We start from the raw sequence: 124,483 nt of genomic DNA, 5'->3' as shown, positions 1-124,483 counted from the left end.
AGTTTAGGATTTCAGCCTTTCAGCTTTCCAAAGCAGGACGAGGCATTTTACAAACAGCAGTATCCTGCCACTGGGGAGGGAATTTTGAGAAGTGTCATGGTACCATAATGAGCCTCTGAAGTGTGTGTGTATATATATGTTGATTTCTGCTGTACATTTATTTTAAGGATTGGTGCCATTATATATCCCAAAATAATATATTTGGATAAGTATTTTTCACTTTCTAGAAATAACCGTCCGATACCGATTACATGTTTTATTGAGGATAAATACAAGCATTGCAATATTATAATACTGACAGCTATTAATAATGCACTTACCTTTGGAGTATTCTAATTCATAAACTTACACGAAGAGTAGTGTTGCTGGTTGTGTTTTTGTTTGACTACTTAAAAGCAGGAAATGGAGAGATGCAGCTGTAATACTCATGACAGGTAAAACTGACAACTGTTAATAACTGTTAATTAAATGTTAATAACATTTGTTGAAACATTATGACTGAGTAACAAGACGACTACAAGTTTTTGAGATTTTCTTGGGAAGTCTACCATCAGTTTGATTTAAAGACTAATAATGTGTCTACTCATACTCTTTATCTAGTGGTTGACACAGTGAGCAAATAACGGAAGTTAAATATTTTTTCTAAATTCAACCACTTGTGTTTTGTAATGTGTTGTGGAAATTCCATATGAAACAGAATAATCTGGAGGCATTTAAATTCTTGACAATTACTGCTTGAAGTGGCCAGATCTTTTCAAAGCAAGCAATCACCCTTCAGCTTCTATTGACTTCAGCAAAGCCTTAGTATCTCCAGAATAATTGTGCCACAGACTTTTGGTGCCTCGTGATAGGAAAATGCCACATCTTTAACAAAGTGATAGTGATGGAAAGATGACTTGTTACTTTAGAAACATTTGCATCATTGCCGTGTGTAAGTTGTTGGTTTAGGCTATTTGTTGACTAAACAATTTTCAAGATTTTCCTGGAAGGCTATTACATTATGAACACTGTTCTTTAACACTCTGAATTTTAATTAATTTTGAGTAATTCAAGACAGCTTTATTGCAATAAAATGTTCTGAACAACTTTCTAATACAAATGTAAAATTGGAATTATTTCAATAAGTCTTTTTCTTTCTGCCCAGATATTTTTCTCTATAAACTAATAACATGGTTCTTACTGAAGCAATTACAAAAGATAACTAAAAGATTTGTCGTGTTTTGTTTTGTTTTCCTTTTTGTCTTTGCATTTGTCTTCAGTACAGAACGTCCTAATCTGGGGGAAAAAATATGTGGGATCTGTTTCCTTAACAGAAATTATAATTTCAGATTGGAAAGAGTACAGGGAAGGGCCCCAGAAGCGGTTGCGAGGTGGGGTCCTGTATGTACCTTGTGGGAGTTAAAGATGTGTGTTAGGACTGGTTTTGACATATTAAGCAGGTTTTGAGTTTGCAGCATGTGTGCCCAATTCCATACCATTCATTTGTTTTAGATCACATGAACTTCATCACATGATAGAAAGTTAAATCCTCCTTACCTTATTCACAAAAGTAATTTGTGTGAGTACTCATATGGGAATGAAGGGAAGAAGGTGCACCTTGAGGACAGAAGGAGGTTTTACTGCTTTTATGTGATGTGTAATTAAGACAAATGAAGTGAAGCTCCTCAAAAACACTTTGCAATATTGTTCTTCTGTTTAGCCCCTGGTGCCCGTTGCGCCCTTTAAACAACCAACATGTTAATAAGTTTATAGTGTTAGATAGGAAAGTGTAACAACTTCAATCTGTGGTAGGAACAATATCCGATTAATTTTTCAATTCTCTTTAGTAACTTCTGGGGGAGTAAAAAGGAGTGATTTGATTTTGAAAATAGGTAGCCATGACTTTTTAGAAGTATAATCTAAACCCAAGCAATCATTTATATGATAAAAATTACTTGCTTTAGACTCTTCTGTGGTGTATCTTTTCTTTTTTTTTTTCCCTTTATTCCCTTTGTGGTATTAATACCAGCTTCTGCTGAGCACAGAACCAGTATAGCATGACTGAGAAGTGTGAAGTTAAAATATACAAAGGCAATTAATTGGAAGCAACATAGTGCTGGAAAAAGATGGAAAGTGTATGGGAAGACAGACTGAGAAGAGAGGAAATGTGTAAGAGAGTAAGTAATGTAAGTATCTGAATACTGAACAGTTTAGAAAAAGTAGGTCTTAGTTATGGCGGTCCATGTATGAGCAAGAAAGTATCTTGGGAATATGAAAGTAGAAAATTCTAAGACTGGTAATGCACTGCACTTTTCTTGCTGCCCGTATGTATGCTATGAACCTGCTTGCTGCAGAACTATTAAGAAAAAAGTAGGAAGATTTAACAGGAACTTCATGTGGGTAGTATGACTATCCAAGAACCTGATAGTTAATGCCAACACAGTTTAGAGTGGATATGAAATGTTTACTCCACGAATTAAAGCATTCTTGATTTGTGGGGTTAAGGTGAAGCCATTGTGGTGGAATAGGTTTTCCAATATACATTTTCAGTGTATTTTTCAGCATCTTCTGAAGTCACTGGTGTTGGCCACTGTCACACAGGTGGTACTAGACCAGGTAAAGATAAGTTATTTGGATTTGCTCATCTTATGAATGAATCCAGGTTGTGGTATACTAAATGATTTGTTCTCATCTGATACTTATTTACTGTCATGGTTTGTTGATTTCACCTCAATGTAGGAGTAAGATTTATTTTTTTCCCCAAATAAAAATTAAGTAGCAGTCAGTGATGATAGCGACTATGCAGAGACGGCGCTGATTCCATTTGAAATGGATTAGGCTGGTTGTGTCAAGTGAAACTTTCTTAAATCTAAATATTATACAGACTTTTTTTGCTTATTGTTCAGAGGTTTGCGATAACACTTTAAATAAAGCACACACCAGTTATTTAACAGTAGAGACTGACACACTCGGCTAGCTCTTTCTTGACCATCTGGTTGTATGTGTTCATCTGCAATTATAAAGGATTTATGTCTGTCGTCTTCTGCCATGTAACCAAATGATACAGCACTGTGGATTTGCATCTCTTGGATGGCTACATTAAGTAAGTCTTTAATCTTTTCTTGCTAAACCACAGAAGGAAAGTTTTACCTGTCTACTACTGTAGTTTGTGTCTTTCTTGTACATAGACTTAGTGTGCTCTATATCTGAAGCTGTACTAGAACAGCATCTGAACTACGTCCTTGTCTTTGAATGTCACCACTTTTTATTATTTCTGCAATAATCTCCAAAAGATATTTAGGATATGTGCTGTGACTCAAGCTGTTCTTCCTTTCAGGTGACATCCACAACATTTTAAGAAATGCTAGAAATAGCTGAATAAAATCAAACAAGCAGAAATGAAAGGCTCTTCATCAGTGCTGGGATCTCAGCCCTTTGGATAATGGATTATTTTTTTCAGGCTGATTAATGTGCACCCTACAAAACTGTTAGTAACCTCCCATGGGATTGATCTGAGACATACCCAAGTTGCAACACAGCAGGCTTTGCAGAAGGTAATCACAGAAACACTTTTATTTGACTGCAGGCTTTCCAGGCACAATCTTTACAAGTTCTTTTATCTCATTCCATCTCATACATATCTTGAGTGGGTCCATTTTCTGCTCTCACAATAAATGGTTCATTTGTTGTTTTTAGGACAGCTGCTAGCTGATGCCAGAATATTTTCTGTTTGTGTTCTTCAGGGCTCCATTTTAAGTAGGTTTTTCTTTTCAATAGTTTTCTGAGTTTGCTGAACTTCTGTGGAATACTGTTGGGTGGGAGGTCTTCCAGCACAATCATAATGAGGGAATCCTGATTTTCATTCAGGACCTGGTGTTCAGCAAAATACAGTTCATACTGACACCAGCAGCTGTTTACAAAACTGGGAGAGAGAACAAAAAGGACTTTATGGCTGTTCTCTATGCAGTTAAAAATGTTGCCAAGGACAGGATGTCCTGGTTTGAAATCTCTCTCGTGATAACATATTTTGAATCCGTCAGTTTCCAGTCTTTCCAGGAGATTCTCTTTCGTCCAATTTGCATCATGTTCACTGTATGAAATGAAGGCGTCAAAGGGCTTGTTTTCTGGCCTCTTCTTGTACTGCTTCCTCTTTGCCATACACCAGTACCAGCCCATTTTCAAGTACCACAGCCCATCAAAACGCCAACATAAGCCTGTCAACACCGAAACAACCAGAACGGCAACACAAGCTGTGATGGCCATCTGAATGCCCAAGGAGCAGTGCAGAAGTGTGAGATTACTGTCCTCCACCAGCGAGCCCCGTCTGTCTGGTGGAAAGCTGCACCTGAGATTTTCTTTGCCGTTTATCTGCAAGTGTGGGGTATGGACGTAGACATTTACAAACCAGTGCAAGTCACAGTTACAAAAAAAATGTTTGCCTTGAACAGTCAAAATGCTCAAACTTGTTAACTGTCCAAAAGTGTCCTCCACTATGGTTGTGATGGCGTTGTCGCTAATGTCCAACTCCATCAGAGAAACTGGGAGAGAGCCACGCTGTAGGAAAGAGATCTTATTCCCCGATAAATTAAAATATTTCAGCATTGGAAGAGATTTCCCAAAGTGATCAGGGAGTTCTGAAATTAGATTGTGACTACCATCCAGATTAGTGAGCAAACGAAGTTGGCCAGTGGGTTCCAGTCTGGTTATTAGGTTTCTAGAGACATTAAGGAATTCAAGTTTCCCTATGGTTTTGGTTAATGACAATACATTCAACTTATTTTTACTAATATCACATTTTGTTAAAGTCAACGGGAAGTATTCGGGATGCATATCTGTAACCTTATTATTTTGAATATTAAATACTGTTAAGTTGAAGAGAGATTTAAAACTAGGGGGTATTATTTTAATATCGCTGTTACTTATGTCAAGGTGCTGCAGGGAGATAGGTAAGTCAGGAAGCATGGAAATATGATTGCTGCTGACATCCAAAAAGAGTAATTCTTGCATTCTGTTGGCAAACCATTCTGGAAGTTCTACAATGGAGCAGTTGGAGATTTTCAGGTGTTTTACTTTTTCTGGAAGGCTTTCGATGGGTGTACCTGCCTGGTTTCTGACTAATGAAATTGCACTAATATGTACAGTACCAGGGGCAAACTTTGGAGCTGTATTGTTGGGTTTTGGATGTACAGTGTATATGAAGTGATTTCCTTGAGCATACATATTTTCTAAGTTAAATAGCTTTTTAGCAAAATTTTGAGGTATCACACTTATATTTGTGAAGGACAAATCGATTACTGTGATGGCTGGAGGGAGGCATATCGTTTCCAGGTTGTTTAGGGGATTGTTGCTAATATTTACAAAAGAAAGGTTGCTGAAGGGGAAGTGACAGATTGCTTCCACATCTATATTGTCAATTGTTATGTTGTTGTAACTGGCATCAATAGACTGTACGTTTTTCATCGGCAAAAACAGGATGAATAGTGATAGAAGATCCATTTCCAGGTCATTGTGACTAATGTCAAGCTCCAAAACACCATCCAGCTGAGCTTGGCAGAGGTCTGGATCTAGTTTTTCCGTCAGCTCTTCCTCAGACAGTTTGCTCTTTGACAGATCAAGAGTCCCGTTTATTGGTAGTCCACAGCGGTTAGGCCTCAGTGTGGCTGTTGGAGAGACCATTGTATTTTCCTCTGCTCTTCGAAGATGCCTTGTACTTCGTCTGAGCCTCAGATTAACCTTTTGCAGGTCAGGTGGACTTCCTGAATGTGGCAGCTCTACAGCTGATGCAGAAGGCTCCAGAGCAGCCTCTGTTGATTTTTCAGAGGCTCTGCTAGTTGCTAAGAGTTTCTGGTGAGGTGCAAGACCAGATACAAGAAATTTCTTATCATTAAAAGATAAATTCACAGAAACAAGGCTGAGCAGAGTCTCAAATGTGCCAGGTTCAATGTCCTTAATCTGATTGTAGGAAAGGTCTAAAACTTCCAGTGCATCAAAGCCTTCAAAGTCTCTCTTGGTTATTTTTTCAATTATATTGTGTGAGAAGTTGAGAGCTCTCGCCATTTTGGGAGCTTGTGCTTCTGATACAGAAGAGAGGTTTAAGTACGAGTAGTTATAAAATGGGAAGGCAGACTCAGTAGGAGTTCTCCAAGTTAGGAAGCCATATGCTCTGCTGAATAAGAAGGAAGTGAAGTAGAAATGAAGAGTTCTGATAAGGATCCCCATCCTAGAGAAAAGAAATTTTAAATCCATCATTTTAGTATGTTCTACCTTGCATAACTGAGTATGCTTTAAATAAGTAATAAATAAATAACTTACTAAAAAGTACAAAAGTACAGAAATTGTTTCATTAGTTGTATCTATGAATGCCTTGTTATCTACACATACACACAAAAAAGAAAGTATCTTGCTTCGTTGTTACTTTCAAGAGGCAATACTAAAGGACAGTGTCAGAGAACGATTTGAAGGAGCATACTATTCATTTCAGTTCACTGTAATGACTGAGCATTTTCTATTTTTTTAATCCCTTCCCCCTTCCCTAGGTAGGTAGTAATCAGCCTTTATAAAACATCCTCCCATTGCATTCTCTGAACTGCACTTTCATAAATGCTGCTTGAGGGTTTTATGCTCCTCGTCATGGCACACAACAACTGAGCGAGGCTGAAACCCGTTCAGTCACTGAAGTTGCGTGTTCAAGAGCAAGTGACAGGGAGCTCTGTGTAGCTGTGTGATCGCCTGTCTTGTGATCACATCCCCTGTGGTACTTGGTGCCTTGCTCTCCGCCAGGAATTGACCACTGAACCTCTATTTAGCCTTACCTGTCGGAGTAAGGAAAAGAGTAAATTTGCTCTGAAGATGAATTCTGGAGATGTGTATGTGGTGCCCTACACCAGGAGAGGTCACTGCCTACGTACCCGCTCATCCCTGAAGACTTCCCCTTGTGTGGCAGTATCACCCCTCACCTCCTCTCCTGCCCCGTCTCTCCCGGTGGCTTCCTGACACTGCTTCATGCACTTCCACATCTTGCATTTGTTGCATGAAAATGCAGATGCGTTTAGCTTTATCCTAATCCCTGTTGCTGTCCACCAGACTCAGATTCTCATGACTAACTGAGAAGAAGGAAGGAGAGGGAAGCCGCAGACCTTCCAGCCTGTCCTCAGCCCTCAGCCAGCAACAGCCTGCCCAGAGCACCCTGCAGCCCTACCTTGTGCCTCTGCCGCCGTGCTGGTAAGCAGTCCTGGGGCGTTCAACGCCTTCCAGCTTCTAAGGATGAAAGACAGTTGATGGCTACCTCATGCCTCCAGTGCCTTTCCCTGCTACCAGCCTCTGGAGCTATGCTTTTGTAGTGCCGGCAGCAGGGCGGGTCAGGCTGTGGGGGAGGCTGTCTTCTTCGTGTGCCCAGACTGTGGTGTTTTCCCCTCTCACGGTGAGAAATCTTCCTGCTGGGGAGAGCCCGTTGCTGAGGGGAAAACAAGGTGTAGAAATAGCTTGTTTTAAGGCTTAGAGTCTGCTGTGAGCAGTGCTATCTCAAGGTAACCACTGGGCTTTTGGCTGCTTGCTGCAAAGTTACAGAAAAGATAGGGATGAGAACCATCACTGACTGTGAGGATGTTCTGCAACAGATGTCCTACTGCATTTTTTCAGCTTTCATGTGTGTGGGGGAGAAAAAGTGTCATTAGACTTAGAATTGAAAATACAAGAGTTGGTCCCACTGCTGGTGGGCAACTGGAAGCTTCACTCCTGCTTGAGCAGCACAGGAAGGGGCTGAAAGCACCTGAGCACAGCGACAAAACTGATCTGTTCCTCTAACGTGACTTGTTTCCTGGCTGGTGAGATCTTCTGGGCTCTTTTAAGTGCAGGACCACTTTCAGCATGTGAGACCTTATGTTCACAAACAGAGCAATTGTACGTCTTGTGCACTTTAGCTAGGGAAAAACAGTAGGAGATTTTCTTAGTATTTGTAGTGCTACCCAGAAAGGTGTGCACTTCGCTTCAGTTCAGGATGTCAGCAGATGGGAAGTCAACAGAGATTGCACAAGATGTTGAGCACTGTCATCTGCTCTGCTTTTTCTGCTATTTATTTATTTTTTTATTTGTTGTTCCACTGTTTTGTAACTGCCAGTGACTGGAAATTCTTACAGTAGCCCGGGGGCTCTCATGTCCAGTCCCGAGGGGCTGGAAAGCCCCATGGTTGTTTGTCTTCCCTTTCTAGTCAGACTTGGCACTTTCCTGCCCCATCAGGTTCTGGAAGTGCCCTGAAGTCATGCCTTCTTCAGACAGATCCTAGCTTGTTTTAGCAGAAAAGACAGGAAATTAAGAGCATTTCGGACATGTCAGGATACATTCTTGAGGTGACTCCCTGTAGCTATTTCTCCCCAACAAGTCTTTCTTCTTTTATCTAAATACAGCCATGCTCTTTTTGAAACTCAATCCATAGTTCCATCTCCGAGAAAGCAGACGAGCTATATTTCTAGCACAGGGCTGTCCAAACTGCTTCAGATGGTCAAGAAAGTAAATCACAATTGGAAATAATGAACTTTTAAAAATTATTTGAATATTTTTTGGTGCAAGGATAATTATTCTACCAACATGTCGTGTTGGCATTATTCTAACATTTGTTTCACCCAGCATTCTTTTTTTTTTTTTTTCTTTTAAATCTTTAAGACAGTCTTATTCTAAGGATTGTGGAGGAACAGCAGCACACAAGAAAGCCTTCTGCGAGTGAGTAGGAAAAATACAAACAACGTGGTTGAGAGCAGAACCAAGACAGATTTAAAGAATCCAGTTGTTGATGTTAATGTCATAAGGTTAACATTAAAGTATTTGTGAGCATAGGCACATGGATGGCAGATTAGATGAGACTGTACAGGACCTGCTCAAGTCCAGAAAGAATGAGCATCAGCCTTCAGGAGCCCAGCCCTCAAAGGAGCTTCTTTTATTAAGGTGGGCTTAGAATTGGATGCTGGATAAAAACTGGTAAGTCGTATCTGTATAGCTGTACAAATAGGATATTTATCACCTGGAAATGTACTTCTCTGCCTCTCTGCAGGAATAATACCATTCATTTTTTACCATTTGAGAAAATTGTTTCCAAGCCTGATTGGGTTATTTTGTCCCTTCAGCTAGACAAAACTTTTCAGGGACTGTCTTGCCTTGCACACTGTGTCACTGACTCCTTTGAGCTAAATCTACCAGCTGTGCAGATGTCTTACATGAGTATTCCCTGCTTCTTCATTTAGTCCTGCAGGTAGTTAATAATTTTTGAGTTTAAATGACAATTAAAAATTAGCTTTAAAATGAATCCCTATTCTCTTAAGTCTAATGGCCGCTATATTTAATCAGTATCTTTGAGTGGAGATGTAATTAAAGACATAGCAATAATCATATGACTCTTTTTTTTTTTTTTTTTTCTACAGAAAATTCTAAGTTCATTTCCTAATTGTCAATTATCAGGCCTTAGCAAGAAGTGAGCAGTGCTATTCTACACTGCTTTGGGTTGTGTACGAGGAATCCACCAGTTACTGAGTGACAAGTGAGTTTTAAGAATTTCTGTGCTGATAAGGTGGGACAGGGGATGTTGGTAGGTGCTTGTTGCTGATGCTCATTCTTTCTGTGTGGATGAATCTTGTATTCTGGGGCTTAAAATAGTTCATTCTTTGAACTGTTCTCATTGAAATAAATATCTTAGATAAGCGGCGTGTTTCACTTTCACAAATCTACTTTCCGTTCATGTAATTTCCTTTGACTAATTGCAGATTATATCGGTACCATTACTGCAAATTTACTGTCTGCCTTTCACATTATTTTCTACATTGCTGATTCTTGAATGAGCATGGAAACAAATGCCTCTCAGGCTGAGATGCAAATCTGCATCATACCTTGGGTATAAATCTAAGCAGATTGGCACAGAAACCTGCAGAGCTCCAATTCTGCTTTGTACTTTCTGCACACCCAAGCAAGCTTATTTTTCCCCATGTTTGGTACGGAGAGGTTCCCACGTTCCAGGGCCTGCCTGGGAGAGGGTCATAGAAGGAAGTTACATGTATTCTCAGTTGCACGTTTCTTCCAGGTTCAAATGTATTAAAACACAAACTAATGCTGGAATAAATTATTTCTAGCAGTATCAAGTCATGGTCTCTTCTGCCTTTTGTGTTTTTGTGCACATCTTTCCTCCTCCCCTTCCCATCTTGGTTCTTCTTGCCTGTATCAGCTGTTGGTAGGGGAGATATGGGAGAGGGTCAAAAAGAAAAGTGTGTTCTTTATATTTGTGGATTTAAGTCCCCCCGTTCTCCCTGAAAAAGTCTTATGCTGTCTGCTGGACTGTCCATAACTTGTGTCATGTATTGCACCATGTAGTAGTTCCTTTCAGTAAAAAAGGGGGAAAAAAGTTCTCATGACTTGGAAAGTTTTCATGGCTCATGATCTCTTTCTTTGGTTTCTGTGAGCACAGAAGAAGTGAGGAGTGGAGCAGTGCTACAGCTGGGCCTGGAGCAGACTGGCGAGACCCTCTGCTGACCTTTCTTGGCAAGGGTAAGTGACTGACTGACAGTCCAGAACGAAAACAGTTAAACTTAGTAACGAGCATAACATATGCCATCCAGTTCTTCTTCATGGCACAGGATTGCACTGTTCCATTGAAATTGGGTGCCTCGAACTGAAACACATGTTCTGAAAGGCACCATGTCTGGTTCTCAGAGCCAAAACTAATCAGGGGTCAAAGTTCGACAGTGACCAAAAAGTCTCTCAGCCTCAATGCACAATAAATACATGGCTGGAGAGCCCGTCAGTGGTAGTCCTGTGGTGCCTGGACCTGATGGGCTGCCTGGCAAAGGAGATGTCTTGACAGAAGAACGGGAGGCTGGGGCGTGGTGTGGATTTGGCTGTTAGTTCTTTTGGGGGGTAAAATAAACTAACCAACCTGAGCTTTTACAATTGCTTAATGCTTTACTTTTCATCTTTGTTATCCAATCGTGTACTTTGTTGACAAAGCTAGTCTTTTATTTCTACAATAAATCATTGTAAATTTGGTATTGCCTCATGTACCATTTCGTTGTTCGGTATCCAAAGAAGTCTTTGTCATGTAGCATGGACCACTAAGGACAGAGACAGAGGCTTGGATTTCATCACTTTTGTGCCTGTGGGTATGTTGGACACAGGGTAGGTACACTGTTGAGCGCATTGGTTCCTGTGCATGGGGAAGCAGAGGCTGAGGAATACGGAGAACTGGGTGCATGCTTTAGGTGATGGTGTGATTTGCTCCTAGAGCAGCAGAATTCTTATTGGCTTTAGTGCCACGCTGAGGTGCTACAGCTACTTCATCAAAGAGGTTGCACTTCCCCGTTGTGCTGGGGACTTCTTTGCCATGTGGGGAATCAGAATTCTTTAAATTCTGCAGAGTACCTATCCTTACCTTTTCTTCTAGTTTATCCCAGAACAAACGGATGTGCTGGAAGGTTTAGTATCTTGTGGTTTCTCTTCCCGTAATGTGACCTAGCCCAATACATGCTGATAAAGTTTGACACCATCCCCACAAATGCTGCCTGTATGTATTCTGCAATGAGACACAGCTACCACATACAGCCTGGGGCTTGAGCACTCAGAGCTTAAGAGCGTGGCACCGCGTTAAGATGTGTCTGTACTAGCTTTCCTAAGACAAGCTAAGTAGATATGGGGCAATTTCAACCTCAAAACAGACTTGTGCAAGCCATTATTACAAACACTTCTGCCTACTGTTGCAGCCTTATTAAGATTCAACCAGCCCCTTGTAAAGACAGATTAGGGAATTTAGGGCTAAATGTTTTTATTTGTTTGCTTTTTGACTCTGTGTTGACTTGGGGATGCATCTTTGCTGCTGCATACCTGAGGTAGTGTTACCCATGGCAGTCCAGAAATGGAGCTAAGGCTGCTAAGGGGTAACACCTGCAGAAGAGCTACTAATCTGAAGATGGATAGGTGGGGAGCCTTTGCTAAAGTCGGTGTTTCTGTAGCTGCACCTACTACCCCAGCAGTTTAAAGATAGTTTGGTTGTAGCTACTCAAGCTGCAGTTACACCCCCAGCATCCATGCAGATAGAGTGAGGGAAGGTGCTGCAGAAGCCTGCAGATCTTTCCTAGCTGTGCTTTCTGAGGAACCATGTTCTTGACCAAGGCTTACTGCTCACTGGCAGATACAAGCAACTTGTTGCACAGTGTGGTGAAAGCTTTTGGTGCAGCTTTGTAACATCCATTGCTACCTGCTTAATGAGATGGGCCCAGATGACTTATTAAGGCAAGTAAAATACTCAAAGGAAACTAAGTTAAATATCTAAAGTTAGAACACTTCCTTATGGCTTCTCTTTTCTAAAAGCTAATAGCTTGGATCAAGATTGAAATTTAAGGAAGCTTTTCCTCACTTATTTAATGGTTTCCAAGATTAGGGAAAAATAATGATAAAAAAATATCTGGGTGGAAGAATCTCGGAAGAATCTCTTCCATCACAGTGACAAGCCATGAGAAATAAGAATATGATCAGGAAGAAAGACTTTGAATTTAAATGCCATATCATCCTGCTGATGCTTTGTTCTGTTCTACTACGTAAGAGAGATTAAAATTAGTTTTTACATTGCAACAGTCTAGCAGCTTTATTTGATATTCTGGGTAGTTCTGAACTAGTCATATGCCAAATGGTTGGTGGATTTCCGTTTGACATCGGTCATAAAACTCCTGCACCTTGCACAACAACTCTAGAAAAGAGGAAACCCATAGCTGGCTTACAAACAAGTAATACTGATCAAAACGCTGAAAATGCACAATTGCACTTTCAGTGTTTTGAATATACTGAAATATTGCCCAGCTTTTGCCCATTCCAGCAAATGCATCATCACAGACCTTGCAAAATGCTCCCGAGCTCATTATAGTGGAACTTAACTCAAGAGAAAGTTTTTGAAAGCATTGAGTTAGATCTTGCCCATTTGCAAACTGATCTTGCTCGTCAGCACAGCACCTACACTGGCAGTTTTAATGCAGGACAGTGATCACAGACCAACCCTCTTCATACTAAACATGCAAGATGACTTGTATGTATGTATCTTTAGTATGAAGAGGGTTGGTCTGTGATCACACAAAACAAATGACTGAAGTACCACCTAGAAAAAGCAGTAAAGGAACTTTCTGCCAGCCCTACAGTGTTCTCCCTAGGAAGGAACTCCTTGAAAGCATGTTGGCTCCAAACGTGTGATTCTCATTTTTTTCTTACCTATTCAAAAACAACTGTTTTAGAAGTATAATGGAAATCTTCAGATACTGCTGAGTAATATTTCAATTATCTGGTCCTCCCACTTTGAGGAGTATGTATTGCCTGCAGACTAAAACTTCATGCAGCTGTATCAAAAATCTTACTTGCAAGGTAGACATGTTACCAGGAAATGGCCCTCCATGCCACTGTTTGCCATTATGAGGGCAAGTGGATGTACTGACTTGTCACCAAAAAAAAACATAACTCAGACCCGCATGAAACACAGCTGAATACAGGTAAGTGGGAGGCAGGGTTCCTAGCTAATATTGACAACTCTGCCCCACAAGAAAGATGTTGATTTTTTATCACTGGTATTAAACTTTAGCTTCCTCAAGCAAAACAGCAATTCTGACTCACGTCAGGAGGAATGTTCAGCAAAATAAATATATTGCAATGAACGTTACGGAGTTAGTACCTATTTAAAAACAAAACAAAAAACAAAAGACAGGTCTTGGAGAGCAGCCCAGGCTGAGAGAAGAAGTAACAGCTGAATGGGTACAAGGTAAGTTAGGAAAAGACTGTGATATTAATACAGTTCCAAGCAGTCAAACTGAGGCAATTTGTGTTTGGACAAATTAAGTAATTGCATTAGAACAATTACTTTTGTTCTAGTGGCTGCTGAAGGCTCCTGAGCAAGAAGTATTGCTTTCCCTTTTCCCTTCTGTTGGCAGTTGAGTTTCGCACATGAAGCTGGACCTTGTCTGTTTTGCCTTTTTTAAGTCGATAATTTTTACCTCGATGATCGTTGCAGAATACCTCATACACAAGTCATACAGGAAGTGCAAGACAAAATTTTAATCATTAAAAGTTTATCGATAACCTCTTATATACACATAGTTATACACAAAGTGGTTCATGAGTCCCTCATCTTAGAGAATTCTGCTGGTGAGGTTGGTTGGCTGAAAACTTCTCTCTGTCTTGGTCATCTCACGGATATGATGTTAATGTGGAAAAAGCCAGTTGGGTTGTTGATGGGTATGGCTTCCTTCATGGACTTATATTGTTCTTTAGCTGGGCACTGAAAGGAGCCCGTGTTCATCAGCTGTATCCAAAATTTTACAGATGACTGGAGACTCCACCTTGAACATAGAGACCAAAATATTAACAACTACAAAATCATTAATAAACTCTTACAGGAAACTGCAACGGAGATCACAAGATTATTTACAATAGCATGCAAGAGGCTTGAGCATCACTTTGTAAAACTTGGTATATGCTTTTTACTTTTGTGTATGATATCTATGGTATATTAACAATGTAATTATTAATAATAAATCCTTATTTCCCTAGGCAAATGCAATTGAACAGAAAGCAATACTTGTTCAGCAGTTATGTGTTTGGGCTAAGGTACGTTACAAGAATCTTTCTTTTGTGAAGAGTCAGTGGAAGGAAGGGACTATTTTAAACTTGAGGAAATGGATGGGAGATGTCATAGATGTAAGGTGCACAGAGGTGACTAGACAGAGCAGCAGCTCGCTAAGGTTAGTAAGAACACTTAAAAGATGTTAGTATTCTTCAGTGCATTTTAAAAATCCTGCTGTAGCTTTCTCTATGGTCTCCTGTCTGTGTTCCCCTGTCTGGGGTAGACTTGCATTGCTAGCCCTGCCTGAGATGGTAAGTGTAAAACCTTTCACTTCAGTAGCAAAATCTCTTTATCAAATTAAAAAAAAAAATACTTGTACTCTATGACTAATGCAAGCAACCACACTACACACACTTTCCATAAAGTGGAACGTGGACTTTGAGACATCCTCCACTAAGTGACACCTGATCTTATGAAATTCAAGTATGTGTTTACATACCCCAAGGATGTATTGGCAAGAATGAGGCTCTAACATATATATGGTTACAGCATGAGGTGAATCAGACTCTTTACATCTGAAAGAGAAATTTTGCAATGTTTAGCATGTAGTAAGCACAAAAATGAAATATATATTTCCTTACTATCTATATAATTTTTACTAAGTCCAGCTAATGGACATAGCTTTCTGAGCTTCATGAAAGACAGAGAGAGGCTTTCCCCTCTGGCATAGGAAGCAGAAACACGATACATCAGTTTACTAAAAAAAAGTTAACTTACTTCAATTTCACAGTCACCTGCCTTGGCTTCTCGGTTAAGTCGCAAACATCTCCATTTCCATAGAAATGAGACACCATCCTGCCCAGAAGTTTGGAATGAAGAAGTTTGGAAATAATGAACAGAATTCTTAAGCACAGAGCTAACTTATGTAATAGCATATCTTGTCATTCCTCAAATATTTAACTCCAATATACAAAACAAACAAGGAAAATGCTGTATATCAGTTATTACAGAAACAAATAATTGTTTAGTAAAGTCTTTTCCTCTGCATCATACCCAAAATCTTGCATGTTGCCTAGGGGAAAAATCCATACAACCTCCTCAAAACAGTTTATTATGTAACTGAATATTCATACATAGCAGAACTGGGCCCTGGCACTTGTCTTTCTCTATCACAAGTATGAGACTAACTCAGGAACTCATAAGCAGAGATAACCATACCTAACCGTCTGTGTGCCGTCTTCTTTAAGATAGTAGGTTCTGGCAGCATTCTTTCTGGACCATTCAATGTGTTCCTCCTTGTTCCAGGTACCCACAACCACAGAAGTCTTGCCACTTTCCTTGTCCTAAAAGGAAGAAAGGCTGAGCTGATAATTGTGTTTTAATGACAGAATAACATTTCCTCAAAAACCCACATAAGTTCAGCTTTGATTATTCTTGTGCTCTATCTGACATGGTACCTACATTCCCCTGTGTAAACTCTTGAGCAGCACACTGAGGATTTATTTTCTGAAATGCATCTTCTTAAGCCCAAGATGTAGATTAGCCAAGAAAATGCTGCTTTTCAAGCCAAACACAGATTCTTTAACCTCCCCACTGCCAGCCACAGCCAGCGTTTGGCAGAACATAAAACTACTTAAACGTACCTCATGATACTGATGAACATATTTGCCATAGCAGAATTCATACTTCCACCAACCAACGCCCTAGGGACAGGTAGAATCTTAGCATTAAAATGAAACAAAATCCCCAAAACAACCACTCCCATTTCCCTCCTGACCCTAAATAACTGATTATTTTAGCTGTAAAACTCCAACTTTTATTCAGATATGCTGATTTGTGATTTGCTTTGAGAGGGAATCTCTCATTAGACTAATTGGCATAGGCAAGGGATGGAATAGATGACTTTAAGCAAAGAGGACCTTGTTGTTATGTCAACTCGTAGAAGAGCCATATAAGGACTAAGTTCTTTAAACTACTTGTATCTCCTCTATTCATCTTTTTAAGAAATATTTTACTCTTTTAAAGACAGTGAAAAGTGAAAACTTCAGATGCCTCTTCGCTGCTGGCTCATCTTTCAGTAAGCTGTATCTTTTTTTTTTCCTTTCTCACTACCAAAACTAACACTGAACAATTCTCATGATCTACTTTCATTTTTCACTGTCCAACTAAGTTTATTTTCAACAGAAAAAATAAAGATACCTTTCTAGCATAGACCTAGGTATATAAGCCTTCCCTCTATTAACAAAAGCCAATTATTATGTGCATAAGAATGCTGTTAAAACATTAATATGACATGGCTCGTGTAATAAATGTACCAGTGTTTTATTCATATAATAGAAGCGTACTATTGCTTCAACTTTGCATTTTACCCAGCACAGACAAGGAAAAGTCATTTAATGAGGACCTATTTAAATATTTGAAAGTCAGGGGAAATATCATTCAGGAACATTAAGCTCCAACTCCCCACCCTCCAGACCCGAGTTAAGATTATAGATTTACGCCCAAACTAATATGCCTATGGAAGCATATAAAGAGTATCCAAGGCAAAGACTGGACAAAAGTAGGTCTTGAATACAGATCAAAAGAATATTTTCAGTTAAGGTTGAGCTAGTTACTAGTAATTCTTTTTCTTTTTTTTTTTTTTTTTAAAACCAGAAAATACCTCTTTTGTTATGAGGAAACAAAGTAGTCCCCCTTTTGGCTGAAATACTAACTTCAACTGTCAGCATTCATGGAAAAAATGAAAAACCCACCACCATATTGTACATGCAATTAAGGAGCTGCTATTTGATTGTATGCAGTCTTAATTTCTTACCCCATGGAAACAGTAAGAACCACTAAGAAACTCCTTTATAAGTTGGTCATCAGTCAATTTGGAGATGTGGGTTGTTCCCACAGTTAATAGTTGATGGCTGCCGACAGCAACAGGCTTATGAATGGAAGAAAATTTCTCTTCTTTTGTTGAATGCATTTCTTCCTGAAATTAAAGTATACAAAAATATATTAATTATATTTCATATGCCCCTTTCAAAATCTTATAAACTATAGGAAGTTACTTAATACTAAATGAGGCAGGCTGTGCAAAGAAGTATGAAAGCATGCAGTCACCACTTTCACTGTGCCTTAGACACAGCTAAACAAAAGACTGAGTCAGAAACTTAGCAACTTTCCAAACTGTAGGCTAAGAAGGCTACAGAAGTTTTCTACTGGTAGCCCAAATGTAATTGATATGTTTTCTTTCCAAACAAAGTAAGTTACATGCAATTTCAACAAACTTAAAGACCATCTGAAAGACTGACGTGGTCTTACAAAGTTGGGTAAACGCACGTATTCCACTGAACTGCAAGTTATATGTACTGTAACACGGAAAACAAGTACTTTTCTATTTCAAATTAAAGAAATTCTACCTCCTTAACCCTTCTGAAAGGCATCTTCATCATTTCTTGCTGTTTTTCCAGCTGTTCCAGATTATGAGGTTTAAGTGGGGATCCTGGCAGGGACTGGCAAAAAATGTCATTCACAGGGGAAGCCCTGAACCTGTGCAAACAAGTTATGGATATATCACTTATCATGCTTTAAAGACAAGACATACTTTTTGATTGCTAAAAATTTTTTGACTGAGTTTAGCTTGAGCTATCTTACTTGCAAGAGCACCATCTCATTCAAAGCTACAATGTCCCTGCAGCTGATGTAAATAAGCATAGCCCAGTGCAGACTCACTACCACCACTGCCAGACAGCTGGCAGCACAATCTAATCACTCTTCTTCAAAAGGAAAACAAAACAAAACAAAAACAGTTATTAAAAAGGAAACTGCATTGTACATGTACCGTGAATGTAATGTCAAGACTCCAAAAAGGCCTCTCAGAAGTTAGAAAACCTCAATGATTAAAATTGATAGATGCAGTTCCTGTATACTTAAAATAACACATTCCTGTACTGTGATGTGTTTGGCTTTTCCCACTGCACATATATCATTATTCCTCTATCACTCTCTTCATTAGTTATGTCTGCAAAAAGCAAATGAAGGCCTCATTAAAACACCAAATAAACTTTAACAGATTATTAAGGCAAATATCAAACTGAAAATCGTACTGACAAATGATGTATTTGTACAGTTTTTGTTTCTCATCTCATTGAAAAGGTGCTCTTTAGAGAAAGCTTGTTTACAAAACAAACATGCAGGCACTGCTTCAGAAGCAAGGTGGCATTCCGTCATGTCCTCCTTTGAAAAGTCTGTAAGACACAGCAGTAGCTCTATGACAATTGTCCCTGTAGTTGAAAGAATCTAAACGCATTTCCTAAATAGTCACTACGCTCCAGATTAAATAAGTTCCGTACCAAAGAAGCCTGTTTTCATCTGAATTTTATTTAAAAAGCATAACACTGACAGTTACAGTAATCTTACTACTCAATCTTCCTTCCTGACCCCGATTTCAACCAATTTAAAAGAAAAAAAAGTCAAACTGTAACCAAATAAGAATGCCAACTAGAACTAATGGATGTGCTTTTGCTAAGTTAATGCAACTGCATTTTTGGGTAAGCTACTAAAGGGACGGTGTGTGAAGTACTGCTAAGTGCTGTTTCAGGGAACACAACAGGAAAAGTGCACTTAAAATGATGTTGGTTTGTCTGTTCTTACCTCTGCTGACGCTGAGCAGCATTTCAAGCTGACCATCTCTACCCATCTTTATTTACTAAGATGTAAGCGTGAGAATAAAAATCTTGTATGTTTATTTTTTAAGTATTTATTGCCAGTGGCCAGTAAGTCTTCCATGCTTTCAGTTTGGGAGGGAATAGTGGCTCAAAGTTTCATTCTTATCCCATGAAAAAAACAATTTGCCTTGCACTTTCTATTCTTCTGCTGATACAGAGGTTTATAAGACACGTAACACATAGCATACAAACAACAGATAAGCACAACAGATAATACTGTGTTATCTGTTGCACTTAACAGATCCAACCACCTGATAAAATTGCTAATTGGGACTAAATATATAATACTTCATATATATAACACATCACTTATTTACCCTAAATGGGAAGCATGTATAAAATGCACAGTCAAGGATTTTATCCTTTAGACTTTGTTGCCTATTTCAGAACAGCAATTAAATACTTGCTTGTTCTGATGTCCGTGTGTATGGGAAATAGAACTCCTGTCAATTATTTTCCCCTTTCATTTTTACGTCATGTACATAGCAATTCTACTTACAACCTTTGAAAGGTCAAAGCTATTAAAACTACAGATATCCTCTAGATGCACGTTACAATTCAGAGAGGGGAGAAAAAAAGAATCCTAAACTTGATTTTTGGACAAATAAACCTGCAACTGTGAACTCTTCAGATGAAAATGACATACAGCTAGTGGTAAGGCAGTAAACCAAGGCAAGGACAAATAAAAGCTTCCTAAGTTTTGAGTACTGCTAAGATAAATGTTAGTAAGGTTATGGCTGAAGACCATACTTTTGTTTTTTGAAATTAAATAGAGTAGTTGAAGTCTATACAAACATGAATGGTGCATGCCATTTGCAGTATCTAAGTATCTCTCTTCTAAGAGAAGAGACTGAGTGTTTTTAGTCTGCCCACAGCCTTCCGGGCCTGGTTTGCATTCCTCTGGAATGACAGAGCCAGAAGCTTACCAGTTGGAAATAAAATACTTCCCATCTGCTTCTCATACAGGATCAACCAGCAGAGACTTACAAAATGCAAATACTGTGCAACTTAAGATGAAAACTCTTTAAGACTATGCAAAACTGCATTTGCCAAAATAAGTACATGAGTATCACAGTTCTGTACCAGAAACCACAGCTGAATATAAGACTTATATAAGCACATGCACAGAAGCTAATGAAAATTCGGAGCGATAATGTTAGCCAAAATTTGGGTACCATACCTATATTTAGGATGGTTGCATAACAGAGGTGTCAATATAACCACTTCATATTCACAAGTCGTAACTTCTGCTACTGAAAGAATCTCATGCTTAGCTTCTGGATGACAGATGTACATCACTGTACTTGATCTGGGTAGGTTTTGTCTCAAGCTACAAGGTGTGCCGTTTCCCATTTCTACAGGATAGTACGGGGTCATCTGCCCTTCTATATTTTTTGTAGGTATCTAGGTGAAAGAAAGTAAAAGTTAAGGATCACAGTAAAACTCCTTTGACTCTTATGAAACAGAAAACACTATAGCATTGTGCAGAGCCAGCACTACTGGATTGAAACCAGCCCCTGTGTACTGACTCGGTGTTGCTGCAACATCCAAACACATTCTGGTTTATTATCTCCAGCTCAGCACTGCACAGATGCACCAAGCCACGTGAGGTCTGACTAGAAACACGACTGCAAAAGCAGCTGGTTTCTCTGCACAGGTTGCTTGATGGTGCAGTTCTAAGAAAGCCCGCCAGCTGGGTGCAATGTTTTGAAAGAGCACCAAGCCAGCTGTGTTCATCCTGTAATCTAGGAGCCAAGGAGCTGTGAGTAGCTCTGCCAGGCTCAGTTCAGGTCTGGCCAGGCATGTTACCTTCAGTTCAGTGTCAGGCCATGAATAATCCCCAATGGCCCCTTGCAAAGTCATCCAGGCATCTGCCCTTATCATACCCAGCCCAGGTGTCTCCTTGTACAGAGTATCTCACACCATCTGGTATCACAGCTAACAGAAAGTTAACAATATATACTAAGTAAATCATGCTTCATAAAATTTGAAATGGTGGTGTAAAATACATTACTTCAAAATGCATTTTGAAGTAAAGGTACTTTACAAAGCTCAAATAAAAAATTTAAACCTACTTTCCTTCATTTTCTACACCCTAGGTAAATTCTCTTCAGACTTGTTCCTTCATGTTTTGTCCAACTTTCCTTTCAGGAAACTAATTCCCCAAACTGCTACAAGTCCCTCTTCTGGCTCCTATCTTCAAAGCAGCTAACGTTCCTGGGTACCAAAAGGTCTGTTTGTGCAAAAGCCATGTTGGAACGCACAAACAAGACCACTTTCGATCTGTTGTTGCTTGAGCTAGTAAATTTTTTCAGTCAGGCTTGGTGTTAAAAGGTGGTGGTGCCTTCTGTGCTCAAGCCAAAACCCAGGGGAGCTGGGACCCTCGTACCTCTCACCTACTGCAGAGTTCTCAAACCAAGCTACCCTGTCACACAGGCCATGGACTCTTTTTTTTTTTCCTGACAACTGTTCCATCATGAATGAAGTGATGAGACATTTGTGAGTTACAAGAATGAATGTGGCAGTAGCGTAATTGCTTGGGTACTCCTTAGCTTCCAGTCACATATCCACTCTATATCCAAATATTCAGTGGTCAAAGGTGGCAAGCAAAGATATATTCCATTGGCTCACAAAAGGGGTACCAATATCTTTCCTTCCTATTTTCCTGAAGGAAAGAACTTACTCTTCCTTAAATATTGAAAAATTACACCTAGGCATTTCATTACTTACTCAAGAAACCTAACTGGAGAGAGCTGCTGTTTGTATGCAAATCCTATTGAGCGGTCTGTCAGTTAAAATAAATCTCTAGCCTCAGCAGGTTTTTGGTTACTTTAAGCAGCACCCACCCAGCTGTGTTATGTATCCTTTCCCTTTCCTGACTACAGATTCCAATCAAGTTGCAAACCTAAATTATTTGTCAACTGAAATCAAGTCAGCGTACATACATCATAAATATTAGTTAAAAAAAAAAAAAAAGTCTGCAGAAATATTTAGCAACTTCTGAAGTAATAAATAAAAATTATTCAATTTCCAAGAGCCACAGCCATCAGAACAGGCACATTCTGACTTGAGTCTGCTTCCCTAACTACCTGCAAAATGCTGATCAGGCATGTCTATCTTCTGAGATCCACTGCATGAGAGATATCACTCTGCTATTTAGATCAGTATTACAAAGAACATGCAGATGAAAGTTTGACTTCAGAATTAAAATAATGGTAACTGGAAATAAGATAGGTGCATGTTTATCTGCAGGCCAAATTTGCTATTGCTAATCCCAAACACTAGCGTGCTTCAGGTATTTACACTGTTTTGCTACCAAGTCAGTAACTCAGAATTGCGCTTTGGGACCTTAATAATAGAAAAGTTCTCTAATGGAAAACAGAAGCACAGAGTTTTACAGTATGGGTCATCAAGTCAGGTGAGAAATCTTTGGATTTGGTGCTGTACAGTTCTGTTAAGCATTTCTAACCCAAAGTTTATGAAACAGAATAGGGATTTCTGATGCAGCTAGAAAAATAACTGTTGCTAGAACTTAATGTGACTTTGTGGATATCTGTATTGTTTCCATAGAGAAAGAATACATAGTTTATATCTCATATAAGTTTATGATTGGCATAACTTTAAATAAACAGGAGGGTAAGAAATTTACTAACTAGACTAAGTAAGCTTTTAGCGGTGTATCTAATAATCTAAAGTGAAAAGAGTGCTGCTTGGGAACAGTTTAATTTTTTGATATTCATTTTGTTAGGGAACTTATAATCTCATCATATAGAAATTGCCTCCACTGTTGACGGCAAAAGTTAAAATAGATGTTTTTCACTTGCCTCTTTTGCACTTTCTTTTGGATTTTCCTTCTCTTCTTGATCTAGGGAATAATTAAGAATGAGGTAAGCATAAAGTCTGTGAACTCGAAATAAAGTGAAATTATACACAGAGAAGTTTGTTTTGTGTATTTGCTTGTACTTTGTGTATAAGCTGTCAAGAGTCAATTTTAACAACTTGCAGGTGCAAAAGAGGAAAGAAAGGAAATAAACGGTGATCTGGGGTCCAGAGCAAACAGAACAAAATATGAGTAAGCATCATCTTAATACAATTTTGAGTTTATGTGACAGGTCAAATCCAGCTCTAGCACCACAGGAATACCATGGAGGCCAGAATAACAAGCCACTGTTGCTGTTCTTCTAGGGATAGCTGACTATTCTCTTCAAAGTGAGTGAATTACAGACTGAGACAGTACACAGCAAGGACTTCAGCCCACCCATCAGCCGGCCTCAGAGGGTGCACTAGGCGTAAGATGAAGCTAGGCCAGACTGCACACTATGCTCATGATCATGAGAGCAAGCATCATAACAGAGTAGGGGTTACAAGTCGTCACAGGTTAAAGCTGTCTTTAGCGTTCTGAATTGTTTCAGGAGACAGTCTGGACTCCATTCAGAATTAGATGAGCAAAAGGCAACTCTACTTTGCTGTCACCCATTCAGCTATTCCAAGTTTACTGTATCACACTTGTGGATTTAGCTCACAATGGTTTGAAACACCATCTATTTCCATCTATTTCTTTTTTTTTAATTTTTTTTTTTTAAGAGAAGTAGTGTGAATTGCTGTAGAGGAAACATAGAATAAAATCTGCCATTGAAGCAGAGAGCACAGAGAGTGAACATACTAAAAGACTGATAACTTGACAAAGTTATCATCACATGCAACTTCTCAGAATAATAGCCCACAACAATTCATATACATCACGTACAGCAGCTTTTAGGGAGAAATAGGCATCTCTGCACAGGATTAATGACAACACAAGCAAACACCCTAACTTACTAATAAGAGGAGCCAAACAATGCAGTTTCTGAGTCAAGTTTCTTTTTAGGACTAAGATACCTAACTGAAGGTTGTAAACAGGAATTCAGAGAAATAAGGTTAATAGCTCTAAATCCCCTTCAAGATCAAGGCACTCAAGTGAATCACATTTAGGAGGAAAAATGGTGGTGCCTTTTATGTACTAGCCTAGAATTAAAAAAAAACAGGTAAATTACTGTTAAACAGGTAAATTACTGTTTTCTACTGTTTCCATCAATTCTGATGAATGAACACAGTCTGTGGATTTTGAGAGTTCTCTGAACCAATATACTGCCTACATAAGGGAAGCAGGTAACAGCAGGTGTGAACACGGAACTTCCAGTATCTACAAAAATTTACGTGGAAAAATGCAAGTATTCAGAAAATTATTCAGTTTGAATCTGGGGCTCAGCTACCTAATTTCCACTGAAGTCACACTTTTTGCACTTCAGTATTTCTGAAGGTCTGTGCCAGAAACCCTAAAAAACATTCTGCAACAATTCCAAGGATCAAATCTACCTGCAAAGACTATAGATGTGTGGGTTTGCATACCACATTCTACTACAAAATAGCAGAGCCCAAGATGTGCTACACACTTTGGCTGCTGTTTCCATCTTGAAACACACTCCTCCCCACCCAAAAAAAAAAAAAAGAGTGGCAGTAGATTACATTATCAAACAGACTCATCTGGCATATATTGCTTCAATATTGCTACTATGCTTTTTTTTTCCCTGATCCTAATTAATCATTGTAAATTAATCTAATTAACTAAACATCACAGTGAAACTGACAGGATGAATAAATGTAAAGTGCTGAAAGAAATTACTTTAAAACTACATTTTGTAAAACATGAACGAACAGAGTTGTACTCTTCTATTGGGAACTGGTTTTCTACAGCATATTTCTTCAAAGAGTAATGGTTAAAACCAAAAGAACGCATTAGCAAAATAATGTAAGACAAACCTGGTTCTGATAATGGGTTCTTCATCATCATATTCCCAAGATAGTATTCTTGGATGTTTATTTTCTACAATCAAAAGAGGTTAAAAAAAAAATCTGTTACTATTTTCCTATACTTTTTCAAGCACGCAGGTTTTCAACTCTTCTGGAGGAGTTATGCACACACATGCCACTGAAAATGCGGCTGAGACTTTCAAATTGCAAGAAACCTACCTGTCCTGTCTCCTTCTCCTCATGGTATTGACGGATGTGTTTTCCGTGGCAGACCTCGTAAGTCCAATAAGACTCAATCTTAAAAATAATAACAATTTTCTGTTTAGATAAATTACCTCCGAAAACATCTCCCCCCTAATTTTTGGCTTTTACAGCAAATGCAGCCAAAGCAAGTGGATAAAAGCACCTTCAAAAACAATAGCACAGTGAATGGTCTCAGTGTTCCCTCAGTGTTTTGATGAGATTCCAAATAAACACAACAGGCAAACTTTCTTAACTTTTACACAGATAAATAATAATAATAATAAAAAATAATAATAATAATAGATATGCAGACTGAATTTAGTCTAAAACCACTGGGACTAAGCTGAAGTGACTGAGCACTGACTGTTTTTGGCAACTGCTGTAGATACAGGCTGTTTACTAATGGGGCTTGACCCACTCTCTCTTCCTCAAGAACTTGTGTAAGACCTTGAGTAGGTATAACATTTGTGTAGGTATTATTATAACATTGTGTAGGTATAACATTTGGTTTTTTTTGCTCTCTCGGTTTCTCAGTACCAGCTTGTTTGCTATTTGGTTTGCTTTTGTAAGGCACGAGCCTTGGAATTGTGATGACAGCTGATGAAAAATGGAAAAACTTCCAGGGTATCTAGAAGTATGTTTGTTTTGGTGTTCTAACAATTTCTGAGAAATGCTGCTCATTAGACTGCCACATATTACAGCTTGACTCCTGGAAGTAAGCATTTAAAATCCACATTTTTAAATTGGTATCATAACAACCCAGTTTATTTGCATACTGAGATCTTCTACTGTATGGAATTTTATCAGTAATATAGATTAAATCAAAGTTACAGAAAACTTATTTTGGTCTGAATTAGTACATAAAGTTTGAGATATATTTATCCAGGTTATTACGCTAAGTCTTAAAATGGACTCAATGAAAATCTTTTGATTATCATGCAAATTACCAACGCAGAAGTGACATACTCTATAAGAACAGCTACTTTGCTTAAAAAGAGGTTCCAACAATTCTCCTGGAGTAGGACCTTTGTAGTCCTTTTCTTCTTCCTACAAAGGAAGGATATTTCATTACATTAAAATTGGAAGAAGTTTGGTTAGTTAATATTCATCTATTAGTTTTTCAAAAGAAGTCTTACTGCAGAATTAAAAGATACAAGAGCTCATTAACTCTGGCCCTGAAGGAGCTGTGTTGTGATCAGAGAAGGTAATTTAGTTAGACAATAAGGGACAAGTAGAAGTCACAAAACAGTCAAAGCAGAAGAGTTCTGTGGCTTTAAAAAACACACACGTTGCAAAAGAGTAGCAGCTCCCAGCTTACTCTGTCACCAATGGCAGCTTGGGTTACGAATAGGAAAACAGCATCAACAATCCTTTTGTGGAAGTCTACTTCTTCATATTTTTTACTCTATAAACGTGCATGCTATTGAAGAGGTAAAGTTCTTCACCCGGAAAGGTTTGTCACCTGAGGTGAAGTCCTTGTTACTCTCCATCACATAAGGATGGGGGCTTTATCAAGACAGATGCTGCCAAGACTTGCCTACAGTTTATGATCACAAACAAGACACGGCTGAACTTACCTCATTGCCGCTGGCTATCAGTGGAAGGATGCATTTGTATTTCTCTTTATCCACGGTGGTCATGATGATGTAGTTATCCTCTTTGTACAGGACACCAGTTGTAGGCTTAAAACAAACAAACACACATACAAATAACCCGTGAACCAGTCAGGCTTTTAAAGCGCTCCCCGTCGGTGAGCAGCACGGCTGACCGGGGAGGGGGCCCGGGACACCCCGGGAGGCAGAGGAGGGGCTGGGGGCTCCCAGGGGGGGCTCTGCTCGCCCCTCGCCCCCCCCGCAGCCCGTCCCGCCCCCTCAGCGCACCCACCAGGCTGAACTCGGTGCCGGGCCAGTTCACCCTGAAGGGCACGTCGTCGCTCAGGTGCGGGAGGGCGCGGCCGCCCCCCGCCGCCACCGCCACCGCTGCCGCCAGGAGGCCGCAGAGCAGCGCCCGGGGCCGGCAGCCCCTCATGGCCGCCCGGCGGCTCGGGGGGACCGCGGGCAGCCACAGCGCCCCGCCGCCACGTCTGCTTCCGCCGGCTGCGGGGCGGGGCGGCCCCGCACCGACATCCGGGGCGGGCGGCGGTAAGTGCCGAGGCTGGGCCCGGGGCTGGGGCTGGGGGGGCTCCTTCTCCTGCTGGTACCTGACGGGGAGGTGCAAGGAGCTGTGGCTGGCTCGCCCTCACCCCGCTGTGCCGTGGGGCTGTGGCGAAGCCCTGGCTTCTGCCCCTCCGCGCTGCTGTGCGCTGGTGCGCAGCCGGCTGCAAAAAGCTGAGGTTTCAGGGGGTGCCGCGGTTAATCCGGGTGTCTCGTACTGCGGGCTGCTGGCAAAGCCTGCCTCCTTGTAGCCGTCCTGCCCGAGCAGCGGGCGCCTTGCTGGGACGAGCTGCTGCCTGCAGCGAGGCCTAACGAGGGCCCTGTCCTGGCTGTCGGGACAGCAAACCCAGCACCGCTGTGTGAGCGTGCTGCCACGGGCAGAGCGAGCCCAGAAGTTTAATATATAATCGTTTTTTTGTAAGGGGTTATAATTGGGTCAGGAATGGCTACAAGTTACTTTTCATTTAAGATTTCCATCTCCATTGCAGGGACGTGGACCAGATACACTTTATTTTCCACCTCAAGTACCTGATAGTTTCACCCACATACCCAATTTTACTATAGTAGGAATTTACTCAAGCGTTGATTCATATCCCAGAAGGTGTAAAAGCCTTCAGCATGCTCAACAAGACCCTCCTGGGCATCCAGCACAGCTTGGCGAAGCTTTTACATGGAGCAATGCGTGTGCCTTGCCAGAGCGGCATCACTGATGTTCACCCTGCCTTACAAAGTGCACAGCGGGCTCAACTCTGTTAGGTTTTCCTGTTTGTTTGTTTGTTTGTTTTCCCAGATTTTTAGAGTAATACCAGCACAACTTCTATGGTGTAGAGTAGACCTGGAAGGCACAAAGAAATAAGGAACACAAATTTGTGTTCAAGTAAATATAAGGGGGGGGGTGAGAGAGCGGTTGTGGTGGAGCTCGGCTGCCCACCCGAGTAAAACCACCACACCTTTTATCTTCAATTAAGAACAAACTGTAAGTTGAGAAATGGCTGGACTGAAATGGAGACTTGAGGAGGAGAAATGTGGGGCAATTTCCTGTCTGCTTTGCGATCGGGATGTAGTATGAGGGTAATGGGAATGTTTTGGCAGTGTATAGCGATTCTTAATAAACTCAAACTAGCAGGATGGGGGCTGAAATCTTTAATGAGAGAAGTAAACTAGTATGTGGCTGGTGCTAGGAGTGTGAAGGCAAAGGAAGGAAATGATGCCAGCAAAAATCTCAGTGGCAGTGGAGAAAGCTAACTGGATGGTGTGTGGTCAGTTCAGGTGGATTGGTTTCAGATGGTTTGTTCCAGGAATTTCTTCATGTTTGCCAGCAGCTTGATGTATGTATGTACATCCGTGTTTACACAGCAAAACAAGCTGAGTTTGTTTACACAGCTTAAATAAATGGTTTGTATGCCCTTGGTTGATTTTTGTCCTGATTAGAAGAACAATTTCCAGATGGAAATAATATAGGTAAAGTAGCTCAAATCTTTACTGAACAGCTGTCACAGGCCTAGTCAATACTTCTGAGCTTTGCTAACATATTTTTGTTTGATTGATTAAGGCTGTATTTTTATTTTTTTTTCCTGTTAAACATGTGCCAGAGCTGTGCTGGGAAAAGAACTCTTCTTCCAGTTTATGTACAACAAGAGCACAATGCCAGGAGGGAAGACCTAAGCTGCAAAAGACTAGACAGATGCAGGCAAGGCTCTGAGATAAGAGAGGGCAACAACTGAATGGAAGTTCCTTGAACAAAGCCGTGGAGGAGCAAGGAAATGACCTTAGTATAAGAATCCTGAGGGAATGCGAAGTTAGAATAATTAGAGCTGTACTGTGGTTGGTAGTTAAAATGAGGGTCAAGCCATTTGCAGAAGCCTTCTAGAGAAGCCTAATTACTTGAAAATCAGTTTCTAATCTTACAAAAAACATATTCATGGATAGTGGGAAGTCAAGATACAGGGCTCTGTTGGTGATTTGCTGTCCCAGTGTCTGCCAGTGTAGACAGCCAACATCCCCTCTTCCTGTCAGCAGCTTGGCTGAACACTGGAAAATCACCTATTTATTTATTTATTTTTTAATCTTTGTTAAGCAGAACAGACATGGAGAAATAGGTCTGGTCTGATGGGGGAGCTGTAGTATTTTTTTTTTCAACATTCTCAGCTCTGTAGTTTGAACAGAATCTGTATCCAGATACATACTAGAAGTAAAAGATGGGAAGGGATGCAAATCTGAGTTAATCTAGTAACCTGGTGAACTTCAGGAAACAATGATATAAAATAAAATAGTAATATAATACTGAAGGAAGATGTTGCAACTAGTTTTGTAAACGTCTTGCTTCAGCTTTAGGAGTAAGTGGTGTTCAAAAGGTGGGGTATTTTGCATGTAAGGGATCAGTTATGCAAGGTATTTTGAACAAAAAAAAGTATGCTTTTTCCTGTGCTTTCAGCAGAATTGCCTGAAATGTTCAGACTTGTGGAAACAAGTTTAGAGGTCACTTACTGTGTGTTTGTATTACTAAGCCCTATCTAAAATCTCTATCATTTTGTCACAAATTCAGATTTAGTTTTAACAAGTAGAGGGAAAAAAGGCATGTGGTGTACAATAAGTGTGTATTTTATTTTTTTTTTTTGTGAGTAACATCTGAAAGTATACTGGGCTTTTGTGGGTGACTGAAGCTGTGTGAAGGGTCATGGCTTAGATCCCGTAGAGGAAGATAAAGTGTGTATTTCTGGTGCTTTAATTAATTGCTTGCGTTGGGACAGTTTAAGACTTCATAATGGTAGCTAGTTCATGTATATCATTTCTCATCATTAGATCTAATATCATTTTGTAACAAGATAGAATTAAGATACACAGGGATGTCCATCCTATTATTGGATACTCTTTAAATTGAGAAAAAATGGAAATTTCTTTCTCCAACACAGTTAATAAATGTGATGCATTTTTATTGTATTGAAGTTGTATGTACAAACTGGAATGTATCATTACAGATATTATTGCAAGTTTTATGAATCTGGAAAGCAAATGAACCAACAGTGTCCTGAATATAAGTCAAGATACAAACTGTAGAGCCATACATAATCACAATGCCCCAACACAGTGCTTAAATTTACTTTTAAAGAGAGAATCATCGCTGATGTTTTTGGATCATTATTGAGTGTATGCAACCCCTGCCTTGTTTTAAGGAACACAGATAAGCCTTTGGGGAAATAATTAAAAAAATGTGTGGAGTCAACATGCCATCTCATGTGTTTGAACTTCACTAAAGCTTGCTTCTATCTGAGGCAAGCACAAGAAAAGTGCCGTTTGGTTCTTCTTTTTGTCTGGCTTTGTTGCGGGAGGAACACTTAAATATTCTTGAAATAACTCATACATAACATTTTCAGTAATAGTCCAGTATCCCACAACACTGGGGAGTTATTCTACGTCAGGGGGAATAATGCTTGCATAACGGTGCATGCTGATCAGTGCTGATGTGGCTATCACTGGTAGTCTGGTGTGCGAAGTCACTCGCTCAAATGTTTAATTCCATCTTCAGGCATCTGAATGGTTGTTGTGATGGACAGACACCTGGACGTCCCCATCAGACTTCTGTCCCGCTGTACAGCTGAATTAGCCGAGGTTGCTTTTCCACTCAGTTATATCGATCTTAAACCAGTACAGTGCAGTGGAGAATCAAGACCTCTGAAGGATATTTATTCCATCAGTTTGCAAGTAACTCGTGTACTAATGGAACAATGGGGCCTCAGTACATGGGATTGTTTTGCTAATATAATTAGAGGATTTGTTTCTGCAAGTTACAGTAGTCCATCAAGTGAGACCCTATTACATGTTTTTTTTTTAAGAGTGGTATTCAACCACTAAACAGTAGCTTCTAAAAACCAGTAAACTGTTTTTTTCTTTCCTCAATAAATGTATGCCTGAGTGATGCCAGAAGCATGCTAAAGTTGTAAACTGGTATTTAAAAAAACAAAACAAAACAGAAAACAACAACAGCTTTCTTGGCTAAATATTTGAAGTAATCTTATTATCTGGAATTTAATTTTGGATTTAATATCCTACAATCTACTCATCTGGGTGCCTTTTTCAAATGTTTCCCACTAACATTTATTAATGTTCTTTTTTGCTTTTGTAGGTGGCCAAGAAAAGTAACAGCAGCTTGTTATGCTGATAACCCTAGTATTTTCCAGGAATTACAAATATAAAACAGGAAAATGCAAAGAAGGAAAATGGACAACCTGTATAGTAGAAACATACTGGTTTTGCAAGTACTGATGAAAAATATAGGCTTCCAAATGCCTACTGAACATATATACATTCCCTGCATGAGAAAATAAGATGCTACATGGTATTTGAAACAGGACCTTTCCTATATTAACATTAAAAAAGTACACTTTGAAAGTTAACAAAAATAACTTAAAATTCTGAGAAGCAAGACAAGTCCTTGTTCGGACGGAAACTCCATTTGCCTATTTTGCATAAAGTAAGGCTATTAGCCTAAAGTGGTGGCTTTCCAACTTTTTTTGGCTAGAAGTCCATAAAACACGTCAGCTGGCTGAAAAGAGGGTTCCTTTCTTAATGACCTTTTGTCTGTGAATCCCTGAAACACTGCTTGAACATCACTGGCTTAGAATCTATCATCACAGACTGGTAAGTTTCTACAAAATTGGGTTACAACAGCATCTAAAGGCAAATAACAAAGCTGAGAGTTTCTGAACGTTCTTGCTGCATCGTGGCTTCAAGTCATACTCTTAGTTAATTTTAACACTTTATTTTTATTTTTTAATCTTGAAAAATAAAATGAGGCACTAATATGGTACGGCTTGTTTGTGTCGGAGTACCCCAGCACTTTGTTTTTCAGGGGCTTGACACAATGAGCCAAAGGAAAGGACTATTTTTGTGACACTGACAGTTTATCCTCTATGTCTTAAGGACAAACATGCAGGGTAAGATCACTAATGCAGTGGAACAACTTAATTTCGATGAACTTGAATGCTGATAGAAGTTTCCTACTATGCATTTACTATGCAGTTTACAATACCTACTTAACATTCATCTGTTTAGCTGCACTGAGCTCCATGCCGGTCTTGAATCTGAAAAAAACATCACTTGAATCAATGGGAGTTGTATCTGAATGCAGATTTTCACCTAAAAATACTTAAAAGATTTTTTTTTTTAACCTGAAATAATAGAGAGGCGTAAGTGGTTCTCTTGAGACTTCTGTAAAGAAAGATGTAATCCTTGGATAAAAAGAAAACAATATACCAAATTCAAACCTAAAGCACTTCCCCTGCTCCCCTTTCTACAGACTCCCAAAAGAATGATTTTTAAAACCGTATGTTTTAATGACTAACTACTCTTTTGAACGCAATATTAAAATAAATAAGATAGCATAGTACAGAGAAACATGCCTCCAAGTCATATAGCCATTGTGCAATGAAACCATTCCTCTGAAGATGAAGCAAGATCATTAAAAGAAAGAAGTTATTCTATAGGCAATTTACGCTTTGATGCTTCTCCAATAGTTCCTTTACTAGTTTCTCCAAGGAGAAGAGGTGTTCATCCACGTCTTCTGGTACGAGGTTTCTCATAGAGTCAGCGAGTTCAAACAGGTATTCTGTGTTTCTTCCACTGGGACCAACCGCATTAATGATCTGTTCGGCGATCTCTTCTAGAGGTGCGGGACCAAGGTAGTTAGGGTTATCGCGAGTTCCGATGTACAGTAATACATCAAATGGTTTTATTGACGAGTCTTTTGGGTAGAAAACGACAGTTGTAGTCCTGTAGCCTCCTTTCTCTCTGAAGTCTAGGTATGCCTTGACTTCACATTCTTGTCCAGCTGGCAATCTGTAAGCAACACCCCATACACACCCCTGTTGAAGGACATAAGAAAAGAAAAACCCAAGTGGAGTTTAAAAGCATGCTCAGAAATTAATGTATTTCTGTTTTATTTTGGTAAGACTTTCTTCACACTTTATCTTCCATTTTCAGTCTTATAACTATTTCTAAACTGTTCTTCTAAGCAGTCCCATATTAAAAGGGCTGTTTTATTTAGGAAATCTAAGATCAAAATAGCAATTATGCAGATTGATCCTCTTCCTGATGCCGAGGCCGTTCTTATGAAACAATTTCTTGTTGCAGTTAAATTTGAAATAGTGAATAGCCTTCGTGGGCTTCTGAAGACTGAAAGAGCTGGTAGGAAGGACACGAAGTGTCTTCCTGACCTCACAAAGATCGCAGAGTGGAAATGAAAATTGTAAAGAGTACCAAATTCGAAGTAATTTTGACCAAGTCTTGTCTCTGTTTAGTTACGTTTTCACTTTTAAGGATGTGGGTGTCACTTCTGTCACACACATTTGGCAGGAGGAGGGTGGTGATGCTACTGTGCTAATACTGAACCTGAGAAGAAAATGCTGGAATAAACCTTCAGTTTGCGCAACTGGGGCATACCAGCTCCTCAGCAAACACTGCTGGATTAATTTCATCGCTGTCTTAGTAAATCTGATTATTTCTTCATCATCCTCATGGATAAAATCTCTGCGAAAGCATTTAACTGTGCTGTGAGTTAGTTATACTCCCTTACAGAGTTTTGTATGGGCAGATGAGTGAGATCTGAGTAGGGACAGATTAACAGGATGTTGTTGGCTTTTGTTTGATTTGCTTTGTTTAAATAGCATAGGCAAATGGTTACGGTCTGTTATCCTTTACAGGCTACATATTGTTTTTTATGAATGCTGCTTTAAACTATGTGATAATCTGTTTTGTCTACTGCCAACATCAAATGTGGGCTCTTCCTGCAGTGAAGCGGGTACACAAAACAGTGCTACAGTAACGATGACAAAACAATTATTATTTTTTTTTCCTTAAAATAAGACCTTGGTATTTAGTCATAATAATGGTGGGATGGTGACGTTTGTTAATGAGAGCTGAATTTGGCAGTTTGACTTTAACAAGCAGGTCAAAGGCATTTCATTAAGAAAAGATGCAGAGGAGGCATTTCCTATGGCACCCTCCGTGGATGGCCACACCATTACATGTGCTGCGGCCAGGAGTAGCCCTGGGGAGTACAAAAAGTGGTCCTTGCTTCCCCTCGGCTGCTTGTGGTGTGGGTTTGCTCCAGCTGTCTGCAGGGGTCCCTTCTGCACGTGCTATGTGCTGGACTTAGGTCTGCCACGTAGATGGACCTTGTGGGTAGGAAAATCTCTGCAGGTGTGGTGGGGACAGGGGCTGCGGAACATTCGGTTGAAGCAGGCAAATGCTGCTCGTTCATTCATTTTGGTTTCAGTGTAGGGGATCCCTATTTCAGATGAAAAATTAAAACCCGGAAATCTGACAAGCGTACAGTTGTTCCTTCTCGTGTGGTTTCCTCTTTAATTGGTGCAGAAATGCAGACGGAGCAAATTAAACTAACTCTCCAAGCTAGACGCTTCCAAACCGTGCTGTGCCTATTGCCAGTGAAAAAGGATGCACGGCTGGCACTGAGCTGGGGGCTGGCAGTGCCAATGACAGAAAGCGCTGCTTCTGCTGGCACCGCAGTGCTCAGGGCAGGGGACACAACGGCTGCAGGCTGCTGAGGTGCGGGCAGCATAAGGATACCTTCCGAAGCTGCAGAATGGGTTACTGGAATTAAAGGACATTACTTGTCACTCGACGTTTATGGGTGAGGTGTGATTATCTGGCTGTACCAGATTCTGGAGAAAAGGGAAAAAAAAAAAACAACAACAACAAAAAAAAAAAAACACCAAACAAACAAAACTGGTTTGCTAAGGGGAAAAAAGTTTCTATGGCAACAAGTAAGTTTGCTTAACAATAGAAACTGAGTGACAACAAACATAACCATTCTTTGTTTATATAGGAGTCTGTGTAACATAATGGTACCCAGCAGTACAGCAACGTGAAAAAACCTCTTACTAGAAAGGTACAGAAAATCACAATGAGAGACAGTGCATTGCATTCTGCTGGTTTTGCTAACTGCACAAACAGATGAACTTTACGATTACAGTTAAACTTACCTCTATCTGTGGCTGCTATTTCGGGGCATAGGTTGATAAGACAACATTATCAGAACCGTACAGATAAGCTACTGTAAATAAAAACGAACCACTGCCAAAATACCCATCTCCCTGTCTTCCAGCCTTGCGTTGTGTGGCCTTGCTCCAGCCCTGCTCCCCACCTGCTCTGGAGGCAGCAGTACCTGCAGGGACGCACTCCCTTCAAGTGTCAAGCAGCTGGACGGACACGACCATCACAGCAAGGCGCCGAACACAGCGGCTCTGCTGCACTGAGGGTCTGCAGAGACTGGGGGAGCACCTGCACCCGAGATCTACCACCAAATCATCTCCCAGGGCTTCCCAGCCTCATGAGTCCTGTCCTGGCTGGTGAGCCGTCCAACCAAGAGCTCTCTGGTGGGTAAGAGCCCTAAATTAATGTAGTAGCTGTAGTAGCATGTAGTTGTAAAGATAGGTTCATTATTATCAAACAGAATTAGGACTGGGTAAAGGCAGAAAAATCTTAGTTTTCCTACAACTTCAAGGACTGAAAGTGTAGGCCTGATTTCACCTCTCCTCCCTCTCACAACCCAGACATTTCCCTTGTGCTTTTCTAAGTGAGACCTAAGTAACAAGTTGAAAGATGAGCAAGAACAGTAGACCCAGGCCAAAGGTCTTTTTGTCCTACGCAGGAGCTAATTTCACGTTACGTAGAAACTAAATGCAGGGTTGTGGCATTTAATTCCTTAAGCATTTTATCCGTGTAGCAAAAAATAAGGCAAAGACATCTCCTTTTTAACATTAGTATTATCTTGGTGTGTTTCAGTTTTTATTTTGGGAGGCTAAGATTGTGGTTCTAACACAACACCTAATGTCTAATATCAGTGTGTCTTCAGCGCTGTAAACACGCCAAAAGTAAAACTCTGTGTTTTGTAGCTGGATAGCTGAAGTGACTCGTCATGACAATACTTGAAAATTTACCTTTCATAATAATAGACCAAAACTACTTCCAGTTGCTTAGTTTAGACTGATGGATTTATTTGAAATAATGAATAGTCATTGGTGTAGCTCCAAGGAATTTTGAGAGAACGTTTCATTGCAGTAAAGATAACTCAATTATTGGGTTGTAGAGAAACAAAATTAATAGAGACTTACTACACAGGCTGGGAACACAATAGGACAGTCTGTACACTACAGAGACAGGAGTACTGTACCTCAGGGTCTTCAACCAGAGTCACAACTCTTCCAGGCTAAAATTAAAAGAAAATCATTGTTAGTTCAGTAAGAAGCTTTCATTGTAAATCAATGATGACAACAATTAATTAAAGCAAAACTATGTTGAATGCACCTTCCTCAGTCATGTTGCTTCTTCTCAGTACTGTGCTGTATTTTTTTCTCTATAATGACAACAAGGTAAACCTTCTCACTTGTACACAAAAAGTCTATACACAGGCATGGAAAAGAATGTAACATCGAAATCCAGCTTGCATACCCTAAGCAAGGTACTACCATTTCTGGTTTGGCTTGCACTAACTGGATTTTAGAAAATGTTAATTATACACCGTGACACATGGCAACTCCTAGGTTTAAAAGCACCCTGCAAATTAGATGTTTTTGAAAACATACAGCAAAGAAATCTGCTAGGGGTTTTTAGTAAGATAAAACTCTTTACGTTAGTACTGGGTAACTCAAAGTTGAAAAAAAAAAAAAAAAAAAAAGGTTTTTGTACAGAAGACTGGTTTTTTCCTCTTTTCCCCCTCCCAGCTCCTTCTGTCTTACTGGACAGAGGGAGGATACCTTTAGAATGGCTTCTTTTTCCTATGAGCTACCTCTTGCAGGAAGAGTAGGAAGTCAGTTTGTAAATACAGAAAAGATAATTAATGATTTTTTTTGCATGACCTGGAGAATCATAGAATATCCTGCATTGGGAGGGACCCACAAGGATCACCGAGACCAACTACTACATAACAGCATTTAAAAATATAAACATAGAACACTGTGAGGAAACTACTACATCTGTAGTGTAAAATTGCTGATTTTGGCATCAGATTAGTGTACAAGTGTCTTTGATTCCTTGTAAGGGAAAGCAGAGACATTGCCATTCATTCAATTGTAGTCTAGGACAGAAATTAATTTTCTTAGGAGCTACAAAGATAACCTGAACTCAGTGTACGTGGATGCATGCCTTTCACTTAGTTTTAGCTAGCTTTCACTCTTCTACTACTACATCATTTCGGTCTTTTTCTGACTCATCTGTAGTAGATTCATCGACATATCAGTGCTTTTCTGTTTGCTTAGTCTATACCTGTATTTGTCTCTCTCACACAGTAATAACATGGGTCTTCGCCTACATTAAGCCTTTGGAAAGCCATACTTTCTTTTCATAACAAACAAATATGAAATTTAGTTTTTACAGAACACTTAACTGATACTATCAACTATAGATACTATTTATTCAATGTTGGATCTTTTATAATCTTAAAGGCTGTTTATTTATAAGCTCTGAGGTGCTGCATTTTTTCATTCTCATGCCACTCTTCACCCAGCTTCAGCCATTTGTTTCTGGTCTGATTGATAAAATAAGGCAACAAAACTAAGAAAGTACTAAAATGATTTCTATTTGAGAACATTGAGGAATCAGTTCTATACCACAGCTCTATACAATTAAGCAAGATAACTGAGGTGTTTCTTTATAAAAAGCATGACATAGGAAATGCACCTGTTCATCTTAGTCTGTTTGAAAACAGTCTCAATCAATAAATTACCTGGAGCTGTTTTGCTGTCATTCAGTTTTTAATCTCAAAGGAAGCTGGTTAACACACTGCACTAATAATAGTACTGAAGGGTTCACCTTGAGTTAGGCTAAATATGTCACAGACTGTTTATTTAGAGAGTGCGTCTTAAGGAGTCTCGTTCAGACAAGAACGCTGAACTCGGTCTAGGTGTTCTCTCTTTTAATAGACGGGAAATTCTGATGATCAAATGTTTTACTAAATGTTTTAGGTTTAACAAACTGGGAACAAACGCTACCAAAACTGCCATACTGAGATAAAGACCCATGGTCTGTCACACTCTCTGTTTTAGGCTCTTCTCCTAAGCACCTGATGCTGTTAAAGAAACACATGCACACAATCATTTATGTAAGAAGCTGCTGGTGGGTATAAATGCATGCATGGGTATTAGCACAAACAGAAGCAGTTCATCCACAATACTTTCTCCTGTCAGTCACAGCTATACCTGTCTTACTGTCTTAGCTACCACAATATCACTTTTCCACTCATTTGCCCAGTTTATTTTAACACCTTTTATATAGTCTCTGCCAAATCTCATGGCAGTGAGTTCAGCGATTTAAATACGTATTTTATTAGTTTTGTTTGCTCTCTTTTCCTTGAGCCTTCTTTCCTGATAATTTTAAGTATTTCTCATTCTGATGCTAGGAAAAATAGCTGATTCTTGCTGTCCATCCACTTTCTCTATACATTCACTCTTTTACAATGCAACTCTCACTACTGCTTTTTTTTATCTGCCAAACTGAAGGGTTTATTTCTCTTCATACAGAAGTAACTTTTCTCTGGCTGGGACGATTGATCCTCTCCGCACACTCACACACATTTCTGTCATCCAGCTGTGCCATAATCATTCCAAGACAGAGTATCTGGTACTCCACAAAATTGTCAAGGTACAGGTGTGCTTATTGGCTCGTGTGCTAATCACCCTCCCCCCAGTTATTCATTTTCTAATGAAGCAACATATGAGAAAAGCTGTCTTTACAAGAATAAAAATAATAAAACCATCCATAATGACACTGAGTTAGCTTCTGAGCTCTGACAGATAATACAGAATATGGCTTAGTTTTCTATATGGCCATCAGCTTCTTCCATAGTTGTTAACACTTCTCTAACTTGTCTTTTCCATAGTGGTCACTAAGAATTTGTAAATGGTAGATTAAAGAGACGTTTTGTGGTGTGAAACCGCTTTCTCTGTATTAACAGCAATGCCTGTATCTGAAGCCTAACTAATAAATGTAAAATACTGAAACAGTAAAGTTAAAAGTTCTGAAAGCAGTGAAGTACTGAGTAGGTCATCTTCAAATTGGCTGTGTGATGAAAGAACAATCTGTTTGTCTACATAAGGCCAGGATATTTGTTTTATTGGATTGTAGAGTCTGTCTTGCACGGAACTGCCTAAACCAAACACTATTACGGAACCACAGGTATTATCCATGCCAGCTAAGTAAAGAAAGTCATGTATCTGTAAATGACTGGCTATATAATATAAACCAAAATGATTTCTGTTGTGTCCAAGGAGTACTGCCAAGGGCAAACCTGAATGACCTCCTAAATCAGGTGTCTTTGAGGAATTCCTTTCAGTTCTGTGCAGCCTGCAGTTCCTTAGATCTAGCTGATGTGTCCTATGAAACTGAAGTAAGATCTTCCATGGCTATGCTAGATTGTTTTCAGTGATACCATAAAGTGTTCAGGTATTAAAACTACTGAACATTTACTGATTGAAAAAATTTGAACATTTACTGAATCAATTAGTTTTGGCATCTGGGTGTGAAAATAAGGTGGAATAAGAGGGAACATTACGTTAGAAATTATTTTAGTTTGATTACCTCTTAAAAAATTTTCAGAAAGGGGAATAAAAGTTTGCTAGTAAGTAGGAATATAATAATTTTAAATGGTTTCCTTAAAGAACAAGATTATTTAAACAAAGAGGAGCTTTTTGTGCTTCATTTTCCTGCGCCTAGTGATAGCGTAACAGGAGCTGTCTGTCTGTCCTCCCCTAGGCCCCTTGCTGGGGACATCCAGTGGAGCTGGGGTTGATTTTCAAAGGCTGGCAATCCTGGATTTTCACTGCCCCGGAACAGACAGTAGAGAAATGCAGAGGCTAGCAGGATCCTGTAACACCTTCACAGCAAATCTTATTTGGACAGTTTCCTGATGGGACTTCTTTTCTCCATTTCACATTTAACAAACTAAAAGCCCTTCATCATCTTGATTTAACTGTAAGCTGAATTATTCTGTATAAACTTGGTAACCCCATGTCAGAGTGCACATGTGGGAGTCCCATAGGGGTTAAAAGCAGACAGCAGGAGTGAAATTAATCATGTCATCAAGTTTCCTTAGTGTTTTTTGTTGTTGTTGTTGTTTTTCCCAAAGCACATCCAAAGTTTAGCTACAGAGTCTCTAGCAGATCCAGATATACACCGACAGGCCACATGGCAGAGCTGCCACTGCACTGGGCAGCAAAGCTGGGGAGCAGCTACAGCAAATGGGAAGGGGATTACAAGGAGAACCCAGCAAACTCTGCTGTTTGGCTGCAGAAAGCTCTCAGTGTGGTTGGAACCATATTGTGCTAACAGTGGTTTCACACTTCAGCCCTTACATGTATTTGCACTTCAGTGCTGTTCCTATGGTTTACAGCAGACGGATGCAGAATTTGACTCACACGAGGAAAAGGGCAGAACTGAAGCATGCAGTCCCACCTCAGCACTGCACATGGCTCTTGTTGCCTTGCACAGAACAGCCTTGAAAAAAAAACAGGGTCTATGGGCACACACATCTCCAGGCTCTTCAGACAGCTGCTGAACGTTGTAATAGTTCAGATTAATGCATCTGGGTGAGATTATGCCCCCACATTTTATATTAGTTGAGGAGGTCTGAATAATTTTAGCAAATCTTGAAACCTGGGAATGTTTTAGGGAACTGGAGCATAACAAGAATTCAGTATTTTTAAAGTATAAAATTAGTAGCCTAGGGAACTGTAGATTATTCTGATACTGCTGGAAGAAAAACAGAACTGTTACGTTGAGAATCTCAGACAATGAACACTAAAAATACAGTTTGTGAATATGAAAAGCTGGTTATTTCAGAAAAGGAGCTGGGATTATCATCATAGTATGAGCTCTCTGCTTTGTTATTGGAAAAAGAGAAAAGTAATGTTGGTGATGTTTTTAACACCACTCTCTTCTCTCCCTCCCCCCCAAAAAAAAAAAGAAAAAAAAAAAAAGAAAAAAGTTGAATATAGAAAGTGATTATGCAGGAATCACACTTTAGGAGATTTGGAAACACTGAAAAGTCCAACAGGTGACCAAAACCAGCAATGCACAGGTAAGAAAGCTGGCCTTACTAGATGAGGTTTTGGAAGCTTTGAACCTTATTTTTTTGGAGTGAAAATACTAAGTTATGCTTTGGTTATGTTGTATTTAAAAATCCACAATTTCCCCCTCATTCTAGTCTGAGAGGTTTTACGTGAATCAGGCAGGACTGTATTTCTGTTGCCATTTTTTCTAAAGCTTGGAGTAAGAAATTTGAATTTGCCATTTATGCAAACAACCTTTCTTTCTTATTCAGGTCCTTCTAAGCCAATGGCTCTTTTTTTTCAGGGAACACTGTTATTGCCTGATAAGATTCAAGCAGCTTTAAAGTAATGCTTGGAGTAATCCAACAAAAATCTTCATTTTAAGTAGAGCTAATGCATAAATTCAGGAATATTTTGAAAAACAAAATCCTTTTTTTTTTCTGCACTCTGATCTTAAAAACTTTTTTCCAATTTATCATCCTGTAAACTACAAAATATGGCACCACGATGAAACATCACTTTATAACTAGTTAACCTTCTTACTACAATATAAGTTGAGCAGTTCAAAGTACGAGTACAGGGTCAACTGAGTTTTGCACTAAAAGCTTGCAGCCATTGTATGTAAAAGTGCTCTGTATGTTTTTGTTGCGCTGACCGTGGAATGTTGTAGCAACTCGTGTTTTCAGGAGGGCCTTTTTTAACTTGCTGGCTAGAATTTCAGTGCTGTTCTTTAAAACGCATTAGTACTGAAGGACCAATTTCACTTGTAGTTCACCCACAAGAGACGTCATCTCCGATGTCACAGAGGTTTTAATGGTTTTATAGCGGCGATTATTTGGCCTGGTTAAATGGGAAGTCTCCACGGTGTGCTTCTCAGCATTCACTGAGGCAGCTTCTTTGCCTTGGAAGTAACAGCAACAATTCATGGACTGCAGCAATGCAAGAAGGCATTAACTTGTTGATTCTGAGAAAAAAAGTGTATTTGTTAATGCTAAGTGTTTCTGTAAACAAAAATAAAACGTATTAACCAGTTTGCATAAATAATAATGCACTGTTTCTAAACAGAAATAGACCAGTGCATGGGCACTGTTGCTTTTTGTTTGTTTGTTTTAAGGCTCTGTATGCCTGCAGATGATGGTTCTGGGCATGACCTGGACTGGGGCAGAAATTCAAAGAATTAAGCTTCCTGGAACAAAGGTTGTGCTAGTTGATAGTAACCTGGCATGGCCATTTTGCAAGACTTTCCAAATTTGCACAAACACACTCTGGGTATCCCCTGAATTTCAGCTAGCCCAAAAGAAGGTAATACGGTGGGGTCTCCAACGATATCTGCAGAAAGGAAGAACTGGCCTGTGAGGGTTTCGTTACTTTCTGAAGCGCAAAGAGAGGACTTTCTCTACGGATGTAAAAATATTGCTTTAAAGCCTGGCTTCCCAAGTTCAGGAGGCTTATGGATCAGCCACTCTTACGCCCCACCTGAACAATATTTTGCATGTTTTTTTCAGGACTTCCGAATTCAGTAAAGGAATAGAAATGTCACAGTGCTCACATAAACACAGTTTGAAGAGGGATGACTGGTGAGTGAGGAATCAGGGTTCCTACTGAGAAAGCACTGGGCTGTCCTGCCAGCATCCCCTCTTATCCAGCCACGTGCAGCTGGAGGAACGCTTACTCAGAGTGACTTTGTGCTGGTAAGTACTGTGCAAGCTACTCTGTGGTCTCTGATGCAGTTATTAGTGCTAGTTGAGACTAAATGAAAACTTTTCCCATGCTACACGTAGCATGCTGGTTTATTTATAAAAAGAATCCTTATGCCCTTGCTGGGGGTGCTCTTCCGAAATTACATTCCAGCTTTAGAGTGGAGTCACCGGGTCTGACAGCTGCTTTAGCAAGCATCAGGAAAACAAGTTTACACTATACAAAACCAACATTCAAAGTAGGTAAATTGTTGGAGAGCTGAACCCAAGTATCAGTTTCTGTACATATATGATCAGTTTGCATTTCTGATGACTCAGCCGTGAGCAGCATCTGCAGCTGTAAATAACACAGTCCTGCCACATCAAAGGCATTCATCTAACCCGCTGGGTGGTTCTGTAACCTATTGTTTCTTTAGCATTTGTCGAGCCATTTAGAATTATATGAGGGCGATAGCCCCTGTATGGGGAGGGTGATACAGGCTCCCACAGCAGAGAAAAACTATTATTCTCGTGCCAGTGGCTAAAAAATACCTATGTTCCAATGAAATTGGAAGTGGCTGCTGCTGGATTTTTAGGTTTTTCGTAGTTTTTCTGACCAGTAAATAAGCTTCTTTCAGTAAAAAAGAAAGAAAGCTGAAAAACAACCGCAAGGTGCATGCATACTCAGGTGCATGGGTCTGGCCCTCACTTACCAAGCAGCCTTTCTGCCCAAAGCCAGGCACCCACAGCGTGCAGTATTTTAAATATTTAGAATATTTTGATCCACGTCTGTATAAATGAGTGAGCAGCACAGTTATTTTTCCCCTATTAAAAAGGAAAGATGGTTATTTTTGTTATCATTTCCCTGTCAGAAGTTCATTAGAAGTTTTTTTTCATTGACAGCAGAGAATCCAGGAGGAAATGAACCCTCGGACTTTCAAAGTAGAAAACAAAACAAAACAAAACAAAAAGGTCAAAGTGGGGTTATTGAGCCCGGGTGGCTGACAGGGGATGCCCGGAGTGTCTGCCCCCGGCAGGCAGCAGGTGCTGCCCAGGTGAGGAGAAGGCTCCCTGCCCCGGGGAGCCGTGCCGAGCCCGGTGTGGCCGCTCCCCAGCCCGGCCCGGCCCGCCGCCGCCTCACCTTGCCCGGCACGCCGCGGTGGTCGGTGCTGCCCTGCCAGAAGCGGCGGCTGTAGCCCAGGATGCGCCCCACCATCTTCTCCTCGAAGGGGAAGTCCACCTTCCAGATGAGGGAGCCGTAGCCGAACACCCACATGGCCGCCGCCCGCCGCGCTGCCCCGACTGCGGGCGGGGCCGGGCCGGGCCGGCCGCGGGGCCTGCGCGCTGCGAGCGGGGCGGGCACGGAGGGGACGGCACCGGGGGGAGCCCGGCCCCCACAGCACCGCCTCCGCGGGGCCGGTGGCGAACGGGGACCCCTCCCTGTGCCCTCACCCCCTCCCTGCCCCGCGGGGCGCCGGGCTCGCAAACGCGCCTCAGGCAGCGGCCCCGCTGGGAGGAAGCGGGGAGGCCTCAGGTGCTCCGGGCTGGGGGCTGGAGGCCGGCACCAGGCGCTTGGGAAGCGGCTGAGAAGGCAGCAGGCAGCCCAGGGTAACGCGGGGGGGGTCCCTCGTGGGTCCCTCGTGGGTCCCTCGTGGGTCCCTCATGGGTCCTAGGGGTTCCTAGCGCCACCTCTTCCTAGGGGGTGCGTGCTTCTGTCAGATCTCAGGCTGACTGACGCGTGGGGAAAAGTTGCGGTGTATTGCAGAGTTTGTTCTCGACCATGTTTTGTGGCCTAAGTGCTATGCTTTGTGCTCGGAGGTGGAGTAGGTCTAGAAATTACTTTTTATTTTAAGTTAATTTGGCTTCATAGCGTGTCTTAAAATTGTAAAATCGTGTAGTCTTTTTGAGTTGTTTTTCGTTTCTTTTTAGGACAGGAAGGAGGTAGAGGAGTAAATCTGCATGAAGGTGTTTCAAGTCTTTTTTTTTTTGTTGTGGGTTGGCATGGTTCCTATGATGGTTCCCATCTGTATCTGGGTTCCTAACCCGAGTGGCTTGAAATGCCAAGATTTCTTCCTCAAGGGTTGCTGCACTAAGGCTCTGCTTTCTCGTTCATTCAGGGTGCTTCTGGCCCTGTGTTGAAAGCTACCTCTGCTGCAATCTGTGTACGTCTTGTACTAACAACCACTTTTTTTTTTTTTTTTCTCCTTGTCGTCTTCCCCTTCCTACTGCAGACCTCATCTAACAAAGGATGGATTTCACAGAGGCGTATTCTGATCGGTGTTCCACTGTGGGACTCGCAGCAAGAGAAGGAAATGTTAAAATGCTGAGGAAACTGATTAAACAGGGGTACAGTCTTGATGTCCCAGATAACAGGGGGTGGATGCCAATCCATGAAGCAGCAGCTCACAATTCCAGTGAATGTCTGAGGCTGCTAATTGATGCAGGTAAGGAAAAAAAATACATGGAATAGCTCAAATTTGTAAATTTGTTTCGTAGACATTGACTATAGTAAAGTGGCCATGTTGTAGCCTGTGAATGACAACTGGTTTTACTTTACCTTTTCAGTCCAAGGTAGGTATATTATTATCATATATTGCTTTGGGCAGCAATAACTGATGATGCTGTTTGAAGGAGTCCATCAGCACATTCATGGACATGCTGCAGGCCTCCCATCTCCAATAACTCAGTTATTTTAAGTTATTTTAAATTATTTTAAGAACTGTGTTTTGCAATTTATTGCAATTTATTGTTACAATCTGTAGCTCCATCTGACAACTACATAAATTCAAAGACGTTTGAAGGCATGGGTGCACTGCACCTTTCTGCACGCTGTGGCTCTTTGGAAAATGTCGGTGTTCTTCTAGAAGCTGGAGTTGATGCTGATGAAGTTACCACTGAGGCAACCACCGCGCTCTTCCTAGGTGATGCATGCTTCTGTGAAATCTTAGACTGACTGATATGTGGGGAGAAGTTGTGGTATATTCCAGAGTTTATTCTCTATCATGTTTCATATTTTTGTAGCCTAAATGCTATGCTTTGTGCTCGGAGGTGGAGTAGGTCTAGCTATTACTTTCAGCTTCAAAGCTGAATGCTCTGCCCCTTCTTTCCCTCCTTCACTCTCCATTAATTTCACTTATCTGATCTGAGGAGATAATGTTAACGATGAAGATCTTACTGTTCAGAAAGAGGCAGTAGTTCTTCAGATCTTCCTGAAGGCTCATGCATTTGATCTCTAATTCATGGATGCTTCATGTGTATTACTGCTAAGATACTACTTAGACAAATAAGTTATTTTTCTTATGTCTGTCTTTCTAATGTACATAAACCAAAACTGGAAGGGATATTTACACCTTTTGTATTGATTGGCAAGTTATTTTTTTACTGAGCAAAGGAAAATAGTAAGTTCTACACCATGTTTAACTAAATATAAATTCAATTCCATGTTCATACACCTCAAACAGTACGTGAATGATGTTAAAATACAATAGGGTTTGCTGTGGTGGCTGTGGGGTGTTATGGTGGTAAACAAGGTTTATGCAGAATGAAAGTATTTTTTTCTAAGCACATCACTTGTCTAATAAATAAAGTTCCAGGCATATTAACTTCTTGTAATAGGACATGTAAAATCGCTAAAACAATTTCTCTGATTTTCATTTGGTAGTTTAACAACTAAGGTTCCTTAGTTTAATATCTTCTATAGTTTTTGTTTACATCTTTAAATGCTTAAGACTTCTATAGTGAATCCTCAGAATACTAATTATCGAATTAAATATGCTTGTTGTTTTACAAACACTGTGATTGCCACGTTAACTTTTACCTACAAGTCTGTTGACACTTAATTTTTAAACAACTAAATAGGTTATTTATTTAAAAGAATCTGTAGCAGACAGCACTTGTGGGGAAATCTTCATTAAAGGCACACTGGATAGAGGTACAGTATGCCTAAGTGCTTACATAGATGAGACTGGACCAAGGAACGGTCCTGGGGTTGTGTAGCCAAGGGATTTTCAAAACAGAAAAAGTTCATGGCCAGGTATCCAGAGTGCAGAATAGGGCTACGGCACAGCTCAGTGTTGGACACTGAGTACTGCAAGCCAGAGGCACCCATTTTGCAAGCATGTGCATGAATATTTGAAAAATAGTGATGATTCACAGGTGATTTATCACCGTATCAAGCACTCCCTGATACATGAGAAGTGTGTCTTGGCAGAATTGGTGGTGGCAGAAATACAAGGATGAGTCAGGATACTGAAGGAGGCTTTGTCTACGAATATACTTATATAAACTAAATGTACAATTTATAAATGAAGTTTATATAGATGTTAAACCACAGTTTTAAACTTTTTTTTCTGTAACAAGTTTGAGTTTGGAGGAAGTTGCTGGGACATAGCAGTGGGCTTCCTAAGTTCAGGAGGCCACAGCAACTGTCGCACAGTTAGCAGCCAGCTGCAGAATTGTCTCAGATTCACAGGAGAGAAACTTGCTTTTGTTGTGCGTATTAGTGCAATGGGGGTGGGATTTTAACACATCTAACTGGACCTTTTGTGACTGAATTTCCATTCTCTGCATCTGTGTTTTTGCAGTTTAAATGTAAAAGGCAAGTAAGCAAATACACTTATAAAAGAATTAGGATTATTGTGTCAGGAATTTAGTGTTGAGAGCATCTGAGATTTTCAATGAGTTCTTTAACTTAATAAGGAGATTTTTTTTTGGTTGTTTTACTCTTTTGTTTGAAGCTGTTGAAAACGGACATGTAGAGGTTGTAAAGCTTCTGCTCCAACATGGAGCAAATGTTGAAGGACCTCATTCCTGGTCTGGGTGGAATTCTTTGCACCAAGCTGCTTTTCAGGTAACCTGTAAGTGTATCATACCATTTCCGTGTAACTGGTGTATTCTGAGTGGTAGTTTGTATATTTTTTGCCTTTTTATCAGATGATTTTCTTTCCTAACCTACCCTAACAGTCATGTACATGCAATGTACAGAAGAGTGTATCTGATATGGTATGATGAAACTACATGATGTTGGGAAGCAGTAATTATTTAACTATTACAAATATTTCAAGCAGTTACAAGCTCACTGACTGTATCTGTTACAAGATTTTTTCTGAGAAAGAATTCCATTTAGTATTTCCTGATCCCTGAGATATAAGATGTGTTTCTAGCATGGAAATATATTAGCTCAGTGGCTCTATAAACTAATTTAATTTCCATTTGTATTAGGTAAATGAACAAAAGTGAAAAAATAAATAATTTATTTTTTTCCAACATTAATTTTGCAGTATACCTCTAGAATATATTGCATTTTTTCTGATTTCTGTTTAGAAGGGGGGGGGGGAGCAGATTATGTAAATTCCAGATCTTTTCTTGTTGTTAAGAATAAAAATATTTATTTCAGGGATACACTGAAATAATTAAAATACTCCTGGAGAAAGGGGCAAGCATTGAGTGTAAGGACGACTTCGGAATTACGCCTTTGTTTGTTGCTGCTCAGTATGGAAAGCTGGAGAGCTTAAGAGTGCTTGTATCCCATGGTAATTGCAGTCTTTTGTTTGTCTTTATTGTTTTTAAGCTTGCATCAGCCTGTCATCAGATACAATTTTAGTTCCACTTTTACAATTCATAACTTCACATTTAAATAATGTAATCTAGATGTAGTTAGTTAGGTATGCAAAACTACCTTAATTACTAAAAAGCTGATTTAGGAATTTGATGTTGTTTTCATGAAATGATAGTAGGAAATAACAGAACTATGAAAAAAGTAAGGATCATCAGGGTTTCAGAACACCTTCAATAGCACTACATTAGCACTGTTTTGATGACATCCTCTCTCTGGTCACAAAGCATCAGCAGTAGTTTCATCCAGATATTGAACAAGTTTCATGTGTCTAAGTGCATGTATAGCCAAAATTAAGTGAGTAACTTGCTTGTTTTGTGTTGAGTAATCTCAAGTGTTGGATTTGTCAGGCGCAGACATCAACTGTCAGGCCAAAGACAGAGCCACTCCACTACTGATCGCTGCGCAGGAGGGCCATGCAAAGTGTGTGGAGCTGTTACTGTCAAAAGGGGCAGATCCAAACCTCTACTGCAACGAGGACAACTGGCAGTTACCTATTCACGCAGCAGCTGAAATGGGCCATAAAAAGTAGGTGGTCAAAAATACATTCAAAGCATTCTGGTGTTAAAAGCTTAACCAACAAAGAGGATGTTCAGCTCTAAAAGGAAGATAAATGAGTTTTCAAGCTGATTTGTAGTTTAGGATTTCTTAATCTTTTCATATTTTAAATGGCTGTTAGTAGTCCCAGTGAAGTGATCAACTGTTTTGAAGTCACCTTCTGATCGGGGTCTGATCCATAACTGAGTAACTCTTTAGAAGGGTTTCCACAGTCCTGAATCGGATACTGATTTAGTTAGTGGCCGTGTTATTTTTGCATCTTAAAATGTAAAGAACAGTAGCATATGATTCATTCACAACTTGAACAGCTCTTAATTAGAATTACAGTTGTGTCTGTGAAGTAATTTTATGCAAATAATGAATTAGCTGAACCAGGGAGAAACTGAAAGCCAACAAAACAGTTCCTTCAGTCCTTCTTATTCTAGCTTTGCTCGATTCTGATGAAATAAGTCACTTTCACAGCTGAAAACCAAGAGTGGAAAGAAATTTCTGGAGTTATGGGCCATTGCAGAAAAGCATTTGTCAGGAAGCCCATGGTTGCACGTGCGTGACATCACTTACTTGTACTAATGATGATGCTAACTGCAGGTCTCTCAGTAGGTGCTTGATCTTAACTGTTGACAGCAGAGGTTCATGAACTGAGCTGTCATTGAACTTTGGGTGTCAAATCGATGCCTCTTCTCAAATTGATGAGGAGGACAGACTGTGCTTAGATACTGAGCTGCTTTTTCTTCATTTTAGTAGAAACAGAAGATGGGTTGGCAAAAATGTCAACGTTAGGAATGTCTTCAAATCAAATGCTGCATTCATAGCTGTTGCAGCACTACGTAACTGGCAGTCTGAGCAGCATCAATAAATTCTCGTAGCAAAGGAACTGGTGTTTACCCTGTAATTCTCATTAGCTGGGAAGGATGTGGAGGGTGAAATAGACTGATTCGTCTGCTTCAGTGTCTCAGTGAGTGTTGTCGAACAGAAGGAAATACTCGTTTTATTTGCAACTTGCATATTGAGTTCACTTCCAGGCTTCATAGGAGTCTAGTTTTAAATGTGCACCAGAGGTACCCTATTGCTGTAAAAAGGATCCTTGGAAAATAGGAAATATGTCTCTCATTTGAATTAAAACATACGTATTGCTAGCCTCCTTCGAATAACGGAATACAAGATTTTAGAGGCACCTAAGTCTGTACGTGGCAGTGCAGTTTTTTCTGCCTATCATCAGTGCAAATCCAAGCAGAAGCACGCTGTGGGTGTGGGTATGAAATGACAATGGTTCTTTAAAGCAAACTAAGCAGTGAAAAAACAGGTAGGGTTTTTTTCTTGAGTTGTAATGACCATATGAAAAATAACCATACGTTTGAAATGTAATCATTGCATAAGGTCATGCAATTAAATAGTGTTTTTTAAATATTTGCAGTATACTAGAGATGTTAATACCAATTACTGACCGGATTTGCGACAAAGAAAAAGGCAAAGTGAGCCCTGTGTATTCAGCAGTGTATGGAGGTAATAAAGAATGTTTGGAAATGTTACTTAAAGAAGGCTACAGTCCAGATGCTCAGGAGTGCCTTAGCTTCGACTGCAGATCACCCATGTGTATGGTTTTCCAAAAAAAGTAAGTATAACTATTCTATTCTGAAATTATTCATAACTCTGCTGGTCTTCTATTTAACTTTTTTTTTTTTTTTTTTTTTTTTTTTTTTTTTTTTTTAATATGTGGGGTTTCCCTGCCCTTTTTCTTCCAGCTCGTGAGCTGGCAGAATTAAACCGTAAGTACAAAGATGGTGTGTGGAGCTGTTGTTGAAGGCTTCCTAGGGAAAGCTTGGTCTTTGAAGGGGATTCCTGTAGAACATAACTGCAGGTTTTGTGCTTTGAAGAGGCCTTATCAACACACCTCTGTCTTCTGGGAACATGCCTTGATGCTCTAATTCAGTACAGAGGACTCTTAATTAGCTAAATTCCTTTTGGTAAGGATGAATTACTGGAAAGTAGTGTTGTACTTTTCTGTATGCCGGTCTTCTGCATAAGACTAGCAGAATTAACCAGGTCAACATTATAGCTGTAAGGAGGACTTGAAAATGGAATAAATTTGATGTAATGACTAATTTCTTTCTGTATCTGGTAGATAGTGCACACCCCTGGTATTCAACAGGAAATAAAATAATGCTTACTTCATAATACAAAGGCTGTCAAAGTAGAGGAAAAATAGTAAGGTATAAGAGCCTTACTGCTCTGTATGCGTATGGTATGTCTGTGAGCTGTTCTTAGTGAACTTTTTGTTGATTTTTTCCTTTAGTAATGAATCTGTTTCTTCATTTTTCTGTGGGAAATTAATTTGTGGAAGAGTGGGCTATTTTTATTTTATTGTTCTAAGAGATCCAGATGTTGCTGTCCCTAGGTTCGCCTTGTCCTTCTCCCAGAGTAATTCAGTTTATAAAATATACGAGGGACTGAATGCTGACACAGCTCAAAGCAAGATTGAGAATCAAATCTGGGTCGCTTCTTGGCAGCACTGGGTTTTGCACAGAGCTAATTTTTAGATTCTAATTTAGATTCTAATTGAGAACAACTGCCTAATACTGCTTTATGGCTTAGGGCAATGGAGAAATTTTAATGTGGTAGAGAATCCATCTGAAAACAACTTTTTAAAAATTCAGTTGATTGCTGTCTACTGTCTAATATTTTGCCAGAATTCAAGTTAGTTGACCCTTTGTAGACAGTCTTCCTTGGGAACATCAACCCGGAGTAATGTTACGTGCCCAGTGTGCTTCATTAGAGAAAATACCTTCATAGAGACTTTTAAATTTTCTTAAAACTCAGATTCTAACAGAGTGTTTGACATTCATGGATCAAAATTTGTTTCTTGTGCTGTTGCTCAAATCCGTGAACTTTTGGTAGTTTTGAATTTTGTTCACACACCCCTTCCCCCGCCCCGCGTTAAAATGCACATTATACAGTAGATCCAAAAGTATAGGGAGATTCTGTGGCTACCTTACATTTGTGACTCATGATTTCAGTTTCTTATTTTTGAATCTTGTTTTCCACATATGACCTGTTCTGATTTCCTTTATTTAAGGAAGAAAAATCAAAGCATGCAATACTTCAGCAGTTTCAAAACCTCATCACCTGCAAACCTTCTTAGCTAAAATACAAAGGTGAGAGGAGATGTATCTCGGTGCCCCGACTGCTATAACTACCTGAGGCTTGAACACAGGCCTACAGCCTATCTGAGAAGTTGTTTTTTGTGAGAAAGCCTGCCCTCATTTTTCTTTCTCATTTGTGAGAAAGCCTGCCCAAGTTGGAAGCTGAAAGGAACCGCGGGTTTCTCAGGACAGAACCAACAATTGTGTTAAATATAAGGACCAGAGTCTCCTAAACCAATTTAGGTTTAAACTGATGCTTTCTAGAAACAATTGGAGTCAGGCTGGTGTGGTTTTCTTTGGGTTTGTGGGGATTTCTCATAGAGGAAGTATGCTTGCTCAGTGGCAATAACTTAAAGATGCTTTTCTGTGAAAAACTAATGGGATGTCCTGTTCCATGTGTGCTGCTCGTAGGTTTTTTAATTTAATTGGTATTTTTCTGAAATACGGGATCACGCTGCTTGGGATCAATTTGGGATATTGCCTGTGCCATGAAAAGTTTACGTTGTTTCGACGCTTCTTGAAGTTGGGCTGTTCACTGCCTTCTGGCGATCAGTTATCAGAGTTCGTAAGTTACGCAGTTAAAGCACACGAGGAGTACAAGCAATGGCTGCCCCACCTGCTCTTGGCTGGTTTTAATCCAGTGAATTTGCTGTTCAGGTTCTGGTAAGCAGACGTTATCTTGTTTTCTTAAATGTTGTATGCTAATCTGTAAAGCTGTTGCAAATGAGAGTTTTTAGCTGAGAATTAGTGATTATCAGTTGTCATGATCAGGAATGGGAAGGGTTAGGGAAGGTCTGAAATAAGGTTCATGGATAATGGCTGGATTGAGTAAAACAAATGACCGTGAGGAAGATGGCAGAATGAAGACTGTTCTATTCCTACCCTGGAGAAAGGCATCTTTTCTTGCTTTTTAAACTCAGCATTTCTTAAAAGCACCCATGTTTTGTTGCAAGTTGAGTTTCTATGTATAATACAGGAATTGTAGGAAGAATTTCAAATACCAAGAAAGGTTAAGAGATAGGAAACAAATGGAAGATGAAGGTGGTCTGAGGTTAGGAGCAAAGGAAAGAGAGCTAGAGCTTGTGTTAAACAAAATACTGTGGCAAAAGTATTCTTCTGTGTATAAGTTACTGCTTGGTGCTGGTTTATATTTAATTAGGCACTGCAGAGTTAAACATGTACATAAAATTATGAAGTATTTGTATTTCCTTCTGTTTTTTTTTCCTGTCCATGGAAAAGATGCTTAGATTTGATCAACTTCATACTTCTAAGTGGTTAACAAGATAATTTATGCTCTGTAACGTCATTGCATATATCACTTAAATGTATGAAAGGAGTACGATTTTAAGATCTACTTAGTTTTTAAATACCAATTTATATTTCAGCTAATGTTAGGTCGTTATGCTCTCAGTATTTTAAAAAACATTCATTTATGACTTAGTGAGATTCTCCTGTTCATTAGCATCCATGATGTGCTGAGCAGTAGAGGAGCATACGAAGAGCTGGGCACCTCTGTGCTTTTGTATATCATATTTATAAACAGGAGACTAAGTGATTGCACAAGTAGACACACTTCAAGATGACAATTCAGGGGGGAAACAGGTGTCCCTGTGTATGTATATGATAGGAGATGCTTTTTTGTATTTTGTTATCTGCAACTGCTTTTATAGAGTTTACTTTTTTGTTTAAATACCCACTTTTTAAAAATAGTGCATTTTACATCATAATCCACAGAACTGATGTTTCTATGAGTTTAACTGCAGTATTGACTATTCTGTCTTGGAAAGTAACAAGAGGATAATAGAGCAATGATAGGTATATGGTTGATTAACTGCCCCTGGCTCATTGTGCAAAACAACTATATAATCATAAACACGTCAGTCTAGAGCATTGGCACTTTTAATTACCAGCAGGAAAGTGAAGTCACCCTTCTCTTTAAGACGGCCAAGCAGTCAGACCTCGCTCCTGGGTGCTTTTCAATAAGTGTATAAAAGTAAATCTCAGTGTTGGAAACTGAAATAATAAAAACTAGAAAGGACATAAAATATTTTTGACACGACTCTCTTAAAAAAGGAAGTGTATGAAAAATGTTTAGTATTTTGTGTGTTTACAGCATTTTATATTTCCATTTAGATGAAAATTCAGGATTGTATATATATAGGTAAGAAGGTGTTCTATGAAATTGTGTGACTGTTCATCATGTGTAGTACTAAAAAAGCTGTTTTACCTGCTGTTACTTTAAGCCTCTTTATAAGTTCCATTCAGTTAAACTATTGCTAGAAGTTCTTTCTACATTCTAAAGAAATGAAATGTAGGAGAGTTTGAAACACTTGCAAATTTTGTTGTTTTGTTTGATTGTTTTAAATAAGTAGCTAAATATTTGCTATGTGTTTTTTTTTTTTTTCCTCAAACATGATGGTAATGCTTGTAACACCCTGTTGTCTCACCACCTTAACTAGAATTTAGGTGTAAATTGAATAAGAAGTAAGTGCAGAGAAGAGTGCTCTCTTTTACCAAGGCATTTGTATTTCAGAACAGGTATTTTTCTCTTGCAGTCTAGCTTACTTCTGAAAAAAAAAGTAACGGAGGAAGATAAAATCCTTAGTAAGGAGTCATGCTGTCAGAATTACTTTGAATTTCTATTTAATGGTTTTCTGTGCTTGGAATATATATTGTTATGGATTTGTTAAAAACAAGAAAACTTTCTGGGTGTTACTTCTATTACTATATTTATGCTATTGTGTAAAGTGATATCTTACGGGAGTTGTGTTGTGCAGGATTTACTCTGTGAGTGAGGATGTCCTTAATTTCATTCTGGAGTTCACAAACTGGAAGAGACTTCCCCCAGCTGTCGAACGAGACCTTTCAGACTACAAAGAGAAATTCAGCTGGACTCCCAAGAGCCATTTTGGTAAGCAAAACAATTGGAAAAATAAGTCTCTGTGTATACTGATCTCCAGGATATAAGTGGGAAACAGCTCTTTGTCCTAACACATAAATGCAAAGAAGGTCAAATAGTCAGTAGATACTGCTTGTCCAGAAACTGGGCAGCAGAAACAATAGTTACCGAAAACAAGCAAACAAAACATATCTGAATGAATTTTACTGATTTCATTGTTCGATTCATAGTTCATGTGTTTCAATTCGGGTTATCTTTTCCACTTCAAATTAACAAGCATGCTGTAAAATATGGGCAGCGACTATAAGTTAGTACTGCATCTTCCTAAAGATCCTCTTCTGGGAAGATTTAAGTTGCATTTTCTAGACAATATCCCGCTGCCTTTGTTTTTAAATTTGATTTGTATTTCTAACAAAGTGTCTATCTTGTTCTGGAAGCATTGACAGTAATTAAAATAAAAGCCATCTATATCATCATACTAAATACCTACAAATCTAGAAATTCATTATCACTCCTGTAATTGAAACAAAGTCAGCCAAAACGATTCAATTATAGATTGTCCAGGAACACCAGTGCTTGACGTTTTCACCTTCCAGAAAAGCAGCTTTAACATAGAGCTTGCACTATGACCTATGCATTATGTTACTGAAAAACTGCTCAGATATGTTAGTGACTCAGTTTAAAGCATATTCTTTTTTAAATTGGCTACAATAATTTTGAAAACGTCTAAATCATATTATTGTTATTAAATAAGACTTTATTTGGAATATTTAACGCTAATGAGGATATATTTTTGGAGTGTAAAAAAAAAAAAGGCTTTATTTGGGGAAATTTATTTGAAGTTCTTTCGGTTCCTTTGTTGTTAATAAATGTATGTGTGTTGTAATAGTATTTAATACCCTGTAACCAAATAGCAATACTTGTAATTTAAGTATTATATGTATTATGTTTAATGATATAATAATATATTAAATATATTATTGTTACTATTATTATTATCTATTACAAATAGCAATACTGACCAAACCTGCAGAGAGGAAGAAGGTGGGAAGACAGTTTTTCACTTTTTCATTCTTTCAGCCAAGAGCAGTCAGGGCAAGCAGGCCAGCTGCTATGCTGAGCAGTATTTTCCCCTTGAGGAGTATTAAGTACTCTGAGATAACTGAGATAAGCTGGTCATGTGAGTGAGCACAAGAAATTAAAAATGAAGAGTTTGTGACGAAAAATTCAAGAACTGACATTCATACCTCCAGCTGAAGGCTTACAAAATGTATAGTCCCGTAAAGTTTTGTATTTCAATAGAGAAGGATGAGTATGGCAACTGCATAAATGATTGCAGTTGATATTATAGCAAAAAAGCTGATGTGGCAGAGCAGTGTCCTTCACAGTCAATAATTCTGCCTCGTTACCTGGCTGAGAATGGGGGGTTTCAGAGGGATCTATGTAAACTAAGCAGACAGGCAGTGTAGTCCCATGGTTCCGTTCACCACTTGATCTGTTTTGTATTCCTCAGCCTTCATTCCTTCCCTGTCTCACCTGTGTCGTCTTGAGATCCGGTCCATTTTAACGAGTGAACGCCTGCGATCGGACCGCTTCATCCGGGACTTGCCGCTGCCGGCCTGTCTGCAGGACTACCTCCTGTACCTGGACGTACTTCGTGCCAGCGCTGTCCCAGAGCAGGAGGATTGCCTGGGGCAGCGAGAGGAGGCAGTTCACTCTGCCACCACCTCCAGCTCTGAAGATGCAGAGAGGAGGGACAGTCCGTAATGCCAGCACTAGCTGATGGCACTGCCAGCGACTCAACGCTGTGGCCGCAAGTTTTGTAAAGGCAGTTAGCAGGCACCAGGGAAACACTGCTGTAAGTAAGGTTGCAGAAAAGAATCTTTTCATGCTGCAGTTTTATACCAAATTGGGACGTTTGTTACAAGCTCTATGATGTGCTCATTTAAAAAGTCTTCTTGTAGCTTTCTAGGTCTGTGAATATTTTCTGATTTTGAAAGGAAGTGTTTAACTCTTGCAGAGTAAAATTAGCTTGTTCAATGAACAGAGCTTATATAGTAGCTGAAGTCTATTTGGTCAGACACTGTGAATAGATACCACGTTCTAAGTACAGCATATACAGTACAAGGAAAACAATGGTGTATTATTGTTGTGAAGTTGTACGTTGGGGAGTAATCTAGCTGAACCTGAGGTAGAAAATTAATGAGAAAGGGAAGGATTTCCTCAATAAACTGCCCCCCCCCTTCTTTCCTTGTTCATCTGTATTCAGCATGTGGAGAGCTGTTGTTCTTTTATCATCATTTTCAGTCATCTTTGAGCAGCTCTTCCTAGTCACTTCCCTTGGAACTGTTTGTGCTTGTCTCCCCACATGGTTGCTTTTAGTCAATATTTTTATAGTTAAGAGCAAATCATTGCATATGAACATTAAGTTAACGTGATCCAAAGTCAAGGGATTTGTTTGTATCTCTTACTCAGTAACAGATACACCACTTTCTTCTTTCTTTAGAACTGTTTACAACCTTGATTTAACGTCATAATTTCTTAAGAATATTCCTTATACCTCAAATATGTTTACAGCTAGCACTGGAGCCTATAAGAGCTGCAACTGTGATTTGGAGCAATAGTTGCAGTTTTCTGCTCAAATTTATTGCAGGATGTAACTTTAACATTTGTATCCTTTAGTGACAAACTGAATTATGAAATAAATGAGATCCTTTCCTCTAAATAGAATTTCTTGCATAAAATCTGATTAACTTGTAGTGTTGTGGGGTTTTTTTACAAAGCTGTATCAAACTGCACACTTTCATTATTAGAGTACAACACATTTTGCAGCCCTTATAAACTAGTTTTCTATGTGTTAACAACCACTTCTCTTAACAAAGGATATAGGAGAAAATTAAAAAATGCATTGAAGAGTTCTTACCCTTCTTGTGTTGTTCTCAGCTTATGCACCATCCATTCCTGACTGGGAAAGGCGCAGCTGTGTCTCATCTCCAGCCTTCCAGTTTGGTGAAAATGTCCACGGGAAAGGCCAAGACAGCCTCTCCCTGCTCTTTGAAGGAACTTTCCACTTGAAATGCCAGGAAATTCCCACTTGGAATGTGGGGAAAAGGCCCCCTCCCTTTGGAGGAAATTCCACCCTTTTGAGAAAACTCCTATTTGGATTGCTGGGAATTTCTTCTCTTTGGAGGGAATTCTCATTAGGAAATGCCAGGAAATTCCTTTGTCATGGCCGAGGAAACTTCCCCTGAACACCAGGAAAATCCACCTCCTTTTGAAGGAAATTTCCCTAGGAATTATTAGCGATTTCTCCCTTGCTGTGGAGCCAATTCCCCCTTGGGACACCAGGGAAGTACCACCCCCCTCCTTTGGCAGACATTCCCATGTGGAAGGCCCCGATATCCCCACACACACAGTGGATGAAGATCCCACTCCAGGTAATAGCTGTTTCCCCCAGACTTGGAGGACATTTCCCCTGCAGAACACTAGGAAACACCTTTGGTTTTGGAAGAAATTGCCATCACGAATGTGAAAAAAATTCCTACACACATTGGGGGAGAACTTCCCCTTGTAATGCCAGGAAATCTCTCCACCTGCCATGCCCACAGTGTCCAGTGCTCGCCTGTCCCTCCCAGCCCAGCTCTGTGGTGTGATGTCTGTGCAACGGCCACTGGAGCACACCCAGGGCAGCGTGGGGAGCAGCTCCCGGGCTACGCACTGCGCTCCCAGCTTGTGTCAAGGTACACCAGCAATTACCTTCAGCTGGTGCACCGGGTGCCCTCTACACTCAGGAGCTTGTAAAGAACGCTCATTTCCCACATATTGTGGCACCCTGCCTGTGACCTTTGAGCCTGCAGGAAGACAGAAAATGAGATTTTCTTTGTTTCCAAAGGCTGACCAGGTGCCTAGAGCTGCATCTGCTCCCGCCCTGCTCCGCTGGAAGCGGCGGGGCTGGGTGACAGCTGCCAGTGGGGCAGTGGCGCAGGGTGAACAGGAGCAGTTTTATCACAAGGGCAGTGCCACTGGTCCAGCATCTCAGGAGAGCAGGACAAAAGTGGCCGAAAATGAAGAGACTTCCCAAGCCTTTTGCTTTCCTTTTACTTGATTTCGTAGCCTGGAAAGCTGGCTCTGGGCACTCTGGGTGGCTGTTGCAGAAGGTGCCACAAGAAGGAAGGGGCTGACCGGCTGGGGCAGGAGCCCAGGGCTGGGGCAAGGGGAGGCCCCAGAGGGCAGCACGAGGCAATGGCAGGGGCTGTTCACCCTGGGCACTGCCTGGCTTCCTCCCTGGGCTCAGCAGGGTCAGTGCCTGGGGGGCTGGCTTAGAGCCCACGTGTGGTCTCCCCTCGTGTAACCCACAGACCCTGATATGAAATGCCCCCCACAACCACAACGACACGACACCAGTGTACAAAAATCCTGCCTTCAATAAGTGGAAAAGCACCCGCATCTCGCTGAGGTTGGTGGAGGTGCTGGCACGCCTACGCGGAAGCCAGCTGCTGCACACTCGCTCTGGGAAAGCCTCATTCTGCAACAGGGAAGCTGACGCTGCCTCCGCCGTGCTCACTGGTAGTAGATGCTGAAAGCGTGGAGGATGTACAGGAAGGTCGTGATGAAGGCAAAGAACTGCAGGAGAGAAAGGGCAAAAGCTGGGGTCAGCAGGGCTCCCCACAGGGTGTAACTCCATCATCTCACAGTGCTCTCGACCTTAGGAAATCTCAAAGCCTACAGCTCTTTCCAAACTTTTCCAAAAAAAAGTTTCCAACTCTTTTCCAAAAAAGGGGGGCAAAGCCCCCAAATTTCCCAGAGGAGGCAGCTGTGCAAAGCTGTCCTGAGCTGCTGAACCCCCAAGAAGCCTGCACCAGCACATGATGGAGAAAAGCAGCCGAAGCTCTAACCACCATCTGACACTGCTGGGCTGGATGGGCGTGGGTTGGAGCGCCTCTGCCACAGCCGCAGTGTTTGCTCCTGCTTCTCCCGGGGGAGCTGCAGGTGCTTAGGCCCGCCCGGGTTCTTCGAGACTGACTCACCGATGCCGCGCAGTTGAGCTGGTAGTAGTAGAGCGGGAACCCGTTTTCAAACTCAGACGCGATTGTTGCGTTGGCTTGCAAGACAGCAGCACTCATGTACAGAATGGCTGTGGCTCCGTGGTACAAACTATCCTGCAAAACAAGGGAGTGCTGCGGATCAAAAACTGCTCGGCCTTGTTTGTGTCTCTCCTGCCCCGAGGCCAGGAGATGCCACCGTCCATCCTCTGCGCACAGGAGAGCACAAAGGGGACAGGCACACCTGGGCACTCTGCAGCACACCGAACCTCCTGGTGGCACCTGAGGGACCCCATTTCCCAGGGGGGAAGCACAGGGCCCAGCCCCAGGCCCGTGTTCACGGGGATGAAGGTGGGAACAGCTTCTATCACATCCTGATCTCTTCCCTTTCACCCTGCCATTGAAAAGGGGCCACGAGCCACACATAGCAATGGCACAGCAAAACCTCCTCCAGGCGTTTCCAGTAAAGGCCTGGCCGTGTCCCCAGGGAGGAAAGGAGGAAAAGGACATTCGCTTGCAATGGGCTGGCCAACCCCTCGCCAGCTGCTGGTACCAGCTGCTGCTGCCCACACCACCTGCCCCTTTCTGAGCCCATCCTTACCAGCACTTTCCAGTTGTTGCTGTTTCTGTGAAAGCCGAAGATGTAACTGAGGAGGAGCAGCAGGGAGATGAGGCAGGATGTGATGGACACGTACATCACCCATCCCTGCTGCAGTGGGAGAGAGACCGAGGTAGCAGCAACAAGGATCCAGACCCAGGTCCCGCAGAGCTGCCAGGGACAAGCAAAGGCACCTTCCGTGAGCATGCGATGGGAAAAGTCCCTTCTCCTCCCTGCATCCCGCCTCGCCTCCCTCCTTCCCTCCCAGGCTGGCCCCAGGAAGCCCTTCATCTGTGGGCAGCGCGGCTGCTATGCAGGGCATCCTTGGGCCGGCAGCAGCACCGCCAGCTGGCACAAGTTTTTCCTGACTACTCTTGGGAAATGCCTCAAAACTTTTATTGCAAAACGGAAAGAACTGCTGCTGCGTTCAACACAAGGAAAAACCGCACCCCGAGGGCTTTGGCAAAGACGCCAGAAAGCGTGCGTTTATCTCGGAAATGTGAACCACCAATGTCAGCCCAGCCCTGCCCGCACATTAATAACCTGCCTGAAATCACAGCACGAGGAAGTCATCTCCCAGCTTCACGTACCAGCCCAGAGTGAGTCGCTTGCTCTGGATCCACCTCAAGTATTTACTATGCAGAAACAGCACACAGGGCTATCTGCCTCTACTCCCTCTGCCCTATGCCACGCCAGCTCTGGTGGATAAAACTCCTGCTTTGCACTGACTGTGCCCACGAGGTGTGGGTGGTGTGTGCTGCCCGCACCGGGGCCGCGGCTACCAGCTACCGCGCCGTATGTCAAAGTACAGGAGCAGCTATTGCAACCACTCGCACCGCCTGCCCTCTGGACTCAGACGCAGTGCAAAAATGTATGGAATTTTACAGTTTCCGGGCAGGTTGGCTTCTTGTAAAATCTAAATACAATAAGCAAAACTCCCTTCATTTTAAGCAATTTCCATTTTCTCTTTGCTAAGTAGAGCTGCTTCCGTTCCCAGGGCAGGCTCTTCAGCCCTGCCTAGCCCTATGGCAGCTGGCAGCCCCCTGCACGAGCTCCATGTGGTGCTGCAGCTTATCTGGTCCTCAAGCTGTCCCGAGAACAATTTAACCACAAAGACCAGCTCTGCATGGCCAGTATAAGCTACTAGAAATTAAGTTATTTCTCATTAAGGCTCTTTTCAGGATCCTCCTGAGGGCTCCCCCCAGATTTCTAAGCCCAGGACTCCCCAGAGCTGGGTGTGACAGCACAGCAAGGCTCGGCGTACTCACTATCTCCGGTAGGATGAAGGCATAGGGAACGGTTTTGAAGATGGCTGGTCCGGAGGGCACGGTGGGCTGCGTGGTGGCCGTGGGGGGACACGCCGATGCCATCGCTCCTCAGCTGAGGCCACTCCGCTCGGCTCGCATGTGTCTGCGCCGCGCCGCTCCCCGGCGGGGTTTTAACCGGCACACCCGCAGGGACGTAATCGCAGAGACCAGCCCAGGCTGGCACCACACTGCTTCCTCCAGCTGAAGGAGTCCTCAGCAACCCCCCGGTTCTCTTGTAACACACCCTGCTGCCAACACAGCCACAGGATGGGCTCACAGCCTGGCCAGCACCCCACCGGCAGTAGCACACTGTTAGTTCATCGTCTTTAATGGGAGAAGAAAAAAATCCCACACCACACCAGTGCAGAAGTTTCCTGCAATCCAATTTTGTCCTTGGCACTTGTTCAAGTGTGAAATATTTTTGTTTCCGCTCTTGTCTCCTCCCCTTTTTGCTCAGGTTTCTGCTACTTGTTCACGTAAGAATCCCCCACACCCATGGGATTCATCTAGCCCTCGAACACTTACAGCCCGCCACAGCCTTGGCAAACATTTCTTACAGACAACTCAATGCACCAGCAAAAGACGGAACAGTTTGTCCATCTGCTCTTAAGTGTCCAGAAAGGTCAGAAGGACAGCAACCAGGCCAGCTTTAATTTCCACCTCCTGGCAGATGTGCTTTGGATTCAATGAACACACTATTCTTTCTGCCTCACCCACTCAAGAAGTCTAGGAAATAACTGGAGGAATAAAAAGCTGAAAGTGGTCTCTCTGCCTCCTGTGCTAGAGTGGACAGAAAGACCCCGCTAACTCAGGCAACTCTGCAGCAAGAGGAGGGAGATCCCAGTAAGATAGCACACGTCTGTTAGAACAGCCAAGTTATGCCCTAGGAATTTGGCCTCTCTGCCAGGCTCCTGAACAAGACAGAAGAAAAACAAACCCATGATGTTTCTCATGGGCTCACATCGTAGGCCAGGGGGTTGCTCTTCGCAGGATTTCTGAAGGCTCCAGTTTACAAAAGCTGCCAGCGAGGGCTGGCCTTGGGCTCCACACAGCATGCTGCAATCTTTGAAGGGCCTTGTTTTAAAGCACTTCACACCACACAAAACTAGTGACTGCTTTGGATTTAAACTCACTTTGACTTGGTGCTGCCCACCTCACATCAGGCACCGTGGCAACGCACCCATCACCACAGACAAAGCAGCCAGACATCCAGGCTCTCCAGCACAAAGAGAAATCAGATTAAGGACTCTGTGCCAGGAGTGAGCAGCACTCAGTAAGGACCCTGGTTACAAACTGCTCAGGAAAAAGAAACCTTGAACGTCCTGATGAGACATACCCTGCAGCTCACCAGCCTGCACACAGCGAGCTAACCTATGCTATAGTCATGCATATAGGAAACGCAGCATTCCCTGAATTCTCACCACCTTTTATTTGTACTAGGTGGGGTCAAGCACATTCCTGTGAATAACCCAACCTTTTCCTGAGTGAGAACGGAAAACAGTAAAATGTGCTAAATAAAGAGCAACCCCGCAGCCCGCTGATTGGACAAGAGGTGACTTTTTTCCTGACCTTGTTCAGCAGCATTCTTAAGGATTGTTGCTGTTTCCCTTGCCTGTACCAGTCCACTTGGGTGCTCTAACAGGGTCTTTTGTTCATCCTGATCAAAACAACACTGGAAATTATTGGCAGCTACAGGAGAGGAGTAACGTGCTGCCTCAGCATTTGCTAGGCGTCAGCACAAAGCAACCGTGGCTACCACAGGTACACGTACCGACAGACAACTATAGCCTCATCTGAGATGGCAAAGGGGAAAATATAAAATACAATTTTCATCAGTTGAAACAACAAAATAATACTAGACAGTCTCAAAATGTTACTGTTAAATGCGCTAAAATATCTCTTAAAACCCAGATAGTACACAATTTTCCTTTGGTATGAATTCATCTATATTGTTACCCCCATAATCCATTCATGCTACAGGATTGTTTTTCCTCGTTTCTCCTAAGAAATCATAGGCCAGCTCTGAGATATCAAAGGCTTTGTGGGTATTTTCGGATGACAGCAGGGACTGGAGTGCACCATCGTTCTCTCGGCTCTTTCTCAAGAAGTCAGCGATCACCCTCCAGCGAGAGGCTTCAGATTCCTCCTCGGCCCACTTGTAGCTGGGGAGGAAAGTGGACTGGAGGAGAGGGAAGACAGAGTCGTGGTACACCAGGACAAACAGAGACTTCAGAAATTCTCGATCTCTCTGTGAAAAAGAAAATATTTGAAAGCATTTCCATGAAAATGTGCAGCAGTGTCAAGCACTTCTGAAGGAGTATTCTACAAAGGAAAAACAAACCCAAACCACTCAGTTCGCGGGTTAACAGCAGGAGGAGATCTGACCTTAAACATGGACCTCAAACTCAGCACCAGAACTACACTGCATAAACCACAGATCAGCAGATCTGCTCTCCTACCCACCTACTCTTCCCAGCAACAAAAAGCAGTGATATGCAGCCAAACCTGCAGATGCTGCCACATCTGCAGCAGAGGACACTTGTGATGCTTATCCTGCCAGTCACAACAGCTTTCACACCCACCCCCGAGGTTTCTCTGCTTTTCTGCAGAGAAAGTCTGAATGAGCCACCCAAACGCATCATGAGCTTCACAGGGCACAAGATTCCCCTCGCCATCCTCCTGCCTGATTTTCAGATAAAATCTCTCACTGCAATCTGCTTGCAGCAGCATTACTCTCTAGTCTGATACATTAAAAAATATATCTTGAAGATAAATTTCTTCTCAATTTACTACAACCCTCCTCCCCCTCCACCCTGGTGACCTATGCTGAAGCAGCCTGAACGATCAAATTTGCTCTTGGCCCTACCTGTGCCCTTGTAAAAGACGGTTAATTTAGGTTGGGTGAATAGAGGAAACAGCACACCAGAAAATCTAAATAAAAAGAGTTAACACCACTCTTTTATTAATATCTAAGCATTTAATATTTTAATATTAATTCAATTGGTCCTATGCTCTCCTATCTATGCTTCTCACAGCACGCAGGAGGCACAGCCATTCTGCAGGTGCTGTTATTTCACATTTTGAGAGAACATTCTATGTGTGGAGAGAATTATACTTCGACATGTAAAGGCCTGTTTGCAAAACCTAGGGTCTAAGAGTCAGCCTGGTCAATTAGCAAGTACTGAAAGATCCTGCCCACTTCAAACAGGCAAGATTTGTATGCCCCCTTTTCCAAACACACCAGAAGACACCCTTCTGTGCAAGAAAGACAAACACAGCACAGCCTCCTGGAAAACTCACTGACCACTGAAGCTCTGCCAGGAATGCCAGCAATATGACTAGCATCGGCACCTCTTTGCTACCCCTGGGAAGATGAACAATTCACATCTCAGCAAAGGATTTAGCAGCTGAGTGTCATAAAAGCATGCAAGAAGGAGCAAGAATTAGTTGTCGTGTCAGGCAGCAATCCTGCCATGGGAGTGGCACATGACAAATCAGGTAAAACTGGATGGTTCTGGGATACTGAGGAGTTATTAATTCTCTGAGCAGATCAGCTTACATTTTGGATGAATGGTCTTGAAAAAGCTGCTCTGATTCAATGGCGGTTTGTTTTGTTTGCATGAATGGAGAGATCTCTTTGCATATCTATCTGTTCAGTAGCACACGCGACGAATGAAATAACCTTATGTTGCTCCCAAGAAGCAAAGTGCCTGGGATTGACACCTTGCTTGTTCAGTTATCTATAGCTTCTCTCTGTAGGGAGGACAGGAGATGGCACAAGACACAGCTAAGCCTGGTAACATGGCCTGTTGAGTTCGTCTGCAGCTGTCTACATGCCAAAATGGGAGACTACTGACATCAGGAGACTGCGGAATTTGGAAAAGGACTGGATGCAGATCAGAGGTTGGAGGAGGAAAGACTGTTTTGCAGACAAACGCAGCCCCTTTTGTACCAGTGGCAAGTTTTCACCAGCCCAGTGTTGCAAGCACATCGTGAGAGAGAGCCACATTGGGATGTGAACCTACCACAACATCCCCATTAACAACTGTATAGAGACACTGAGAATAAAAGTTGCAAGTTAATTTCATAGTCCTCCTAGTTTGCTGTTGTAAATATAGTAAGAATTGTTTATTTAGCGTATCTACATTTTCTAAATCTATGGTGAGAGGAAAAGTTAACTAGCAGTAATGCTGAAATAAAACTTCTAGCTTGAGTTAGATCCAAGAAAGAGCACTAATTTGTTACCTTTTCTGATCTCTTCAGATTTCTTTCTCTATCTGCCCAAGCGCTCTGAAACAAAATAAAAAATATATAATATATAAAATCTGACTGAGGTTGCAGAGATCTAGAGAGGTTCCGCTGTTACCTGCAGAAATCTCTTACTGCATCTCCAGAGGAGTTTAAGCCCCTCTGGCAGTCCTGCTTTCCTTATATTCCCCATTCTTCCCTGGTGCTAGTTTAGTTAATTTAAGCAAACAGCCATTCCACTAAATTTTACAAATACAAGGACTTAATGATTTTCAATTAGAGCCATTTAAACAAAACCAAGGGATCTACTTTACAGAAAAATCAATCACAGCCAAAGTTGATTCCTTCCACTCTACAAGCATGGGAAAATACAGCACAACCCCAAAGGCTGAGAAGTTTCAACAGCAGTATCCTTTGGGCAGAAATAAATCAGATGCTGTTGTCTGCCTGAAAGGGATTGCCAGGTACATAAGTGAGCACAGTTCTGCAGCTGCTGGTCGGACCCAAGTCAGCTTCTACCTGTCCGGAAAGCAGCACTGCCCTAGGAGCAGACAAACATTCAGGCACCCAGTCCATGGGCTCCCTTTTGAATGTGCTCAAGCAGTCTCTTGCAATTTGGAGGGGCTAAGGCACAAGAGATCTCTGTGTACTTGAAATTAGTATAGCTTTTCTGCTGCTTGGCTTTTCCATTTATCTTTTCACGGGGTAAATAAAAAAGCTCAAATTTTGCAAACCACCTGGAAATGCAGATACGTGGGCTGTAATTGTAGGTAACATACCCGCAGTGCGTCCATCAGGTCTGGCTGATCCATGAGCTGAGGGAATGTTGCTAAAATAGGATTACAGATTAAATCTGGAACAGAGAACAAACACATTTAAGGCTAAGGAAGAAACAGGATGGTTCCAAGGCAGAAGACCATCTCTGCCTAGAAACAATCCCCTCCCTGAATATTTCAAAGGGAAAATTTGCTGTCAGTGCCCCAGCGCAGCAGAGGAGGTAGATGAGCTCTCTAGCAACCTCATTCTCTGACAAGAGCTTTCTACAGCAAACTCTGAACAGCTGAGACACAGTTAACCAGAGAGAGAAGAGATGCACCAAAAAAACAAGTGCTGGTTTATTAGGAGAAGCCAGCAAGGAAGAACCCTTACTGATTTAACCCAAGGAGAGATTAAGGTTTCCTTGTTGCTGCACCTGTCTTTTTTATAAACATTTGAAATTGCGGTGCCTGGTTTGGATGTTATGAATAAACACATGTTCATTCTACCTTAATCTGGCTTGTGTTGTGTGTGATCCTGAGATAAGTGGATAACAATCACTTTTTCAGAACAGGGCAGGCATTTTAAGTTGCCTATTTTTAAAGCGTTTTAAAAGTTTTTAAATAGGAGCAGCAATTTTCATTTGTTACATCACAGAAAATTGCTACCATAACAATCTTTGAAATGTAAAGCCTTTAGAACATTTCATACCAAGACAACCCAAACGGAAGCAATTTATTTCCAAGGGAGGTCACCAGCCTGATTTAGTGTCCTATGTTATAAAGATCAAATAACTATAGAGGATCTCAACTGACCTTGAAACACCATCATTTTCTGTTTCTCTGTGATGAGTTTAATAAATACGGCATAAATTCATTAAAGGGTCTGACTAAGATATTGAATATTCAGGGTGTATATTAAAGTTCAGGTAAAACAGGAAGAGAGTTAAGTTCTGAGCATCTTTGAAAGATGAACCTTTACTTCACAGAATCACAGAATCACAGAATCCTCTAGGCTGGAAGAGACCTCAAGATCATCGAGTCCAACCTCTGACCTAACACTAACCAGTCCTCCACTAAACCATATCCCTAAGCTCTACATCTAAACGTCTTTTAAAGACCTCCAGGGATGGGGACTCCACCACTTCCCTGGGCAGCCCGTTCCAATGCCTAACAACCTTTTTGGTAAAGAAGTTCCTCCTAACATCCAACCTAAAACTTCGGCTGCCTCAGTATGGTATTGTACTGATTGTAGGTTAAAAAGCTTAGCAAGCACACATGCATAATTCAGTCTGGAGAAGAGACAGAGAAAGCACGAAAAAAAATATTTTGCAGTATAAATATAAATTCATCTGTAGTACAGCTAAGAAATGTAATATCCCTGTATTTCAAGTGTGATTTTAAAATAAAGACTATAAACTATTACAATTCTGCTGAAGGAAAAATATGAAAGGAATGACAGACTTCCAAAATAAGAGCAAGATAAAGTTCTAAAAGCAGAGCTTTTACACTTCTCTCTTCCTACTGCATCAGCCAACAAGTAAATTAATAAATAAAAAGAATAAAAGAGGATGACTTCACCTCAGTGACAGAAACATCTGCCTAATCCTTCCTATAACACACAAGAGCAAACATTCACTAGAAACGAGTGAGTAAACCTGCGAGCATGTCTAATCTCTCATTGCATAGGTGATGAGAAGGCAACATTTCTCTTCTAAACAATCCCTTTACCTTTTCTTTATTTATTAAGACAAAAATAAATTGTCTTTGCCTGTCCACTTGGGCTTTTTGTGGGGAACGCGCATTTCACTGAAGACACTTCATTTATACTTGACAGAAAATAAAACTATTCTTGTGGTTTCTGCAGCCTGCTGTGTGAACTGATGCCAAGTAAGGCAGCGCATGAGGTGTGAGTTGAAATATTACTAGCTTGAAAGGCAAACACACCGAGTGGGGTATTTACAGCAAGAGACTGTTTTCTTTTACTAACAGGGACAACAGCTTTCAATTTGCTCCCACAGCACCTGCAGACTGAGAGCTTAAAACGCTGAAATCCTCTACAGAGGGAGTGTGACTTCCCAACCGTGCAGGACAGGGTGGTCAACCCCAGCACTAGCAGGTAACAACACCTGAAGAGTACCCCATATCAGCGAGAGTTGCTCCTGCAGACCCCTGCTTAATCCTACAAAAGGAAGATTCTGGAAAGAGCAATTCTCTTTGAGAGACCGATCTTACTACTGAGCTCATCCCTACAACACCAGCAATTCTTACCTGCACTCTGCATGTTTATTCTGTCTTTCAGGAGTGCATCACCAAGTATTTGTCGATAAAATATCAAGAGATGGATGTAGCACATACTGCCAATTAATGTTTCTGGTAGCAAACTATTGGGAAAAATAAAAACAATGCAGCTGAGATTTTTATTCAAAACTGCTCCAGTAAAGCACTGTTCTCCAAAACTTGAGAATGATGACAGGTTTGTGGGGACACCTGTATTAGCTCATACCGGTGTCTCCATGAATCTATTAACTTTTGAGGGCACGGATTGATGCAGCCAGACTCCTGCTGTTGCAATTTTTAATTTTATCTAGTTTAAAGCTTTTTGCTTGTTTTCAACAGAATAGTTCTAAGCCTCAAACAGAGATCAAATGTAATATGCAGCTGACACAACCCTCACATTTTCTATAGCTGGTATTCCAGGGAAGGGGAACATTTCAGATCTCTGGGATCATTCTAGGCTGAATTGTGTTTTGATTTTACAGCAGCACATAAATATACTTACTTCAGGATGTCTTTTGACTGCGTGCTTAATGACCTCAGTTTTACTAGAAGCACAGGCTGCTTCTTGAGTGTTATAAGCTGTTGAAGAACACCACTGCCTGCTTAAGAAATAAACACCCAGGATGAAATTAGTCATTTTGAAAGAACGTTAATAATTGTATTACAAGAACGAACATTTAAATACGGTAAAATATGTTTTTTTTTTTTTCTGAAACTGTAATGGTTTAAGGATTGTCTAAAAACTCAGGAGGAATTGAATGCCTGATTTTTTTTTCTTTATTTTCCACCTATATCAACATTTGATCTAACTGAAGCTACCTGGGACTAAGGAGTCCCACTTGCTCTCCACTTCCTTGCTCAAACTCCTCTCTTTAACTGTCACCTCTTCAGGCAAGCTGGTTCTGTTTTTGGTGAGCTCTTTCCATCTGGCTCAATTCCCTGCTGTATTTCAGAGCATCACCTGTAATCCCTGCCCCCTGCCATGCCAGGTGCTGTGGGACAGGGACAGAAACACCTTGCCCTTGCTATGGAACTCTAGACCAATATTACTGCTGAATCTTGTAGCATCACTCCACAGACCAGAAGTGTTCAGTGCAATTAAAGAAACACCTGAATACATTTATCAGAAATAATCCTCAACTTGCAAACACCGTAAATTACAGAAACATCAGCACCAAGAGACAGTTCTAAATCCAAGCAGCCCTAACAATCAACTCTCTCTCTCATGCAAATCAAGAGCACCAAACAACACCAGGCTGTGCTGACTGCATGCTAATAAGAGCCCTGTCTGAGCTCTGCATTTTGTGAATTAGGTGTCACACGCATCATTTTATTTATGAAACGTTTAGGAAAAAACAAACCTCTTCTTGATATTGAAGGGTCTACCTCAACGCCTCTCTCATAGGGAGTACCACCATTTAATGGCAGCTCATACATCCTGTGAGGAAAGAGCAGCATGGTTAGAATAAAACAACACAAGGATACATTATAACAACACGACTGCTCTCTGAGAAAGTGAGAAACCTGCTATCTCAAATAAAAACATGACACAGTGCTTGAGGCTTTGGCTAGTATTTTATGTGAAATGACTATACCTAAATACTAAGTAGCCAAACCTCTAATGATAAATTGGAAGCTTGTATTATGTTGGGGAAACTGGACAATTATTTGAAAAGAAATTAGCAACGATTCCTTTCCACGTGATTCCAACATTTTTCTTGTATGAAATTTAGCAGCTGCTTCACTGAACTGTTTTTGAGGAATCATGGCTAAAGTACCATTAATATTTTCAATGCTGAAGAATAATGTAAGCCCAGTTCTGTCAAAAGGAAGTCACTGTTGAAGTAAGCATGCAGTTTCACTCTCTAGAGTAGAATTAAAAATGATGTTATCACCTTCAATTTTTTTAAACATTTTTATTTCATATAATACAGGTGTTTTCATACAAAAGGGGAGCTATTTAGACTTTTCTATAGTTTTTAGAGTCCACTGAAGAATATTTTTAAACACAGGCTAACTTGCAACATTTCAAACCCAAATGTTGAGTCCAGGGAGCACATTTTAGAATAGAGAGTGTGTAGAGAGCACACATTGGGTGTGGAAGTGGGATCAACATTCGCACTGGAAGACCCAGTACAACCTGCATATTAGACTGGATCACACCTGTCCATATCAATACATGCCCATACTAAACACAAACTTTACTCATAGCTTAAAATGTATCTATATACATACATAAATACTGTGTGTGTGTGGGGAACAAACACATAATAAACTTACTTGGAAGGAACAGGCATTCCATCAGAAGTAAAAAGCTTCTGAAATGCCCAGCCACAGCTTAGCTCTCCTCGTTCACCTGTTGACTAGAAAATAAAAAGAGGAAGGTAAACCTGAGCAGCTAAACCACAATGAGTAACTGATCACAAATACTTAGAACAATCCCATAAAAATGATAAAAGCCCCAAATTCATGGTAAGCAAACACTGACTATACCACATTTAAGATAAACATACGTATATCAAACATTAGAAAGCTTTATTCCCAGGCACTGGGAAATGGAGCTGACCCTGTGTGCCAACCCATCCATTTCCAGATATGTCCCAGGTCTGCTGCATGATCCCAAGGATACCACTGCATCTTCCAGGATCTCAGCTTGAACAAAGTGAGGGCAGAAACAGTTACTTTCTTTTTAAGTGATCTGATGGATGAAGCAGGAATAAAACCCAAACCCATAAACCATAAACCCATAAATAACAGGTAGGAACTTGCACATACTCCAGCCTTCATGCAGCCTTAATCTCTAAACAGAAGCTGACAACCTGACGTCCTGACTACTCGAATTAGCATGTGGAGGGCCATTACATCTGATTAGGTCTCTGTGAAGCGTCACTCACCAGCACGTAGTTCATTGCCAGGACTTGCACAGTCCAGTTCCCTACAGATTCAAACTCTACTTATCCCCTTTTGCAACAATTCTGCATTCCTACTATGCTATCAGCATGTCTTCCTCCCCTCCACATTGCCACAGGGAGGCTTCTGCCCCAGGTTCCTACAGTTATTAATGAAAGAGAAAATACAGCAAGACCCTTCGGTAAGTTCTCTAACTTTTCAGAATTCTGTTTTTCAGAATTTTCCCAAGTTCTTCCCACCATTTAATACCCTGTTTGCTAACAAACGTCATTACCCCATTTTCCATCTTTCCCTTGATTTACTTGACTGCCAAACCTTATCTGAGCACGATGGTGACAGTAATGAAAAAAGCATCAAGACTTCAATCAATCCTACAGGCAAAGCAGCTAAGGTCTTTCAGAACAAGAGTTCTTCCAAAAAAGCCACTGTTTCCTCCAAATACTAGTGTTTCTTGTCTCTCTTTTTATTAACATAGTTCTTACAGGGAAAAGTGTTTACCATCTATTGTATCACCAACAATTGTACTTTAAGAAGCATATCCTGGTTGGATAGAAGGATGCATCTCTATCAACAGTGTGCAAGATATTTAAACAGTTAACTTTTTCATTTCCAAACTACATAGCACGGTAGTGTGAAATGAATCACAGCAGATAGAGAAAAAACAAACAAAACATAAGTGTGAACAGAGAATTGGGATCTTCTAATCACATTACATGAAATCTTCAGCAGACTAGCAGAAATTATTTCAGTGTAGGAAAAGCTACATTTCTATGCACCAGTCAGGAAGTCTTTTGTTCATTAAATATTGACTGGAACTAAAAGTTGCCCAAACCAACATCTCTCTCTTCACTCCCAGATGCCAAAATGAAGACAATCATGGAATAAGCTGAAAAACAAAACAAAACAAAACAAAACAAAAAAAAAACAACCTGCTAAATTTCCACTTGGATCTCAAAATTCACAGCTGAGATACTGCAGCTTACAACTGAACACTGGACAGCTGATTCACTTTAGAAATGTGCTGGGAATGATTTATTCTGTAACTGTATACACTTACATTGCGAATATAAGTGATGCCAAGTTCAAATAAGAAACCAATGTCTGAAGATGGAGAATTAGACCTGACAAAACAGTCACCATCCAGCAAGCTGGGTAAAATGCCTGTTACCTAATACAGAGGGGGGAAAAAAACAATGAATGTACGTAAAAAACCAAAAACCCTCTGATTTCTAAATGCAATTGAACACATTTAGATAAGAACTCAGACATGATCCCACTACACATGAGAGAAAATGAGAAGTAGAGAACCAGTTCCATTTGAAACCATTGTTCTGTTTATTCTTTGTCTTGTCACAAACCACACCTATGTTACCAAGGTACATTTTCTGTAATGACAAGATATTAGAGAACTTTAGAAGTCAAAAGCAATTAATTCTCTGTGAGAACACAGCAACAACTTGGGTAAAACATGATAACAGTAGTGCTGTGAACATGGTTCTGCACAATACCTGAACCATGGGACAAGGCATGTGCTCTTTTTTATTTTCTGCCTGTTTATTTTGGTTGCAACACATATTGTTTCAACAAGAATATCAGAAGTAACAGATGGTTAAATAAGAAGCTGTAAATAGACACCATAAATAGTTAGTGGCTATATTACTTCCGGAGTGAGATACCTACCCTTGGAGAAAAGGTCCACATTTGGGGATTTTTAGGTTGCCATGTGGCTCTCACTGTATGAATGTTACTCAGTACCTAAAACATGACAGTGGGGAAAAATGCTGACAAGTTTTAGTGCATATCTACACAGCTTTAAGAAACTGTAGTATTATCTAAGATTAATCCAACAGTCCACATGCAGCACAGATAAAAGCACGCTTACTTTTCAAATTTATCAGACAGTTTCAGTTTAAAAGAGTACAGCAGAAGGTGGAATCAGCAGCAGCACTTTCCAACCATTCCTGCTTCCTATGTACCAGTATCAGTCCCTTTGCCTCCAAGAGCATTCGGCAGAAGGAAAACTACCAGACAGTCAGCATTAGATTATTTACAAAAAACTGCTCTACACTCACAGAAAGGCATAGAGGAACAATGGCAAGTGGGGCAATCCACATGTGACCCTGACCCAGCTACTCCCAGGGCCATCACAGAGTAGAAGTGAGCCCAGACAAGGCTCACCTCCACAAACACGAAGGGCAAAGAGACACAATGGCAGGTGGGGGAACCGAAATTATGGATGCAGAGAAATGGAGCCCCAGACAGCCCTGGGAGGGGCTGGGGCGGGGAGCTGGGTGTGATGCTCCTGAAGATGAGTCACCAGGAGCGGTGCTGGATTGCCTGACAGACCAAGAAGGGTTGCTGCTTATGGCTGAGACTGCAGCACACAGGCAAGAACATTTGGGGACTGCACATGACTTAATAGGGGATGCTCATGGGAGGAACCAAAGGCAGAAAGAGGGAGGGATCAGGGTGGTTTGTGGAGCATGAAGGGTGGGAAAATAGAGGGATAAGGGGATAAAAGGGTGTGTTTGTGAGCTGGCTGGTATGCATGTCTGGCCATGCCCTGCACTTGATCGGTGCAGTTTGTCCTGTCTTCTCATCAAACTCCGTTTCTAACTCTTTTCTGCATGAACGGGCTTTCTATTCTGCATGCATGTGTATGGAGGTCTAAGTGCCAGCAAACAGAGGCAGGCCATGTGCTGCAGAGAGCTTATGTCTGTGGTGACTGCTGCTGGTGAGGGGGAGAGTATGTACTTCAGTGTGCGACTGTACAGATCAAGCCAGACTAACTGGCAAGTCAGTTAAGCGCCTTGGTATGTCTCCGAAACAACTGGAGGAGTTGGCTGCTGGCGGGACCAGAGCATCATGTACACCTTATCGAGACCTTTTTTGGTCATCAAACAGCTACTCACCCGATTGCCATCAAATAGACAGAGTCGGACATGTCTACTGAGAACCTGTATGCTGCCTGCTGGGAGAGGAATCATTTTGCAGCTACATAAAGTCACAATCAGGGATACTCGAGTTGGTCTAGGCTGGATCTGAAACACAGAAAACAGATAAAGGATTAAATCTAGAGGTTCCTCCTGCTTGTGGTTATCATTTTTTGTTTATTTACTGAGAAGACTGTAGTGCTTGCTGGACTGGATTCTTTGACCCACAAAGCTCATGCAGTATTAGCAGCAGCAGGAACATTCCTTCATAAACCTTTACACCTCTCCTAAGGAGAGTGCTACAAATAATTCAGTGACAGGTGAAATGTCCTATCAGAAAGGAATGCTGTCATGGAGTTCTTCCCCAGGTATTTCAAGTCTTGGTGGCAATCACATTTTTGAGCTGCTTTTCCAACAGTAATTTATAAATAGGTGTTCTAAAAATTGTGTAAATCAAGACATACTCATTAAACAAAATGAAAGAAGAAAAATGAAACTGGAGGTTTCACTGTGACTAGTAGAAGTTCATGGTTTAAGAATTCAGACTACTTCCTCACGCAGATTTGTTTTATCCCAAACAAGGAAGGAACCACAAGCTTAAGATGAAACATGACTCAAGAAATACCCAACATAGCACCTTGTATTGATGTTTTTTTTTTTTTTTTTTTTTTTGGTTGGTTGGTTGGTTTTTGCTTTTTTTTTTTTTGCTTATCAGAGAGCAGGTTGTAGTAGCATCTAACTTCCTAAGGAGTCTAGATAGACATTGAAGAAATCTATCATCTATTTCACAGCAGTATTTACCCACCAATATGAAACATGTTTTAAAGGTTGCCAGTGATTCACATCTACAGATGCTGTCATTTCTCTTGAACCAAAAGCTTCATAGCTTTCTCCCTAGTAATACTTACAGTATTTTTTTCAGAGTCCCACACCAAGTCTTTGAAAGCCAGTTGGGATGGAGTAAGTTCAGGCTGTAAGAAGTAACTTGCTCTAAATTGATTACCTACAATACATTAAATTTAAAAACAAAGAAAAATCTTAAAAGTTTTTTTTTTTTTTTTTTAGATCTTTATTGCCACAAAATGAAAGATACACAAAATTCTAAGGTTCATTTGAATATTTGACTGGTCCTAACAAAACTCTGGAGGTATCTACTACAAGTACCCTCTAAAATGGGCAAAACTATTTGCAAAAGTGTTCTGTAGTATTTCAGCACTGCAATTTAATTAACAAAAAGAGCTACTGACTGGAGACAGTTTGAAATTAAAAGATGAAGAAAACATGAGATGTGTAGTATCATTGGAATTCTCTTCACAGAATATCTCTGAGAAAAAGGGAGGAAGTCTGTAAAAGAAAAAATCTGTATCTGTCACTGGGAATAGTCTTCCAAACAGGAAAAACGTTGAGATCATCAGGAAATTTGTCATTGCCTTCATGGGACCATGATTTCACTCAGATAAATTAAAACTTATTTGATGAAGGAAAAAGAAAAGAAAAACAACAACAACAACAAACTTTTTCTACATTATCTGACTGGTCAAATATATACTCTGTACAGATTATGTATACCTTGTACCAATTATCATAAAGCAATACTGATTTTAGTCCAACAGGCTAGTTACTGGGATAAGAAACTCTCCAAGGACACTTGCAAATTCTGCCCTGCAATCGCTATGAGAAAACCTTACCTTCTTCTAAGAGCTGGAAAAGTGTGGAGAGACGGAAACCTGCAGGAACTGCTCCCATAGTTGCCAATACCTCTACTGTATCATTCTGTTAATAAACAAAATTGGATATTAACGTTCCTACTATTTAACAGCTAATTCAGTCCTAATTTACAGCTCTCACACAAACAATATCAGGACCCAAGGCATCCATCACCTCTTCTAATCTGAAGTTAGCTTGGCACGACACCAGGAATTACTTCAACTTTGTTTTGCGTATGACCCCAGACAGATCACTTTTGTTTAATCCCCCCTTCCATTTCAGCACAGCAGCAGAGTAGCCAGTTAACAAAGAATATCACACCCTTGAAAAAGAAATGTAGCACAACTACGGCAAAACAACAAAAGCCACTTCAGCTGCATCTTCATTCAGACACACAGACTGGGCTGCAGCCTATTTCTAAAGCAGTAGGGAACCTTACCATTTTTTGCTACCAAAAACAAACTAGAGATCTTAATCAAAAACATTGGTCTGTACTACGATACATTTTGCTTAGTAAAAGACAAACCTTGTCTACAAATTAATTAACGTTATGGTAGATGAAATTGCTATCTAAGAGATACACCTACCTCTGTGATAGCTTTTCTCACAGCACTCCAGTGAGAATCTGTTCTGGAAGAAAAATAATGTTCTTCTTTTATAATATTCTTGTGTGGACAAAAGTTTAAATATTGAATACAGATTTGCCTTCAAATACCAGTAGCTTAATCAGTACATCTGAGATAATAATAACAATAGGCTTCCAGCTACTAGTGTGTCTCATAAGCTGAAATATGACTCAATACATGACCTAGTCATATTTTGATTTTGAGGAAAATAAATAAATACATAGATACATAAACAATCCCAAAGCAAAAGTCAAAAACAAACCTACTAAAGTAAAAGTGTGATGAAAAATTAAAATTTGTAGAATCTACAGAAAAAATAAATAAATCAAGTGGCTGCTGCACTGAAAAGAAAGAAGCAGTTACAAAGAACCAAATACATCTGTCAGGTGTGTTTTCTGCAGGAGATGTATTGACATATCTAAGGAAGAGCAGGATGAACAATTTTACACTTACTTGCTTTTGCATATTCCACTTACCTTTTTTTAATTTCAGTTCCATCTGCTGTTTCATCCACCACTTCTATGTGTTCATCACTTTCATCTTGGCTTTCTCCATCTTCATTATGGACCTGTAATTCAGATTCAGAAAAGGCAAGGGCTCATTTTCTTCACAGTTCTGTTCTTAAAAATGTTTTCTCCAACTACAGCACGTGTACATAGTTTAGAAGAGAAGATTTTCTGTCTGTCATGACCTATCACTCCAGAGTATTGTAACTGCACATCACTGCTCTCAGTTCTACAGCCACAGCAGGAGATTGGAGCATACCTACAGGAGAACACTAAGCAAGAGAACGCTTCTGCAAAGCAGATTCTTTAGAAAGAGAAACACATTGGCATTGTGAAGTAAAAAGTTCTCTACCCAACATACTCTCTGTTCTGAAAAGCCCTGTTCCACAGTGACAAGCTCAGACCAACAGGACTCAATTGAGCCAAACTATGTACCCACATTTAAAGGTTAATTAATTAATGTCAAATTATAAAATACTCCAACTGGCATTTCATATGAATCGTGAAAAGCATGCATGGCTCTGTAGCAGCTTGGAACCTTCAGAGCTGACAGTTAGCAGCAAAAGTCTATAACTTCCATACTCAGGAAACCTCTCTGCAAAAATCACTTCTGTCACATCTCCATATGGCATCAAAACACTGCTTGTGATAGCTATCTGCGTACACATGCATACAAACATGGCGTTATTTGCAAACTACTGGCTAAAAGCTGCTGTGTGTGCCCATCTAAGCGTTATGGTAAGTTTCATGCAGCGATATTATCATTAACATACAAACAATAACAGAGGTGAGACCCGAATGGAAGAAGTTTGCAGCACACTAACCGCAAGATAGGTTTTAGGCACAAGGCCTCTCTCGCCTTTTGAGTTTTCAGCTAGCCACCAGCCATCCGCCTTCTTATCATGTATAACCAGGACTTCACCTTTCTTTGCCGTGAGGAGAGATGGAGACAAAAGACAACCAAATATTTCAAAATGACGCCAGGAGCAATTTGAATAACAATTCCAATTTTCCCTGTGATACAGGTCACAGAGACCACAGCTACAGACTCTGCTGCTACAGAAGAGGACAAGAGGACGCTGGACTCCAGTACGCCAAATGTACACTAGGAAAAGCCATTTTCCCCAGAATCCTGCTAAGAACTGACTGAATCCCAGAAGCGTAATATTTAATTATTGTTATTGCTTAATACAGAATGATCTGCAGTAGCAACATGGCAATAAACTTTTGCAGAGACATATTTACCTTAAACGTGAGATCACCCTCTTGCTGTGCATTAAAGTTTCCAACTGCAATACATTCTTTAACACTGGGATCATCCAACAGTTTATCCTCATCATCTGTTTCTTCACTGTCTTCTTCCTCACTACTTTCTGCATCGTCATCATCATTCTCATCCTCTTCTTTGTCTTCGTCTACTGTTTGAGGATCTTTTTGATATCTGTCCTTCCTACCCAAAATACATCAAACTTTTTTTTGTTTTCTTTTCATTTTACCAGACCTTCCTGATATTGCTGTAGAAACCTTGCAATGTAGGCTTCTCTGCAAGGATGTTACCCAGATACAGAATCTTCATTCCTGTGTTTTGCTTTCTGGCCTTATCTGAAAAAGCTCTCAGTGGTATTTCATCCCCACGCATACAGACCACAGCACACCCTCTCCTCTCAACAGCTACGTTATCATTAACCAGCACCCTCAGAAAATTCCAGCGACTCCCTTTTTTCAGGAAAAAAAGCCCCAGAAGAGCTGACCCTTCAGAAGCTGTTTTTTCTGTTGTTATTGTTGTTTTGTTTTTTAAACTAAATGTTAAGGTAATAGAAGGGATAAGGCTACAATTTTTCAGGGTCCTTTCCAGCCCCGCATGTACAATTCCATTAAAGTGCAGATTGTATTTGTCCATTTGGGCTACTTACACTGTGTTGTTTGTAGCTGCGTTATCCTGATCCAAGACATGACCAAGTTTCCACAGCTGTTGAGACAGCTTTAGCAGTAGCTTTTCCTCTTCTTCTTTCCTCTGAGTATAATTCCCCACTGGCGCAGGCTCATCAGCCTGAGAAAGAATACAACAAATGGCTCAAGTGATCAAAGGTCAAGTTCTCCTACGAAGATTTTCCAGACATGTATTGTAAGTCTTCAACTTCCAGGGGTGCTGTCACTCCCTGTTTACCGACATCTTTCTTGCCTTTGATGAGATGCAATTTCATGTTAAGTTTAAAATCTATATTCTCCACTCCCAACATAACTCATTGCTTTGAGAAACGTTTTAGAATATAGTGGGTTGATAAAGATTTTAATGTACATAGTAAAGCAGTGAAAATACGTTTTTAAATAATATAAATGGATCTCACAGATCCTGATTAGAGGTTACGCAGTGCCAGGCACTGCTTTTGTCCTGAGGCATCTAAAGCTGAAAGAGGTTTGTGTTCTCAACATTTACTGCAATGCACTTTGGAGAAAATCATTAACAAACTTCTCTCTATACCTACTTTTTTCAAATTATGAAGAGCATCCGTATTTTCATCGACCAATTTTTGCAGCTGCATGCATCTGCGTTGAAAGCAAGACAGACAGATGGTGTTTTCTTAAAACTCTGGTAGACAGGACACCTAACTCATGCTAAATCACCAAAACTTGTAAATTTAGATACCCACACCTTCCCACTGCTGTATGCACACACAGCTTTACAAATATTAATACAAGCCCAAATGGCACTTCATAAGCCAAGAATTTAGTGATTCCTTAGAGGAAGTGTTTTAACAAATGTCAAAAGGAAGAAGCATCAGTAAAAGATCTGGAACAGAGGGACAAAACAAGATCATCACCTGGCTCTGGCAAGTTCTTGATGACAATCAAACGCTCACACAAGAATTCCAGAAGAGCTAAGGGATGAGACAGCTTAACTGCTTATTACCTGTGATGTGCAAGCTCCCACTTAAACTACCTCGACCTCTGAAGACTGGAAAGCATCCTGGGGGGCAGCTGAGTGAAAAGGGGCAGAAATCTGTACAATCACGAGAAAAACGAAAAGGCGCGGAGGGAGCCAGCTGCTCCTGATGCAAAGGTGAGGGGGAAAGGAGAGCGGCTTTGCTCTGGGCAACCAGGAGAGGGCTCTTTCCATAACGCAGTTAAGCTACGCAACTGCTTGCCACTGAGCACTGCTCAAAAACGTTACTTCACAAAAGTATGAGGCAAATCCGTAGGAAAAATAAATAAATAATCAACATGTACTAAGCACGGCCACGACGGCTGAGTGCAGGGGCACGGCCGAGGCCACCCCTGAGGTGCCCGCGTTGAACCCCGCAGGCGGCGCGGCCTCACCTCTGCCTCAGGGCCTGCCGCTGCCCGCCGCTCGCCGCCGCGCTCTCGGCCCGCAGCGCCTCCACCTGCAACACACGAGAGGCGCCGTGAGGGGGGGCCCCGGTCCCGTTCCCGGTCCCGTTCCCGGTCCCGGTGCCGTTCCCGTTACCTGGTCCCGCAGGTGCCGGCTCCGCCGCTGCACCCGCTGCAGAGGGCTCCGCGCCCGCCGCCCCGCCATGGTTGCTAGGCAACGGGCGCCGGCAAGATGGCGGCACTTCCGGCAGCGCGGCACGCCGGGAGTTGTAGGCGCGGGGCTGGAGCCTCCCTGGGCCTCTCACGGCTCCGCCTGGCGGGGTCTCAGGGCCCGCCCGGCTCCGGGCCCGGCCGTGGCAGGGGCAGCTCCCGCCGGGCCGCCCCCAGCCCCCAGCCCCCAGCCCCCCGCCCCGTCCAGCCTGGCCTCGGGCGCTGCCAGCGATGGGGCAGCCGCAGCTCCCGCGGGCAGCCTGCGCCGGGCAGCGCCGCCCTGCGCCGAGGATTTTGTCCCCCTTGGCCGGGCTGCGCCTCCCTGCGCCTCCCTCCTTCCCTCACGGCCGCTCCCCGTTGTCAGAGCCCTCCTCCACCCCCAGAGCCCCCCCCAGGCCCTGCAGCCCGTGCCTGCCCCAGGCGGCGCCCCCACACAGCGAGCCCCGGCGCACGGCAGCGCCAGGCGCAGTTAGGGACCGGCACACCACGGTTATGTTCTCAGCGCTTTATCAGCAGCCCTCGGGCAGGGCAGGGCTTGGGCATCGCGGAGCAGGACAAGCGCCGAGACGCGGCGCTGCCGCCGCCCCTGGCGGAGCCCCGCTCGGTGTCACCCCCCGGCCCGTCCGTCGCAGCCAAAGTCCTTCCCGGCCGCCGCTGCCGGCGCCCCGCGGCGCTCCCCGTCTCCGCCAGCTCCGGCGCGACCTCCGCGAGTCCCCCGCGTCCTTTCCTTGCGCCGTGGCCCGAGGCAGCGCCGCGATCGCGCCGGGCTCGGCCCCCGGCTCAGGCCGCCTCCAGCTGCTCCCGGGCGGCGTCGAGGCGGCGCTGGAGGCGCTGCTGGCGCCAGCGGAGGAAGCGGCGCCGTGCCCGGCCCGCCTGCCAGCCCACCAGCACGCCCGCCGCGAAGGCGGCCAGCAGCGCCCAGCGCACGGCCCGCGGCCGCAGCGCCTCCAGACCCATGGGTGCTGAGGGGACCGGGAGAGGCTGGGGGCGGCCCCGGCTCCTCCTCCTCCTCCTCCCGCTTCCGCTGGCGGGGCGGCGCCGTTAAAAGCGGCGGGGCCGTCAGGGGTCAGCAGCGCCCTCGCCATGGCTGAGGCTGCCTCGGAGGTAGCGGCTGGGGGCTGTGGGGGGCTCTCCCCGCGGGTCCCTTTCGGCCTGCAGCACCCACCGGCCTGTGCTTTTCTCCCTCCCACAGGAGCTCCTGCTGGCGGCGGCGTTTGTGTCCGATGCGCAGTACAACAGGAATATTCCCTTCAAGACCTCCCCGCAGGCGGTCAGGTAAGGGCAGCCCGAGCTGGGGGGGCTGAGGGGTGGCGTTTGGGCTGCCCCACAGCCCAAAAGGGCACCGAGAGGTGAGGCTGGGGGGTACTACGAGCTGGACTCAGGCTGAGGTGTGTGTGTTAAATGCTGCTCAGTGCGTCTTATCCTAAGGATGAGGCGGAAAACAAAATCTTTCTCCTGCTTGAGTTAAAGCAAAGCACTCTACAAAAGCGCTGCAGCTTCAGTCTTCAGAGATAACGAGAACAGGGGGTCCAGCCCTCATTTACACGTGGGGGATGCCACGGGGTGGCTGTGCTGGGTGCAGGTGGTGGGGTTGTGGTAGCAGGGTGAGCTGGGTGGGAGAAGAGCCCTGTGCCAAGTGGCTCGGCAATGTGCAACACCAACCTGCGGCGTGCCTGTGGTGGCTCTGCTTGGTTGTTTCTCAGCAAGGGCAGTGGCTGCTTGGGGCAGAAGTAATTAAAAGCTTGTTAATTTGCAATTAGGTGAATAAAGCTCTCCAAGTCAAGACTATTTTGCCTGCAGCAGTGGATCTCTTCTCTTTGAGCTGCTGGTTCAACTTCATTCAGAGGTGACTTTTCCTTCAGGCTTGCACTACAGTAGGCAAATCTTGTGTGTAAAACTAAGGGAAGGCTGCTAGCACGGAAGGAAAAAGTGCTACAACAGACTGCCCACAAAGCTAAGCGTGAGCATTAATGACTCCTGTAGTCCTCCCCACAAAACCTGTCCTCTTTGCTTTGTTCTCCTCTCTTAGTTAATGAAGCTTCTGGAGTTCTTGTGCTGTCCAAGTATGTTGATTGTTTTACAAGGTGATGTTTTGATGTTATCTTTAAAGGTGTTGTGTTATCCATATCATCACTTGCCCTGTAGCTTTTATCTGAGGTGATTACTAGGCAGATGAGATGATTATCTGGCAATGTTGGCAGCATTTATAGTAGCAGAGAAACTGTACGCTCTCTCTGTAGTTCTGCTCTGCATCTACTTGAAGGAGCCACTATTGCATAGTGTTGTGCGGAGCCTCCTGTGGGAAACTTAGAGCTGGATGTGTTCATGGTGAATGCTAGCATTCACCAGAGGCTTTACTGTGGAAGGGGACAATACTTCTTGACTTATGCATTTAAAAAAAAACAAACAAACAAAAACAGGAGACTAACTCTGTCAAAAACTTCTAAACAATTCCCTGTTCCACCCATGCTACTGCTACCCTTCTTCATGACTGTTTGGGAAACTTCTGCTGCTCTTCCAAGATACATTTGCTAAGCCCATGGGTAAGTGCACTGGAGCTTTTACTTATGGTGCCACTGCCTTTTTTTCTACAGGCTTTATTATCTCTATAATCACTGGATTATGCGAACAGTCACCTATTTCTTCATCTTTCTCAACCTGTCCCTTGCAGTGTTTGAAGAACCTGCTGTGTATCCTCTCCCTTTCCTGGTGAGTTTCAGACAGTGTAGAAGCAGTAATGCAGCTACTGTTGTGTTGCTCGGCAGAGCAAGCAAGGGTTTCTTGCTTGAAACAAGTTGTCAAGGGGTCAGGAGTTGATGGGTGCTCATCATTCTGTTAATACTATTGATGAGCTGGATTGGGGACGCAAAAAAAAGCCTAGAAACTAGACAGCGACTGTGGCAGTCAGCATAGACATTGGCAATTGCTGGTGTGACTGCAGGCAAAGTCATGTTGCTTTTCTGCCTAGAAAAGAGTAGTACCAGCCTTCTAAGTGACCCAGATGGAGTTCTTGCATCTTGCAGCAGAAGTAGAGTGCTGCAAGGGGAAAAAAAGGCATTCCTAAGAGCAGCCTTAATTTGTTCCGCATTGGTATTTGTGGCTGTGCTCCTTGTATTCTAACCCAATATACATGTAAATCCACTGACTTTAACTTGCATGTAGCAGGAAACCTTACAAAAAGGAGAAGCCTAAAACTACTGTTTAGTGTTGCATATGTGAGCCTGTAAAACAGCCAGCAGCAAAACCCACTGAAAAACCTCTTGTAATGACTGCTTTTTTTTTTTACTTTGCCTAAGCATCCTTATCTGTGTGAAGAGGGCTAGCGCTGCTCTTGGTTGTCCTGACCTGGGTCTGCTCTCCCTCTGCAGGCCACTTCTTTGGTTGAGGTGTTGTGCCTTCTGGTGTTCTTCGGCCGACTGACACACTTTGCAAAAATCACCCCTCGTAATGTATTTTGGAAGGATACCAAGAATATCTGCATCATGGTTGCAATCCTGGTAAGTTAGGGAGCCATGAGGGTTGGGTGATGTAGAGGTTTTTTTTCTTCCTTCTGTTGCTTTCTTGGTCTGATGCACCAAGGCTTTACAAGAGCCATGGCCAAATCAACTAGCAGCTCAGCCTGTTCCCACAAACCTGTTGTGTGCATGTATCCTGTACTAACCTAGCTATCCCAATTGTCTTTCATCTAGATGCACTTCCAGCATTGTTTCTGTGAATTTTCCTCTTTCTTCTGCAGTTATCTCTGACTGACTTGGCCATATATGGGGCCCTCAGGATATACAACATAAAGAGCATTCGATGGTCAAGAATTGCAAGGCCCATTTTCCTGATCAACTTTGCAGAGAGTCGCCAGGTAAGGAGTGGGTCTGGTGGGAAGAACTCCTACTCTTAGGCAGCCTGCTGCTTTCTGAGATCCAGGGGACTTAGTAGAATATTCTGGGGGTAGAGGTGGCAGAATTTAGACTCTGAGTGAGTTCCTCTCGAAGGTGGCCTGGAGCAAAAATGTGAGATGGAAAAAAGGGTCTGTTCACAGTGATGCAGCTTGAGTGTAGTGCAAAGTACCACAAGGCTTCCAGTATCTGTGGACTGGGTCACTTGTACTGAGAGCTCTGGACAGACTTGAGGCTGAAACTAGAGCTTCTTGCCATATGTGGTGATGTCATGATTTAGGGAAAGTTATACTTAATAAAGAGCAATGCTGCACTGAGAAGGAATAAGTTTTCTTTTAAGATCAGTACACAGGCTAGGATTCCTCCAGCCTGTATGAAGGAAAAATCTCTGCTTGCAAGGAGGTAGATGCTGTTCTCTGGAGGAATGAACGTGAGCAGCACTGTGGACAAGAAAACTGCTTCTCCCTGAGTCTGGGGGCTAGCTTGCTTTTATTTCTGGAAGTCACATAGGCAAACAAGCACGAATGTGCTGTTCTCAGAGCTGAACTTGTGGTTCAGATGGATGGTTTGGACTCTGATCCCTCCTGTCATGGGGAGATCTTTGCCCTGCTGCCTGAGACCACTTTGGTCCTGACTTGCAAATAAATAAACCACTGTGGTGTGAGGCCTGCTGGAGGGAGCAGTTGAACTCTTGGTCTTAGAGCATGTTTGGTAGCCTGGAGTGGCAGACTTTTGTCTCTGACCAGTACCTTGGAGCAAGAACACTTCAGCAGTGCTACAGGGTCCCCTGTCTAGCTGAGTTCAGTTTGTGAACTGGGGAAACAAGGAGGAAAGCCCCAGGAACAGAGCTGGCACATCTGGGACAGAAGCTGTCCCGCCAGGCAACAAAGAAAGCCTGGGACCTACTGTGCTTGCCTGTCCCTGCATAGGTGTTACCATCTGATGTGACGGCAAGGGAGAAAAATAGGTACTGCTTTGCATCTAAACACTTCCCTTCTCCCTGACAGATTCGGAGAGCTTTCCGCAGCATCCGCAATACGTTACCAGAGATCACCTATGTCTTCCTGCTCTTCATGTTTAGCCTTCTTATGTTCTCCCTCATGGCCTTGAAGCTGTTTGGTGAGAGGTGTGAATACTTTTTTTTTTTTTTTTTGAGTTCAGAGCTGGGTGGGAAGAATTGGTGTGATCCTCTTGAGCAGGAGGGGATCTGGCAACTCCAATTGATGACTGGTAAGTAGAATTACTTGTAGCTCCTGTGGTGGGGTTTGTGATCTCTGTGCTTAACTTCAGGTTGTTGTTTTCCTCCTAGGAACCTCCAGACAGCAGAAGGCTTGCCATACTTCAGAAACTACCTAGAAATTGTGTTTGACCTCTATGTGCTGGTGACAACAGCAAACAGCCCGGATGTCATGTATGTATTCTTTGCTTACAATCTTTGTTGTGAGTGCTGGTATCCTGCTCCTAGTGGTGGAAAAACTAAAACTGTGTAAAGCACCATGTAGAGCTGTGATCAGTGTTCACAACAGCTGTCGTCACTTACTGTGCTCATCTGTGGGGAGGAAGGAGAAGTCTTCTGTGCCTTTCTTCTACCTGTGAAAAACTCTTCTGGTTCTGCTGTCATATTTTTCTCAGCTTCCTATCCCCCTGGCACCAGGTAGCCAAGAAGTCTCTTGATACAACAGCTAAGCCTGAGCACTTAAACTGCTTGCTTAGTATTCTGAATATTGTCTTTCATGCATCCTATCAGTGTCTCAGGTTAGAACAGTGCTGTGTTTTGCACATCAAGGACTTTCAGTATGACAACAGGGCTTTGATTTTTTTTTTTTTTTCCAGTCTGCAGGGATCTCATGAATTGTTAGCCCTCTGTTTTAAAAATGCTCTCTGAACCAGAATCTGAGTCTGGGAGGACCTTTTAGAAAAGGTGAATTGAAAATAATGCTTTCCAAAAGACCCAGTAGCTGATCAAAGCTTAAACCTGAGGGACAAGTGCCCCAGCTCTTTGATTAAAATCTCTTTCTAAAAAGAAGTATGCTGTAGTGATTGGATGATTCTTCTCCCTCAATATTTGTAGGGATATGTGCAGACTAACTTGTACAGCTGTGTTAAACTTGCAGGAGGCCTGGGTTTTTGATCCTCATTTGTTCTAATTGGGTTCCCATTGCAGTCTGTACTGTGAAGGAGCCATCAGGAAAGATGGGGTTGGGGGTGGAGTGGGACACATTTATGTGCTGGAGATGTACTGAACAGAAGAAGAGGGCTGTTAAGGGGAACCACAGGTATTCAAATACCAAAACACATGGCCCTCCTGTGGGGTAAGCAGAATGGGAGGTCTGAATGCAATGAAACCCCCTGAAGCCAGTAACTCACTAGCTTATGACTGAGATCTCACCTGAAGACTCTTACTTTTAAGCTTATCCATACTGACAGAAGCTTAAACTCTGCTTGCCCTTCTGCATCGCTTCAAACAGGGACTGATGCCACGCAGGATGCAGACCTAGTGGAAGAAGCGTTTCATTTAACTCAATGCACGGTGTTAGGGTTCCCCCCCACTCTGGGTGTTACCTGGCCAAGTTTGATCTTGCTATCTAAAACAGCATTTCAAAAAATCATCTGGAAGATGTCTCTTCTATTATCCTGTTCGTCTGCTCAGCAAGTCCTAATCTGTCTCCTTTAGGATGCCAGCATTTGACTTCAGCTCATGGTATGCCCTGTTCTTCATTGCCTTTGTCATTGTCAACACTTACATCTTCATGTCGCTCTTCCTGGCTGTTGTGTATAACAACTACAAAAAACACCTGAAGGTAATGTGTGGAGGGGTGAATTGTATAACACAGCAGGCAATTGCGAATTACAATCTTGCATAGAGGCATCTGGCTTTCCCTTGGAATTCTGAAAAATGTGGAGAAGGTGAACAGCTTCCAGCCTGTATTGGTGCTCTGTAAATGAAAAGCACAAGTTCACCTTTCCATATCATGGATATTACTACAAGTTCTAATGTTAAATAACAATGAAATAAGCAATGCTGGTGTATCTCCAGTAAGTTGCAACAGGTAGGAAGCATGTGTACTATTGTTTTTATGGGATTAGTTCTAGAAAAAATGTTGTTTCTGTGCAGTAGACTGTTTTCAGTTTGCTTTAAGTGCACAGAATGCTTTTTGTGCCACTACATCTGCTCTTAAAGCAGGGGAGACTGAAGTAAACTAGAACTTTCTTCTTCTACAGTAACTGAGTAGGTGCAGCTTGATATTTGTAATGGAAGGGTGAGAGGTGCAAATTTCTGGGTGCTCTTTTGAGGGGATTGGACCTCCTTCACAGGAAGCAGTCTTCTAGGCCTTCCCAGAGGCTACAGCGTCCCAAGGGTATAAGGTTCTTTAGCCTGCTTATGATCATATGCAGAAGAGGATCTCAATCCCTAATGTCACAGCATTGACTTATGGATGGCATGCATGTGTGGACACATCCTCTCTGCTTCTGTGACCTGTGGGCTTGTAGATCCTGTGGTCTTTAGACACCCTCCCCCATCTCCTTCCTGTTAGATACTGTCCTTTGTCTTCCCTTCCGTTTTTCAGTGCATCTCCCAGCAGTAAGCAATCCAGTGATCCCTGCAGAGTGCTGTGTGGAAGGCTCGTGGTTGCATGTTAAAGAGCATTTCTCATCACCCCATTGATTGTGCTGTGCCTAGCGTCTAGCATCACCCTGAATTTGTTCCTCTGAGTTTCTTACATCACTGTACCAGGGAAATAAGATTTCTAATAAAGAAGGGGGCAGGGTGACTGCATCTGCCTGAATGCTGGCATTCTCTCTAGAATGAAATCCGTCAGCTTGCTTACATGAAGCACCGCAAGATGATAGAGGCCTTTAACCTTCTGAAAGAAGAGGAGGGAGCACAGCCTGTGGTTAGAGAAGCCCGGTGGAAGCAGCTTGTCAAGCTGGTGGCTCCTGATATCAGCAACTCCCACCGAGAGTTGCTCCTACGCATCTCAGATGATGAGCAGAAGGGTTTCATAGGTGAGCAGTGGGGCCTGCTGTGCTCAGCGTCTGGGAAGGAGCCTGGGGGTCAGGAGCCTGCTGATTTAAGGGTTCTGGCACTAGACTTAGTGTGTAGTGGTCCAAGAGGGACTCTAGTCTGCTCTTCCTGCTTCCCTCTCCAGATTACTGAAGCCCTGAGAGGCTTTCTGCCTTCTGCCTGTGCTGTGTCCTGTGGGCAGCTCTTCATGGCCACATGAGATCAGGCCAAGCTCAGTACGGAGAAGGGTGCCCCCTGTTCTCAGCACAGGACAAATATATCTTCCTTTTTTATTGGATTCATCCAAGCAATGTGGCTTCCCACACATTCCTCTGGAGTCTCTGTTTCTGCTATGGACAGAACATTGGGACAGATGAGTCAGTTTCATGCTAGATCATGTCCACAGTGATTGTTAAAGGTTTGTGCTGGCTGCTGGCCTTTCTTTGACCAATTGCTGCAACTTAAGTGGATGTAGGTTTGCCAGACACTGCCTTTTCCTAATAACAGAGGACTGATGTGTAGTGCTGTCCTTTACTGCAGATAAGAAGTCCTTTGTGCAGCTGGCAGATCTCCTCAACATCCAGGTGATTACGCTGAAAATACGCAGCCATCCGCTGGGACAATGGATGCCTCGCATATATAAGTCGTCAGTGAGTCAATTCCTGCGCAGTATGGTTAGGCACAGGTAAGCCTGGGTTGGTGGAGCAAGCAGCTCTTCACACGTGAAACAGTAGTGGTGTTGCAAGTAAATGTTCATCTGGGTGTCCCACTGAGAAGTGTAAACTATTCAAACAGTGGGGGTTCTGTGTTCAGAAATATTCTGTGGACCAGCTGCTCTTAGTCTACCCTCACTGGTCTGGAGAAAGTAGACTTGCTATTGGTGCGTTCAGATCTCTTGCAGTCCTATTTGTTCAGGCCTTTTATAGGTGCTGAGTGTAGTTTTTTACTGAAAGCAAGTGTTTTATGGCCTGCCTCGAAGGACCAGACTAAATGCTTCACTTAAAGGTGATGATCTTATGTCAGCAGTCTCTGCAAAGCTGCATTGTATTGTTTCATCAGCTCTTACTAAGCTGGTACTACAAAGTGCTAGTGCTATGCTTCATGTTTGAGTCTTCCCAAAACTGCTGAATTACTGAAGTTGGAAGGGACTTCTAGAGATGATCAGGTGTAACCTCCCTGCTCAAAGCAGGATCTGCTAGAGTAGGTTACTCAGGGCTCTGAGTTGGGTTTTGAGCATCTGCAAGGATAGAAACTCCACAACCTCTCTGCAGCCTGTTCTAGTGTTTCTGGACATCCTCAGATTAGGGGAAAAAAAAAAGAAGGAAAAGCTTTTTTGTTTAAATGGAATTTCCTGTATTTCAACTTGTGCCCGTTGCTTCTTGTGCTTTCCCTGGATACCACTGAGGAGAGTCTGGCTCCATCTTCTCTACACCCTCCCATCAGGTATTTATATGCACTGAGATTCCCCCAGTCTCTCTCCCCTTCAGGTTGAATGTTCCCAGCTCTGTCAATATCTTGTCAGATCACCTTATCCTATAATCATTTTAGCATCTTTCTACTGCACTAGCTCCAGTATATTCCAGTCTTTCATACTGGAAAGCCCAAATTTGTCCACAGTGCTCTAAATATGGCTTCCTCAGTCTTAAGAGAGTGGGAATCACTTCCCTCAACCTGTCTACAGCATTTCTGTAAGGTAACCCAGGATGCTGTTGGCCCCTGGTCCCACCAGGGTGCATTGCTGGCTCGTGTTCAGTTCATCCACCAAGACACCCCCCTGCATCACCACCACCTGGGTTCTCTGCAGAGCTGCTTTTCACAAGGTGGATCCAGCCTGCACTGGTGCCTGAAGTTGTTCCTCCCCAGGAGCAGAACTTCACATTCTCACTTGAACACAATGAGATTGCCCTCTGCCCACTTCCCCAACCTATCCAGGTCCCTCTGATTGCAGCACACCTATTGTATCCCAGTCTTTTACAGACTTCTGTCTTATTTATCCACTCTTTCTGCTTGATACATGTTGTTTAACTTGGTGGAAATTCAGTTGCAGTTAGTTTCTGAGAGCTTAATACTGGGAGTATTGACAGTGGTGTACCTTGAAGGCCTATGTTCTGTGTTGGATTTCAAGGATAAAGCTAGGCTCTGCAGTAACGTCCCTAAACTCTCAGGTTCTGGGAGAACTGATAATTTCCTAAATGATAGTGTTTGAGGGAGGAGGCAATCTTTACCGAAGAACTCCCTGAATTAACTAACTCTTACCTTCTTGAGAGTGGTGAGGTGAATCATCTTTCTTTTTCTCTTTGCAGGGGATTTGTTTGGACTTACGATGCAATAATTTTAATAAATGCTATCTTCATTGCTCTGGATGAGGAAACCCCTTACATTTCTTATGCAGAATGGGTCTTCCTTGCTTTGTATATAATTGAGATACTCCTAAAAGTGTACACATACGAACCAAGGGTGTTCTTTGGCAAAAATCAATTCTGGAACTGGTGAGTGAGATGAATGGTGGTGGTGAAAGTAGTGTGAAGTATCATGAGATCTTTGTCTCCAGCTTGTCAAGAAATGCAAGTCTGAGATGGGCTGCCTGAGACTAACTCATGTACCAGGGTATAGTTAAAACACTTGTGTGCATGAGAGGACAGTGTGCTCTTTCCTGTCTCTGTCAGGAGAGGTGTTTTTCTCTGCTCCCCAGGTAGATCAGTCAATAGTGACTGCAGTGTATGATGATAGTAGTTAAGCAGGGGAAGGTTGTTTTCTTACTAAACAAAGAAAACCAAAAGTTTCCCATGCTGAAAGTAACTTGAGATGAAGCAGGGCTGTCTGGCACAGATGAGAGGAAGAAGGGTTACTACTTTTATATGTCATGTGGCAATTTAAGTGCCTGCTCTTTGTTGCCCACAAGTCTAACAGCACTGCCTTCCCTCGTGCTAGGTTTGATACCCTCATCATCTTTGCTGCCTTGACTGCAACGATACTCAATACCACCCTGAAATTGAGTAAGTGCGGCTTAAACAGCCTGCATGCATCTGGGAAACTCGGTGGTCTTGAGTTGTCTTTTGCTGTCATTTTGGGCTTGGGTGGCTTTTTTGATAGGACAATGATTTTTTTTTTCTATAGGGTTTCTAAGAACTAACCCAGTGTCTTTTTTTTTTTTTTTTTTTTAAGGAAACCTGTTATGCCCTTATTAAACACAATAACTATAACAAATGTAAGAACATGTCTTTACACTTACCTGCTCATTTTTCAGAAGACTTTTCTTTTTTCAGCTACGAAGTACAACAGCCAACAGATCCTGGACATTGTCTTCATATTAAGGGTTCTCAGGCTAATAAGGATTGTTGACAGCATTCAAAGGTAATAAACAGAATGGCGTAGGGATATGTTCGTGGGGCAAGCTGTATCAGAGGCTGGCTGAAACGCAGTGCTTTGGATTGACTGTGGCATTCAGAGGCCTTGTCCCAACTTGCCTGGGATGAGCCCAGCTGCTGCAACCTCTCTGCAGCAATAAATAAGGACAAGTGGGGAGTTCATGCTGGATGGGAGGCAGTGATAAGCAAGCATGGACTTTTTTTTTAAAAAAAAAAAAGCCTTCCCACAACAGGTGTTATCATAAATCATTTGCTGTAGGTTCCGGGTCATCATGAATACGCTGATAAACATCGTACCAACCATGTTGACATTTGGTGGTCTGACTCTGGTAAGAAATCCTGGTATCTTAACTCAAAGCATTCCAGTTTCGCAGGAATGTGTTTTTAAGTCTCTCACCTGTGGTTTGCAAGAGGATAAATGCAGATCTCTGGATGGCAGGCCTTTGAGAAACTGTGTCCAATTAATGCTTGGTTTTGGCGCATGAAAATGTGTACAAAAATGTTGGGTTCCTCCTAGTTGCCAGGTCAGAGGTCAGGGCATTTTTATCCTCTATGTGGCAGCAAAAATGTCCTGTGCAGGCTGGGCTACAAATACTGTAAGAAACTGAACTATGGTTTGGGGAAAAAAGCTGAATGAGAACCTTGTTTCTCAAATCTTAAATAGGTTTTCCTATTGTGCCTTGAGAATGTTTCACTTCTGTGCATTTGGGCTGTAGTTCTTGGCTTATTTCTGCCTAGTAACTGGTCTTGAGGGGGTTGGATCTCAGACTTTATGCTGTTTCTCAGCAGCTTGCTGTGTCTGTAAAAAACCTGAAGAGCCTGCTTCTGAACTTGCCATGGGGTTTACTGCTCACTGGAGAAGTGGGTGATGGCATTTCTCTTCCCAGGTTGTGTACTGTGTATTTGCTATCATTGGCATGGAATTATTCCATGGGAAGATCCAGTTCTTCCCTGCAAATTCTAATGCTCCTTATGCTCTGGAATGTGGAAACCCAGCTCTCAAGGATTCTCTGTTTGCTCGTGGAAAGTACTGCAAGAACAACTTCAACAACTTTGCGTCTTCCTTCATTGTTCTGATGGAGCTCACTGTAGTCAACCAGTGGCACGATATCCTTTGTGGTGGAAGGGCCAAACCAGGGCTCGGTGAACCATGTTCCCCCTCAACCCCAAGCCTTGTTCTTTCCCCTTATTTTGAATGCACTCATGCACTTAGTGCCAGACAACAGAGCAATACCCCCTACAATGTTTTTTTTCTCCCTCCAGAATGTCATTGCTGGATGTATTACCTGTTTTTCTTCCATTAGCACTATTGTACAGTAAGACATCTTCCTTTGGCGCTATTATCCTTAACTCCCATTATACTCTTTGCCAGTGGATTTGCCAATGTGACTGCTCAGCCTGCAAAACTTTATTTCATTGCCTTCCACATTGTGATGGTTATAATTATTGTCAAGTAAGTTTTTGGTTTTTGCCCCTCTATACTGGAATGAAGAGGGGCTCTGACCTCTGCCAGGGCAATGTTGATGGTCCCAGGGTCATGCATTGTATGTTTCTTTGTGTCCAGTCTGTCTCTTGGAGAAGCCTCTTGCATCTATTCTTATCTCTTTGGGGTGCTGCTCTGGTGCTCTGGCAGTGTGCTGGAGATGGGGTAGCTGGAGCCTGCCTAATCAGATGGTAGTTTATTGCCAAAGAGAGGGATGCCAGTAGGGAAATGCTGCTGTGTAATTCTGCTTATTTCTTTCAGCATCTTTGTGTCGTTCATCTTGGAAGCTTTCTTTGTGGAGTATTCCCTAGAGAAGAGTGAAGTAGAAACAGCCATTGAGCGGAAAATCCAGGAGCTGGGAATGGGAGTTCAAGAGTAAGCCTCCCTGAAGGGTAGTGCTGGATGTGGCTGACTTGGCTCCTCTGAGGGCAGTGGGACGGCAGGAAAATGCTTCCTTCTGTCCCTAGGTGTGAGATGAGGCTGCTCCCCTTTCTCAAAGTTCTTGCTGACCTGTCATGACCATATGGGCTTGGTCTAGGTAGTAGCAACAAATTGCTCACCTTGAAGGTGAGAACATGATAAAGCAGCTGCCTTGCTGAGGGCTTCCAGCCCAAGGCTGTTGCCTGGGGGAAGGAGAGGTGCTGGAGGCTAACAGCATGACCAGGGAACTAGCCCTGCCCAAGGGAATCCATTGCTGCTGTGCATGTGTGGGTCCCTGGGGTAACTTCTGGTCCTTCTTGTGTAGGGAGGTGCTCCAGGACGAACAACTCCTTGATAACATGGAGAGTGCTGAGCACGACCTTGAGGGGGAAGTTGGAACAAAGACACAGCCTAGAGGGCTAGTGTTTAAAATCGCCTCCAAACGTAAGTGTGGTACTACAGGCTCTTTCAGAGGTGGTGACTGCTGACAGAGTACCTGATCTCTTGCCTAAGAGGCCAAGGCTCTGAACTGTTCCTGTTAGTAGCCCTGTCTGGGAAAGTTCTGAAGCACTTCTGCTTTCTTTGGGCCATAAAAGCAGCTAAACCACAGCTGGAGGTTTTTAGAGAACTGTGGACTCCCTCTCTAATGTTTGCTGTTCTTTACTCTAGTAGCAGCCTGCCTTCCTCGTTCCTTCATTGCACACTTGTCTTTAGTAGCCAGTCTGTGGAGACGCTGCCTTGGTGGCTGAGGTCCTGCTGTTGCCAAGAAGCCTGTCTTCTACTTCTCTCCTTCCTGCATGCCCTCTGCGCTCCTGGCTTGGATCACGGGGTGACTATACGCTCCTTTCCTCTAGCTTAACGCCTGCTGCTGCTTCCACTGGCTTTCTTGAAAGGGGTCTTACCCTTTACAAGTGCTTACAGTGTTTAAAAGTAGATGGTACAAAATACCAGTAGACATTAATCAAGGCAATTATTTTCTTGCTGCTTTAGCGTAAGAAAGGGGAATAGGCTTTGAGTAATATCTGTATTAAGGTGGATATTCTGTGATTCTGCTGGAAAAACAGGAATGGATGCTTACAGTGCCTCTTCTCCTACCTTCAGGGTACAGGACAGTTGATGCTCTGCTTCAGCGTATGTTTGAGGCAGAGATACCGCCTGAAGACGAAGGCCCTTCACTTGAGGAGATCTTAAACTTGCCGCCTGCTGCTGCCGGCCCCGGTCATCTCACTTCTGAGCGAGCTGTGTAACGCCCGTGCCCACGGCCGCCGACAAGGAGGAGCTGATCCTCAGCTGCTCGGCTCTCCAGCACCTTCTGCCTGGCTGCCTTCAGCCGCTGCGCCCACCTGCGTGTGGGCCAGGTTTATCAGCAGCAGGAGCTGCTGGATGTGGCAGTGCCCCGTGGAGGAGCTTTCTCTCATGGAACTGCCCGGCGGGGCTGGGTGTGGCGCGGGGCTGCCCGCGGGAGCGCGGTGTCAGTGTTATGGAATAGCTGAATCTTATAACCGGAACCGTGTCTTGCAGCCCTGGTCTGTGTGTGTGTGTCTGATGTGTGGCTTAATGAGCGGCGCAGGCTCATTAAGCAGCGCTCATTAAACGCCGCTCGGTCTCGTGCCCGGCCCTGGCTCCCTGCCGCCACTCAATGGGGGGCGCGGGGCGGGGCGGGGCGGGGGGCGCTTCCCGCCGGCGCCACGGGGACGGGGCGTGGCCTGGGGGGTGGGCGTGGCGAGAGGGGCCGCTCGGCGATTGGTGGCGGGGGGCGGCCAATGGGGAGGCGGCGCGCGGGGTTTGAATCAGCGGCGGTTGGGGCTGTGGCGGCGCCATGGAGGAGGGCGGGCGGTGGTGAGGGCACGGCGCCGGGGGGCGGCTGAGGGGGGCTGGGGGCGGCCTGAGGGGGCTGGGGGGGGCCTGGGGGTGCTCCCGGTCCCCCCCCATCCCCTAACGTGCCGCCCCGCAGGAGCCTGGAGGCCCAGCTCCGGAGCTATGTCGGCAGCGACCCGCTGGAGCCGTGGGACAGGTGGGTGCGCGGGGCGGGCCGGGCCGGGCCGGGCTGAGGCGTTTGGCGGTGCCTGACGCGGCCCCGGCCGTCCCCCCGCAGGTACGCGCGGTGGCTGGAGGGCTGCCTGCCCGCCCCGGAGCGGCGAGCGAGGCTGCCCGGGCTGCTGGAGCGGCTGGTGGCGGAGTTCCTGCCGGAGGGGAGGTACCGCCGGGACCCCAGGTTCGTCGGCTACTGCCTGAAGCTGGTAGGTGCGGGCGGCGGCGCTCAACCCCCCCTGCGAAGGGGAAGGGCAAGCGCGTTCCTTTCTAAAAGCTTTCTCGTGAAGCCGCTTAGCTCATGAGAAACATCTACCAGCTGTTTCCATCTTTAAAAAATAAATAAATAAATAAATCTTTCTTAACGTGGAAAGTAAGAAATTGTTCCTGTTCTCTTACTCCTGTAACTTCCTTGGATGCTCTTGGAAGTGCCTACGGGTTGTGTGTTTTTGTCTCGCGCAGGCAGAGTTCATCACCTCTCCGTGTGAGTACTTTGACTACCTGCATGGACAGGGAGTCGGTGCAAATGCCTCTGCCTTCTATATTGCTTGGGCTCAGCAGCTGGTAAATGAGGGCAACGTGCGCTGTGCAATAGCTGTCCTTCAAAAGGGATTTCAAAACCAGGCACAACCACGAGAGAACTTGGAACAGCTGTACTGGTAATTCTGATGCATCTTTTACTTACAGAGCTATTTAGATAGCGTTCGGCTGTTTTTTTTCTTGTCTATCTTTGCTATAGCACAGAGCGTATATACACCAATGATTATTTTTGTGAAAGGTGGGTATAAGCTTAAGGATGGTTCTTCTTTGCTGTTCAGTATGCGTTGCCTTTTTTAAAGGGTGTACTGACAAAGCCTGTACCACAGTGCCTTAAGTGAAGTAGAGTCACGGAAGAAAATCCTGAAACTGGTTGATCTGTTTCTTGTCTATTTTCTGTTAAATAGATCCAAATTAAAGCATATCTTGGATTTATTGAGTGTGAGCTTTGTTAATTGCTTATCGTGAGCTATATTCACTCAGCTGATGATAAACAAGATTTTCATCTCTTGCCACCTATTGCGGAGTTGTTTTGCTTTTCAGAATGTAAAACTACTAGGATACGTTCAGTAATATGTCCTGTAAGTTATGTGAGCATCTTAGTGTTTGATTTCTAGGCACAAGGACTGTACAAGGAAATCAAAGGCTTCTGGGGGTGGGTGGGGGACAGGTGACTTAATGATAATAACTGATGTTTCTTGCAATTTAGCTGGCTGCAGAATTACGATCCTCAGAATCCTCCTCTGCAAGGTGAGGCTACAGATCATCTGCCTGTGAACTGTACCTCAATTGGATGAATCTTTTCCCTTGATCAGTGGATTTTGTCACTGTGAAGGAAGCTGTTCGTGCTTCCTTTCTCTTAGCCCTTCTGATGTCTAGGTGGGATTAATAGTGCTCTATTTAGGGGACCTGCTGTATTGATTCTATTCTAGCTATGGTGTTAAAACGTCCAGCAGAGATTTGTTTCAGTAAAGCAGCTGAAGGCTGAGATGTTGTAATTTCAATATGAGAATATTCCTATATATTCCTATAATTAGGAGTGTGAACAATCAAAATAAAGAATGTGAGTAACAGCTCTAAAATTAGGGAATTAATTGTTTAGAGCGATAATATTTTAATAGCAAAACTTAAAATTAAGTTTGAAGAGCTCGTGCTCCTTACCACGCATAAATGGTAGCTGGGTCATCTATCATTGATACCGCAAATGATAGCGGTGTCTTCTCTGAGTGTAAAGATGTTGCAGGAAGCATGGCCGAAAGCACGACAGACACCAGTATGGTCAGATCATGCTCCGTTTTATTGCCCGAATAGCCTAACTTTATAGTGAACTTAACAGGGGTGGATAGTGTCTCACACAAGATTATTGGTCAAAAGCACTCGGACAAACAACTACAAGAAAACAACCCCCTTGTGATTAGCAGTCACATAGACCTTGTCCTTGAAGCCAGAGGCTGGTAACAATATTCTTCTAAATTCCTCAATTGGACGATGTGGGAACACTGTCATGGGAACTTCTCATAGTTGCCCTGGTAGCTTGGTTTGCTCAGCTGCAGCAAGCCATGGGATTTTTGCTGTTTCAAAAAATCCCTCAACATAAAGAAATAATAATATGCACTGTAGAGGATGCAACTGAGAGCTTTTGTTAAGTTCCAGAGCTAGTTGAATGATTACAAAATGTAATAGGGTTCCTGTAGAAACTGTTTTTTTACCATTTTCCTGGTTGTATTAAAGATTCTTAAGTGTATTCAAAACAAAGTATAAATTTTTCAAATGCTTAAAGTTGTAAGTAAAAATTCATACATCAGAAAAAAGATTTCTACTTGTTAATGCAAGCCTGTGTAATCTGTCCCAGGTGCTGCTGTTATAAAACCACTTCAAACTTCACAGGCTGTAAATCAAATGTCTCCTCGAAAAGGTGTTGCGAATCTTAATGATCCAGCATATACTTGCAATAATCAGGTAACAGACTTGAGAAATGAATTAGTATGGGGGAGATTGTGGGACCCTTGCATAAGTTTTGGATTAAAGAGCTTGACTGAATAAAAACATTAATATATTCTAACAGTATCTTCCACATCTAAGAAATGTTGCTGATGTGATGCTTAGAGCCTAGAACCCATCTTTGTAGAAATAGTTTCACAAGTATGGGGTCACAGTTGTTAGTTACTCCACGCATTTCCAGTATTCCAGGCAGGGAACACTAACTAGCTGGATGCATTAACTAGCATCCAGCTAGTTAATGCATCCAGCTAGTTAGTGTTCTTTGCAGGGATAGTACTATAAATGGTATTTTGTCTGTTGTGATTGAATATCGCCCACACTGAATTTCCATGCTACTACTTTTATATGCTATTGAAGAATAAATGAAAGATAATGCCAGAGGAAGAAGGGAAACTTCCCAAATGGTCCTTAGTGAGATGGTGGCTTTGCGTAGAAATCAGTCTGATGATGGGAAATTACTAGGAGATGACACTCTCATGGCTCCTGAGCCCCTCTGTGGAGGAATGTCAATAGAGCACTCTGCCACGTCAGTGTGTAGCAAGTTCCAGCTGAGGTTCTTTTCATGCCTTGTAGAAATTTTAGTTAACTTTTCAGAATTGTGTCACTCTGGAGTCTTCTTCCTCCATCCTCTTCCCCACAATAAAACCAAAAAAGAAACCATGTTAATTCTAACCCATCTTAGATAAGTACCAGAATGCAGCACTGTAGTTCTGAGGTTTGGTGGAGCTAGTTAAATTTCTTTGCAGTTCTTGTGACAGAATAAGATGAAAGATGAATGGGGGGGGGTGTGAAATTTAAGACTGAAAAACTGTGGGTAGGAAATATGTCAGCTTTCTCAACTTTGTCCCATTTTCTAAAGTGCTTGTGACTCTTTCAGTTTGGTATTGCCTGCAAGTACTAAAAGGTGTCATGAATGATTAAAGCTGCTTAGACCTCTTGCCTGCCTCCATACCCCTGAAATTGGATAGCTTGTCAAAGAAAGAAATCAGAGGAGGCCATCCAGTCTGTTCTTTACAAACCCACGTGATCTAGAAATTACAGTCCTGTTTTTTGGGGACTAGAAAATGCCTGTTCAACTCGTCCCAGAATCCTTCTGAGGACTGCAGTTTCCAGAAGTATATCCTTGTGTCTGGATTCTCTGGGATCTTGTTCATTTTCCAAAAATTTTCAGTGATAACAGCAGACTCTTAGACAGTTAATTCTTCAGGATGAGCTTTCTCGGGCTGTGATCACTTGTATATTTCTCCAGACCATGAGCATAGCAAGAACAAACAGATCAGAATTGTCATCTCTTTGATCCAAATTAAATATTATGGACTTCCAGATTGCTAGTCCTGTCAAAATGGATGGCTAAATATAATGCTTTCTCCCTACCCCACAACTTTAGGGTCCTGATTGTGCTGGTACTCAGTCCTGCTCTTCTGGTGAACGAGAAGTGTAAGTTTAAAAAAAAAAAAAAAAAAAAGAGGGGAGGGGGCCTCACTTTTGGGAAAAAAAATAACATGTTCCCCAGAACAAATCCAACAAACTTGAACAAAACTTTTTTATTTTTCCTCACAGAAAGTATGTGACATACCTCTCCAAATCTGAAGTTCTTCCGAAGTCATCGTCTGCTGCTGTTGAATGTGAGCAGGTTGCAATGTATAATAAAAACCTGCTCATATGTGAAGGCTCTGAACTTTCATTTGAGGAGCTCAGAGCCAAGCGATACTTCATGAAATACGAGCGCCTCAGAAGACAGAAAGAACGCGGTATTCTTCTTCTACCTAACTATTTCAAAACCATTCTCATGTTCTTGGAAAAGTAGCACCTGTCTATATTCATGTCTTTTCAAGCTCTGTTGAAGCCTGAAAACTTTCTCAAAGGCCAGATTATCATCCCTGTACAAAAACAGGCTGTGGTAAGCTAGGAAACACTAGTAAACAGGCCAAATGACTGACGTGTAACGGTGTCAAGTTGTCTTCAAACCCTTCAAGGACTTAATTCCAAAACTGTCACGATGCTGACATTTAGATTTTAAGCTCATCCTTTTGGTTTTGTCTTTTGAAGCCTAGATTTTCTTGAGAAGTTCCTTCTGAGGAAATTGCAGGCAAGTACAGACAGCTCTTAGCAGTACTAGTTACCCTGATGTGAGTTGTATCTGTGGCTCTGTGCTTACCAGCTGATACCTATAATTCAAGATAAAGAATATCTTTGTTCCTCTCTGTAGTCTGTAATCAGAATCCAGAGTATTCTTACCATTGTGTTTCTAAATGCATATTTAAAACTAGTGTTTGGGTGGATTTTTTTTTATTGCAGTAGTTATGTATGATAATTCCCAGCAAACACAGCTCTCCCTTCAGGGACAGCAGGCTCCATCTCCACTTAGATGTTACCAAAGGGTTGCTTTGATAGAATTTTTCAGAGCTTAGCGTTCTTTTGTGCTGAAGATGGGAGGCATGAGTATGCTTGCAGTAGGAGCACTGAGGCTGGCACTCTAAGTGTAAGAGAGGTATCCTGGCCTGTGAACTCCTTTAGAAGCATTAGGGCTGCTGCTGGTGTCCAGGCTAGTGTTGAGATAGCGTTGTGTAGCTGTCCCTTTTCATTGTTTGATTTAATATCTGGTTTACTTAATATCGACATTTCTTCATTAGAAGAAGAAGAGAGGGATTCTATCAAAAGAAAAGAATCAGCTGTCCTTGAACTGCAAGCCCTGCAGCAGAAGCTGGAACAGCTCACTCAGCTCACCAAAAGTTTGGAGGAAACCAGACTGGAACCAGCATCTACAACGTTAGCTGAACAAAATAAGCCGTCGGTGAGTATGGGCTATGATAAATAGGGGCAGTCCTCTTGAACTTGCTGCATAAAATTTAGCTGCGCTTTAAATGGTAACCCAAGCAGTGTGTTAACCAAATCTGGAAGTCGAGGTTGCAATATCTGACTAGTATAGATACCTGCCATAACCTTAAATACATGATGAAACACTTTTAATTGTGAAACCTCAAAGATTGGTTTTGCTTCTCTGTGATCTAGTTTTAGTTGCATGTGAAAGTTCTCTTAAGCATGATAAGCTATTCTAGTTATGCAAAATAAAAGGGCAAATGGCAATGTTTATACGTGTGTGGGTTTTTGAGGGTAAAACAATATTTTTCATCTCTGAAGGTATATTCACATGTAGCACCTAGCGCAGCTCTGCAGCAGAAATGGATGGCATCTTGTCAAAGCTCAGGTCTGCAAACCCTCCAAGGGCTGGTGCCAGACCAGCTTCAGTCAAGCACTTTGTCATCAAATGCTCTTACACTGAAGTCCGTGAACCCAGTTGGCCACCAGATGAAATCTTCCTTGTTGTTGGAAGCAACATACAAGAAGGACACAATCAAAACTCAGCAAGAGCTTGGAGAAGTCCAGAAGAGTTTGTTACACTCTCCATTCAATGGTGCTCCAGCTCAAGAGCAGGCGCGTCCTGACTCGACTCTTAATTGGATCACTGGAGAACAGTACGTATAAACAGTTTGATTCTTGTTCTACAAATTGTGCAGTCTTCTGTAGTTACGCTTTACCTGAAAACTAACTTGAAGAAAGGGTTTTTACTCTTCTGAAAAAATCTGAAGTGGCCTGTGGAAACCAATATTTAGACGTAGATCAAACTCTTATAACTTATGATCCTTACTTCAGTCTCTAATTCTTTTCACCCCATGTTTTAGTTGTAATAACTACGAACAAATTCATTGCATAACCAAAGTGATTATTCAGCGTTTGTGTCCCTGGCATGCCTGAAATAAACAACAGAATGTGCTTAGTTCATGCAGATACCAGATGTTACAACTTGGCTGCAAATGTCTCTGGAAAAGAAAGTGCTTTTATTTATCTTTTGCACTTGGGCTTGTGTGACAGATATAATGCATGAAACAATTTGGGGGGGGGGGGTGGAGAGGGGAGACAGAAACCTAGGTTGGCAACAAAACAGGCATGTCTGAGTAGGTTTGACCGACAAGGTAAGGTGAAGCAGAAGCAGTTGTCATTCACTTATATAAGGGAGACAAACTATCCAAGAATATTTAATGCCCGTGTTTTATCTTTTTTAAAGGACTCTGCCTTTTGGGTTTTGTTTCTATTGGCAACTGTGTGAGAAACTTGGAGGGCCTGGGGGAGATACAATAATTTTCTGAAAAGTTCTTTGACTTCATTTATGTGTCCTTTGTGTGGAAAAAGCAGGATCCCTGGTTGTCCTTTCTAAATGTTTCCTTTGTTCTAAGCTGGGAAAGGACCCTGTACTGCTTAAAATGCATTATTATTAAGTCCTGAACTGAAGCTGAACTTTTTAAAAATAATTTAATTTAGAAGAAAGGTATTTATTTCAAGCTCTAATGGTTTTTAATTTTTCATTTGAAGGCACTCTAAAAAGAGATCCACTGGACTAGCTACTTGTGTGGACGTGAAGGAAGGTAATAAACTAATTCTTGACAAGACCAATGCAGCTTGTATGACTTCACTGGCTGGAGTTGAATAGCACATAGCTTTTCAGTTTTGGTAGACCTAGACCATCTTACTTGAAAGTTCTTGAATATTCAACATAAATGTGTACAGGACTTTATCATGTAGTTCTACCTGATGGCTGAAGTCTCACACCAAATGTGTGGGACGGCACTATTTCAGTATTTGCATTTCCATTCCCATTATGAATAAGACATAATTTTTTCTGGTAACTACAATTAACACTTAATTTGGGAAAGAATTTCAATAGTTAATTGTAAAAACAACCTATAAATTTTGCTTTTAAAGTGAGATTACCTATCTAATCTGTAGTAGGAATTCTGGATCTTCTGGAAAAATGTAATGAAGTGTGTTGGATGTATATGTGAAATTATGTGGGATACATATGATGTAGGAGCAGAAAGTGAATTGTATGACTTCTTGAGCTTCCGTTACTACTTACAGTTCTGCATTTAGATGACCAAGATGAAATATTATGTTTTTAACTTCAAAGGAATTTGTGTGAGTTTTAATACTTTGCTAGTTGACTCTTACTGACTGCATTTTCAGTCATCAGTGGCTGGGCACAGTTGCCACCAGTAGATACTGGTTTTAGTGGGCCTCTGCTTTCCAGGGAAGATGACCCTTCTGAGTGGCTAAATGATTTGCCCTTGGGAGGGGATTTTCCTCAGGTTACTGGGAGCATGTTTCCTCTTCCTAAAGAGGTGATGTGTCAGAGAAATGAGACTAAAATGCTGAAACTTAATACAGCAGTAACCTGGCTGAAACAGTGACCCATAATACAAAGGGAAACAGACTATAAGATCCACTAATTACTTTCAGTTTTAAACTCTTAGCACTTACAGGCTGTTTATACTTCACTGTGTAAATTAACCTTGGCTGGCTGGGAACTCTTGAGGTCTCTGACATAATGCTTCCTTCCCCTAGTTTCTGTCAGAACCTTCAGGGACTTGGGGGCAGACCTTAGAGTAAGAATGTGGGCAAAACATCCTTTTCCATGTCACCTTTTGCTAGGTCCCTTACCCTACTGAGCAGTGGGTTCAGTTTCCTTATTTTTAATGTGTTTTTTTTTTTTTTTTTTTTTTTTTTTTTTTTGTACAAGAAATGGTTGTTGCCACATCTCTCACTAGTTCCAGCCCTAGTTAAGCTTTTTGACTTTCCTGACTCCATCCTTGCATGCTTGGGCAACGTCTCGGTATCCTTTCCATGTAGCTGGTCCCTGTTTCCACTTTCTGTGCAATTCCTTTTTAGTTTGAGCTCGGTCAGGAGTCCTTTGTCTTCACTGGCTTCCTTCCTGCTTAACTGTGTCAGAACGGATTGTTCCTGTGAACTGAGAGCATCCTCAAAGACCACCCAGCTGTCCAAGGTCCATTCTGCCCTTCGGGACAGTCTCCCTTGGGAACAAGCAGATCACTGAACAAGCTAAATTCTGCTCTCCCGAAATTCTGGGTTGTCGTTCTGCTACTCCTCTTATTTACCTCTCTTGCTAACATTTTGCTGGCTACTGAAATGTTGATAAACAATCCCAGTCTAGTTTAGAAATGATCTCGCTGTTTTCTTTTCTAGCATCTAGAGTTGGAAATTCTTCCTTTGCTTCTGGAAATGCTTCTCAAGCTACACCAAATACCTCCCTTGGAGGAGCAACACAGGCAACGCCATTCAAAGTGCAACCTTCACCTACAGTTCATACCAAAGAAGCATTGGGTAGGCATCTGGAATAACACGCTAGTTTCACTGGAATTAATGGGGTCTTGCCTGGTAACTTTTAGTGGAACTGAATATAAAATGGGGCTATGTAGCTATAGGCATTCACACCTAGAGGAAAATAAAATTAATGGTACTGGTACTCTTCTGCAGTCGACTTGGTGACCCAACATCTTCTTCCAAGACAGGGGCAGTAAAACTCTGCTCAAGAAATAGCAGCCTTAGTAACATCCCAGCAGCCACGTGTTGTCAAATTCTGAACAAGTCACTGGTTATACACCTGCTAGGCTTTGGGCAGCATGTTCAGCTGAATTTGTCTGTACTGTTGGTGACTCTTGTTTCTGAGATGATGACTTTCAACAGGCTAATGTGGAAGAATGATAGGAAGTTAATAACTTGACTCTTGCTGACATCGAGCTTCCCTCAGAGTTCAAACCAGGGTGCCTTATGCAAAAGTTTTTTGTTTTATAGGATGAGCGTTATCAATTCTAAATGCTGATTTTTTCAAAATCCCACAATGGAAACTGTGACTTTTTTCTGATATCAGATGTAGAGTGATAGTACCCAGAAGTTACTCTGTTCCTTTTGTGTGCTTCTGCCATGTTCTTCTGTTTTGGTAGTAAGCCTGTTAACTACTACTACGTAGCAAACAGCTACTGCTGAATGTAAATCTGTAAAAAGAAAAACCAAAAAGCTTGTGGTATGCATTAGTTATCCAAATCTCTTAAAAAATAAAAGAACTTTCTCCTTTAGAAGAACCCAAAATCTCATCTTTGAGAGTGTGAGGGTTTTTTAGGGAGAAAAATTCATGGCACCAGCAGATATGCATTGGTTAAGTCTAATCTTCCTGCTCAGTTATCTGGAGTGTTTAAATGCAAGAGTAAGGAATAATAGTTCACTGGCATTTGATAAATCATAAGAATCATTCAATTCAACTATTACAGAACGGATAAACTTTATTAGGTGGCATTCACGTATTTTTCTTTTCTATTTCTAGGATTTCTAATGGATGTGTTTCAAACACCCTTCTCACCTGAACTATCTCTTGAAGAAAGTGAGGAGCAACTTGAGGTCTTTTGTAGAAAAAGGGGTATGTACTTTTTTTTTTTTTTTTTTAGTCCTATGTCCTTTATTTCACTCCTATGTTTCTTGCATACTCCTACCACTGTTCCCCATAATTTTGAAGCAAGTAGTTGTGTGAGTCAGTGTAAAGTGAAGAAGCAATTTCTTAACCTGGTAGTGCATTTGATTTATTGACAAGTTCTAAATGTTGATGCACAGTCTAAGACAGGCAGAAGTACTTTAATGCTAGCAGCCTATTAACGTCATCATTAAATGTTGCTTCTCTGTAGACACGTCTGTGGTATTTAAAACCTGACTTTGAAAAGTGCACAGCTGATTCTTCATATGAATAAAGCTTTGTTTCTAAGCCATTTTGCAAGCTAGGTGTTAGTCTCTGAATAGCCAGCTTATCAGTAACAGTTAAGTCTCTCTGAAAGCTAGGTAGTGGCTTATGATAGTGAGCTCAAGGATATTTCACAGCAGGTCAGATGCAGCCAAGGAAGCTTCTGTATTCCTGGCCATTCTTGGTTTTCTGAGATGGAAAAATCTTCTCCATTTCCAAGCCTTTATGAGAAAGACCAGTTGAGTGGTAGTTCTGAGGATGCTCCTGGATATAGCCATGACTGCATCTCTTACTCTGGCTTTAAGCACTTGCATGTTTACCTTGTTTATCTGCTTCAGTTTCTTTTTTTTCTTTTTTTAAAGTTTCTATCCAGTCTTTACAAGAAAATAAGTTATATCTATTTCAAGTCCATGTGTGCCAAAACTAACCTATTATCAAGCCACTGACCTTCCTTAAAACAAGCATCTTTACTTCTAAGGGGTGCCTCGCTATAGCATGTCTGTGCCTGACCAAAAATAATTGTGCAGTATCCTAAAAGAGAAGGTACAACTTCAAGCCCCTCAGCTGCTTGGTTAGGGGAAAAATGTGACTTAATATAATCTCCACGGTGTGACGATCAGTGATCTCTTATTTTAAGAGCCTGATGGAACCTTGAAGGTTAATGTTGCTGCCCCTGTCGTGCCTATGTTTTCTATCTTTGAAGATGAGAATGAAAAAGAGAACAGCAGGTAAGGAGAAAAAAAGCAACAGAGCTGTTTATTGAGAATTACATATAGGATTGATTCTATTCCATATAATTTTGCTATGACTGTATTTGCAGTATGAGGATTGGCTTGAATAAAATCAGTAGCAGCTGTGGGGAAGTGGCATGAGAAAGCTGTAGCTGCTTCTCTGTAGAATTGCGCAACTTTCCTGTTTGGACAGTGTGCTTAAGATGCTTAATTTTCTGGACAACTGAGGATAGCTTGTTTCTTGAGCTACTGCAACTTCTGTTAGTATCCACAAATGGTTTTCTTTAAATAAATAAAAGCATCAAATCTTTGTTACGATCAGTCTGCCTTGGAAGGTTTCTGGGGAAAAGTTATTCTAAGCTACCTGTTTTGTCAGAATCCCACAGCGTAAAAAGAAGTCAGAAGAGCCCAGAACTTTTGGACAACGTCCCTTGACTGACTGTACAGAAGTGAGTGTTTGATCTTATTGCAAGAATTAGCCTTGATGACGGGTTAGGTAGTTATGTTTCTGTTGTCCTAGTCCCTCAACAATCCTACAAATGATATTTTGTTAAAGCCTAGCTACCCCTTTCTGTTCACTGATAGCAGGATGAGCTTTTTCACTTGTTAATTTTCATAAAAATTCTAGGAGCTTAATAGTGGAGACCTCTATTCATAGAACAGATCTGACTGCAGTTGAGGTGTAGATTTGGCATCTCTGTAGGGAAGGAACAACAGGGAGAGGGAATGAGAAATGCCTGAAGTTGTGCTAACCACCTGACAATTTTCATAGCCAAGGAGATGCATGAAACTTCAGGCTGCTTGGATGCAAGTGAGAAGCTTCTTCAGATTCTCCTATGACAATTTTTTGATGTCTAACATTTTGCTGTGGAACTGATTATTGCCAACACGCAAGCCTGACACAAAACTATATAAGCCTGTGATTTAGGCTATGTTGACTTTCCTTTATTTTTCTAATAACATAAGTTGACATATTCAGACTCTGCATTACTGAGACTGGAGGCTGCTAGTATGTTACAGTGTAGGTCTGACAGGACAGTTTTGATGGCTTAACGTAAATCTGCATGTTTATTTTTCTGTCCAGGAAGAAACAGGGACACCAGAGTTCTTGAGGGATGATTATACGGTGTGGAATGTACCATGTAGTAATAAAACATTAGCTGCCAGTCCAAACAACACAAGAGACTTTGCACGAGCTGCCCAGCTTGTATCAACACCATTTAATTACCTGTCAGCACCTTCACGACAAGCTTTCGAGGACAAAGGTAATATAACGAATACTTCAGGTTCAGAGCATCTAATTCAGTGCCGTGTAACTATTTCTATACCCTACTTACCTTGCAGGCCTTGCCAAATACAGCGTAGGCTGTGCTGCTGCAACTTCTGAATGCAAATTCATTGCAGAACAGCTTCTGGGAGCATGGGCAGACCCAGCACTTAAATTTTCCAAGAATTACTTTAACTGGGGATGAAGAAGAAAAGGTGGCAAGGGACAGGGGAGCCTTTGGCTGTGCTGTCAAATGGCTGTTCTAAGCTATTGCAGAGTTCTCAGAGTTCAATTGACTGAAGTCCAGGCATCATCCTCTTCAGTGAGGACCATTATGCTTGTCTATCCCTCTTTCAGTCTTGGAATACTCTTCCCTGAAGAAATCAAGCTATTGTCTTTTCTTGTATGTTTTAAAATAAGCTTGTTTGATGCTTGCTCTTGTGATACCTTGGCAATTTCCACATCTGCAGTGTGACTCTACCCTTCTTGTGTTGGTAATAATACTCTGAATGTGCTTGTCTTTTGGGAAAATAAGCATGTGCTATTGTTGCTGCTCCCTTTGTTCAGCTCCCAGGGATGACATGCTGCAAATGGATTTGGAGTCTTCTGAAGAACTGCACAAACAGGCAAAAACTAAGAAGCTAAGGTATAGCGTTGACTTGCTGAGATTTTCAAGATTTCAGGTTGCAATGCAAATTTATGCCAGCATAGGCAGCTCTGCTGTGCTGCTCTTGGTGCAAGTTTTCCAAGCAATCTAGAGCTAACATATTTGAATAAAATTGCTAAGATGTACACTAGTAAACAGTCACTCTGAAGTTGCATGAACCTGGGCGTGGTGATTATGTCCCTGAAAAAGCTCTAATGATTTAATTTTTTGTCACACTGTATGAGTATCAAGTGCTCGAACAATTGTACTGATTCTTTTAAGTCTCTTTTTGCCCCTGGGGGGCGGCAATAACTGCTAGTTGGTAGCACTACTGCTGCGTTTGGGGAAGCAGTGTTTGCAAGGCATGTGGGTGAAACAGACATTTGGAAAATGCTTGACTTGCAGTATTTGAACTTCTACAGTTAATGGAGTTAACTTGACCTTCCCATAGAACCTTGTGTAATAGTTTTCTTGGGAGGCTCAGCAGTACCTTTTCTGTAACGTACATCTCTCACTCAAGTGTGAGAACACGTGTTGAATGATTTCATAGAGATGGTCAAGAAGAGAACATATGATGTGCCTTTGAAGGCAAAGGTCACCTTGTTGATTCTGCCAGCGTGCTTCCTGTCACGGGATGTATTGCTCAGTATATATGGATATAGAGGCTAGAGCAGTTCTGCTGAGCTGCTAGGTGTGAGGTAGCTTTGATCTAGAGTGCCAAGATGTTCTACAGTAGGTTTTGTCAGAAAAGTCTGCAGGCATTACTTTATGCGTTTACTCTTTAATAATCATGAGCAAATATGAAATGCTGATAAGTCTGCTAGGCTCTGTTGTCCTTTAACAGATTTAATTGCTGCTTGAAGTAAAAGATGTAGATGGCGTATGCAGGCCATTATTGAACCACGCCCAGAGTTCTTAAGGTTATGGCAAAGGTTGCAAGCATGGATGTGTGACGTACTTGTGGCTTATTGAAGATATCAAAATGCCGTGGCAGTTCTGTCAATTAATATTATTTTGTTTTAAACATGTAGCCCTGCTCTTGAACACATTGCAGAACAAGGAGAACCTCTAGGAAATGTTACTGCTACCGCTGCTTCTCACAAATTACGTGAGCAGACTGCCACTAGTAGAGCTGAATATTCATCTGTTGGGGTGGACAAGAATTCCTATGACAAGCTGTCTGGAACTGAGCAGGACAGGACCGCCAGGACTGGTAGAACTTCAGGTACTATGGTTTTCTTCTCTGAAGTTTGAGACTGGAGCAGTGCTTTGTTCCAGTGTGCGGGTGGTCACTGTAATAAGTCAAGTGTCTTGTGGGTCCTGCAAGGAGATCACTGCTATGTACAAGATAGGAGGGAGGACAAGTGTGAATCAATTATACTCCTTCAAATATAAGTGTGTGTGCTGCTTCTTTCAAATGACACTTTTTCTTTATTTCTTATTCTTAAATATTGTTCTTTCTATGAAGTCCTTGTTGAGAATCCATGGGATACGGAATTGATTTGCAAATTCTTATCAGAGCTTCCTAAACCACTCAATACCTATGACAACTATTTTGAATGGAAATCTGCTCTTCCAACCATCAAACTGAAGACTGAACTCCCCTTGGGTAAGAGCTACTTGATATGTTTCATTTTGAAGCACTTGTTGCAGGTTTTTCTGGGAACTCCTGAAGTATTTTTTCTAATCCAGTTTACTTATGCATATATCCAAATAGCTTCCAGGTTATCTAAACCTCAAATACGAAATTAGACCTTTTCGTTTGCTCTTTGAAATCGGAACCTAACCATTTTTGATTAGGTATTCTGAGGAAGGAACAAAGATACTTTTCCTAGTTTTCCTTTCCTGGTAATTTGTGACATATGCACTGGTATAGTATATAGTATAGAACTGATGTTCTGTACACTTCGTATAGAACAGCAACAGTCCTCTGTCAACAAAATCCGTATGACAATAATTGCAACACACTTCTATGACTTAAACATTAGTGTTTACTTTTTAAGGAGTGCACTTTAGAATTTGATCACTTCCAGGGAGTTGAACTAAAATAGAAACACTGATTTTAGTGTATGGCACTTCGTAGCACTCTTGTTCTCTTCAGGGATTGCAAGCTCTCTTTTATTGAAAGCATGCCTAGCAAGAAGAGCGAGTAGAGAAAGACTAGCACTAGGGTTAAAGCAACAAGTTGATTATGGCTGGTGCTTCCAACCCCCCAATCCGTCCCCCTCCTCCAAGTATTAAAGTCTCATCTGCGAAGTTTGCAAGCAGGGCTTTGTGGTGTTAACTTTTTTTTTTTTTTCCACCTCATAAAGGTTCTAGCTCATTCCACGTGGACTGCTTGGTTGGAGAAGGAGCATTTGCTCAAGTCTATCAGGCTTCTATTCTGGATGCCAGTAACCCTAGAAACAATCAGAAAGTAACATTCAAGGTAAGTAGTGTTGATTCAGAATAGTTCTGCTGGAAAATTCTGGAATTTTACAGGAATCTGACACCTCCCTGGATGGATTTTGCTGAGATTTATTTACAAATATGTAATAAAACATATTGGAATATCCTCAAAGCCTTGTTCCGTTTGTGTGCTGTAATGTCCAACGCATTCTACATGGGAAGCTTTTTATTCACCTGCCTGAACTTCCTCGTGATCTTCTTTATATAGCATAGTCATAGGTAGCCTGGCTATAATTCTTAGTCTTTAGGGCATCTTTCTCAGCTGAGCAAATGGATCTATTTGTGTGAAATGCTTTTAGTTCACAGCAAACTAAATTGTGTATGAATTAATGATAAAACTGCTCTTTCTATTAGGTCACAGTGAAAGGGATGCTTGCTTCCAGATGCATGCGTGCTGGCTTTCCACAAGCATTTTTGTGCTTTGTGCAGCCAGCCTGTTTGGTGGCTGCTGGCTGTTTTATACTCTGGGTGATGCCTCTAGGGTGCAGTTTTCTTAACAAGTGAGCTTGTCTAGATGGAGGTTGTAGATTGAGCAGCTCTCTCCCTGCTCTCCCCTTCTGCAGCCTGCTTCAGTGCAGGAATGAGCAACAGATGATAGGATGTGCTTTCATCAGAACTACTGCCAAAATAAAGGTCTGTGCAACTGCATGGTCAGTTTAGCCCAAGAGGGTTATACTTGATCATGCAGCCCTGCATCTACTGCTGGCTGAAAGCCCACATGCACTTAATACAACCTGGCTGAAATGTGGCTGTGTGATTGGGTTGATACCCTACCCCCTTCAAATCTGTTTTTCCTACCTTTGGAATCTTTTTGTGGATCTCCTCTGCATTGTTTCAATCTTCCAACAAATAAATATTTTTATTATAATACCTTAACTGGAAGTTTTCTGGTAGCTAAATGTAATGTTTAAGAAGTTTCTTTTTGAACATCAGGCATTTAGTGTTAGGGAGACGAATCAGAAAGGCTCTTCTCTTTGGAACTCATTATAAACCAAACCTTCACTTAAAGCATACGTTGGCAGCAGGAGGCTAAAACATCAATGTTGCAAAAGGCTAACATTTGAATAGCATTAAAGAGTGTATAAGCCACAATGGAGTTGTGGCATGTAATTGAAGTAGTGATTCAAGAGGATTATTTGTTGAGTGGATTGACCTGAGGTTAACTACTTGAGATGTAATTATTTTATTTGATCAAAAAGAAGTGTTTAGGAACTTGAGTCTGAAGTTTAAGAAAAAAGCTGAGAACTGTTTTTTTTTTTTTTTTAATTTACTGGTTATATAAAAAAAAAAATTAACAGATATACCTAGTACATCACGTTTTTGGTTACAGGTCCAGAAGCCTTCCAATCCTTGGGAGTTCTACATAGCAACCCAACTCGTAGAAAGACTCGATCCAAGTATACGCCATCTTTACATCCACTTTTATTCTGCTCATTTTTTCCAAAATGGAAGCATTTTAGTTGGTGAGCTCTACAACTATGGAACATTGCTGGTAAGTGTACTCAACTTGTGCCCTGAGTCTCTTCACTTTATGGAACTTCATTATGAACACAGTCTGTACTTACCAACATGGATATGTGATCCATATTGAGCTGTATTTTTGTGTAGCTGATGGTTCTTCCCAATCTTTGTTTTGTACACAGAATGCCATAAACATTTACAAAAAAATTCCTGAAAAGGTTATGCCTCAAGCGCTTGTAATCTATTTCGCTGTAAAAATACTTTATATGGTAGAAGAGCTCCATACCTGCAAAATAATCCATGGTGACATTAAACCTGATAACTTCCTGCTTGGAGAAAGGCAAGTATTTCACTTTGCTACATGTGATGTCAGCATATCATGGTATTATAGTCTGATGCTTATCGAATTGCTGCTTCTCATCTTGGTTGAAGGTTTCTGGATAATGATACATGTGACATAGATGGCCTCTCTCATGGTTTGACGCTCATTGACTTGGGACAGAGTATAGATATGAAATTATTTCCTGAAGGAACTGCGTTTACTGCAAGGTGTGAAACATCAGGGTTCCAGTGTATTGAAATGCTGACACAGAAACCGTGGAACTACCAGGTATGAGGTTGTGGAGACAGCCTGAACGTTTGGAGCTTAATGCGTGCATTAAGCATATGAGTAGATGAATTACAGAAATATTAGACTTCTGCACTGGTGCTGTAGATCTAGCTCAGTGCTCCAGGGGAGCACTTACGGAGCTTGCTCTGTTGGCTCCAAGGATTGTGGCTTTTGGGTTTCTTTTTTGTTCTGAGTTTTAGTTTTTTTTTTTGCAAATTTCTTGTGGTTCAGGTATGCATTTTTAATATGGAACTTGCGTATACTTTTAGACAGACTACTTCGGCATAGCAGCAACAGTCTACTGCATGCTCTTTGGTACCTACATGCAAGTGAAGAATGAAAATGGTGTCTGGAAGCCTGAAGGTTCCTTCAGAAGGTTGGTGTCAAGTCTTTTTAAAATTCCCATCTGTAGGAAGATATATCATTAACCTCAAACCTGATAGTAGTTTCTGTCACAGCTTTTGGCATTGTTTGCCTTTACCTCTCAGTGCTCGAAAAACACAGGTTTGGTGCACAGGAACTGCCTCACAGAACTGCTTTTACTGACTAAAGTACAGGAAGCCTTTTGGCAGTGGACGTGGTGAATTGCATTGCATCCTTGGCTTCTTGCTGCCTGGAAGGAGAAAAAATCCCTCTGGTTTACTAAGCAGCATGCCACAACGGAAACTGTTCTGTTACGTGATGGTCTGCAGTTGCTCCAACCTGTAGATGGGGTGGGAACGGGTAAATACAGGAAACAGTACTTTAACAGTTAAACCTTTTTTTTGATGCTTTTTTTGGTTGTTCCTTCCAGGCTTGCCAATGCTGAAGTGTGGAAAGAGTTCTTTGACAGCATGCTAAACATACCAAACTGCCATAGTCTGCCTTCATTAGGAGTTCTACGCAAAAGGCTGAAGGACTTATTTTGCAAGTCATATGCAAAGGAAATAAAGTTCCTTCGGAACAGACTCGTTGTGTTGCTCATAGAGCACAAACGGTCACGAAAATAAGCATTTAGCTTGCAAAGGTATTGAGAATTGGAACATCCTGCATGCGAAATCTTTTTGTAATACCTTGTTTTAACAATAAACATTCTTGGGTTAGCTTCAGGAATGGTAACTTTCATCTTTCTGTGGTTTCATGAAAGAAGTTGCACAGAAATCTTACTGCATGGAAACTAAGTGTTAATTGAACTTGTGTAGTTTCAGTGTGGGAGGCACAGGCATGCTAGAGACTGACTGTAGTTGTAATAATATGTAGTGCGTTTTGAGCAGCGGGGAAAACAGCTGGTGAAAAAGGTTGTGCAGATGATGCTTGCAGCCCCCACTGTGTAGAGGATTTAGTCCAGTCAGGTGAAGGGCAGGCTGACTTTCTTAAATGGAAAGTGTATGGAGGTGTTCAGGATGCGTTTTCCCCAATATGAAGAATGATGAACAGAGCCTTCTGGGAGGAGCAAGTTGTTGGAAACGTGAATGTAATTCCAAACTGGGATCCTACCATCACGGAAGATTCCAGAATCTCTTCTAGAAGTGAAAACAGCAATTGGAAGTGAAATAGCCTACTCTAAAGGCTGCAGGAGGGTGAACTCGTTTAACTTGGTTGACTTCCTGGAAAAACCCCTGGATGGTAGGTGTAAGGAGGACAAGTCCTTGTTCTCTTAGAAAAGCCACTGAAGCCATCTGCTAATAACTAATGAATAGGAGGGAACGCTCTTTGGAGTCGGTGACGAGATGTGTGCGGATGAGCAGCAGCACTCGAGAGTGCTGTTACTGCAATTCTTTGAGGTTTGTGGCTCATACATTCACAACTCTTATGCTCTACTCTTTCTCTCAGGAACTTCTAGGTTGAAAGAAACTGAGGTTAGCAGATGAGATTTAGATTAGATAGAACTTAAGTCACACTTGTTACTTTTGTTAAATTTGCTTCTGACCAGCCACGAAAAATTATTAGAGACATAGGCAAAACCAAGAGACAAATGTCTCCCTGCTGGAACTGAAATGGTTGTTTTCTGGTCATTGTGAGGTTTTGTTTTCCCTTACTGTGGCAAAATGTTATGTTGTGGTAGCTGGCAGCTTGCTCTGGAAAACTCCAGAAAAGCATTCCTTTTACAAGTACCCTTTATTCTCTTTTTTTTCCTCTAATATATTTCTACACATTTCTTAATTACAGCAGCCAATAAATATAGCAGTGCATTGCATGGTTACTGCTGAAGCAACGCGCTCACTTGAGTTTGTGTGAGGTTAGCTTGGCTTCATAGATACCTTGTCAAATACAAAGTGTCAAACTAGCTTAGCTTTGCCCCAAATCACAGGAACTTCAAAAAAAAAAAAAGCTTATTTGGAGTATTTGGAGCACTGTATCTGCATTTGTTCATATCAAGCAAATCTCATAGGGGAGGCTTTCTCTGCCTTTGCATTTCTTCAAAGTAAAAATTGTTCAAGCTATTCATTCTTGGGGCTGAACATTTAAAAGGACTCTGGGAACAGCTGGGGCAGGACATGATCTACAGGCACCAGGAAGGCAGGAATGATCTATGGCTCATGCTTGTGTGGAGGGATGGTTCCTCTCAGGCTCCTCTTGCTGTGGAGTGACTTCATTTCTGCATCCTTTACGCTGCTCAGCTGAGCCTTGCTGCTGAAACATCTGTGACCTTTTCACAGAGCCACAGCTCTGATCACTCTTAAGGGCTTTCCACCTGCACTCGCATGCTGAAGTGCTCTGACCTGCCTTCACTCCCCTCTCCCAGGGCTCCCACGTGCTGGTGAAATCTCCCTGGCTGCCCTGTCCTGGGGCTCGCAAGGGCGCGTGCCGGGAGCTATGGCTGCGTGCAGCAGGTGCGCCTTTGGCCGCTTGCCCAAAAAGCACACCGCAGCTTATTACTGCCTGCCTCCAAGCCTCTGTGGCTGCTGATTGATCTTGAGGAGTACACACTGACTGTGTTCCTCGTGTGCTGGTGCCACTTCACATTAATGCTGTACCAGCTGTGAGTAATGGATCGCTCACGGTGTGCATTTGACTGTTGAGAAGCAGGGACTGCTTGGAGGTTCCCATCAGTGCGGCACTTCTCTTCCTAAGGGCCTTGCTCCTGTGCCGAGGATGAAATGAGCTGTAACTGGGAGCTGCAGGATCTGGAGTGATTCATAACGATGGCTTGTGGGAAAGATGAGAGCCAGCAGTCCTACATGCCCGCCCCAGGGAAATTAGCGTGCAGCACATGCACAGTGCCCCAAAATGCCAGTGTTCAGACGATGTCAGTCTGACTTTGCTACCTAGAGGGTAAAAATGATTTATCAGCAGCGTGTAGGCTGTTTTAAAGGTTTTGGGTAGATGGGAGCCGTTCTGTATTTTGCATGCAAAAATGGCAGGAAAAACGTTTATATCGCTTGAGAGCCTCCAACCTTAAAAGAAGGGGCTGATCTGGTTCGTGATGGCTGACTTTGCTCAGATTCAGTGTTGTTTTCCTAAGTCTCACCTGTAAGTAGCCTGTTCCTGCTTCTTCCCCGAGTTGCCATTTTATGGGGACCTTTCTCCAGCAGAAGCGCCGAAGTACAGCTGCCCCACGCTGCTCTCAGGGCTGTGTCTGTATTCTAAAAGCATGATCCTTTCCCCTGGGACTGGGACCTTCCAGCCACATGTGTGATGTGGGAAGGAGCTCAGCTTGGGCGCTCACCCAGTTCTAGCCCTGACATCCCCAGCACCTCTGTGAGAACTGGCTGGGAACCAAAGTCCCCCCAGAGCTGCAGGGATGAGCTGCACACAGCCCCAGGTACAGTGGGGGCATTATTTTATTTGTGCATCTATCCACAGGAGGGAGACAAACAACAGACTTTCATGAATCTCCCTGGTCTCACTGTGCTGCAGAGGTATTTTGTTGTGTCAGACATTCTGCCCAAGCTGTTAAACTTGAGGAACACCCTGTAGTTGGATGGGTAAAATAAACCCGGGCTGTCCAGCACGCTGGCTGGGTGCTGGGAAAGGGCAGGGGCATTCAGCTTGCGAGCTGAGCCTTGCCACAACCGGGGATGTGGAGTTTGTTTTTCATAGGCCTTGCTATTCTGAGACAGCGTTTTGGCCTGGGGATTGCAGTGGGAAAGGCAGCCACGAAGCAAGCTGAAATTGCAGGCTGCTGTGCATGTAGAGGTAACGAGAAACTCTTGTCCTGTTGTTTTGATAAATGAAATTGCACTGTGGAGAAGCCCGTATTGGCGGGAGGGGCGTTGACCACAGCACACGTGTCATTTTTGGTAATTCCCTCCTTGTTTATCTTCTCCTGGCTCCGCCGTTCCCTGTGGCTGGCGGCCGCCCAGCTGCGTGCCGCGGCGCTCTCCTCCCGGGGCATCCAGCCCGCGCTCCCTGGGCCATGGTGCTGGCACGCTCCCCTTCCCGCGCCGCGCTCTGCCTGCTGTTGCAGGGGAAGCCTCCAGCCTTGATCCCAAACAGCCGGCTGCCCCGTCAGCTGGAGCGCATCAGCTGGAGCAGCCTCCTCCAGCGGGTGGAAACATAAACACCCGGCGCTGGGGATTTTTCCTCCTCCTCCTCCGTTTACTTTTCTTACGCGCAGAGCCAGAGCCAGCTGTTCCCCATCCAGGCGCGGATCTCTGCCAGGGCTCACGCGCTCACAGAATTTCGTTCATTGTAGTGCAGCCTCCTCCGGCGCCTCTGTGTGTGGAGAAGGACCTGGGGAGGCCAGAGCTGTCCCTGTATCGCCCTGCACGCAGCCCACACGGCTGGGGGGGGGGGGGTTCAGGTGTGCGCCCCACGTGTGCGTCCTCCCCGGGGAGTGCAGGTGGGGCCCCAGCAGCTGCACCCAAGCCTCCAAAACCCAAATGTCAGGGCTGTGCCTGCTGCCACAGAGCCTTCGCCTGCACGCGTGGGTGTAGGAGTTTCACATCGTTATCTACTGGGGGAAGGGGGGAGCTGAAAGCTGCCCCAGCCCCTGGCTTGAGGGGCTCACTGAGCCCCCCCCCCTCCCTGTGGACACTGAGGATGCCCCTGGGGACACGCTGTATGGGCTGGGGGGCTGTAGTCACCGTGATTTTACCATCCCGGGCTCTCTGCTTTGCTGCGAATTCCTCTGGCTGTGGGCTGGTGGGGGGACCCTAAGGGTAGCACAGCTGGTAGGGACAGCTGGGGCCACTGCCCACGCTCCACAGGGCTGGGTGCAGGCTGCTGCTACCCGTGGTATTTTCCATTGAAAAGGGTAAAAGCATCCCAGGGCGGTGGCTGTGTGAGCAGGGTGACAGAAGGGTGGTCGGGGGGGGGTGGCAGGGGCCTCCTCTTTTCTAACCGACTTTTAATCAAAGCTCTTTTTTAGCAGCTTGTTTAAAAAAAAAAAAAAAAAAAAAGTGCAAAAACCCAAAACCCCAGCTGGCAAGGCTGATGTTTCCTCTGTGTGCGCCGAATCCACGCTGATGAAGATCTCTAGGTATCCCCAGAGTTGCCCTTTAGAGATAACTCATCTTGGGGCCTCCACCACCCACGCCCAGAGGAGAGATTTCCTGGCGCGTGGGTGGCTTGCTCTTTCTTCTGCAGAAAACCTAACTTTACTCATTTTTTGTTCTGTGCCATGGTGCCCTTCATGAGCCCAGGGCCCCTGCCAGGGTCTGACACTTGCTTCTCTTGTTTTCTTGGTGGCCACCCAACCCCAGGCAGCCGGGGCCTGAGCCCTTGCTGCCAGTAAAATCTCCCTAAACCCAGCTTGCCAGGCACCAGAGTTCTCAGTTCCATTTAAAAAGGAGGAGAAAAGAAAGGCAAAATTTGAAGTTAGAAGTCGCGGACACCTCCCCATGGAGCCAGACGCATGGTAACCCAGCACCTCTCCCCCGTCCCATAGGCTGTGGCACTAACATCCCCCCAGGTCCTGCTGACAGCACCTGGGTGTCCCCAGCTCAAAGGGGCTTGGGTGGCACCTTCACACCTTCGTCCCATGCCACAGGTAGGGTTTTTTGGGTACTCCTAGCAGGTGCCAGCACCCAGTGCGCATCCCACTGCTGCTGGAGTATCCACATTATCCCACACCCCTGCCACTCCCCAGCACCCTGCTTCTACCCGAGCAGCCTCCTCCTTCTCCCAGATAAGCATCTCCCTCTTTTTCTCTTGCCCCGCGACATCTTCGAGGCTCTTCAGATGATTCACGAGCAGGTCTGCGCCTGTTGGTGTGCTCGGAAGGCTGAAAAATGACAGCGTTTTGCATGAAGCGTGCCCCCGTGCCGCTGCGCTGTGGTAAAGGTCAGGCTCCAGCGCCGATTCAGATAAAGCCTCGTATTTAAGGCATGTGGCTTAAACTGATTTTATCTGCCAGCATCAAGTGAAATAGCATTTATCACAATGGGCTGGAGAAGCAGAAGTCATTTTTTTCCATTCCTGGGTGCCACACAATTTAAAATATTTGAGCTCAGCGAGCAGCTGAGTGCACAGGGTGTCTGGTTTTTTTTTTTTTTTTTTTTTAGTGCTCTCCAATATCACGGGCTTCCAGCTCTCCGCGGTGAGGGTGTGCTGGCAGCACAAGTGGCCCTTAGCCGGGTGCCGTCTCCTTTTCCCATTCCCTTGTCCCCACAGTACTGGGTGCCTCGGCCCTGGGATGCTCATGGCCACACTGGTGTGGCGGAGCCAGGGTGCGAGGCTTGCCGGCAGCCTGCCACGCCAAGGCAGCACCTCCAAAATTTATCCAAGGGTCGATCTGGTGGTGGACAGCGCAGCCGAAGCCTTGAGGTGGGACAGAGGGGAAGGCTGGGTTTCTGGTGGGCAGAGCCAGGCTGAGGGCACACGCGAAGGAACACCTGGGTGACCCCAGTGGGGTTGGGGACCTAGGGCAGGCGCTATCCCCACTCCTCTCAGTGTTCATCCCAAGCAGGTGCTGCTACTGGGGTCAAGGCCTCCGAATGATGCCGGTGGCTCGTGCAGTGCCCAGACCCGGAGCGTTTTTGGGGGTGGGTGAGAGCTGCCCTGCTTTGCGGTTCCCTGGGGCGCAGGGCCCTGGTGCGCATCCCCAAAACCATGCCTGAAGGCGGGCTGTCACGGAGGTGCAAGGGCCGGCCTGTTCCCGCAAGGCGTTTACCCGACAGCCTTTCTGTTCGCGTGAGCCACCCACGCAGAAACCAAACCGAAGGGCGAGGAGTAAATAGTAGAAGCCTCTGACTGTCGACGCCGTGCGTGCTGCGCTGCCTCTCCCCTTCCTTGCTCATCCCTGGCTTGCCCCCAGGGGCTGGGTGTAATGGGCAGCCCCTAGCCTACACCTTCATCCCTGATGAGCTTTTCCCAATTAATTGCCCCCCCGGTGGTGGTGCCGGCGGGGGCGGCAGGGCCAGAGGAAGCTGTGGTCGGCTGCCGCGGCGCAGGTTGGAGTCCGTCACCACAGAACATGCCGGCGGGCGCTCAGGCGAGGCACGCCTCGAGCGAGCCTGCCTCTTCCCCGCTTTTTCCTCCCCCTTCTCTCGTTTCCGAGTAAAATTCAGCACCGGCGTGCGAGGGGTGCGCGTGCAAGGGGCGGCGTGTGGCATCGCGCAACAGCGTCTGCACAGCCAGCGGGGGCTCACGGGCCGCCCGTGCTGCAAGGGGCGTGCAAGGCCGCGCGTGCCCGCTGCTGGGGGTGGGGGGGGGGGGGGGCTGCGCGTTCCCGCCCGCGGGAGGGCAGCGGAGGTGAGCGGGCGGGGCCGGGGGCGGCGCTGGCGGCGCTGGTAAACACGGGGAGGGGAGGGGAGGGGAGGGGAGGGGAGGGGAGGGGAGGGGAGGGGCGGGCAGCGGGAGCCCCGAGCGCGGCGGGAGCACCGTGAGCGGGGACGGGACGGGACGGGACGGGACGGGGGAAGGAGAAACGGGGAGGAGGAGGAGGAGGAGGAGGAGGAGGGGAGGGAGGAAGGAGGAGAAGGAGGAGAAGGAGAGGGAGGGGGAGGACAGGCTGGGGAGGGCGGGGGGGCTGCGCGGGTACTGCGGGCAGAACAATGGGGCCGGGCGGGGAGGCGGGGAGGGGGAGGAGGAGGAGGAGGAGGAGGAGGAGGAGGCGGGGAGGAGGGCGGCAGCAGCAGCAGCAGCAGCAGCAGGAGGAGGAGGAGGAGGAGGAAGGGGCGGGGGCAGCCCCGGCCGCCCGCCGCTCACCGCGCTCCGCCCGCAGGCGCCGCGCAGCCCGATGGCCAAGCAGCCCCCCGAGGCGAAGGCGCAGCGCGGCCGCCAGGCTGGGCGGCTGCCCCCGGCCGAGGGGCCGGGCCCGGCGGCGCAGCTGAGGCCCGGAGCCCCCGCCGCCCTGCCCGGCCTCCCCGCGGCCGCCTCCTTCTCCTCGTCCTCCTCCTCCTCGTCCTCCTCCTCCTCCTCGCCGTCGTCGTCGGCCGCCGCCCGGCCCGTCTCTCCCGGCAGCCCGCCGCGGGCGCAGCCGCCGCCCGCCAGCCCCGGCCCGTTCGCCACCCGCTCGCCGCTCTTCATCTTCGTGCGGAGGTCGCCGCTGCTGTCGCGCTCCTCCAGCGGCTACTTCTCCTTCGAGGCCGAGCGCAGCCCCGCGCCCATGAGCTGCGACAAGGCCACGCAGACCCCCAGCCCGCCCTGCCAGGCCGTCAGCCACTACCTGAGCGCCATGGGTGAGTGAGCCAGCCGGGGTGCGCGCACCGCCTGCCGCACGCTGCCAGCCCTCGAGGTGTCGGCGGCGCGAGGCCAGCGCTCCGGGCACGCGTTGGCTGGGGCTCGGCCGCGCTCCGGCCCCGCGGCGCTTCCCGCGAGGAGCGAGGGCGCGCGGGGCTTCGTGCCGCCCTGAGCGAGGCGTGCTGCTGCTGCTCGCTCGCTTCCCTGCCTTGGCTTTGCGGGCGCTTTTTCTGCTTCCTCTTCCAACTCCCTCGGCACCCGGCAGTGGGTCGGAGGTGCCATGGGCGCGATGCTCCCGCTCGTTTCGGTGAAACCGCAGTGGGCGCTTGGCAGCGGCGCGGTGGCGGGCGGCTGTTTACCCGCGGCTCGCCAGGTAAGCGGCAGTGGAAGCCTCTAGCGGCAGAGCCGCAGCCCGGCTCCCGCGGCGCGCTGCCTTTCCTCCCCGTGATTAATTCCCCGCCGGCAGCGGAGGAAACCTTTGGGCTTCCGCCCGGCGAGACCCGAGGGAGGTGGGCGCGTTCCCACGGAGCGGGGCAGGTAGCGCTTCCTGGGGAATAACAAACGCCGGCTCCAAGCTTTACGCGATCAAAACATCTGTTTTTTTTTTTTTTTTTCATGGTTAATGGCTGTGGTTACAGCTGCAGAGTGCTTACTGTAACATGCCCTTAGGAAAGATTTTCTGACATTATTGCTGTAATTACAGCTTAATGCAAGTTTCACAACCTTGTGTAGCAAACACACGTGGCACCGCCAGACAAGGATGCTGGAGTTGTGCGGCACGGAGGCACGGGTGGTTTTGAAGCAGCAAATAGCTTTTTTTTTCTGGTACTTCAGGAAGAGGTTGAAGTTTGCCCTGATTTTTCTGAGCTCTGGCTTTTTCACATCCATACAGAGAGCTCAGCGAAAGTTGTCGAGACACAGATTTTACTCCAGCCTTTGTTCTGTTATTGTTGCTAGGGGCATCATCCTAAACAGCCTTAAGGCAGTGGAAAATACTTGAGCTGCGTACAAGGGACCCTTGGCTACTTTCAGACCCTGTGAAGCTGGAGGCACGGGGCTGTTTTATTCCCGGTGAGGGGCTGCAGGCCCCCAGCTGTGACCAGGGGGTGGGGACGGGCTCTGCGTGGTGGGCGAGGACACGGGGTGGTTATTGCCAGCGCTTGATCTGCGCGCTTCTGCCTCTGCCGGGTGCGTGCCGTCAGATTCCCACGTGGTGCGAGGAAATCCCTCTATCCCCCTGGAGGGAAGCAAGCAGAGGGACTTCGTGCTGAGTTTCTGTGTGCATGTCTTAGTGGAGATGCCGACTGAGCAGTGGGGGCATGTGTGGGCGATGGGTGCCCGCTGCCCCCAAAGCAGCCTGCTGTTGTTTTTGCGGCTCCTTTAGGAGTCAGGAGGGAGGAGGCAGGGTGGAAGTTTCAGTGTGGAGTGATGGGTTTGTGTTTGCAGCAGCAGGAGAGGGGACTTTTGCGTGGCAAGCTATTGCAAGGGCTGCGTTTGCAGCTCTGCCCAAGACTCTCTTGGTTTGCTGTGTCTGCTTTCAAGATTCAGGAGATTTTGCGTTGGTGTCGTGTTCTTGCGTGTGAAATGGCCAAAACCGTGTGTGAGAA

General features: G+C 43.1%; 9 protein-coding genes across 11 annotated transcripts in view; 4 read left to right on the top strand and 5 right to left on the bottom strand.

Moving 5' to 3' along the window:
- Positions 1-3,600: 3,600 nt before the first annotated feature.
- On the bottom strand, positions 3,601-6,198 carry LOC311208533 (toll-like receptor 2; the record flags this gene model as incomplete). The annotated part of the gene is made up of 1 exon (XM_084285313.1): positions 3,601-6,198. One exon carries the CDS (start codon positions 6,196-6,198, stop codon positions 3,601-3,603), a length of 2,598 nt encoding a protein of 865 aa, XP_084141439.1.
- Positions 6,199-14,026: 7,828 nt separating this feature from the next.
- Positions 14,027-27,377, bottom strand: ERLEC1 (endoplasmic reticulum lectin 1). The gene is made up of 14 exons (XM_084285113.1): positions 27,181-27,377; positions 26,874-26,978; positions 26,263-26,343; positions 25,273-25,350; positions 25,063-25,126; positions 23,088-23,128; positions 20,444-20,667; positions 17,956-18,085; positions 17,364-17,525; positions 16,192-16,251; positions 15,767-15,891; positions 15,326-15,403; positions 15,048-15,123; positions 14,027-14,324 (listed from the first exon to the last, which is right to left on the bottom strand). The coding sequence occupies exons 1-14, from the start codon at positions 27,322-27,324 to the stop codon at positions 14,253-14,255; spliced, it is 1,440 nt and encodes a 479-aa protein (XP_084141239.1). The 5' UTR covers positions 27,325-27,377; the 3' UTR covers positions 14,027-14,252.
- Positions 27,378-27,411: 34 nt separating this feature from the next.
- ASB3 (ankyrin repeat and SOCS box containing 3) lies at positions 27,412-58,115 on the top strand. 3 transcript variants are annotated; one of them, XM_084284648.1, is made up of 12 exons: positions 27,412-27,437; positions 35,572-35,842; positions 43,015-43,200; positions 45,417-45,629; positions 45,948-46,106; positions 47,922-48,034; positions 48,581-48,716; positions 49,150-49,327; positions 50,772-50,969; positions 52,909-53,160; positions 55,275-55,408; positions 56,910-58,115. In XM_084284648.1, the coding sequence occupies exons 4-12, from the start codon at positions 45,434-45,436 to the stop codon at positions 57,161-57,163; spliced, it is 1,620 nt and encodes a 539-aa protein (XP_084140774.1). In that variant the 5' UTR covers positions 27,412-27,437; positions 35,572-35,842; positions 43,015-43,200; positions 45,417-45,433; the 3' UTR covers positions 57,164-58,115. The 3 variants fall into 3 exon arrangements, with proteins under 3 accessions (XP_084140774.1, XP_084140775.1, XP_084140776.1); XM_084284649.1 differs by lacking the exon at positions 27,412-27,437 and adding an exon at positions 31,975-32,087; XM_084284650.1 differs by lacking the exons at positions 27,412-27,437; positions 35,572-35,842; positions 43,015-43,200 and adding an exon at positions 44,662-44,793.
- CHAC2 (ChaC glutathione specific gamma-glutamylcyclotransferase 2) lies at positions 32,069-44,474 on the bottom strand. The gene is made up of 3 exons (XM_084284653.1): positions 44,327-44,474; positions 36,640-36,675; positions 32,069-33,310 (listed from the first exon to the last, which is right to left on the bottom strand). Exons 1-3 carry the CDS (start codon positions 44,459-44,461, stop codon positions 32,927-32,929), a joined length of 555 nt encoding a protein of 184 aa, XP_084140779.1. The 5' UTR covers positions 44,462-44,474; the 3' UTR covers positions 32,069-32,926.
- Positions 58,116-59,819: 1,704 nt separating the features above from the next.
- Positions 59,820-63,649, bottom strand: MALL (mal, T cell differentiation protein like). The gene is made up of 4 exons (XM_084284145.1): positions 62,305-63,649; positions 61,040-61,207; positions 60,424-60,555; positions 59,820-60,019 (listed from the first exon to the last, which is right to left on the bottom strand). The coding sequence occupies exons 1-4, from the start codon at positions 62,404-62,406 to the stop codon at positions 59,957-59,959; spliced, it is 465 nt and encodes a 154-aa protein (XP_084140271.1). The 5' UTR covers positions 62,407-63,649; the 3' UTR covers positions 59,820-59,956.
- A 317-nt stretch (positions 63,650-63,966) lies between these two features.
- On the bottom strand, positions 63,967-81,843 carry NPHP1 (nephrocystin 1; the record flags this gene model as incomplete). The annotated part of the gene is made up of 20 exons (XM_084284004.1): positions 63,967-64,591; positions 66,589-66,633; positions 67,371-67,444; positions 69,618-69,730; positions 70,129-70,228; positions 70,988-71,064; positions 71,907-71,989; positions 73,594-73,704; positions 74,217-74,291; positions 75,449-75,577; positions 76,378-76,472; positions 77,158-77,242; positions 77,764-77,806; positions 78,279-78,370; positions 79,133-79,234; positions 79,554-79,758; positions 80,222-80,358; positions 80,795-80,855; positions 81,627-81,691; positions 81,775-81,843. The coding sequence occupies 20 exons, from the start codon at positions 81,841-81,843 to the stop codon at positions 64,313-64,315; spliced, it is 2,040 nt and encodes a 679-aa protein (XP_084140130.1). The 3' UTR covers positions 63,967-64,312.
- A 980-nt stretch (positions 81,844-82,823) lies between these two features.
- Positions 82,824-96,349, top strand: LOC311207753 (two pore channel protein 2-like). Its single transcript, XM_084284003.1, is given in 20 exon segments — positions 82,824-82,952; positions 83,041-83,123; positions 84,443-84,557; positions 85,217-85,345; positions 85,585-85,701; positions 86,746-86,864; positions 87,048-87,149; positions 88,413-88,539; positions 89,545-89,746; positions 90,285-90,429; positions 92,048-92,233; positions 92,676-92,740; positions 93,011-93,098; positions 93,372-93,441; positions 94,000-94,216; positions 94,219-94,228; positions 94,485-94,565; positions 94,857-94,970; positions 95,341-95,459; positions 96,117-96,349. Coding segments are annotated over 20 exon segments (2,256 nt in total). The 5' UTR covers positions 82,824-82,931; the 3' UTR covers positions 96,263-96,349.
- Positions 96,350-96,834: 485 nt separating this feature from the next.
- Positions 96,835-115,318, top strand: BUB1 (BUB1 mitotic checkpoint serine/threonine kinase; the record flags this gene model as incomplete). Its single annotated transcript, XM_084283388.1, has 25 exons — positions 96,835-96,854; positions 96,970-97,029; positions 97,111-97,255; positions 97,509-97,705; positions 98,293-98,333; positions 99,436-99,542; positions 100,972-101,021; positions 101,145-101,335; positions 102,218-102,378; positions 102,726-103,060; positions 103,956-104,008; positions 105,624-105,761; positions 106,759-106,851; positions 107,804-107,894; positions 108,274-108,346; positions 108,982-109,162; positions 109,732-109,810; positions 110,842-111,035; positions 111,279-111,419; positions 112,123-112,238; positions 113,589-113,750; positions 113,902-114,059; positions 114,152-114,329; positions 114,599-114,705; positions 115,123-115,318. 25 exons carry the CDS (start codon positions 96,835-96,837, stop codon positions 115,316-115,318), a joined length of 3,267 nt encoding a protein of 1,088 aa, XP_084139514.1.
- Positions 115,319-122,433: 7,115 nt separating this feature from the next.
- Positions 122,434-124,483, top strand: part of BCL2L11 (BCL2 like 11) — a gene marked incomplete at its 5' end in the record, with an annotated part of 9,771 nt that continues 7,721 nt past the window's right edge. Inside the window, one exon of the mRNA XM_084283387.1 lies at positions 122,434-122,875. Within this exon, the coding sequence (XP_084139513.1) occupies positions 122,434-122,875 (442 nt within the window). The remainder of the gene's footprint in view (positions 122,876-124,483) is intronic.

Source organism: Netta rufina (assembly GCF_964035555.1).
Source record: "Netta rufina genome assembly, chromosome: 3".
NCBI classification, from domain to species: Eukaryota; Metazoa; Chordata; class Aves; order Anseriformes; family Anatidae; genus Netta; species Netta rufina.
This window is presented reverse-complemented; position numbering and strand designations above follow the sequence as displayed.

Coding starts and splice junctions, on each gene's coding strand:
- MALL (XM_084284145.1), bottom strand. CDS start 62,406: ATGGCATCGGCGTGTCCCCCCACGGCCACCACGCAGCCCACCGTGCCC. Junction 61,208..62,304: donor CCTTCATCCTACCGGAGATA/GTGAGTACGCCG, acceptor TGTCCCTGGCAG/CTCTGCGGGACCTGGGTCTG. Junction 60,556..61,039: donor GCAACAACTGGAAAGTGCTG/GTAAGGATGGGC, acceptor CTTGTTTTGCAG/GATAGTTTGTACCACGGAGC.
- ASB3 (XM_084284648.1), top strand. CDS start 45,434: ATGGATTTCACAGAGGCGTATTCTGATCGGTGTTCCACTGTGGGACTC. Junction 45,630..45,947: donor GAGGCTGCTAATTGATGCAG/GTAAGGAAAAAA, acceptor TACAATCTGTAG/CTCCATCTGACAACTACATA. Junction 50,970..52,908: donor TGTATGGTTTTCCAAAAAAA/GTAAGTATAACT, acceptor TGCTGCTCGTAG/GTTTTTTAATTTAATTGGTA.
- CHAC2 (XM_084284653.1), bottom strand. CDS start 44,461: ATGTGGGTGTTCGGCTACGGCTCCCTCATCTGGAAGGTGGACTTCCCC. Junction 36,676..44,326: donor ACCGCGGCGTGCCGGGCAAG/GTGAGGCGGCGG, acceptor TTTTAATTTTAG/CCTGGAAGAGTTGTGACTCT. Junction 33,311..36,639: donor CTCTGGTTGAAGACCCTGAG/GTACAGTACTCC, acceptor GTCCTTCAACAG/GGGTGTGTATGGGGTGTTGC.
- ERLEC1 (XM_084285113.1), bottom strand. CDS start 27,324: ATGAGGGGCTGCCGGCCCCGGGCGCTGCTCTGCGGCCTCCTGGCGGCA. Junction 25,127..25,272: donor AGGAGAAGGAGACAGGACAG/GTAGGTTTCTTG, acceptor TTTTGATTGTAG/AAAATAAACATCCAAGAATA. Junction 16,252..17,363: donor GTTCTTACTGTTTCCATGGG/GTAAGAAATTAA, acceptor ACCTGTCCCTAG/GGCGTTGGTTGGTGGAAGTA.